At 38.9% G+C, this 144,179-nt stretch overlaps 7 protein-coding genes and 1 long non-coding RNA gene across 8 annotated transcripts; 5 read left to right on the forward strand and 3 right to left on the reverse strand.

Annotated features, from left to right (window-relative positions):
- Positions 1-27,095: 27,095 nt before the first annotated feature.
- LOC119791366 (CD209 antigen-like protein C) lies at positions 27,096-35,361 on the forward strand. Its single transcript, XM_038297436.1, has 6 exons — positions 27,096-27,201; positions 27,293-27,424; positions 28,197-28,349; positions 29,143-29,285; positions 31,897-32,000; positions 35,016-35,361. The coding sequence occupies exons 1-6, from the start codon at positions 27,132-27,134 to the stop codon at positions 35,140-35,142; spliced, it is 729 nt and encodes a 242-aa protein (XP_038153364.1). The 5' UTR covers positions 27,096-27,131; the 3' UTR covers positions 35,143-35,361.
- Positions 35,362-43,998: 8,637 nt separating this feature from the next.
- Positions 43,999-52,508, forward strand: LOC119791368 (CD209 antigen-like protein A). Its single transcript, XM_038297438.1, has 4 exons — positions 43,999-44,139; positions 44,547-44,689; positions 46,476-46,579; positions 52,252-52,508. The coding sequence occupies exons 1-4, from the start codon at positions 44,076-44,078 to the stop codon at positions 52,388-52,390; spliced, it is 450 nt and encodes a 149-aa protein (XP_038153366.1). The 5' UTR covers positions 43,999-44,075; the 3' UTR covers positions 52,391-52,508.
- A 4,595-nt stretch (positions 52,509-57,103) lies between these two features.
- On the forward strand, positions 57,104-63,051 carry LOC119791407 (CD209 antigen-like protein C). The gene is made up of 6 exons (XM_038297482.1): positions 57,104-57,242; positions 57,315-57,419; positions 58,115-58,237; positions 58,439-58,578; positions 59,665-59,768; positions 62,346-63,051. Exons 1-6 carry the CDS (start codon positions 57,170-57,172, stop codon positions 62,500-62,502), a joined length of 702 nt encoding a protein of 233 aa, XP_038153410.1. The 5' UTR covers positions 57,104-57,169; the 3' UTR covers positions 62,503-63,051.
- Positions 63,052-64,482: 1,431 nt separating this feature from the next.
- Positions 64,483-69,430, forward strand: LOC119791363 (C-type lectin domain family 12 member B-like). The gene is made up of 5 exons (XM_038297433.1): positions 64,483-64,540; positions 64,638-64,739; positions 65,038-65,214; positions 65,396-65,546; positions 69,376-69,430. Exons 1-5 carry the CDS (start codon positions 64,486-64,488, stop codon positions 69,428-69,430), a joined length of 540 nt encoding a protein of 179 aa, XP_038153361.1. The 5' UTR covers positions 64,483-64,485.
- Positions 69,431-79,050: 9,620 nt separating this feature from the next.
- LOC119791364 (CD209 antigen-like protein A) lies at positions 79,051-90,255 on the reverse strand. Its single transcript, XM_038297434.1, has 7 exons — positions 90,193-90,255; positions 89,765-89,932; positions 89,436-89,615; positions 87,304-87,443; positions 86,828-86,940; positions 85,911-85,995; positions 79,051-79,056 (listed from the first exon to the last, which is right to left on the reverse strand). The coding sequence occupies exons 2-7, from the start codon at positions 89,832-89,834 to the stop codon at positions 79,051-79,053; spliced, it is 594 nt and encodes a 197-aa protein (XP_038153362.1). The 5' UTR covers positions 89,835-89,932; positions 90,193-90,255.
- Positions 90,256-90,263: 8 nt separating this feature from the next.
- On the reverse strand, positions 90,264-91,293 carry LOC119791373. The gene is made up of 3 exons (XR_005281842.1): positions 91,196-91,293; positions 91,033-91,125; positions 90,264-90,285 (listed from the first exon to the last, which is right to left on the reverse strand). It is a non-coding gene; the product is annotated as an uncharacterized LOC119791373 (long non-coding RNA).
- Positions 91,294-104,545: 13,252 nt separating this feature from the next.
- Positions 104,546-110,536, forward strand: dnajc15 (DnaJ (Hsp40) homolog, subfamily C, member 15). Its single transcript, XM_038297441.1, has 6 exons — positions 104,546-104,696; positions 107,945-107,996; positions 108,164-108,237; positions 109,676-109,752; positions 109,837-109,907; positions 110,179-110,536. Exons 1-6 carry the CDS (start codon positions 104,562-104,564, stop codon positions 110,247-110,249), a joined length of 480 nt encoding a protein of 159 aa, XP_038153369.1. The 5' UTR covers positions 104,546-104,561; the 3' UTR covers positions 110,250-110,536.
- A 2,218-nt stretch (positions 110,537-112,754) lies between these two features.
- On the reverse strand, positions 112,755-143,550 carry sestd1 (SEC14 and spectrin domains 1). The gene is made up of 19 exons (XM_038297454.1): positions 143,308-143,550; positions 139,367-139,436; positions 139,180-139,288; positions 139,014-139,104; positions 138,814-138,927; positions 131,054-131,167; positions 130,859-130,953; positions 130,727-130,782; positions 125,623-125,697; positions 122,956-123,113; positions 119,432-119,554; positions 118,913-119,107; positions 118,720-118,834; positions 118,471-118,636; positions 116,411-116,492; positions 116,189-116,311; positions 115,871-116,062; positions 114,659-114,762; positions 112,755-114,324 (listed from the first exon to the last, which is right to left on the reverse strand). Exons 2-19 carry the CDS (start codon positions 139,434-139,436, stop codon positions 114,084-114,086), a joined length of 2,223 nt encoding a protein of 740 aa, XP_038153382.1. The 5' UTR covers positions 143,308-143,550; the 3' UTR covers positions 112,755-114,083.
- Positions 143,551-144,179: the final 629 nt, after the last annotated feature.

Here is a 144,179-nt window from a genome sequence, read left to right on the forward strand (position 1 = left end):
AGACAGATTGGTAGTGGGCATTAGAGACACAGCACTGTCTCAGAAAATGCAGCTGGATAGCCAACTCACTCTCACCAAGGCGATCACAATGGCCAGGCAGTCGGAGGAAGTTCGGCGCCAACAGACGGACCTGAGGGGGGAGATGAGCACTGCTAGCAAAGTAGCTATGGATGCACTGCACAAAGCTAAAGGAAAGCAGCGGAACGCGACGCAATTCAAAGCTAAAGGACTAAAAACGGGACATGCAAAAGCAACGACTCACACGGCGACGGGAAACAAGGCATGCCACAAATGTGGAAAATCACCATCTCATCCTGCGGTTCAGTGTCCGGCACGGAACGCTGAATGCCACAGCTGCGGCAAAAGAGGGCTTTATGGCAAGGTATGCAGACTCATCAGCTCTGTGAATGAGTTAGCCGAGGACACAGATGGACTGTTTCTAGGTGAGGTGTCCTCAGGTGAAGAACCATGGATGGCTGACATAGGCTTACAGGGCAGCAAAGTGACTTTTAAAATAGACACGGGCGCCGATGTAACAGCCATACCAGAGACAGTATACAAAAGTACCATGCCCGGTGCCAAAGACATTAAAGCCGCCATGAAACAGCTGTATGGCCCTGGTGGTACAAAGTTGAATGTGCTAGGATCAGTCACCGAAACACTCACCTACAAGGACAGGAGCATCACAGAGAGGATCTACATCGTCAGAGACCTACACGTCGGGCTACTGAGCAGGCCAGCTTCAGTGAGGCTCAAACTGGTTGCGCGGATGGACATGATCGACCAGGAGACGGTGAGGACGACGTACCCAAAACTCTGCGATGGACTGGGGCTGGTGCAGAAGCCCTACACCATCAAACTCAAGCCGGACGCCAAACCCTTCTCTCTCAAAGTTCCACGGCGAGTACCACTACCTCTCATGGGCAAGGTGAAGCGGGAGCTGGAGAGGATGGAAAGCCTGGGCGTCATCAGCCGTATTGAGGCGCCAACCGAGTGGTGCTGCGGCATGGTGGTGGCTCCCATGAAAAACAACGAGTTGAGGATATGTGTGGACATGTCACCAGTGAACGAGTCAGTGTGCAGGGAAAAGTTCATCTTGCCATCGGTGGAACACACCCTGGGCATGCTGACAGGGGCCAAGTACTTCTCCAAACTCGACGCAAACATGGGCTTTTGGCAGATACCGCTCTCAAAAGACTCAGCACTGTACACCACCTTCATCACGCCATTCGGGCGGTACCACTTCAACAGGCTACCCTTCGGGATCAGATCAGCATCGGAGCACTTCCAGAACAGGATGACATCTGAGGTCACGGCAGGCCTGGAAGGCGTCATCTGCCACGTCGACGACATCCTCATCTGGGGGGACACGAAGGAGCAACACGACAGCAGGGTGCATGCAGTCCTGGAGCGGGCAGAATTGGCCGGTGTGACGCTAAACATGGCAAAGTGTGAGTTCGGGAGAGAAGAGGTAAAGTTCCTGGGGCACATCATCTCAGCTGAGGGGGTGAAACCAGACCCAGAAAAGACAAAGGCAGTTCAAGACATGAGGGAGCCGACGAACATCAGCGAGCTTCGCAGCTTCCTGGGGATGGTAAACCAGCTCGGGAAGTTCATCCCCAACCTCTCTGAGAAGGAAAAGCCATTGAGAGCCCTGCTCTCAAAGAAGAACATTTGGTGCTGGGGGCACGACCAGCAACGTGCTTTCCGCAGCCTCAAACATGAACTCTCCACAGCGCCAGTACTCCAGCTGTACGACCCAAACAGGCCACTCAAGATCTCGGCGGACGCCTCATCTTATGGGCTGGGAGCCGTGCTGCTACAGAAGAAGGCAGAAGCGTGGCTACTGGTCGCGTATGCTTCCAGGTCGCTGACCGACACAGAACAGCGATACACCCAGCTGGAGAAAGAGGCACTGGCACTGACATGGGCCTGTGAGAGGTTCAGTGACTTTATCCTTGGAGTGCACTTTGAACTCGAAACAGACCACAAACCTCTAGTGAGCCTGCTGGGAGGCCAGGCTCTGGACGCACTGCCACCACGAATCCAGAGATTCAGGATGCGTCTGATGAGGTACTACTACACGATCTTCCACACACCTGGGAAAAGCCTTACCTCAGCTGACACACTCTCACACGCCCCACTGACGAATGCAGTGACAAGCAGCGACAACGACCTGATGGAGGACACCAACATCTACGTCGAAGCGGTGCTGGAGCACCTCCCGACCAGCGACAGGTACCTCACAGAGCTCCGCATACAGTTGCAGGGCGACAGCGTCTGCACCCAGGTGATGAAATACTGCGTGGAGGGCTGGCTGGACAGGAACCAGCTACAGGGGCCCGCCAAGCACTACTGGCACGAGAGGGCGTTCCTGACTGTGCAAAACGGACTACTCCTGAAGGGCACAAGGTTAGTCATTCCTGCAACAATGAGAGACACTGTGTTAGACAAAATACACGAGGGGCACCAGGGCATAGTGAAGTGTAGGGAGAGGGCTACCCAAACAGTATGGTGGCCAGGGCTGAGCAACCAGATTAAAGAGCTGGTACTCAAATGCAGAGAATGCATCAAGGAGAGGGCCAACCCAAAAGAGCCCCTGATACCAACCCAACTACCTGATAGGCCATGGCAGAAAGTAGGTGCAGACCTTTTCATGCTGAAGGACAAAACTTACCTATTAGTAGTTGATTATTTCTCTCGCTATATTGAGATTGCCCAACTCAGCCCCACACGATCTGTTAATGTGATCACACACCTCAAATCAATGTTTGCATGTCACGGCATTCCAGAGACTCTAATTAGTGACAATGGGCCACAATTTTCTGGGCATGATATGGAAGCCTTTGCCAGTGACTATTGTTTTGATCATGTAACCAGCAGCCCAAAGTACCCCCAGAGCAACGGTGAGGCCGAGCGTGCCGTCCAAACCATGAAGAGCCTGCTTAAGAAAGCCGGCGATCCCTACCGCGCTCTGTTGGCCTACAGAGCGACACCCCTGAGCAACGGCTACAGCCCTGCCGAGCTGCTCATGGGACGGCGCCTGCGCACCACTCTGCCGGTCCTGCCAGAGAGGTTACAGCCAGCACTTCCAGACCTTCGCGACCTTCAGCGGAAAGAGAAGGAGAAGAGGCGAGCAGACGCACAACACTACAACAGCAGACACAGAGCACGAGACCTGGGTAAGCTGTCACCAGGTGACGGCGTCTGGATCACAGACACAGCTGAGCCAGGTATGGTAACATCCGCACACGGCACCCCACGATCTTACCTGGTCGCTGGATCACAGGGGACACTGCGGCGGAACCGTTCTCACCTGATTCCTATGCCAGAGCAGAGGTCAGAGTGCGAGCAGCAGCCACTCAAGGTGGATAGAGGTGAAGAGACTCCTTCAGGAGTCAGACTGACTGTGAGCTCACCTCATATCACAAGAACCAAGGTAAAATGCTTACCTGTATATGACAATCAAAAAAAAAAAAAAGAAAAGAAAGAAACATATACTTACCTGTGAAATGGAAAAGAGAATGTGAAATGCTTACCTGTATATAACAATCAAAAAAAAAAAAAAAAAGAGATTGTGTTTGGTTTAAAACACTGTTTATGTTATGTCAGTTATGTGGCTGAATGCTAAATGTCTGGTGTTATGAGACGTTTGAAATGAAATGAATCTTTTATCTTGAAAGGTTAAAGGAAAGAAAATCCTGTAAGTTGAACGAATATGTTGGTTACAATGTTCTCAGGTTAACAGCAAACTTAAAAAAAAGAGTAATCATCTTCTTTTTAAATTCCAGTAAGGGGGATGTGGTGTTAACCAGTGTTTATGTGATAAGACCTGCCACATGTTATACCAAATGTGACCACTAGGGGGAACCTTACTCCCTTGGTATGTAAGGCAGAGCATTGTATGAGAACGGCAGTTATTCAATACAGTTGAACAGAAACGTAAGCCAGTTGTCCCGTGTTTTCTTTCAACGTTTGTTTTAATCACACAACACCCTGTATAATCTAAATAAACTGTGCTGAATTTCTAATACTAAATCTTTCCTATTATTTCCTTCTCCCTGAATACTTTCTAAAACTGCTTTGGAATCCGTGCATACCACCACCCTGTCTGCTCTAACCTCCTCAACCCATTGGAAACTCAGTATAACTGCCACCATCTCTGCTGTGAAAACAGATAGTTAATCTGAAATTCTTTTAGAAATGTGTATTTTGAACTCTGGTACATATATTCCTATTCCCACACACCCTTTTAAATTCTTAGAACCATCAGAATATATTTTAAGGTAATTATAATATGAGTTTGCTTGTTGGAATCATTAACTGCTTCAAAAAAATATTATTATTATTACTACTATGCTTTTCAAATAATTATTCTTTATTGGATTGTCAGCAAAAATTTAAAAGAAATAAATAAATCTTAATGTTTTGACTTCGGATGCATTTTGACGCTGCCACAAAGGAGGAGGAGGAGGAGGAGGAGGAGGAGGAGGAGGAGGAGGAGGAGGAGGAGGAGGAGGAGGAGGAGGAGGAGGAGGAGGAGGAGGAGGAGGAGGAGAAGGAATAATCCAATTAGTGTTATTCCTCCATGGCTATTTCCTGAGATAAATGTAGACATGAGACTTATTGAAAAATGATTGGAATTTAAACAAAATACGGATACAGACTGATATATATTTAAGAAACTCATATTATAATTACCTTAAAATATATTCTGATGGTTCTAAGAATTTAAAAGGGTATGTGGGAATAGGAATATATGTACCAGAGTTCAAAATACACATTTCTAAAAGAATTTCAGATTAACTATCTGTTTTCACAGCAGAGATGGTGGCAGTTATACTGAGTTTACAATGGGTGGAGGAGGTCAGACCAGACAGGGTGGTGGTATGCACGGATTCCAAAGCAGTTTTAGAAAGTATTCAGGGAGAAGGAAATAATAGGAAAGATTTAGTATTAGAAATTCAGCACAGTTTATTTAGATTATACATGGCATTGATATTTGGTTTTGTTGGGTTCCAGCACATGAAGGGGTAAAACGAAATGAAAAGGCAGACAAATTAGCAAAAAGGGCTTTAGAGGAGGCAATAACAATTACAAATCCTTTAGGGAAAGGGGAAGGAAAATCATTTATTAAGAGGAAAGAAATTGAAAAATGGCAAAAAAAAAAGGTGGAATGAAGATAAAAAAGGAAAAAGGTTATATAAAGTACAAAAGTCAGTATTAAATAGAAATATTAATTAGAGAAACCGAAAGGAAAAAATAATAAAGATCAGATTAAGAGTATGTCATACTTATTTAAATGACAATTTATACTTAATAGGGAGGAAAAATAATGATAAATGTGAAGGATGTGGACAGATAGAAAATGTAGAACACGTATTAATGAACTGTAAAACATATGACCCTGAAAGGGAGAAATTGAAAAGATTAGTTGAATTAGTCTGACCGTGACTGAGTGGATGTGCTCTCTTCGTCCTCTGGCATGGGAGCTGCCTTGGAGCTCGTCTGCCTGGCTGTGTGTTTCCTGGACGGGGCCGCCTTTTACAGCTGCTTTTTGTATCTCTGCTTCTGTCTCCTTGAACCCCAGTCGGCCTCGGCAGATGGCCGCTCACACTGAGCCTGGTTCTGCTGGAGGTTTCTTCCTGTTAAAAGGGAGTTTTTCCTCTCCACTGTCGCTACAAGCATGCTTAGTGTGGGGGATTGTATTTGAGTCAATGAGTCAATGCAATCAACTGGTTTTCCTTAGATAGAAAACTTTGTATCAATTTGACAGTATGATCTGGTTGAACTGTAAAGTGCCTTGAGATGACATGTGTTGTGAATTTGGCGCTATATAAATAAACTGAATTGAATTGAATTGAATTGAATTGAAAGGACAGGCCAAGAATGGAGTCTTAAAGGATTATTGGGAAATAAAGGAAATATAAAAGATATTTATAGATTAAGGAAAGCATTATGTATTTATCTTCAGAATACAAATTAAAAAATAGAATTTAATAGATGTAAAACAATGTTGCTACACACTCATGAACAGTAGGTGGCGGTATGCACGCCCCTTCCCTAGAGCCCGGTGGGACCGAAAACATTTTGAATGGAAATCAATGGGGAGAAATTAATAAACTTCTGGTCCCAGTCGCTCTCTGTCATTGATTCCAGATATGCTGGTTGTGTATTTAAATTGTTTTGTTTTTTTGAGTTCCTCTTTGGTCAAAATCTGGTCAAAACCCATCAATGAGATCGCACCAAACAGGAAGTTAAATGCACAAAGGATCCGGTAGATTTCCAAATAAAACACATCCGATCTTAACCCATGATCATTTTGTCAACATTAGTTTCTCCCGTATGCCACGACGTAATGCATTGATCTGAAAATCAACCGCAGACGCAACGCACGCAGTGGCGAGGGTTTGATCCGTCAGATGGAGTTAAATCACAAAGAATTCAATGTTGAATCGGGGCGGCAGCTAAATGCTAGGCGATGGGTAGCAGCCAAAACGTTGCAATTTCACATAATCCTGACGAGATCCGAAAAACCGTAGCAAAAACTAGCAAGCGGGTGATTATGTATGTTCACTAAGTAAATATTATGTAAATAAACCCTACACTTCTCGCTATAAATGTAATCAAAACCCATTTGAATGCAGAAACTGATTGAAATTATTGATTTTCCCACTAAAAGTTAGAGAAATCTCAGCCATGTTTATACCAAAACTTTACAGTTTCACATTATCTTGAAAAATCTTTGCAAGAAACGAACAAACAAGTGAATATGTACATTCCCTGAGTAAATATTCTGACAACAAACTATACATTTCTCACTAGAAATGTAATCAAAACTCATTTTAATGCAAAAACAAACTCAAGTTATTAATCTTTCCACAAAAAATGAGTGAATGTCGGCCATATATTTTTTTTTTTCTTCTCCCAGCTGGAATCTTGAAAGTCACGTGACTAGGACGTAAAACAATAGAAAGCGTATAGGCAGAAGAAATGTAACAGTACCACAAAAAAATGGCCATTAATGTACCTCCACTACATTTTGCAGTGTGGACCAACGTAGTGGAGGTACATTTTCCCATGAGACTGGGTTGGTCTCAGCCTCCTTAAGAAGGAGCCTCCTGATGAGCATATAGAAGACAGGTGTTGCAGTCAGCTCATGCCCTCAGGAGATCTCGTGCGCCCTCTGGTGGAGAAAGTGGACAAAACCTCCAGATCCCAACAGAGCAGTTTGTTGGTATTACTAATCACACAGGCAGGCTGCATGGATATAAAATATTGATGAGGCAAACATGGTGATTCACTTATTTTAAAAATTTTATTTAAATAAAAAATTTTGGGATTGAATTTGCCTGTTCCCCTCTTACTTGTTTGCCCAAGCTGTTTCCTGACTCCTGCCTGATCTCTGCTTGTGTACCGACTTGAGCGGTTTCCCAACCACTGAGTCTGCTTGCCCTGGTCCAGCCTGTCAGCCCCACCATGTCCAGAACCAAGAACTGTTACCTGTCTCCGTCCTGGATTCTCCTTCGGTGCCTCAACTGATCTCTGACCTTTTAACTCTGACAACGTACCACTTCACGGCTTCGCTCTCAGGATTATCCTGCCTACATCCATCTGCTTGGTTCTGATCTCCTGCCTATGCTCCAACCTCCAAGACATCAGTGTCTGGGTCTTGCTCTGCAGAGACAACTGCGCCAAGTTGGTAGCCAGCTGGCTGGAACCATTCACTACCTCTGGACTCAGATTGAGCTTGTGGAAGGAGGTAACCACTGGAAAAAAATTATCTCTTATGTTAATTGATTCACCTCAGGTCCCTATTTTTCTGGGTTTCACGTTGTGTTTACAAACGTGTTTACACGAACCAGAGCAAGAGGTGTTCAATAAGTGCAGGGCCACTGGACTGCCTCTGCACCTGCCGTATGATTGTGGGATTGACTTATTGCCTGAGACTGCGCCCCCTAGAGGGAGGCTATACTCCTTATTGTCCCCTGAATACCAGGCCATGCAGAAATACATTTCAGAATCTCTTAAGGCAGAGCTTATTTGCGCTTCTTCCTCAGCAGGTGCTGAGTTCTTTTTTGTGGAGAAAAATGACAGCTCACTCAGACCCTGCATTGATTATATGGGACTTAGTGAAATAACGATGAAGAATCATTACCTGATTCCTCTGAATAACTCTGCTTTCAACGAGATTTAGGGAGCTAAAGTGTTCACTAAACTGGATCTCCACAACAAGTACCATCTGGTTTGCCTTCGAGAGGGAGATGAATGGAAGACAGAATTCAAGGCAAATGATGGCAACATACATCCCTGTGCGTTTTTTTCCAGAAGGATTTACTAGCAGAGGGAGGAAGTAGGATGTGGGGAATCGGAAACTGTTAGGGGCAAAGCTAGCCCTGGAAGAATGGAGAGATTAATTGGAGGGGTTCTAATGTTCCATTCTTGGTTTTGACTTACCACAGGACTATGGAATACCTTAAAGGGGAACACCGTTTTTTTTTTCACATTGGCCCCTTGATTTTACTTTATTACATCATGTTCTACTCACCCATATTAGTTTTGTCTCATTTAGAGCTGTTCCGAAGATATTCGTTTTTTATGGAACGCCAGCATTCATAACATGTAGGCGAATCACTGTCATCCAGACATCTGCGGTTATATTTTTTTCTAAACAAAGCGGAGTGTGTATAACGTCATCCGCGCACCAGACTGGAGTTTTGACAGGCAGCCCGGGCCACAGGCGGCTACGCTCTACCCCTTATATTGAATCGTTCAATTCCATTTCGAGAGCGAGATCATCTGTGGTAGTAGCACTAGACATCTTCTAGGCATGTGAGTAAAACTAGTAGCAGTTCAGTGGACAAGATGAATGAATGGTAGCCGGCGCGCGCAGATGACGTCATACACACTCCGCTAGGGCTGCAACAACGAATCGATAAAAATCAACTTTTAAAAGCGTTGGCAACGAATTTCTTCATCGATTAGTTGTGTTGCGCGATTAATGCGTCATCCGCCGCCATCGTCATCACTGCCACTTGACTGAAATGGGGGAAGAAAAAAAAATACGGCAGAGCGAGCCAGCGCCGCAGGTGCAGTGTTGCCAACTCAGCGACTTTGTCGCTATATTTAGCGACTTTTCAGACCCCTCCAGCGACTATTGTTCCAAAAAGTGACTAGCGACAAATCTGCCGACTTTTTACGGTGTCACTGGCGGCTTTTGGAGACTCTTACGTGAAAGCATGTATCGTTCCTACTATTGTCTTCCAGCGGCAGCTGCTGCCGTGGGGCGCCTCCCCCATCCCAACCCCGTTCTGCTGCTCCCGCAGGAGTCCCTCTCAGCGCTGCAGTCAGAGCCGCAGGATGTTTACCCTCAGCATCCAGACTGCAAATGAAGCGCGCATGCGCCGGTATTGACGGCGCAAATTGATCACAATAATTAAAATAGCCTGCGCTTTGTAAAGCGAAAAAAGTCGTAACATGCAATTTTTGTAAAAACAAATTAACATGGCATGGAAGCACCACTGTTATGATGCAGCACCTGAAAAGAAAACACGTTGGAGCCGTCGATGGCAGTGAAGAGAGCTGATCAGCAGGGTGAGCGACCATGTTTGTTTCGTTTTAAAGCAGGGAAATGTAACGTTAGTTTCTCAGGTAGCTCATCTGATGCTTTCCTTACCTTGTTAGTAGGTTACAGACAGTGATAAGGTTGGCTACTTATTTTACTTTTAATTTCATTTGAATTAGCTTAAGCAGCGTTTATATTTATAAATAAATTAACTTGCAAATTATGAGGGCAAGGCTTTTAAAGTTTAAATCTTCTGGCAAAGATAAAGTTAAGAAGATCCTGCAATTTATGAAATTAAAGCAGAATAAAATCCAGCAAGATCAGTAATATGTCAATTAATTGTATGCCACATTCCCATGTAAATATCTGTCTTTGGAGGATGTGTTTTTTAGCACCCCTAGTTCTCTCATTTTTATTCCAAATACAATTTATAATTTGAATCACAGGGCTATTTTTATCTCCATGATTAAGTATTTTCTCAAGTAGCAACTTTAACTGCTATACTTTCCTGTCTTAAAAGGCAGAACTCTGCTAGTCTAAAAACAACTCATTTGTTGAAATGGGGGGACCTATTGTTTGAACCCCTTAGGGGCTTTTAAAAACAAAAATGCCTGTCTTTTTTTGCGCTTTATGAAACAAAGTACCCTATATTTTGTGGATGTACAGCTACATTTCTCATGTATGTTTGCATAGTTTTAACACAAACATTTATTTTTCATATTGCACCAGTACAGTTAATGAGCAACCTGTACTGGTGTGCTTGTTTGTTCTGTCTACAATGTTTATTTTGGAATAAAGAGGTTAATATAAAAAAATGTTTTTGTCCGATTCATTGATTAATCGAAAAAATAATCGGCCGATTCATCGATTTTTAAAATAATCGTTAGTTGCAGCCCTACACTCCGCTTTGTTTTAAAAAAATATAAATATAAAAAATATAACCGCGGATGTCTGGGGGACAGTGATTTGCCTACATGTTATGAATGCTGGAGTACCATAAATAATAAATTATGAACAGTTTAGTTTGTGCCTTCAAGTCGTTTGCCCATAGGAAAACATTACTTGGATTACAACACTGAATATCTTCGGAACAGCTCCAAATGACACAAAACTCATATGGGTGAGTAGAACATGATGTAATAACATAAAATCAAGGGGCCAATGTGAAAAAACCGGTGTTCCACTTTAAGTCTGCTAAGAGACTTAACCCCAGACAGACGAAGTGGGCACTCTTTTTTTTGGAACCTTTCATTTCTCTCTTCCTTACAGGCCCGGGACTAAGAAAATAAAACTGCATGCACTGTCCTGGTTATTTAAGGCAGACAAGGAGAGTTCTAGTGGTCCAGAGGAGTATTTTTTACCCAAGTCTGTGAGGTGTGCCATCACTATGGTTGACTTAGAGAAGGAAGGTAAGGGGGGCTCCCTGTAACCACCAGCCCCGGGAAGCCTGCCCTAAAAATAATTTGTTCTATACTTACTGATAATGAGGGTATTAGAGTTCTACCATGGGTCCCGTTTGTTTGGTCATCCTAGTATAAATAGAACTATCTGTGTTATTTGAGCACTATACTGGTGGCCTTCTCTGTCTGCAGATGTACGGGAGTTTGTGGCAGCTTGCAATCAGGCTAAAATATCCAGAAGACCCCTTCTGGCTTATTTTGACCCATACCCATTCCGTTCTGACCCTGGTCCAATATTGCTATGGATTTGATCACCGGTTTACCCAGCTTTGAATGTAAGACTGTTATTCGGACAATCATCAACAGGTTTACTAAGATGGTCAATCTGGTTCCGCTGCCCAAACTCCTGCCCGCTAAGGAGAGATTCTTGACTGAGAGGTTTTCTGCCTTTTTTTGCTCCTTCTAGCACCACTGGGCTCTCTCCGTTTTATGTTGTTTTTGTTATGTTGTTTATGTTGTTTCACACTTTTGCGCGGTGCAAAAGTGTGTCTGACGCGCATTGGGCGGAGCTTCACTATCCTTTCTCTGCCTTGCAGCTATATTTGCTGTGATCAGTGGGAATAAAGTAGTTTTAATATGTTTTTAAGTGAGAAAATACACCTGAAAACGTAATCAGTGCAGTCAATTCATTCAAATTATCATCCTCCCTTACAATATTTTTTCTGACGGAGCCGCTCAGACCCCCACATACCAGCGGTGCGCCGACAGTAGGAATCCCTTCATCAGCAGCCTCTGGCTGGGTCGCCTCCTGGCGGTTCACCGCGGCAGCTGGTAGGTGTTTTTCATCTAAATAATCCAAACTGCAGGCAGCAGGATAATAAAAGCCAACATATTCTGCCGGCAGATTTCTGCATTTTAAGTTAATTTAGGCGTCAATAAACTGTTTAAGAGGAGTGATCATCAGTGCTGTGTCTCTCTCCCTGCCAGCTCCCAGATCAGCTTCTCTGATTTGTTGATGCGGCGCGTCGAGCAGCAAAAATTCAATTTTTCCATCTCGAGCAGCAGCGCGTTTGCGGCGCGTCAGATGCTTAGTCATTCGTTGCGTTCGCCTGTCTGCTAAGCTCAAAACAACCGCACCTGGCTTGACGGAGAAACCAGGAGAACAGCTGTGCATATTTACGACAGTGCACTTTTACTTTCGCCCTCTGGGGGGAGCCTCGCTGGAAAATCAACACCGGTTGCATAGTGTACCTTTAAATGTGTTGGAATCCTGATAGTATTTGATGTACAACAGTCCAAAACATTTCTGTTATAGACATCTATATGTAAATATCTAAAGGATCTTACAGTCACCCTTCCAAAGAAATATAACATTCTGAATCGACAACTTTGATATACATGTAGAAATAACCAATCCAAATACAGGTGAGATACGGACTAGATCTAACTTTTGTATGTTTGATCAAGCATTGCCATGGCTGAACACTTTAGGCTACCAGTAAAATTTTTCTAAACATTTCAATCCTCGGAATAAAGTGAACTATATTTCTCAATACTGGTTAGAAAACCATTTTCTTTAAAATAAACTAAAACTTTTTTATTAAAATTAAGGCAGGTAATAAAGAATTATTAAATAGGATGAAGTTGTCTTAAGATGCATTTAAACTTAAATGTCTATGTTTCAGGTCACCTTGGATTGCCAACATAATTTTTTTGCTAAATGCAACAATGAAACACATAAACAGGCTATTTTTCAAACTGTTTTCAAATCATTAACACAGAATACTTTGCTATTAGATTAATGAAACTATAATGTCCAGCTGTCTCATCAACCTCACACCTCAGTATCTTGCCCACCCAGTATCTACTCAGCCCCTCTAGTAGGTCTCATTCTTACAGTACATACATCTTAAGCAGCCCTTTTTGTTTGTTTGCCCACTATATGGTGAAGAGCTTCTGCTTCCCATCTCTACTACTGGACATATAACACTCTTTCTTCTACTACTTTATTTGTATGCTCCTTTAATTTACCTTTTAAAATGTAATAATAATATTAACACAAATAAAAAACAGAAAGATATATAGATATTATATAGAAACTCTGAACTCTTGTTGGAGTTGTGATGAACCAGGTATGAACAACCATCAGCCCAACTGACTAGGGGCTTGAGAAGACAGAACATGCACACACAAAAAAGCAAATTACTACTGAAATAAAAGTACAGGAATACATTCTACCGGTATGTTAACAATGTTATTGGCAGACCAGCTCCATAGGTGGCTTTGCAACCACCCTCTCCAGTTTTGACCTTCCATCTGTTCAAGCCATTTCTGACTTCATTCATAAATCCAAACCTTCCACATGTCAGCTCGATCCTCTCCCGTCCACTCTGGTTAAATCCTGCTGCTCTTCATTTGCTCCTCTCATCACCAAAATCATCCACTCTTCCTTAAGCTCTGGTTCAGTCCCCTCTGCACTCAAAACCGCTACAGTCACCCCAATTCTGAAAAAACCTGGCCTGGACCCCACCGACTTCAATAACTTACGTCCCATATCCAATCTACCCTTCATATCCAAAATTCTGGAAAAATCTGTTGCCTCCCAACTCCACAACCACCTGATGTCCAATAATATTTACGAACAGTTTCAATCTGGCTTCCGTCCTCTGCACAGTACTGAAACAGCACTCATCAAGATCTCTGACGACCTCCTTATGGCTTCTGACTCTGGACTACTTTCCATCCTCATTCTCCTGGACCTCACAGCAGCCTTCGACACCATCTCCCATGCCACTCTCCTCAGTCGACTATCATCCATCGGTATCAGCCGCACCCCTCTAACCTGGTTCACTTCATACCTCTCAGATAGGATACAGTTCATACAACTCAAATCTCATAAGTCCATCTACTTCCCTGTTTCTGCTGGTGTGCCCCAAGGTTCTGTCCTGGGGCCCCTCCTGTTTATTATCTACATCCTCCCTCTTGGCTACATCCTCCGTAAGCATCATATCAAATTCCACTGCTACACGGACGACACCCAGCTCTACCTTTCTACTCAGCCATCTGCCTCACTCCCACCAATCTCCCTCACCCTCTGTCTCCAAGAAATCCATTCTTGGTTCTCATCCAACTTCCTCAAATTGAATAGCTCTAAAACCGAAGTCCTCCTAGTAGGCACACCTCACACTCTCTCCAAAGCTAATAACTTCTCGATTACCATCAATGATTCAACTGTCCTCCCCTCCCCTCAGGTTAAGAGTCTGGGTGTCGTCCTCGACAGCACCCTCTCCTTCCAGTCCCACATTAACAACATCACCCGGTCTGCCTACTTCCATCTGCGTAACATCTCTCGTCTCCGTCCCTCCCTCACTCCCCAAACTACCGCCATTCTTGTTCACAGTCTCATCACTTCACGCATCGATTACTGTAACTCACTTCTTTTTGGCCTTCCAAACAAGTCCCTCCAGAAACTACAGCTCCTCCAAAACTGCAGCACGCCTGATCACTCGGACCCCCATTTCTCATCATATCACTCCCATCCTGCAACAACTCCACTGGCTCCCCATCAAACAAAGAATCATCTTCAAACTCCTCCTAACTACATTCAAGGCCCTTCACAGCTTGGCTCCATCTTACATCTCAGATCTCCTTCACGTTAAAACTCCCACCCGCTCCCTAAGATCCTCCCACTCCTTCCAGCTCTCCGTTCCCTCGGCCCGTCTGATCACAATGGGGAACCGGGCATTTAGTCGCTCTGCTCCCCACCTCTGGAACTCCCTCCCTCCGGATCTCCGTACTCTGGACTCCTTCCCTCTTTTCAAATCCAGACTCAAAACTTTCCTGTTCAGACAGTCCTATCCCATCTAGTTCCTACGCATCACTTCAATATTGTTCTCTTCCTTTTCTTCCTTTGGTTTTATTTTACTTTCTGCTGTTTTGTTTTCTGTGGCATCTTATGCTTGTACTTTTTAGCTCCCTGTTTTTAATGTTTTTATCTGCCTGTACAGTGTCCTTGGGTGTTGTGATAAGGCGGTTTCAAATAAAATGTATTATTATTATTACTATTTGTCTAGGAAAGAAACAGTTAACCAAGAAAGAAACAGGACTAAACCCTAATGAATAGAGCCTCTTCTATTATCCATAACATAAAGTTATTGACAGCAATGGCCCAGCTGATGCCTCTTTTCAGGACCATTTCACAGCTGAACAGAGAACCAGGCCAAATATAGCTACTATGAAGAGAAAAAAAACAGGAGAACATTAAGTTAAAAGCTGAAATAACCAACAATGCAAAACTGTAAAACAGAAAGTAGCAGAGTGGCTAAAAGTGACCAGATGTATGTGAGATTAGTTACTCCAGACATTCTCCATGTTAGTTTTAATTCTGCCATACTGTTTTACTCTTTTCATATCTGATCTCCTGTCTATCTGTTCTGTAATGGCCAGCCCCCCTTTCATTGTTCATCAGGTAACTAGAGCTACAGCCCAGTAGAACCTGAGCCACTTTAAATATAAGCTTTATGAAAAAGTAACCTTTTATGCAAGTGCATCTGCTTCACAGACTAAAGCCGGAAGTGTCATGATAGGCTTAAGAGACTTAACCTATATGCAGAACACCACACGAAGCTGAGTAAAAGTTTAACAGAGTTTATTGAATGAACACACACACAGAAATATGAATTGGTTCTGGTACAGGTCCGGGACAGGAATAGCGTGTATTATTCAGATTGTACCTTGAAGAGGTTCTGGCTGATCCCTTTGAGAGGGGGAACCGGTTGGATCCAGAGACTGTAGATTCAGCAGAGAGCTCAGCAGCAGCATCGTCTAGCTTCTGGCTTATGAGTAACAGACCATGGCTTGTTTTCCTAGCTCTTCCTTGAGAGCTGGTGGAGGAATCCAGACTGATATCTTCAGGTTTGGCTTCCTTGGGCAGGCAGGCAGGTTTCCAAGCGAAGCTCATCCAGAGCTTCAGACTTCAGTCGGGTTTTCTGTGAGCAAGAAGACAGAGGCAGGTTAGAATCTAGTTTCTCATCCAGAGTCGACTAAGATTCACTAAGATTAACGGAGGCTCAGATTCGCTAACCAAACTTGGTCAACACTGCGGCGTTGAAGGAAGGTCTGACTGCTGCTTATGTAGAAGGTCTCCTGATGGGCTGATGATCCTCAGGTGTGCTGAGGGCTCCAGCCCAGGAGACCCACGGCGCTCTCTGCTGGAGACAGGTGGTAGATCTCCAGATCCCAACAGGAAGTTGGTTTTCACACATATGAAGAGGGCTTTTTGCTCAATTCTAAAACTTTTAAAAGTCTTGGATATGAGATTCAAACCATAAGAATACAGAATATATGAGCAAGCGTTCTTAATAAAACATGATTATTTCTAAAAGTAGTAATAACCCTGAACCTAACCATTACCAGTGCATATTTCTCTCTAACCCCAAACTAAACATGATTAACACTTTAGCCCAAAACCTAGTCATTAGCAATTAGCTTTTTAGCAGCAAAGCCAATTTATTCTTTTTCCTATATAAATCCTTAATGCCTCCAAAAAGACAAAGATTCTTCTCAATTTCTGAAGTCATCCCTCAAACCATACTAGACGTTCTCACCACTGTTGGTACTTTTCCAAAAACCAACCTGAATGGTTCTGCACTACAACATGGTTAATCGGCAGAAACTCATCTCCCTACCAAAACATTTAATTTGTTCATCAAAGCGAAGTTTCTGTCTCATTCAGATTGTCAGTTCCTTTAAAATGCAACTTTTTTTTGGCCTTGTGTCAAAATGTAAAGATGTTTTGTTACTGTGGCAGTGGACTGTTGCAATATCCCTCATCTAAGCCCAGTTCTCTGTCGATATGGTTACTGTTCTCATTTCTTTTGTCTAGTCAACAGAATATAAGTATAAAAAAACTGGTGAATTTATTACAGGGGTTGAAAGGCAGGATTTGACATTTTATTTATCTAATATGAAGGGAAATTTCAACAGCATAGTCTTCAAGGGAAAAGAAAAAAACAACAGTATTTGTGAATGGCCTGTAAATAAAAGTAGTTTTTTCACAACTTTAATGTTCGCTGGCGTGGATATTAGCCTGGGGATGTCATTTCTGTTTCAGGAAAAGTGCCAAATCAACGGAGAATAAGTGAAATTTGAGGTATTTTTGGATATAATTAATGGAATATAATTAGTAAACACGGTCAAATGTGTGCATCTTAACTTGCAGTGTAAATACAGCTGTTCTATAAAGCCCTCAGATATTTGTTAGAGAACAGTAGTAAGAATCCATCAGCACAGAGATTTTTTAAGATAAAGTGGTTATATACACTCACCGGCCACTTTATTAGGTACAACTGCTCGTTAACACTTAATTTCTAAGCAGCCAATTACATGGCGGCAACTCAGTGCATTTAGGCATGTAGACATGGTCAAGACAATCTCCTGCAGTTCAAACCGAGCATCAGTATGGGGAAGAAAGGTGATTTGAGAGACTTTGAACGTGGCATGATTGTTGGTGCCAGAAGGGCTGGTCTGAGTATTTCAGAAACTGCTGATCTACTGGGATTTTCACACACAACCATCTCTAGGGTTTACAGAGAATGGTCCGAAAAAGAAAAAACATCCAGTGAGCGGCAGTTCTGTGGGCGGAAATGCCTTGTTGATGGCAGAGGTCAGAGGAGAATGGCCAGACTGGTTCGAGCTGATAGAAGGGCAACAGTGACTCAAATAACCACCCGTTAAAACCAAGGTGGGCAGAAGAGCATCTCTGAACGCACAGTACGTCGAACTTTGAGGCAGATGGGCTACAGCAGCAGAAGACCACATCGGGTGCCACTCCTTTCAGCTAAGAACAGGAAACTGAGGCTACAATTTGCACAAGCTCATCGAAATTGGACAATAGAAGATTGGAAAAACGTTGCCTGGTCTGATGAGTCTCGATTTCTGCTGCGACATTCGGATGGTAGGGTCAGAATTTGGCGTCTACAACATGAAAGCATGGATCCATCCTGCCTTGTATCAATGGTTCAGGCTGGTGGTGGTGGTGTCATGGTGTGGGGAATATTTTCTTGGCACTCTTTGGGCCACTTGGTACCAATTGAGCATCGTTGCAACGCCACAGCCTACCTGAGTATTGTTGCTGACCATGTCCATCCCTTTATGACCACAATGTACCCAACTTCTGATGGCTACTTTCAGCAGGATAATGCGCCATGTCATAAAGCTGGAATCATCTCAGACTGGTTTCTTGAACATGACAATGAGTTCACTGTACTCAAATGGCCTCCACAGTCACCAGATCTCAATCCAATAGAGCATCTTTGGGATGTGGTGGAACGGGAAATTTGCATCATGGATGTGCAGCCGACAAATCTGCTGCAACTGTGTGATGCCATCATGTCAATATGGACCAAACTCCCTGAGGAATGCTTCCAGCACCTTGTTGAATCTATGCCACGAAGAATTGAGGTAGTTCTAAAGGCAAAAGTGGGTCCAACCCGTTACTAGCATGGGGTACCTAATAAAGTGGCCGGTGAGTGTAATTAGTTACATAAAAATACTTCAAGTCCTGAACAGCTCACATTCTGCTTTTCATCCCATTTTTGAAAAATAAGCCTTGCTCAAAACGCTGTCATAATTTAATAGAGAACCTTTAAGTTGTGTCCTCTTGAGTTGTTTTCCTTGCCATCTGCTCAGTGATGGATGGAGCAACAAGGAGGAAAGTCTGTTAGAGGCTTCAACCTTCAACCTCAGAAATTACCCTAAACTGCTAGAGCAACAAATGTGTTGGGAGCTGGAGAAATACACCTTTTCTCCAGCAGAGTCCGCCCTGGATCCTCCCTGCTGAGCTGCTCTGCACACCTGCAGCTGATGATATCATCTGGAGGACCTGGACTACTTAAGCTGCCTTCAGACCTTGCCTCGACGCCGCAGTGTCTTAATCAGTTGGTTAGCACTTAAGCCGTAGATCCCTAGTGAACCAAGTTTCCTTTGAGTCCAACCTGGATTCTAACCCTTTTTGTCTCTGCTTCCAGGTTTCCTGTTTTTTTCCTCCTGTGAAGCTCTGGAAGAGCTTAACCTGCCGAGCCAGCCCTCCGAGCCAAACCTGAAGACTCACTCTCTGGATTTCCTAGCAGCTCAGGTTTCCGAGCTGGAAACACAAGCCAAGGTCAAACCAGCCTTTAGAAGTAAGACGCTGAAACAGCTTAAGGACTCTGCCAAACCAAGCTTTCTCCGGACCCAACAGTTCCGCTCCCAAAGCCTCATCTACATTCATCAAGGTACAAATCTGAACACAATCAAGTCAAGTCTCTGCCAAGCCTTCGCTAACCAAACTGTCTCTCTCACAGACGCCAGTGAACCGGTCCCAGCCCAGAACCATTGCATCAGTCTTTATTATATGTGTGAACTTGCAAATAAACTCTGTTAAACTTTCCATCCGTGTCGTCAGTGTTCTGCATATTGGGCCTCCCTGATACCCATCATGACAAAATGGATGTGCATTGAGAAGAATATTCACATGATAGACAGGCCCAGTCACAGGGGGAGATAAAAATCCAGTATAGGGTCAATAGGGATTTGAAAATGATTTTCAAAAATACACGTCTCCACTTATTCACTATTTCATGTTACAAATGTTAAACTAGTCCTACATATATGGATGAAATGTAAAAAACAAAACACCAATCCAGAATGCATTGGACAACAAATATGTTTGTGTTTGATAAAACTCCAGAGGGGAAAATGTCTACAAACAAGTGGTAATAATCCAAAGTATACATATCAGTATAAAATTGAACAACTGAACAGGACAGGAACAGATTACCTGAGCAGTTTTTTTTTTTATTTATAAATACATGCATTTTTTTTTGTCAAATTAAATCTGCTAAACTTTCACATCTTTCATATCTGTATTGTAGTTTGTCTCTCAAATGCTGGTAAAAAAATTGTTTTTATTATAATAGAAATGCTTTACCTTTGGATATAAGAGGCACCTTAAAAGTGATTAAAAACCATTAGGGTTAGTGACTGATCTGCTTACTTCAAAACAAGAAGCAAAAATATAATTAAAAGAAAAAGTCAGAGTTGGCCTAAACTACTGGTACAGGCCTCAGTTTCATTTACATAACTTAGTCATGTGTTTGATTAAAAATAGTGCATAATTGTTCTTTAGGTCAGATATTTTAATATCTTTGCATTAGCAATAAGTCTGAAGAGCAGTCTCTTTGTGCAGTCACTTTGCGAGATTAGAGTACTGTTTAGATTTCATTACAGTCTATTAGTGAAATGATCTGCTTTTTTCTTTATATTCCTTCCATATTTAACTTTCAAACCTATGAGAACTTATTATTAATTCTTGAGGGCCCCCTGCTGGCAAAACAGTTGAAACAGGAAGTTATAAATATTTCAATCTGAAAAACTCACAGAGAGAGAAGATGCAATTATAATAGTTTATTGAGACAATAGTTTGAAATTTGGCGCTCATGCCTCGGCAGGAAACATAAACGCTGATTTATACTTTAATGCAGATAAACTGATGTATGAGAGTATGGATATTTCCCACGGGCCTGAAACTGGTGGTGGAGTTTAGATAGATGAAGTTTGGTTAATCCATAGAGGCTGGTATACAAGGTGATGCTTGAGTTAGATGTCACTGAATGAACAAAGTTGCATAAACTGTCCATGAAGAGTTTATGCAACTGAGTTTATGCAACCATGAAAACTCCCCTTTGGGAAGAAATCTCTGGCAGAACCAGGCTCAACATGGCGGTCTTCTGCCGGACCGTTTAAAGTGACAGGGAACTCCATGAAAGTCTGGAGGGACTACGCACTGGAGGTGAGGTTGAAGGAGCATCGAGAAGGAGTCGGATGAGCTCACTACAATGGTGGAGACGGGGATGGAGGTGGGTTGTCTGAATCAAAGTCCGACATAGCGACGGATCTTGCACTTGTTGAAGAGCAGGCCGAGAGATGATTTGGAGTGGCTTTTAAGGAGAGTGCTGGAAGATAATTGGGCATCGAGGAGATGTAGCTTGAAGCGGATAGGCTGCATCGGAGGCAGATCAGCCTCAGATTGAATGAAAGTAATCAGAGTTTCTTCGGTTGAATTTCCGCCTAAGCTTCATGTTAGCAATTAGCTTTGCATAAAGCTGTTTATATATTTTTACATTAATTTCCCACGCTCTTTGTGTATTTTTTAAATTTGATTATAGCTGAAAATTAAATGTTTAATCTGCTTAATCAGTTGAGGATGTTCTTCCCTTCAAGTTTTACTTCTGCTTTTTTTTTCTTTCATCATCATCTTTTCTATTTCATGCTCTTAACACATTTTGTTTTCCATCAGATATAAATAAATCCCTGATGTCTAAATGACAACTGAATGTCACATATACTGCTGCTAAAAAGGATTCTCTTATTCCTCTTTTGTTTTTTGCATTTGAGCCAAAAGATGGTTAGTTTAGGAGAATGGAAAGTAATGGAAGTAATTGCAAAATGCATCTAAATAATTTATTTTCTTATCTGAAGCATTGACACAGCTTCCCACTGTCCATTGTTTTCCCAATTACTACTGGATGTTTACTTATGAAAGTGCCTTTACTGATTTCAAGGTGTTATCAAATTATATTTAACATTTTCTATACAGTTTAAATGTGTTCAGTTGTTGCTTACCAGTAAATGGATTAATTGAGATACACTCACCGGCCACTTTATTAGGTACACCTGTCTAACTGCTCGTTAACACTTAATTTCTAAGCAGCCAATTACATGGTGGCAACTCAGTGCATTTAGGCATGTAGACATGGTCAAGACAATCTGCTGCAGTTCAAACCGAGCATCAGTATGGGGAAGAAAGGTGATTTGAGTGACTTTGAACGTGGCATGATTGTTGGTGCCAGAAGGGCTGGTCTGAGTATTTAAGAAACTGCTGATCTACTGGGATTTTCACGCACAACCATCTCTAGGTTTCAGTCCAAAATGTCCCCATTGTGGCACAATAAAGAGATTATCTATTCTATTCTACTTCATGTTGCCAGACAGGCACTATTTTAGAGATACCTTAATTGTACAGGTCAGACAGAAAGTAGGCCTAAGTCTGACTATTTAAATTGAACTCTCAACTTTCAATAATTGGGATTATCAAGCAGCTCTCGCTGGATTGGTTCGCAGCCGAGTGTGAAGCGGCCGGGATGGGGATCAGTGCCTCCAAATCCGAGGCCATGGTCTTGAGCCGGAAAAGGGTAGAGTGCCTTCTCCGGGTCAGGGGGGGTGTCCTGCCCCAAGTGGAGGAGGTTAAGTATCTTGGGATCTTGTTCACGAATGAGGAAAGAAGGGAGCGGGAGATCGACAGGCGGATTGGTGCAGCGTCTGCCGTGAAGCGGGCGCTGTACCGGTCCGTCGTGGTGAAGAGAGAGCTGAGTCAAAAAGCGAAGCTCTCGATTTACTGGTCGATCTACGTTCCTACCCTCATCTATGGTCATGAACTCTGGGTCATGACTGAAAGAACGAGATCGCGGATACAAGCGGCCGAAATGGGTTTCCTCCGTAGGGTGGCTGGGCTCTCCCTTAGAGATAGGGTGAGAAGCTCGGTCATCCGGGAGGGACTCGGAGTAGAGCCGCTGCTCCTCCACGTCGAGAGGAGCCAGTTGAGGTGGCTTGGGCATCTGTTTAGGATGCCTCCTGGACGCCTCCCTGGTGAGGTGTTCCGGGCACGTCCCACCGGGGGGAGGCCCCGGGGAAGACCCAGGACACGCTGGAGAGACTATGTTTCTCGGCTGGCCTGGGAACGCCTTGGCGTTCCTCCTGAAGAGCTGGAAGAAGTGGCTGGGGAGAGGGAAGTCTGGGCCTCCCTTCTTAAGCTGCTGCCCCCGCGACCCGACCTCGGATAAGCGGAGGAAGATGGATGGATGGATGGATGGGATTATCAAGGTTTACTGTTGTTTTAAACTAATCATAATACCAGACATTATGTATACAGACAGAACCTGAACAGCGACAACTAGGGCGAGCAGAAAAAAAATAAAATAATCTAAGGGATACCAGAAACAAGATACTTGCAGTAAAATGCAAAAAAAGGGAACTTCTTGATTTTATCTAAACTAAATGTTGCCTTTGCAGCAGCATAATATCTGTGTCCAAACTTTATTAGCTCAAGTCAATAAAGTAGAGTGTTTTTATTCAGGCCTGAAGAACAAGAGACTCTCAAATGTTGACAGATGGTGTGAAAACTGGGAGTCTATTACACCTCTTTAATCGAGAGTTCAAAAGGGTATTATAACTTGTACATGCTACTAGTTTGTATTCTAAACCTTGCAAAGTAAAACTGAAAATGAATAATTCTGAATTTCCACCAAGTGGCATGATTTTCCAGTTATGAAGCTGATCATGAAAAACCAGGATTATCAATTCGATAAAGTAAGAATATTACAAGTACTCATAACTTTGTTTTACCGCTGGCCCTTAAAGGAAAAAACAGACCTTAAAGGAATAGTACACCCAAAACATGATTAGCCTTCATTTTCTACTCACCCCCATGCTGAACAACACTCTGGAGTACTTTTTTGATATCTCAAATGCATCTGGAGATCTGGGAGGCTTCTTACTGTCTGCTGACATTCAAATAATGGAGGTCTATGGTGCCCGAGGCAGAAAGGTCCATAAAAGTCCACAAAAAACGTGTCAATATTCCTCCATACTGCTCGTCCAATGTATTCCAAGTGTCCTGAGTGGGTAGCGTCCATAATTTACTCGAAACGAAGTCATTTAGAATGTTTTTAGAGCATAAACAGTAGTGTATAGGATCTCCTAAAAGCGCGCGCCTGCGAGTTCACGAGCCTACGGAAACCGCGGCAGACCAAACCAGATGAAAGTGCGCATTCAGCTCGGCAAAGAACTCTTGCTCTTCCTCAAAACTGAAGTCCTCAGACATTTTTCTTTCGTTGTTTCTTTCTTTGCACAGGTAAACAGCACATTTCTTCTTCTACGCTTGCATTATCGGCAGAGCAGACGCTGAATGCGCACTTTTATCTGGTTTGGTCTGCCGCGGTACTATTCCTTTAACATACCACAGATTGAAAAGTAACATATATTTATGAACTACTCTTTATACAAATTTGTTCTATGCAGATATGTGTGGAACCAAGTTAAACAGGCCTGCGAAGAACATATCACACTGAACCACACTATGCTGTTTTAGTGTAAATTTTAGTGTAAAGCTAGAAAATAATTTTAGCAAAACAAGATTGATGATTTTAATGGTAGCAGTTTTTTTGTTTTGTTTTTTGCATTGACGAATATCTTACATTTAACAATAACAATTATTTTTCCATAGATCTAAGCCTAACTGTTAGCTGTGTTACAGCTCATATTTTGTGTGTGTTAATAATATTAAAGTATGTTGTATCCTTAATGTTACTGCATATCTTAGCATTCCCATATGCTATGATATATTATACTGCAGTTTGAGAACCACAAAAACACACTTTACCCATGAGTCTCCAGATGAGCCCATTAAAGATTTCAGAATCTTGGAGAAGTGAATAACAAGTTTGGCGTGCTTCTTGATTTCCCCAACTTAGAAGAAAAAGAGTTACTTCAGAAGTGTCAAACCCTAAGTGGTGCTCTGACCCATGGCTGCCAGCAGTACATAGATAGCGCAGCACTTGCAAGAGAAATGCAAAATTTCCCACCACTGCCATCAAAGAATACAACCAACATGTAAGTTTTAACCTTCCTGCATTAGAAGAAGCTAGCAGAAATTGACCCCAACATGTGGGATGTTTGAGAATCTCTTTCACTCTGCCAATTATGTTTGCTGCTGCTGAAAGAAGCTTATCCAAGCTTAAATTGATTAAAACTATGATCCAAGGACTTTTCAGTGGACTTTCCATCACAAGCATTAATCATGTAGTCTCAAATCCATTGTCATATGATGATGTTATGGATGAATTTGCCACAAGAAAATCAGGTCATGTAAGGTCATGTAAAATTAAGAAGGTGATGTAAAGTTATTGAAGTAATTCAGGGTAGGCAGACCAAAAACACCACGAGAGCAGCTCTAGTGCAATTTTTGGTCTTTATTTTGGTTAGATCATAAGATCATGATTTGAAGGATTTTTGTTTTATTGAAATGCTTTTATGTTTGTGCCTACTCATTTTTTGCTTTCTTACTTTGAAGTCACATATTTATGTTGTATTTAAATTAATGTCACTTGTTTACACTTTTTTGGGGGGCAGTATTTAAATTTAATACTTTATATGAGCTTTCTATATTATATTTCATATTTTGAGTTCTTTTATTGTATTTCATTTTCTTAAAAGTATTTCTAAGTATTTTGAATATGAATATTGTTTTATGTAAATAAAAAAACGTGTGCTGTGAATATAAGTACATTAGCAGACAATGCAAATACTGTGCAGAGATGCAAGGGGGCGCCACCTAAAATCTTACTTAGGGCACTAAATTGGTTAGGGCAGGCCTTATCTGGGAGATTGATACACTGACAACAAATCTGTTGTGTATTTAGTTCTAGTGAAAATGTCGACAGCAGGGTTTGGGACCAGCTGACTGATGGACTTTTTTGGCAAATTTGTGAAGACTCTGTCGCAGTAGTCAATTCTACTAAAGATAAATGCATGAATGAGTTTTGCTAGATCCCGCTTGGACATTAGTTATTTAATCCTGGAGATGTTTTTTAGGTGATAAAAGCTGACTTTATAGGTTCAGGTCTGAAAACATCATGACACTTAAGATGTCAGCCACAAGCAGTGCTTTCTATCAGTACTAGCTGAAGCTGTGAGGTAAATCTGGATATTTTTTTCTTTGGTCCGAAGATTATTCCAAATTTTGATCTGTTATGAGCATCTAACCAACACTCTGACGGGTTCATAATCACCTGGTGACATTGCAATGTAAAGCTTTGTGTCGTCTGCATAGTTATGGTAACTGATCTGGTTGTTAGCCATAATCTAATCCAATGGGAGCATGTAAGTTCAATAGGTGGAGCCTCAGCATGGAGCCTTGTGGAACCCCACATGTGATTTTTCTGATATGTAGAAGCCCCTGTCCTTCAGGTAGCAGTTAAACCAATCCAGTGTTGTACGAGAAAGGCCGACCCAGTTTTTCACACACTCTAATAAAATCAACAGTATCAAACACTGAACTAAGGTGCAATAATACCAGCACTGTGTTTTTTCCAATGTCTGAATTTATACGGATGTCATTGAACACCTTAAACAGTGCAGTCCTTGTACTGGAATCCTGCAGAGAATCCTGACTGGAAGACATCAAAGCAGCCGGTCAATGTTATAAAAAGGCAATCAACCTCACAAATGACCCTAAACTGCTTGAATAGGGGGAAATGAGGGATATGTTTATGATTTGAATCAAATCAGAGTCTTAAGCAGGCAAAACCTTTTTAATAAAACCTGTAAAACATCAAGTCAGCATGAAGATGAGCTCAGCTGCTGAACAGTTTTGCATCTCCTTAAGCAGGTGGATTCACGAAAACCTGTGTACAACTCGATTTGAATCTCAGGAAAAGATGGTCACTAAAATCAGCTCCTTCTCAATCAGAGTAGAGGCAGTCTGACTCAGTCCAGCAACCACAGACCTCTCCAGAGGGATTTGGCTGTGACTTAATGTAACTTTCAACTTAAAGCTGGCATGTCTAGTCTTACGCGGCCACAGGCCACTTGCAACAGGAAATTGGACAGGCGCCGGCTCCTTAAATAAAATTTCACTGCAGGAGTGCGTGTGATATCAGAGGGGAGTCGCTCCTATTACACCGATGATATTGATCTCAATAAAACTGTAGCACTGCTGCTCTGTCTTTTAAGCACTTTCAAAATTTTTTTTTTTATTTCTTCATCAAAATATTTAGTTTCAGGCATGCAGGTGGCGCAGCGCTTATCGCGCACGACCCATGTACGGAGGCCTTAGTCCTCGATGCGGCCCACCCAGTTTAGAATCTTACCTGTGGTCCTTTGCCACACATCTCTCCCCCCTCTCTCATAACCTCTTTCCTGTCTGCCTACTGTCAGCTTTGAGCTGTGAACATGTGAGCTTCCTGTTTTACTCTAAGAAAGGGCTGTCCTACAGCTTTGACTTATATAACCTTATACAGCAGATTTCTTTGTCAGTACTCAAAATAGCCAGCCATTTTCCGCATTAAGCGATGGAGGAAATTTATGTCAATGTAGAACATGTGAAACCTGTTTGCCAAATTACTAAGTCTCAGATCGAAGGTAAGAACGATCGGATAGAGAAATGTATGATGTATTTTATGATAATTTAAGACCAAAATGAATTAAGATAATATTCATTTTGTTTTTTCAGGTTCAAGTAGCTCCAAGAAGAGGCCCTTCCTGGTTGTTATTATATTTCTGGGAATCCTGAATGTTTTACTGCTGGTTGGACTCATCGTCCTTGGTCTCCACTATGAGTCTTGTTCTAGTCATCTTAAATATGGTAAGAGTAAACCGTCTTTTGCTGTAATCAATGAAACAATGAGACTGATTGACTGGGTTTAAAAGAACACACAGAATCCACACAGAATTTTGCAGTGCCTTCCAGGTTAGCCATAAAGTACGCTGTATGCTACATGACTTTCACTGATGTTAAGTCTAAGACTGTCTGGCATTTTTTAGATTACAGAAACAATACTTTGTCATTTTCAATCCAAATGTACTTTCCTGCCATTTTAGATAGAATTGTAATAATACCCTCACTACTCAAAGTATTTATTAGTGTTGCACAGATACCAATACCAGTATCGGGCAGGGCCCCAATCCAGCACTAAAATGATGGTATCGGTATCGGCGAGTACTAACAAATAGGGCAACGATACCATTTTGAGAGCCAAAACTTAATCAACTATTGTCACCCATTCTAGGTAGGCAAAAAAATGTTCTACTGGATTCACTTTGTATTAGTCTTTTTCCTGCTTCACAAAGGTAGGCAGAAGATAGACAAAGAAATGATGGAAATTGTTTTACATCCAAGTAGTATGCAGTTTTTAATATATACACACACACATCAATTTCAAATATATGGTGTCGGTATCGGCCGATAGTGCACAGCCAGATATTGGGTATCATTATCGGGGCAACACTAGTATTTATATTTTCTCTTTCAGTGTGAATTATTTTTAAATTATGAGACATTAAGATGACACGAGTTATTAACATAAAAATACATGTTTTTATTTTCTTTTAACAAACATGTAATTGATTTATTTCAGCTTGGGACTTGGCAGTAGGTCTCTCTAACATCAATGAAAATCTTACCGACCGTCTCCAGGACAGCAACAGCAAGCTTTACTCCATGACTGAAGAAAGAAACCTGCTTCATGCTAACCTCACTGAAATGATGAAAAAGCTGAACAGGCCTCGAGGTTTGTTAAAAAAGGACAAAAAATGATCATGTAACTCTGGATGAAATGTATAGATATTTTTGGGTTGTTGGTCAGCTTAAATTCTTCAGTTTTTGTTTTTTTTTGTTTTTTGGAAATAAAATGTAAAGGAAAACTAATTGTGCTGCAACCCTAAATTTTATAATCCCATTTCAATATGTGTGTTTATTGCCTCCAAAGTTTTAGATAGAAGCCTTTGAAGACAGATCAACATTTAAACTTAGCTCCTTTTGTAAATAGATTAATACATTTTTTTTATCAAAGTCAAAAGAATTGTATTTCAAAAAGTAAATATTTCATTGTTGATGTTCAGTGTAAGCCTGACTTGTATTTTTTAGATTGAGTGAAGAAAGAAACCTGCTGCATGCTAAACTCACAGAAATGATGAAAAAGCTATACAGGTCAAGGTCAGGTCAGGTTTCTCAAAAAAGAACCAAAACAATTGTGAAAAGGCTGGATGAAATGTATAGATATTTTGGGTTGTTGGTCAGCTTAAGTTCCTCCGTCTTTTTTAAACAAAATGTAAAGGAAAACTCATTGTGCTGCAATGACTTTCATAATCCCGTTTCAATCTGTGTCTATTTCTTCCAGTTTTAGATTAAAGCCTTTGAAGACAGAACAGAATTTAAACATAGCTCCTCTTGTAAATAGATTAATACATTGTTTAACAAAGTCTAAAAAATGGTATATAAAAAAACTAAATGTTCCATTGTTTTCTTGCAAAAAAAAAAACGTGTTCAAATGAAAAAAAAATGCATATCTTTTTTCTCCTTAGGTAAAATATGTCCTACAGGATGGTCTAAGTTCGGTTGCTCCTGTTACTTCCTCTCTACAAAGAGAGGTTCCTGGGATGAAGGAAGAAAGGATTGCATAACAAGAGGAGCAGATATGGTGGTGATAAATGATAAAGAAGAACAGGTACTGTGGTCATTGTTACATTAATATTCCACTATAATTTCCCACTATGTAGCTCATTAAAATTTTTTCACAAGAACCCTAAATAAAGAAAACACAAATATATGCACAATTGTTGTTACGTTCCTGATAAAAATTTGAGGTTTGACCAAATTTACTTCTTGCTTTGTCAACTCTGACTAATAAAGAAACAATGGAAGGTGGCCAAGAGGCCAGACAGATCTCTTTCACGATGCAATTGCTTGCAATTTTGTCAGAAAGCTCTTTAGGTCTAGATATAACTCTGCTCTGAAATACAAAAGAGGGGTGAACTGGTATAAAGTGTTCTTAAATGCAGCCCAAGGATCATGAAGGTTGCTGATTAATTTCTCATGGTTGGTCTCTGACCGTCCCTGACTTTCCATGTTTTGGCTAAGAACAGCAACAATGAGCCTGCAAAGTTAAAAACATACCAGGCCTATCTCTTTCACAAACAGTTAGGGGGCTGAACATCACTCAACCTCCTTGGTGGAATCAAACATTCAGGGATGGGTTTTTTTCAACCTACTCAACAGGAACAGAAGGTTATGCCAGAGCTACAAGTGATCTGAAGGTTGCTGAGGTTTGTTTGCCTAAAGGTTCTGGAAGAGGGTCACTCTGGTTACCCTGGAAGACAAGGAAGCAAACTATCAGAAGTAGATCCAACTCACATTTCTCAAAAGCTCCAAGAATAGCTGGGCAAACATTGATCCAGAAACAGTGGTACAAGTTTGCATGGTCAGAAAGAGCTGGTAAATGAGCGGGGCGAGGAAGAGAATTACCCTTGGGGGGTCATCGTGATGGCTGTTGCTGGATGACTTTCTTTGGAGACCTAAGGCAGAGTTTTGGCTGTTGCTGCCAACACTTTGATGTTGGTGATATGACACGAGACTTTAACTTTGACATATTGACTACAAACAGAAGCTCTGGAGCATAATTGACTTGATGCTGAGGGTGTCATAATTGAAGGTGACTCTGAACAAGAGAACTACAGAGGCAGGTAGTAGGTTAAAAGGTTTATTGAAAAAATGTAGTGGGTATGAACAAGAAGTTGTATGGTCTGGTCTGCTTTTGTTCTTCTGGGCTTCTGCTGAGAAGATGAGGAGACTGGTGAATGAATGGGAACTGTTGCTGTAGGAATATGCTGGGCTGACACTCACTGTAGAGAGGCTGGGGTCCAATCTTGGGGGGGGGAGTGTCTCCAGTGGTGCGAGTGCTGACCAGTACTCTCTCCCTGGTTGATGGTTCGAGGGTGGACAGGCAGGTGAGCGCAGGTAGGAGGGCTAAGCGGTGGATAAGACCGAGATCACTCTCGGGTTCCTGGTTGCGTTGAAACGGGGATCCAAGGTCTGTGTTTCCAGGCTGGGTCTCAGGGTCAGAGACAGAGGTTCTCTAAGAAAAGGTTAGAGAGCAGAGTTTAGGCTAGGGTTTTGAGTCACAGGAACAAGGTCTAGTTTGGTCTGTACCAATGCAGAGGCGTTAACGAACTGATGCCCTCCTCCTGGTTCCAGCTCTATTAAAGCTACAGTGTGTAATAATTACAGAGATATACAGTCAGAAATGTAATATATTATACATAACTATGTTATTTATCATCATCTACGAGCTCAGCCTCTTAACCTTAATATTTGCGTTGCCTTAGAATTCGTTATTTATAATTACACAGGAGCGGGTCTCGCAGCCATGGAGGCAGACATCTTAGCGCTACGGCAGCGCAGAGCCAACAAACTAGCGATTGCGAGATCGCCCATTACGCTCGAAAGTAACTACGGCAAGTTGAGAGAGATGAACTGAGACGGTACTGAACAAACAGACAAATTAAATACTATCTGTAAAATTATCTATGTAAACAAACCTCATCACTTGAGAAGGTAGGTGATGCGGACATCGTGGAAGACATTTTGTCCCGTAACGCTCGCCGTAATGTTGGGGGGGAGAAGCGGTGGGGGGGAGATGTTCATATTGCTGCAGTCTGCAGTCTGGACGTTAGATGTCGCTGAAAATTATACACTGTAGCTTTAAGAACGGTGGTAATCAGCTCAGATGTAGTGCACCTGCCCGTCCATCCCTGCTGAGGAGAGAGAGAGAGAGAAAACCTGGCCTGCAGCCAGGGCCCGGAGTATGACAGAGGAAGCCAGTAGTTGTTTTGATGATTGTGACATACAATCAAGGGATCCTGAGTGGATGTAGTTAGTTAAGTAGGGGATTGCTGATCAGATGATTCTATGCCTGTAGTGCATGGAGCTTTGGGCTACTCAGCAGTCGTGTCTGAAGCATTCGAGATGCTGGTATGTAGCATTGTGGCGTGGATCCCAAACCTTCTTGCAGTAAAACAACCCTCTCATCTCAGTCTTCTTATGGGTTTAAATCCCCATTGATGTGTGGGATTGATGTGTTCTCTGGGTACTCCAGCTTCCTCCCACAGCTTAAATGTAAATGCAAATCCATGAGCGTATGCAACTAGATAGATAGATCTGCAGTAGAGAATCCCAGTAATCTGTTTATTCAGAAGTGTATTGTTCATGTATATTAACATGGTATGACTATCTTCTACCTACCTCCCACTAATACTTTGTGTATGATATTACATATACAGGACTTTATGTCCAAGTTTTCAAAGGACGTGCCTTGGATTGGTGTGAGCGACATCGAAACTGAAGGTTCTTGGAAGTGGGTGGATGGGACCTCTATGAATCTTTCGTAAGTGTTTACTTTTTGGGGTTACTTGCAACAGTGACATAAGCAATATTTAAGTTCCAATGAGCGTGTTACTGTTTCATGAAACTTATCAGAAAATTATGGAAAAAAAGGTGTATTTTGTTAAATTCATCAGCTTTTTTTGCCCATTTCTTTAAGTAAATAGAGGTTAATTTAGAAAAGTTTTAATGTACTCGATTCGGACCCGAGATGCAACCACGACAAGTCGGCGACGTTTAAAGTATTTATTGAAAAAACAGGGTTTAAACAGCGCTGGCTCTCGGGCGTGCAGCTCTCGATAATGGGCCGGAACGTCCTAGAGGGGGAGGGGCAGGTTAGAGGCTTCAGATGCAGGTTAGGAGGAGTTGACGAAGGACTAACCTGGTAATGAGAGGAGCCAGAGCGCTGTGTGCAAGCCTGAGACAGGCAGGAGGAGGAGGCAGACCATTGAGCGGTCGACAAACTGTGCGAGCTTTCCAGGGGCTTTAGTCCAGAGGCAGTCCAGGCTCGGTAACGGGGTCCAATAAGGCAGCAGAGGTACAGGAGGGTGTAATCCAGTAGATATTTCCGTATCCAGTTCCAGGTCCAATCTCATGATAAACACAGAGTAAAGGGGGCAGGCAGGCCCAGGTACTCACAAGCAGAAAAGGGTTCAGAAGCACGGGTGGTCAATCCGGAATCCAGTATTAGGACTCGGAGAGGCAGAACAATCCAGAGAGGGATCAGGCAGGCTCAGAATCAGGGGACAAAGACAGGTCGGTAGGCAGGCAGACAGGTTCTCAATGTTAAAGGCTGGAAGGTTCTTACTGGGCTGGCTTGAAACGATCTGGCACTGGAGACAGATCAGAACGAAGCTTATATGCAGGTGGCGACAGGTGAAAGCAGTAGAGGTTAGTTGCAAGGAGGGTGGAGACTGAACCAGAGTGAAGCAGAATCAGCTTCAGTGCCAGGATCATTACAAAAGTAGAGTATCCATGCTTACTGTTGTGGAACTGAACCAGAAAGTAATAAATATATTAATAAATATATTAAAGAACTAGAACTGGGAGTTGTAGTTGATTAATAGGCCATTAAAATTCAGGGGGAAACCCAATTAATATTATTAGTTAAATAATTATAACTGTTATCTGCTTATTCACCAAGGTTCTCAAGACTATTAATTAATGATGGACTTCTTGACCAGCTATTAACTGTTTACTGCATGAGTAATCACAAGAGACCACGGGTTGAAACATTAGTACCTTTATTACCTAATAATTCGTATTACAATATTATCGTATCTAATTACTACGCAAACACTGAATGCTGCTAAAAATAAGAAACAAGGGAACGAAAAGCTCATAAAAACTGAAAGAAGGCTTATACGAGTCCAAGAGTCTCTGGGAATATCCAAGTTTTAAGGTTTGTAGGTTAATACGATTAATGTGTCCTTTACAATAGCAGCAGATAAATGAGAATAGCAACATTTGAACATGATAATAACATTTGAAAGTGTCCTTTATAATAGCAACAGATAAAATGTGGATAGACTCTGACAGAGATGTTAACTGCAGTCATAACAGTGAAGTTTCTTTCAGTTTATGGCAGAAAATAAATAATGACTCAGGAATGCATTAAACTCTGATGAAGCTGAAAACCCATTAGCTTAGCTGGCCCCAGAGGTTCTGGTACTGGTCGGTTCCAACCAAAACACAGAGAGGGTTAACTCACTATTTAGCAGATAGCTTCAGCAACACATGACTTGTTCGGTCTGTAGTGAGCATCAGCATTCAGTTAAACCTTTAAAACCATTAGCAGTGGAATCAGAAAGCTTATTTTAAATAAACACACCAACACGTCTATCTATTCTACCTATAGCTCACCCAAGCAGAGCACTTATTAAGCATCAGATGTAAAGAAGAGAGAAGGATGCAGTTATTGTTTTTGGTTGAGTGGAGGGAAGGCCTTCAGCTCGGTCGGGTTTCTGCAGGCCCGTCTTCCCTCCAGTCCATCCGTCCAACGGCAACTTGAAAGAGATTTGGATCAATCCGATGTAAAAATAACTCCAGGCAGCACGGGACGTCTCCCTTGGTTAGGACGTAGCCGTGGCTTGTAGTACCTCTGCGGCGCTGCTCCGTCCCTCCGTCTCATAGGCAGTCACAGTCACAGTCCGGCTTCTTTGGTAAACAACGAGCGTTGTTCGGTGGTTAGCAGAGCTGGATTAGCTCTTCTCTGTTTCTGCTGCAGCAGGATTCAGGATACACTGCATTCAGCTCCTTCTGAATTGCAGGAAAAAGGCAGTCTGACTCAGTCCAGCGAGCTCAGACCTCTCCTGAGGAATGTGGTTGCTACGTAGCATAGCCAACAGCTGGACGCGCTCTGTTCTAGCCTTAAGCTGCGCTTAGCCACCGGCAAAATAGGACGCTAATATGGGGAGCTGGTGTTTTTAAAACCTACGCCAGTGGGTTGTGTCTTCAGAGCGGTGTCGTTCTGGTCACATCAGAGAGAGTGGAACGTAACAAAAGAGACAGTGTAGCGTCCTTTACAGTGAATAACTAAGAATGAGTAAAAAAAAATGCATTAAAATGTACCAGCTTGTAGAAAAACGGAGTTAGCTGAAATAAATCGTGGCTGTCCACATGTATATGTGTGGCTGACGATTAGGTGGCTTGAGGCTTACAATGCTAACCAGTCAAACCATACCACCCTGACTCTTCAGAAAAAAAGAAAAATAAACAGACAGATCATTCAGTCATGCTACGTTCAGCCGTAGCAAATTAGCCTGTGCCCCGAGCTGACAGAACAGTCGTCATGGGCGTAGTGTGGCTGATTGACAGGTCGAATCACGGAAGGTGGAGACGATTGGAGAGAGACAGAAAGAGAAAGAGAGAAAGTGAGAAATGGCTGAGAAATGTTTAACATCTTACTGCTCTATAAGTAACTGACAATAAGGGGCAAATAAAAAATCCTATTTGGTTATGCTTGTTATGTAATAGTTTTTACACTGTGGAATGACTCACTTTTATCTAAATCTTCCAGATTTTGGAGAGACAATCAACCTGATAATTGGAAGGGTGATGAAGACTGTGCGCAGTATATAAATAAAAAGTGGAACGACATTTCCTGTGCAGCTTCTCTGAAATGGATCTGTGAAAAACTACTGTGATGGATTGCCTGCTGTTAATGTAATTTAAACATTATAATTCTCTTAATTAAAAGTATAGTGTAGGATTTTCGCAAATTTCTGAAAAGGCCGGCGCTCTCTACGTTACAAAAAGAAATTGCACATGCTCAACCCTGTACCTGCTCCTGAGAGGGAACGATAATAAAACACGAGTGAGAGCATGCATGAGTCCATTTCTCGTTGTGCATGCTCTGTTTAAAAGTTGCTGTTTGCATCGCTCATACAAGCTTACTTTCTTAAAGAAGATAAGCACTTTTTCCACTATGTCAGTCTAACCACTGTTAAGTGAAAACGGGTACGAGCACGTAGGACGGCCTTACTTAAACATATCACCAGAATGATTGACAGTTAGGAGGACCACTTATTGTCAGGATCGCAGCCCTGGTAGCTGATCTGATTACTCACTTCATTCACCTAATGTTCCCTCCCTGCGCTCTAATTATCGTTCATCTTATTCACCTGCTCCCTCTGCTTTATATGGTTCAGCCCAGCTATCGGGGCCAGATCATTATTCTTAGTTTTTTGTGTTACTTATCCATGTTTTCTCTGTGTAATTTAATTTTTGTTTAGTCCTCGGTTCTGTAATGATCTTGTCATTGATGTTGGTTTTTCTCTAAGTTTTCAGTTTCAAGTTCATCCAGGTTTTTCCTTGTTCTCTAGCTTCATTGGTGTGTTCTAGATTCATTTAAGTTTCTTAGTTTTTTCTTTGTCTGTCCTCTGTTGTCCCCTTGTGTTTTCTTTTCCCTTGGCTTCCTCATCAGCCCTAGTCACACCTGCTCCTTATCAGATCATTAGTCCTACCTTTGTTCAGTCAGCCATAAATACACTCCCTCTGCAGTACCTCTTTGCTGGTTCCTCATCTTACTTTTTCTCACCCTGGCACCTTGATGGTTTTCCCCTGATGTCTCCATGGTTCTGGTTTGTGTTTTATTTTTATGTTGTATTTTTGGATACCTGTTTTTGTTTAACATTTTTAAGTTGGATTTTTTGCATTCCTGTTTTTGCTGCCTGATATTTCATTAAACATTTAAAGAACTCACCCCTGCCTGTCAGCATCTGCATTTGGGTCCTCACAAAAACCTCCAAACAAATCATGACAGGGTCATGTTCCCATCCCCGGAGGCTAGTGGATTGAGAGGGTTTGTTGTTTGTCCCCTGTCTTTGGATTGTGTCCCCGCTCTTCTCCGCTGCACCCACAGGGTTTTCGCTAGGCTTGCGGGGGCGGCCAGTTTTATTTCCTGTAATCCTGGCTCAGAGGTTAAGTACAGTTTAAAGTTCGGCAGTTATTCTGGTACCATGTCTTGTCTATATTCCTTTCTACCAGTGAAGCTGCCTCTCTCCATCTGAGCGTGTCTATCTGAGCTCACTGCTGCACTCATTGGAACTCTGAACATGCCTGAATGCTCGGTAGATTCCTGGAACCCTGGATCTGTCTGTTGCTGTGCCCCTGGTTGGGCTACGGACTCCTGGATATCAGAATGGTCCTGTTCTGAACTGTTTCCCTGACCCTGATTGACCTTCTGCCTGCTCACTGGGACTGTTTCACAGAGGACACTCTGGATGGCTCAGCGTCACATCATGTTGGCAGTGCATCGGCTGATCCTGCCTTTCGTGAGAGGAGGGACTGAACTGGTGAACCTGAGTGCCAGTGCCCCGCCTCCCTCACAGCCGTTGCAGGTCTGCTGATCCACAGCAGCCCACGTTTCTTTTCATTCTGTCTCTGTTTTATTTATTTATTTTTTTGTTATTAAACTTTTTGAAACTTCCCACTGTTCTAACTCCAACATCATCCATTATACCTTTAAGCTCTTATGCTCACAGAATCATTCATATATGTGAATCAGACTGTAGTTTTGCTCACTGTGTTTATACATTACTTTCTCTGTTCAAGGTTTGTTTTAAGTTATTGTTTATTAAAGATTTCAACAAAAAATGATGATTGTACTTAATATTTATTTAATATAATAATTTAATTTTGTGTTTATTATTAGACTGTCATATATTCCTCTTCTGTCTCCAGATGCGCTGAAGATGTTTCTCTGTACTACACCTTAAGTCCTCCTGTTGCCTCCAACTCAGCAGCACAACCCAGTAGTGCTGAAGCAGCCTCAAACAGTCATCATGTCGCTCCAGTAGACCCGACTGACTGACCCTATCCTCTAACCCGTAGGTCTCCAACAGGGGGTCCGTCTGTTTTACAAAAAGGATAACAATAGATAAACGAGAGATGTTACTGGCTGAGGCTGAGAGAAAAGGGTGGTGTGACATTCTACACCGATTAGTGGCAATAATTTAGTCCATAGCTGAAAGAAACATGGGTTTTAGGCAGTCCTCGAGTTGAGAGGTGATGACATCCCCCTTCTTAAAAAAAATCTGAAAAACCATCCCCCTTCTTAATGACCATCCCCTGAGTCATTTTGTTACTGAATGTGTAAATGTCTACTATATATTAATAGTAAATGCAATAATATTGCCCTTTCAAGATTTGGCAGGCTGTGCATTTTCCAGTAACCTGACCAAATTACGGTTGCCCAGAGGGCACATCCCATTTCATTCTTGACCTCAGTGGCGCAACCTGCGGAGCAGGTGACGGTGTTCTGAACAGCATCACGGCCAAGCAGCAAATACAACACGATTTGAGGGAATGTGAAAATAAGAAGGGGAGGGAATCTTCGGGCAGGTTCTAAGTTTAACAAATAAAGTGTCCGAAATGATCTAGAATGGTGTTGATAGCAAAATCGGGAACTGGCATCCACTGTGCAAAGAATTTATTCATCGCACACTGACTGTAGGACATCAACTGAAACATGTCTCTACACAAGTACAATCCTATTAATTGGAATTTATCTGTCCACCAAAACTATAAATTTTAAGGCATCCATATATAATAAATATGAAAACATTAAGAATATGTTTTAAATTTCTCTTTTCGTTTTCATATTTCAATACGTTTTATCATCAATGGGCGTATGTTTAATGTGATGCGCACTCCTGCAACAGGGGAGGGTCACAACAGATGAAACCCGGAGAAGAGATTCGAAGCAGGGGATATCTTTAGTCACATCAAAATGCATTTTCAGATATCTCAAATGACATAATCTGACTCGTCATTTAAAGTGTCACACATCCGGAATTATAATCAAGATATTTCAGTTAAAGCTACAGTGTGTAATAATTACAGGGATATACAGTCAGAAATCTAATATATTATACATAACTATGTTATTTATCATCATCTACGAGCTCAGCCTCTTAACCTTAATATTTGCGTTGCCTTAGAATTCGTTATTTATAATTACATAGGAGCGGGTCTCGCAGCCATGGAGGCAGACATCTTTGCGCTACTGCAGCGCAGAGCCAACAAACTAGCGATTGCAAGATCGCCCATTACGCTCGAAAGTAACTACGGCAAGTTGAGAGAGATGAACTGAAACGGTACTGAACACACAGACTAATGAAATACTATCTGTAAAATTGTCTATGTAAACAAACCTCATTACTTGAGAAGGTAGGTGATGCGGACGTCTTGGAAGACATTTTGTCCCGTAACGCTCGCCGTACTGTTGGGGGGGAGAAGCGGTGGGGGGGAGATGTTCATGTTGCTGCGGTCTGCAGTCTGGACGTTAGATGTCGCTGAAAATTACACACTGTAGCTTTAATTTTAACTAATCAAAACTATATTTTTTCAATATCCCAATTATGAATTATCTCCCCAGTGCTGTGACTGAGCTGTCCTAACAGTTGCCTACAGAATTTTACATGGCTGCAATGGTGCTGGCTCTTCTTGACAGTTGTTTCAAAATGCCACAATAAAGAAAGAACTCAGCAGTATGGGATGTGCGGAGAACAAGAACTTTGTGAACTTTGCGAAGACTTCTTCAGAAATCTGTCATCAATTGCTGCAGGGCAGTTAGTTAGAAGCCAGATATTCAAGCTCCGCTGAGTTAGTGGAACCTATTTAACTGTCGATCCAATTCAGGAGCTAAAGAATATGTATACTTTTTTTTTTACAACTCGACTACTGGTTTTAGTGATTCCACAAACATAATAGATAAACCAGACAATGGAAATTTTCTGAAAGAGATGGTGCTTATTGTCAGATTTGATCCAGTAATGAAGGAGCAAGTCAGTAGGGTGGGAAGTGAAGCTGGTCGTGATGTACATTATCTTGGCAAAACAATTCAAAATTAACTGATAGACTCCATCAGTTCTAAAATAATAGAACACATTGTGACAGAGATCAAAATGCCCTCTCTGTCATAGTCAGGATAGTGTCACAAGAATACATTCCTCAAGTAAAAGAGCATTCTTAGGCTTTCTCATGGCAGAGCAGTCAACTGGAGAACATTCGTCATCTCTAATCCTAAAAAGGCCAGATGAACCATCCCATTCGAGGACGGCAGAGGCCAGTCCTATGACAACAATATTAAGGGAATTAATAAGGGAAAAAATAAAGGTGTTCAGGCAAAGTTTCTTTATTTGAACTCAAGAGCTTTTTATGTCTCATGTGGTGCCCACACTTTAAATCTGGTGATTGGTAATGGTGCAAAAATTTCACCTGATGCCCTTGGCTACTTTTTTAGACGGGACAGATGGACCCGGTAGGTGTCCAAGGTGAGACAGCCAGTAGGAAAGCTCAAAACGTTTTATAATACAAAAACAAAACATCTGCAGATCTGCAGACCCGTAGCGACTACAGGAGGGGTGCGGGGCACCGCCCAATCACTGACCCTCTGGTTTAGGGAGAAACACAGGTAAGTGACCACAATCATCTGAAGAGAAAATGATTATCAGAGTGAGTCACTTACCTGGTTTAGCAGTTCAGTTCATCCTCTCAATCATAGGCAGGATAAGCCGATGCACTGCCAACGAGAGGCGGCCCTGAGCCATCCAGAGCCTCCCCATGCAACAGCCTTGGGTGAGCAGGCAGGAATCCGATCCAGGACTGGGATTCAGAATGGTGTAGTATTGGATTTCAGAAGTCCACAGTCCGGTCAGGGGTTCCGTTCCAGGAATCCATCAGAGCATGATGGCAGGTTCAGAATCCCGTGCGTTGAGCATCCAGCTCAGACAGAAACGCACCTGGGAGGCAGAATCCAGGAGGAGTCCAACCGTGGTTCAGGCAAACAGATCCGGACAGACAGAGCCAGTGGGTGAGAGGGAACGGAATCTGGAGAACAGAATAATTAGGGAAACGCTGAAATGCACTCACCACTGGTTAGGGAAATAACTCGACACTGCCTTAAGAATAAACTCCTTACTGGAACAGGGACATGAAACCTTGGAAATAAATCTAAAACTGACAGAAAGGACACTAACAGAAGGCAAACAGGGGACAAACAAAAATCAAACAATGATCTGGCCTCGATTGCTGGGCTGGACTAAATATAAAGCTGAACCTACAGGTGGATGAAATCAAAGATGATCAGGAACTGGGCAGAACAAGGAAGGTGAGTGAAATGAGCATTTAAGGTCAGCTATCAGAGCCAACTGTGGGCATTTGACAAAAGTATTCAAGCTGTTATAAGCCTCCACCCAAAGGTGGGATGTCCTCTTAATATATGTGAAAATCACCCTGAAATCATGGACTGAGACCACATGGGAAAGCAGGATAAAAAGTGTTGACGCAGTAAGGTATAAGGCTGGGCAATTATGAGAGGCTCTTCTGGAGGTGAGGGGGAGATCTACAGACCCTGCGGTGTGAGTGGAAGCCCAGTCTTACCTGAGGAGATTGGATCCTTTCGCTTGTGCATTTGTACAGCCATATGGTATGACTTTCTATGCAAAATTCAGCATGTCATTAAACTGCCTTTGTGTTTGATCGTAAGATCATGTTTTGATGTTTTTTCTGTTTTATATACATGCCTTTATTTTTGCGCCTACTAATTTCTTTGATTTCTTACTTATTTACATATTTATGTTGTACTTAAGTTAATGTCACTTTTTAAAACTTTTTTGGAGGGAGTATTTAAATTTAATACTTTAAATAAGCTATCTATATTATATTTCATATCTTGAGTGCTTTTTTTATATTTGTTTTTTTTTAAGTATTTATAAGTGTTTTGAATATGAATATTGTTTTATGTAAATTTACAAAAAATTTCCAAGATAAAGCTTTTAAGTAACTTTTGAGTATATGTACATTAGCAGACAATGCAAATACTGTGCAGTGATGCAAGGGAGCGCCACCTAAAATCTTGCCTAGGGCACCAAATTGGTTAGGGCAGGCCCTTTCTGGGAGATTTATACACTGACAACAAATCTGTTGTGTATTTAGTTCTAGTGAGAATACTTCTTTGGCAAACTTGTGAAGACACTGTTGCAGTAGTCAATTCTACTAAATATAAATGCATGAATGAGTTTTTCTAGATCACGCTTGGACATTAGCCATTTAATCCTGGAGATGTTCTTTAGGTGATAAAAGGCTGACTTAGTAACTGCCTTTATGTGCCTCTGAAGGTTCAGGTCTAAGTCCACCATGACAACAAGATCTCTGCCACAGTCAGTGCTTCTTTGGTCTGAAGATTATTACCTCAGTTTTGTTTTTATTCAGTTGTAGTAAATTATGTTGCACCCACATATTAATCTGTAATAAGCATCTAACCAACGCTCTGATGGGTTCATAGTCACCTGGTGACATTGTGATGTAAAGCTTTGTGTCGTCTGCATAGTTATGGTAACTGATTTGGTCGTTAGCTATAATCTGATCCAATGGGAGCATGTAGAAGTTGAATAGGTGGGGCCTCAGAATGGAGCCTTGTAGAACCCCACTTGTGCTTTTTCTGATATGTAGAAGCCCCTGTCCTTCGGGTAGGAGTTAAACCAATTCAGTGTTGTACAGTTTTCCACACGCTCTACTAAAATAAAGTGATCAAAAGTATCAAAGGCTGCACTGAGGTGCAATAATACCAGCAATGTGGTTCTTCCAATGTCTGAATTTATACGGATGTCATTGAACACCTTAAACAGTGCAGTCCTTCTACTGGAATCCTACATAGAATCCTGACTGGAAGACATCAAAGCAACTGGTCATTGTTAAGAAATGCATTTAACTGTTGAAAAAAAACCTTTTTCAATAATCTTAATGATGAAGGGGAGATGTAGTTCTGAAGGACAAATTTTTCCAAGCTTCTCTTTTTCAACAATAGTTTGATAATTACTGTTTTCGAGGCTCGGAGGGAAACACCCAACATGAGGGATGTGTTTATGATTTGAATCCAATCAGTCTCTAAAACAAGCAACACCTTCCTAATAAAACCTGTGCATAAAACATCAAGACAGCAGGAAGATAAGCTGAGCTGCTGCACAGTTTCTTCTAAACTTTTGCAATTTATTGGGCAGAGGTTTTTCTTCCTGGTGACAGTATTGGTACTGTAGTTGGCATTGATGTGCAGACTGCTTTTCTAATATCCTGTATTTTTTCAGTAAAAAGGTTTGCATCTAATTCAGTAGGTGGGCTCACAAAACACTGTGTACAAGTTGAATTGAATTGCAAGGAAAGACTGTCACTACATCAGCTCCTTCTCAGTCAAAGGTGAGGCAGTCTGAATTAGTCCAGCAACCACAGACCTCTCCAGAGAGATTTGGCTGCTAATTAACGTAGCTTCCCAACTTAAAGCTGTCATGTCTAGCCTTAATCTGCCGCAGGCCACCGGCAACAGGAAAGTGGATCCTTTTGGTCCCCCCACCCCAGGCAGTTCGCTTCATCATCAACAGCAAGGAAAAAAGGGAAATAAGCAAATATTACAGCTCATTTCCCCTTTCAAAATCACCTGCAGTAACAGCTCTACTCTCAGTTTAATTAGCAGTAGATCCAATTCACATTCCTCATTGTTTTTCAATAAAACTTTGAAAATCCATTATGCCCCTTTGAGTTTTTTTTTTTAGTTTTCCCTAAAAACATGATGCAACAGAACGAAAACTGATTGAGGCTAAGTGAACACAGTAATTGGTCAAACAAAAAAAACCCAACACAGCTGTGTTAAACAGGAATCCCTTTTTTTCATTGATATCTTTAACATGTGAGCTTCCCGTTTTACAGTCTAAGAAAGGGCTGTCCCCCAGCTTTCACTTATATAACCTACTACAGCAGATTTTTTTGTCAGTATTCGAAAAAGCCAGTCATTTTCTAAATTAAGCGATGGAGGGAATTTATGCTAATGTGGAACACAGGAAAACTGTTTTCCAAATTACTACATCTCAGATCGAAGGTAAGAATGATCAGATAGAGAAATTTATGATTTTATTTTATGATAATTTTAGACCAGAATGAATTCAGATAATATTCATTTTGTTTGTTAAGGTTCAAGTAGCTCCAAGAAGAGGCCCTTCCTGGTTGTTATTATATTTCTGGGAATCCTGAATGTTTTACTTCTGGTTGGCCTCATCGTCCTTGGTCTCCACTGTCTTGTTCTAGTCAGCTTAAATATGGACAGAGTAAAATATCTTTTGCTAAAAAATAGAAAAAAATAGAAAGAAACTGACTGGGTATAGAAGAACAGAATTTTGTGAATTAAAAGTTTTGCAGTGCCTTCAAGGAGTAGGCGATAAATTACACTGTATGCTACATGATCTACTGATCAGTCAGTGAACATCATCAGTCTAAGCCTGTCTTGCATTTTGTTAGATTACAGAAACAATACTTCCTCATTTTCAATCCAAATGTACTTTCCTGCATTTTTAGATAAAATCATAATAATGTCCTCACTACTTAAGGTATTCATACTTTCTCTTTCAGTGTGAATTAATTAAGACATTAATGTTACCCGAGTCATTAACTAAAAAAATATGTTTTTATTTTCTTTTAACAAACATGTAATTGATTTATTTCAGCTTGGGACTTGGCAGCAGGTCTTTCTAACATCAATGACAATCTTACCGACCGTCTCCAGGACAGCAACAGCAAGCTTTACTCCATGACTGAAGAAAGAAACCTGCTGCATGTTAACCTAACCAAAGTGATGAAAAAGCTGAACAGAGGTTTGTTAAAGAAAAAGACAGAAAATAATAACGAAAAGTCTGCATGAAATGTATAGATATTTTGGGTTGTTGTTCAGCTTAAATTCTTCAGTTTTTTGTCTGTCTTTTTGCTTTTTTGCTTTTTTTTTTGGAAACAAAATGTAATGGAAAACTCATTGTGCTGTAACCCTAAGTTTAATAATCCGATTTCAATATGTGTGTCTATTTCCTCCAAAGTTTTAGATAGAAGCCTTTGAAGCCAGAACATTTTAGCATAGCTCCTTTAGTAAATAGATTTTTTTTTATTTTTTATTAAAATCCTAAAACTGGTATTTAAAAAACTAAACATTCAATTGTTGTCTTGAATAAAAGAGCAACAACATGTTAAAATGAAAAAAAAAACTTTTTTCTTTCTTTTTTTTCTTTAGCGAAAACATGTCCTACAGGATGGAATAAGTTCAGTTGCTCCTGTTACTTCCTCTCTACAAAGAGCGGTTCATGGGATGAAGGAAGAAAGGATTGCATAACAAGAGGAGCAGATCTGGTGGTGATAAATGATAAAGACGAACAGGTGCTGTGGTCATTGTTACATTAATAATCCACTATAATTGCCACTATGTACCTCATTAAAAATGAACATGAACGCTAAATAATGAAAACACAAATATATGCACAATGGTTGTCACATTCCTGATAAAAAATGGAAACTTTACAGGTTTGACTAAATTCACTTCTTACTTTGACAACTCTGACTAATAAAGAACAAACGTAGGGTGCCTAAGAGACAAGACAGATCTCTTCAGGATGCAATTGCATGCAGTTTTGTAAGAAAGCTCTTTAGTTTTGGATCTACCCGAGACTGATAAAGGGGTTCCGAAATACAGAGAGGGGTGAACTGGTAGAAAATGTTCTTTATCATGAAGGCCGCTGATTAAGTTCTGTTGGATGGTCAGAGACCGTTTTTTGCCAAGAACAGCAGCCAAGAGCTTGCAAAGTTGAAAACATACCCGGCCTAATGCTTTCACAAAAGTAAAAGAGTTAGGGGGGTTAGCGTCACTCATTTGAAGTAAACATGACAAAATGGTGACAAAAAGTGTTCAACCTCCTTGGTGGAATCATACATTCAGAGATGAGTTTTTCTCAACCTACTCAACAGGAATAGAAGGCTGTAATCTGGATAAACACTGAATCTAAAGGTTGCTGAAGTTTATTTACCAAAAGCTTCTGGAAGAAGGTTACCCTGGTTACCTTGGGAGACATGGAAAGAAACATATTAGAAGTAGATCCAACTCACATTTCTGAAAATCCCCAAGAAGAGCTGGAGCCAAACACAGTGGTACAAAGTTGTCCATGGTTGGGATTAGTATATGAGCAGGACAAGGCACAGACTTAAGGCCAATTTATACTCCTGACGCAGTGCCTCTGCAAGTTCAAATCTGTCTCTGTGCGTGACCACACCCCCAGCGCACCTCAAAAAAATCCTGACTACGTGTTGGACGGTCACAAATCCGACCAAACCTCAAGCGGAAGTGTGCAGACAAAAAGCCGCTGTGATTTATCCTTCGTATGTCTTTCCGGCTTTCTGTGTGGTCGTCCTTCTTGATTCGATGCCGGGTCGAAACTCCCAAGTCTCATACCTGGTCTGATTCAAGGGGCATACACACCACCTACGCGTCCTCCTTGGTCTTTTTGCCAACTCCATTAACAGAACCTGTTCTTCTTCGATGTCTAGGCCTCTGCCTTTTTGTGCAGAGGCCTAAGGCAGAGTTTTCACTCTTGCTCCCAACACTATGATTTTGGTGATAAGACATGAGACTTTAACTGCGACATCTTGACTACAAACAGAAGCTCTGGAGCATAGATGATTGACTTGATGCTGAGGGAGTCAATGAACTCTCAAGTAGTTGTGTGATGATTGTGATGTAGAATCCAGGACTCCTGAATGGGTATTCAGTAGTGAGTTAAGCAGGGGATTGCTGATCAGATGATTCTATGCCTGTAGAGCATGGAGCTTTAGGCTACTCGGCAGAACTGACTGAAGCATTTGAGATGCTAGTAGTTATCATTGTGGTGTGGATCCCAAGCCATCTTGTAGTAAAACAATCATATTGTTTCAGTCTTCTTTTGGGTTTGAACCCCCATTGATGTGAGGGATTTCTCTGGGTACTCTAACTTCCTCCCACAGCTTAAATGCAGATGCAAATCCATGCACGTATGCAGCTAGATAGAAAGATCTGCAGTAGAGAATACCAGTGATCTGTATATTCAGTAGTGTATTGTTCATGCACATTAACATGGTATGACTATCTTCTACCTACTACCCACTAATACAACTTTGGTATGCTGATATTTGACAGGACTTTATTTCCAGTTTTGCTAATGAAGCAGCTTGGATTGGTTTGATCGACAAAGAAACTGAAGGTTCTTGGAAGTGGGTGGATGGGACCTCTATGACTCTTTCGTAAGTGTTTACTTTTTTGTTACACAGTTACACAAACAATATTCCTGTGAGCATGTTACTGTGTCATGTCTTTAACTAAATAGAAGTTTAGAAAAGTAGAGCATTCATGCTTACTGTTGTGTACTTTAACCCGAAGTTAATAAATATATTAAAGAACCATAACTGGTAGTTATAGTTGATTGGCTGAATCAAGGGTAAACCCAATTAATATTATTAGATAATTGTTATAACTGTTATCTGCCTATTCACCAAGGTTCATTAGTCTATTAATCAAGGTTGGACTCCTGGATCAGCTGTTAATTGTTCACTGCATAAAAAACCACAAGAGACCACGGGTTGAAACATTAGTACCTTTATTAGCTAATAATTTGTGTTGCACCGTTACCGATATATGTACCAATGTATCTAAACTAAAATGGTGGTATCGGTATCTGGTAGTACCAACAAATAAGGTATAGATACCATTTTGAGAGCCAAAAGTTTATTCAACTATTGTCATCCTTTCCAGGTAGGCAATAAAAAGTTGTACCGGATTCATTTTGTATTAGTATTTTTCCCGCTTTACAAAGGTAGGCAGCAGCTTGACAAAGCCATGATGGCAATTATTTTACATTCAAGTTGTTTGCAGTTCTTCATATATTTACACACACACATCAATTTCAAACAGATGGTATCAGTATCGGCTGATGCTGCACAGCCAGGCATCGGGTATCAGTATAGGAGACAAAAAATGGCACTGGCGCAACACTGCTAATAATTCCTATCTAAACTACACAAACACTAAATACTAGAGAAAATAAGTATCAATTAAACAAAAAGCTCATAAAAAATGTAAAAGAACGTTTTATACGACTCCAAGAGTGTCTGGGAAATATCCAAGTTTTAAGGCTTGAAGGTTAATGCAATTAACATGTCCTCTAAAATACCAGTAGATAAATGTGAATAACAGCTTATGCAGAGATCTGAACTGCAAATAAACAGTGTAGCATCCTCTGGTTTTACAGTGAATAATTAAGAATCAGTCAAAAAATTCACCAAAATGTAGCAGCTTGTAGAAAAACCGAGTTAGCTCAGATAACATCCGGAGGCCCCTTTACAAGGCTGGGCTCAACTAGAACAAAGAGTTGTTGAGCGTGGCTGCACACACGTATACCTGTGGCTGAAGATGAGGTGGCTTAAAGCTTACAATGCTAACCAGTCCAACCATACCACCCTGACTATTCAGACAAAGAGAAAAATAAACAGGCAGCAACACACAGCACAGATCATTCAGTCATCCTACGTTCAGACTGCAACCACAGGAAGAAGCAAAAAGGTTTCTGCTACATTTTTGATGCTTGTACACATCAAGGTCAGACACTCTTCAGGAGCAGTTTTGATCCTCCTGAAGCACGTAAAGTCTGTCCAGAATCTTCCTCTGCTTCTGTGTTCAACGGCACAGAGCAGCTTTTGCTATATTTGCTGTGATAAGTGGGTAAAAAGTTGTTTATATTTTTAAGTGAGGAAGTCCACCTGAAAACTTCATTTGTGCAGTCAGTTCATCTAGATTACGAACCTGCATTTAAATATTATTTCACTGTCAGAGCCGGTCAGACCCCAGTAAACCGGCGGTGCGCTGTCTAGGGTAGCCATTTCTATAGCACCAAAAAGGAAGACATTGTGTGGCATATCAATAAATTACTAAGGTGTACATAAGAATCGGGTAAAGTCACATTTATAGTACAATTCTTAGTAGTTTAAAGAGGATGCTTGTGTAGCTGAAGAGAACAAAATATTAAAGAAATGTAAAAAAAATAATTGGTTTCTCAGCATTTGTATTTATTTAATACATTGTGGTGCATCTGTGTGTGCAGCAGACCTGTCTTTAAGGTCATCCCTTTAGCTAAGGGCAAATCACTGAAATCCACTTTCACGTCACAGTCTACAGTTCCGTGAGACTAGTAATGTTTTATAGTATAGTCCACCTTACAGCTCTGCACAAGTTATTTTAGCATCCAGGGGCAACAAAACTTAATGTAAAAGCCAACATTGAAGAGTTCGCTGCTGCACGTTTATTACTTTTTATGTTCATCCGTACTCGCACACCGTTCAATTGCAGCTTTTCCTCCACTGCTTACACTCACATCGCATCGACAAAGTGGCAGAAACCATGGAATGATTCTCCACTACCTTTGGTCATAAATTCACGCTCTTTTGTCCATTCTGGGTTAAACGACATCCTGGTTTTCACAGGGCGCTAACTTTAATACTTAGCATCAGTAATTCTGATCCTTGTTTACTTTTGTAACCAATGACAAGCAGATTTTTGTCTGACACCCCGCCACTCTTTGCCAATCATGTGTTACATCAGATAGTGATGCATTTTTGATGATTGAATATTGTGCTGCAGTCCAGCAAAGAAATAAAAAATAAAAATCTGCTCTACAAGCCTAGTGCCTCATAACTGTCCGCCCTAAAGCCGGACATCTGGCCACCCTAGCGCTGTCCCTGGAAATCCTGTTCAACAGCAGCCTGTGGCCCGGTCACCTCTTCTCGATTTTCCTCTAATATTTGCGGCGGCGGCTGGAAGACGTTTTTCACGCATGTAATCCAAACTTAAAACGAACATATTTTGCTGGAAGGTTTCGACATTTTAAGTTAATTTAGCTCGTCAGACATGCTGCTCCTGCTGCTCAAAACGTGCTGCAGGACCTTTTGCTGCACCCTGATGTGCATCAACCATTGACTTTGCATGTAAACTAGCTGCTTCTGCTGCATCTAGTGTGTGTGGACTGACAGTAGCATAACGCTCAGCAAGCATTTGCATTCAGTTTAGAAGTTAAATCAGAGAGCTTTTTTCAGATTAAACATAGACAACATATGTAAAAATCTATTAACCTATTATACCTACTTGTCACCCAAGCAGAGTACTTATTAAGCATCAGATGAAAAGAGGGGGAAAAGGGGTTAACTATGTTGGCCCGTGGAATGGAGGGGACCTGGCAGCAGTGGATAGCTGTTTGACAGCGGCTCAGACAGCAGCAGAACAGCTACCCAGGGGATGGTGGTCGGGTTGCTTTGTATTGACACCTTGGCGAACAGCCTGTGCTGTTCCAGGGACACCAAACACGGGTCAATCAGAGAGACTAGGTAGATTATCATCTGCTTCAGCAGGCAGATTCACAAAACACTTCATCTTGATTTGACCAGCAGGAAACAAAACGCTATATTGAGCTGTTTCTGATTAGTAGGTAGGATGTAGTCTGGCTTTGTTCAGTAAATACAGACTGTTCACCAAGGGGGGTAGTAGCCACATAACATAGAACACATCAGACCAATGGCTCCCAAGGCAACATTACAGACAGATATATATATATATATATATATATATATATATATATATATATATATATATATATATATATATATATATATATATATATATATATATATATATATATACCGTATATATTTATATATATACATACACAACAGGATGTCACATTAGGTGCTAATTCAGAAAAGCTGCAAAGCTGAGCTGTCAAACTGTGAAAATTACCTTGAGGTTAATTTCTGCACTATTAAATCAGCACATAAATTGTCAGGCAATGGCAGATTTTAGACTACAATGATATTTTAAACCTTTCATATTAAATTTGAAAAAAAACTTAAAAGTGTAACTACTTTTTTTTTCGGATAACCTTTAGAGACTGGGCCTAAGGCTCCTTTTTTAAAGTGCTTTTTTTATGTCAAATTATTTTATTCTGCAATGTATGACTCAAAAACGTTCTAATGTTGCCCTCTTAAGGGGTATTTGCTCTGAGTGCGAATGATGTGGCTTGCATATTTTCCCCATGTAGAGTTGCTTTTAAGGGTGAAATAATGCGAAATTTCAAACTTATGCAGGTGGTGCAATCAGACCAAATACAACTAAGTGAGAGCAAAGCCACACCTGCAATTAATGTAAAGCAGAGATGGCAAAAGTACTCACTTTCCGTACTTGAGTAAAAGTACAGATACCTTTGTTAAAAAATACTCTGGTAAAAGTGGAAGTACTGATTAAACTTCTTTACTCAAGTAAAAGTAACAAAGTACAGGCTTGTAAATTTACTTAAAGTATAAAAGTAAAAGTAGAAACCACTTTTTTCATGCCGTTGCCTACATTTTAAATGGATGTCTGCCAATAGGACTAGATCTCTGTTGTGTTCATTTTCAATCATTTCGTCGTCCATACTACTATGCTAACGCCACCGCCATTAAGCTGCAATGATTTGCCGCGAATGAATACTGCCGAATCTGTCGATTCATCTTGTAATGGTGCGTCAAATGCAACGTAGATTCCCATCCAATTAGACTGAATTTGGTATTGATGAAGTGAAAAATAATAACGGTAACTCCATTGAAATGATTCAAAACTAAAGTAACGAGCCAATTTTTTAAAATGTAAGGAGTAGAAAGTACAGATATTTGTGTAAAAATGTAAGGAGTAGAAGTAAAAAGTCGCCATAAAAAAAAAGTAGTAAAGTAAAGTAAAAATATCAGAAAAATCTACTTGAGTACACTAACAAAGTATTTGTACTTCGTTACTTCCCATCTCTGATGTAAAGTGAATTTCACTAGAATTGAGGAATCTGAAAATTTCTGTTACAATGTGTTGCAAAAACCAATCAGAGAATCTGGCTGTGGTATAGGATGAAGGAGAGCAATTTCCCTTGCTGCCCTTCACTGCCTAAGCATCCCTGGCTTAGGACATCACTGAGTCAGTGCCTAAAGATACTCGTTAAAAGTTGTACATGAGCAGCAAAGCTCGTCTGCAATGCAAAAGGTTGGGGGAGTCGTACTGTGGCTTATTGACAGGTCGAGTCACGGAGGGTGGAGACGATTGGAGAGAGAGAAAGAGAGGGAGAGTGAGAAATGGCGCATGAAAAATTAAATTATGTGAAGTCCCTTAAAGCAAACTAACCAAGAGAAGCTTGAGGTTTGGATTTTATCAGCCGACGTCAAAATTAATCAGCAGTCTGAAGACAGATGTAGACGGTACACTCTCTGCTTTCACTGCCTCCTTTTAAAAACCTCAGGATCTGACCAGATAATTTAAAGCAGATTTAAAGCACCTTTTTGAAAAAAAGGCAAAGAAGCATGAACAATCTGGGATTCACATGGAAAATAATCTAATATATTGTACTTTTTCTAGATCTTTGTTAATTTGCATAGCTGCTCTTAAAGGGGAACACTGTTTTTTTGACGTTATTACATCATATTCTACTCACCCATATTAGTTTTGTGTCATTTGGAGCTGTTCTATAGATTCAGTTGGGTTATATCCAAGTAACGTCTTCCTATGGGCAATGACTTGAAGGCACAGTCTGAACTGTTCATAATTTATCATTTATGGTACGCCAGCATTCATAACATGTAGGCAAATCACTGTCCCCCAGACATCCGTGGTTATATTTTTTTTTTATATTTACAGTATATATTTTTTAAACAAAGTGCAGTGTGTATGACATCCTGTGTACCCTGATGGAGTGTGTACCCTGACCATGAACCTTTATTTTAATTTCTGTGTTTAACATTGTACTGTTCTATAATTAACTGACAATAAGTGGCAAATAGAAAATCCTATTTAGTTATGCTTGTTATGTAATAATTTGTACACTGTGGAATGACTCACTTTTATTTAAATATTTCAGATTCTGGGGAGACGATCAGCCTGATAATTGGAAGGGTGATGAAGACTGTGGGCAATATATAAACAAAAGGTGGAACGACCTTTCCTGTGCAGCTTCTCTCAAATGGATCTGTGAAAAACTACCGCCATGGAGTGCCTGAAAAATATCTGCTGTTAATGTAATCTAAACATTATAATTCCCTTAATTTAAGGTATAGTGGAAGATTTCTGCAAATATTTGAAAAGACCCAACCTTATTACTTTAACAAAAAATATATAACCCTGTACCTGCTCTGAGAGGGAATGACTATTAAACCCGTGCAAGAGCATGCACAAGTCCACCATTTCTCCTCGTGCACACTCTGGTCGTTTCTCAATATGCGTTGTCGTGTGCTCGTGTACTCGTGACACGTCATCAGCCTCAGCCCAAGTACCGTTCCAATTCTCAAGAACGCCAGATCGGGAACGCACGAAATCCCCGGATGTTGTTCTCACCCCGCCCTCTTTATCGAGCATGCATCAGAGCAGACTTGTGCGTTCTTCAGACTGACCGCTTCCCCAGAATGCCCCGCGACCGCAGCTTGATTCGAGACAGCGCTCACAGTGTTAAGTTAAACATTCCCTTTTCTGCTGCTGTTGTTCTTCAAAAGTACGTTTTGAAATCGTTTGAGGCGATAACATTATACATTTAAGCCTCCCTGTGTGGCCTGTTTACAGAGTGCGAAATAAAAAAAAAAGTCCGGCGTTGAGCGGACCAGAGTGACCAGCAGACCTCCGAGGGTAACCGCAGCCAGGGCTAATGTTACCCTGTCTGTAGTGCACTTCTCTCGGTCTAGTTATGTGTGAACTACCGCTCGTTCTGATGGCGGTTTTTTGCTTTAATTCGGCCAAACGTCCATTTGTTTTGTGTTTATCTCACTGCCTTGTTTTATACCCACCGGTTCGGTAATTTTTTTAAATGTTTTTTAAGCTTTAGAAATTAAAAATATTGTTTTCAAAATGTTTTGTGTAGGGAATAAATAGTTTTGACTGTTAAAGAAATGCTAAAGAACGTTGCATGTGATGACGTCACGAGTACGCTTCTGTTCCAATACACATACGTGCTTGCGTTCTCGCGTTCTCGTCAAGTCCGATCTTCCTGCGTTCTCGCCAAGAACGGACTTGACTTGAATTGAGAAACGGCTTCTGTTTAAAAGTTGCTTTTTACATCGCTCATACAAGCTTACTTTCCAAAAGAAAATTTGCAATTTCTCCACTATGTCAGCTCACCACCATTTAGTGAAAATGAGGATGAGCACTTAGGAGGGCCTTACATAAAAACAAATCACCAGAATGATTGACAGTTAGGACCACTTATTGGATCAGCCCTGGTAGCTGGTCTGATTACTCACTTCATTCACCTGCTGTTCCCTCCCTGCGCTTTAATTATCATTTATCGTATTCACCTGCTCCCTCTGCTTTATATATGGTTCAACCCAGCTATCGGGGCCAGACCATTATTATTAGTTTTTTGTGTTATCCATGTTTTCTCTGTGTCATTTATTTTTTGTTCAGTCCTTGGTTCATGTTCCCATCCCTGGAGGCCAGTGGATTGAGAGGGTTTGTTGTTTGTCCCGTGTCTTCTGATTGTATCTTGGCTGAAGCATCAGGGTTTTTGCTTGGCATGCGGGGGAGGTCAGTTTTTTTCCTGTAATTCTTGCTTCGAGATTGATTACAGTTTAAAGTTTGGCAGTTATTCTGGTACCAGTTTCCTTTCTACCACTGAACCTGCCTGTCTCCATCTGAGCGTGTCTATCTGAGCTCGCTGCTGGACTCATTGGAACTCTGAACATGCCTGAATGCTCTATGGATTCCTGGAACCTTGGATCTGTCTGTTCCTGTACCCCTGGTTGGACTACGGACTCCGGGATCTCAGAACGGTCCTGTTCTGAACTGTTTCCCTGATCTGGATCGGTCTTCTGCATGCTCAATGGGGCTGCTGCACCAGGGACACTCTGGATGGCTCAGCGTCGCATCTCGTTGGCAGTCCATCAGCTGATCCTGCCTTTTATGAGAGGATGGACTGAACTGTTGAACCAGAGTGCCAGTAATGGCTTGTGCCCCGCCCCCCTCACAGCCGTTGCAGGTCCACTGGTCCACAGCAGCCTTCCCTTCTGTTCTGTGTCTGTGTTGTTTTTTTTGTCATTAAACGTTTTGTTATCTCCCACTGTTCTAACTCACCTTGAATACTGATCCATCTGTCCCATTTCATGACACCTATTTTGATGATCCGCCCAGAAAAAGAACATCATTCACTATACATTTAAGTTATAATACTCCCAGAATCATTCACATAGGTAAATCTATTTGTTTCCACTGTACTTCTAACATCTCTGGATATCGGAATGTAGTTTTTCTCTGTGCATTTATACAGTACTTCCCCTGTTCAAGATTTCTAAAAAAAAAAAAAAAAAAAAAAAAAGAGTAAAAAAAAAAACAAAAAAAGACTATTTCTTTTAAAATCGGCTGTCCACTTTTCTATGAGGGACAAATAATGACCAAAAAATGTATTCGAAAATTAATCAGTTAATGAAATTAATTAATGAGACACATATAAATAAATAAATAAATACACATACAGTTGTATAAATGAATACATGAATGAATGTAAAATATCTAATAAATTATAATTAAATACTTTTTTCAAACAAAAGCCTTGAAATTGAGGATTGCCCTATTTCCCCTGAGATGTTGGTTGAGATGTAAAAAAAAAAAAGAGAGAGTGTGCAAACCACTCCAATTCCAAGGGTATAGGAAATCAAGTCCCAGCAAACTGTTTCTGCTAACATTGTAAAAAGAGTCTCATCAGCTCAGCGTTTGATACAGTTAACCTTAAGAATAGAAGCCGACACCATGTGGATATTGGTCTCAGAAATCGGATTACAGGATAATAAAGAGAGTATCAGCATGAAGATTTTCTAATATGCTTTCCTTCCCAAATGAAAAAAAAAAAACATATATACTGTTTGTTGCCTGAAAGTTAGTAAAGAATTTAAATAAATGCAAAATAAAATCATATTATAAACCTGTATTTATAAAAATTGAACTGCACTATAATCACATTTAAACTTGATGAATTGGGAACAAAAAATATTGTCAGACTGACTTAGTTTTGTTTTCATCAAGACATCTGAGCTGCTTTGATGAGCTCAGATAGCTCAGTGTGAAAAACAGCAGCTCACAGTCAGTTCTCTACCATCCTTGCTCTTCCTCTGCTTGGTTTGGATGTGTGTCCAAACCAAGCAGAGGAATTTACTTTTTGTTTTTTAAAAGCTTGTTTAACTTTTCAGTTGGGTTCTCGGAAAAAAAAAAAAAAAACAGATCACAACCCTATTTTATTTCACTACCTAAGAAATCAGCCACGTCATGACTGAAAAAATCTCCCAGTCCAGCCCTGTCTACTATAGTTCACTGCTGAACCATCACTTCAAATTGTGCAGTTTCTTATATAAGCTTACATTTTATCTTTTTTAGTCTCACTAATCTGTTTTGAAAATATTTTACAGCTATGATTATGCTGAATAGAACGTTTTTTGTTTTTTATGTTTAGTCAACTGAAGTTTTATTTAGCCATCAGGGAATAATTCCACGCTCGTTTGCTTCTCAGTTGGAAGTGCATCATCTAAAAAGATAATAAAAAAGTTAAACTGGTCTTTTCAAGTGACTGAGTTATCTAAAAAGGAATAAGGCGTGGAATCTAAAAGGTCAAAGGACGGTATGACCCCACTTTACACAAGGTTTAGACGATTTTGTAGAGATTTATCAATTTATAGATTATGCTTAAACAGGGATTTGTTAAAAAACAGTATTTGCAATTTTTTCAGTGTATTTTGGCTAAAACGCTCATCATACATAGGTCATGCATTGTTTCTCCAGTCAAAAACATTAATCATGGCAACTTTTGATTGGAGCAGAAAAAAAAAATTTGATCAGTTTGGTCTGATGCGCTGATGCTGACCATGTGTGTTGGGCGAAACTACCCTATCCTTTCTTTGCATGTAACAATGGCAGCTATATTTGCTGTGATCAGTGGATAAAAAGTAGTTTGAATCTATTTTGAAGTGAGAAAGTCCACCTGAAAACATTGTCAGTGCAGTCAGTTCATCCAGATTACCATCCTGCCTTCAAATATTAATTCTGTCTGAGCTGCTCAGACTCCTACATACAGGCGGTGCACTGTCACAACGAAACCCATTCATCAGCAGCCTATGTTTATTAATAAACTGTTTCAGAGGAGTGAATATAGCTCTCTGCATCATTAGTGCTGTGCCTGTTTCCCTGTCAGCTTCCAGATCAGCTGCGCTGTTTCAGCTGCTCAGACACGCTGCAGACAGCATGGGCCTTCAAGTGTTTGAAGGCGTGGTTTTGAGGAGTGGACTGAAGGGAGAGGCATGGTTGTGTATGTTCAAAAAATAGCTTGCTGGATCCGTTTTTCCATGATCTCCCACAGTTCCTTAACCTATTCAAATGTAATGTCCTTCCCATGAACTGCAGCTGTGGAGCCAAAATAAAAGGGAACAAAAGGTTTCTATTTCAACAAAGTCATCAAACTCTTTTAGGAACTGAGAACAAAAATTTAGTGTGTATTCTTTGCAGATCAAGATCCTTTTTCTCTTCTTCTTTTCATGATTTGCTGTTAAAAGGCAAAAAAAAAAAGCATGCAAGTGCAGCAGATGTAGTCAAAGCAAACAGAGAATTGCGTAACAGTTTTCAGTAACTACTATGGCGAGAAACAATATCACACATTTTAACTGTTCAGGAAATGTGCCTTCAAACTGTTTCAGAAGACAGGCTTTGTCACCATTGGCATATGCAACTTCCTCAAACAATCAGTATGTATTTCTTCCTCAATGCAAATGCTGCAGATCTGACAATAAAGCAAAAGCGCATCACCTCCCCAGATGATGGAAAATGTCTATTTTAATACCAGACCTATTAAACCTGCCCCCAATGCCTCCAGAAAAATCTTAGAAGGTAAGAATTGTCTTTCTGTTTTGTTGTTTCTGTTCCTGGCAACATTTTTATTCTTGTGTCTTATTTCTAAAGGTTCAAACAACTCTAAAAAGTCAACTTGTCTGTGGGTTATCATCATCATCATCATCATTTTGGTGCTAATAATTGCTGTTCTGGTGGCTGGATTCGTCTACCTTTGTGAGTCAGATGATCTGATGTAACTATAGGAAGAACACACCCAACATATCAATACTTGGGAAGTCTGATCTATCTATGGAACAGTTTAGTGTTCTTATATACAAAAACATGGTTCAAATACCATGGTCCCACTGTATTTACCCCAAAATCTAACAAAGGAAAAAAAAAGACATGAAACATGAAACCAGGTATTTATGCACTACTTAAAAATTAAAATAAATAAAATGTAACTTTTTTCATATTTTCTTCCTATTTGTCAAACTGTAGAATAATGGGGAAAATGATCTCCTGTACTTATTTTAACAACTTTTCTCCACTGCAAAACTGGAGTTTTGTAACTATTTTAAATGGCTGGAGCTCAGAAAAAAAAATAATAATAATAATAATTCTAATAAACCAAAAGAACAAATATGTCAAAAAGTTATACGGTATAACTCTATACCCTTAATCAGTTAATGCCTAGCGTGTTACTGTATTATTTCAATTCAATAATAATTTTTCTAAAAGGAACAAATGTTTCAGTGAAAAAAGTGTTATCTTCATGGGATTTCTCTTTTTATCACATGTTCTTTTTTAATCAGATTTTTTTTTTAAGAAAAACAACAGCTGGTTTATATTCTTCAGTGGGACCTCAGTTCAAACACTGCATCCACTTTTTTTTATGCTAGATTACCATGTATATCTATTCATTTTAGATCTCAGACATAGCAGTTTGGCAGCAGATTTATCCACCAAGCTTTCCTCAATGACTGAAGAGAGAGACTGGCTGAATGCCGCCCTCGCTAACAAGACTGAAGAGCTGAAGAGGCTCAAACAGAGTAAGTCCTTAGCTGCTAGTGAGAATACTTCTTTAATTGACACAATATGTTTTTGTTATAGGAATGGGAATTTACCATTCAAAATTTTTCTTTTTTTCTAAAATCATATATATTTGAATATGAAAAATATATATTTTGTATGATTTTTTTACAATATACAATCAGAGTTTAAGAATATGTAATTGGAAACGTCTCTTTTAGATGAAACATGTCCTCTAGGATGGAAGAAGTTCAAGTACTCTTGTTATATTTTGTCTGGATGTGGTTCCTGGGATGATGCTAAAGAGGAGTGCAGAAATTTAGGCGGTGATCTGGTGGTGATAGACAGCGCTGATGAACAGGTGTTGTATTCAATAACCAAAATTTTTTGTTCTGTATATGAGAATTTTACATGATTTATTGGCTTCTATCTCAATTTATTCTGTGTCTTTCAAATCTGATGTTCTTTATTCAAGCCAGCATTTTATTAACACCTTGCAAGCGGAGAACAGATGCAGTCTGACTAATGTTGCTGTCTGTTCTGGTCACAGAGGATTTCACTGACTACTGAAGAAGCGCAGGGAGAGAGAGATTCTCACAGACAAAAAAGTTTCTTACAAAGCAAATTGTTGATGAAGGTTCTCAGTCATCCAGGTCATAGTCATTCCGTAAAAATTCAAAAAATATCCACTGGACTTGGTTTTCAAGATTTGAAGACGTTTCGCCACCTCTCCAGAAAGCTTCCTGGAGAGGTGGCGAAACGTCTTCAAATCTTGAAAACCAAGTCCAGTGGATATTTTTTGAATTTTTACGGAATTACAAAGCAAAGCATTTATTGACTAAACTTGAGTCTAAATGAGTCTAGTCTCTTACAAAGACATCTAAAACTGAAAAACAGCTTCTGAGGCATCAGTAAGATAAGACCCGTATTCAGCTTTGTTTAGTAGCTGCTCTGTTAGAGCAAATACTTTAAAAAGTAAAATAAATCATAATTAACAGGAGAGGGGATGTGAAAGTAAATACATTTTTCTGATCACAGAGATATACACCCATGCACTCACACAATTTAACCCAAGGACAATTTAGAGGCACCAATTAACCTAATGCTCATGTTTTTTGGCTATGAAAGGAAGACTGCAATCGAGCCCAAGACCTTCAGCTGCAAGGCTACAGTGCTACACTCTATGACACCGTGCAGTCCCAGCTTAAGATCAATGCAACTTTTATTTTATATTTATATACATACAAAAAAGATTATTATGTTTTTTTCAGTAGACATAAGGTGAAGTAAGAAAACTGTGAGATATAGAATAATTAATAAGAGGTATAATTAGTAATATTTATAAGTAAAACTGTAAAGAAAAGAGTTTCACAAAATGCATTCCTCTGAGTCATACATCTAAGCCTATTATAATTTAAAACTAATTCTTAACTTTTACCTTTGACAGACATTTCTGGTTGCGTATACTAAGAAATCCTTTTGGATCGGTTTGAATGATAAAGAAAATGAGGGTTCATGGAAGTGGATTGATGGAACGTCTCCAGCTCTGACGTAAGTGTTCCCTTCATCGCATTGCAATCAGTGCATGTTGAAAATGTTGGTTCTCTTTGATTTACACTTTAGGTCATGTTTATTAAGAAAGTCTGAAGTGTGAGGAATTTTTTATTTTTCAATTTGTGGTCCACCTGGAATATGCCTTAAAATTGTAGCTCCTTAGCAGGTCAGTTCAACAATCAATCTGAATAAGTTTATGCTCCATCAGACAGACACATACTGCACATGTCTGTAAAATAAGTCACATGACCCTTCCTTGTAACTAAACATTTCATAGTTAGTTGTTAGTATGTGATAACCTGTTCAAAATTATAGTTCCCAAAATGCAGATGCTGTGAAACACGATCACCTTAGACCACCAGCTTAGACCTTAGAGTCAATAGTCGTATAACTCCAAAATTTAGGCTTCGGAATGATTTAGGAGTGATAACAAAGAAAACTTCATGTAATTGGTCTCCATATCAGCTGCAATCAAGCTTTACATTAGCATCAGCTGCAATCTCAGGTTCAGTTCTGTGAAAATGTCCACTATTGAACCCCAGAGCATTGTAGAAACATGATTTCTGAAGAGATAAATCCTTTCCCATCGTCTGTCAATCTAATTAATAAGTCTGGCCTTGCAGTTGATAGTAAAATAGCACTTTCCAAACTTGGTGTGAGTGGATTTTGGTGTGGGTCTTTGGTTAAAGGAGCATAAAGCCATTTTCGAGTCATGTTTCACCCATTAAAAATAGCACAGTGGTAAAAAAAAAAAAAAAAAACGACTGTTCTCTCAAAACCACACAGTCAAAACAGACAGCGCTGTCATGCCTTTTAGCAGCAGGAAGACAGATACTACGGCCATATGTCTGAAGTGGTGGCTAGTGTACAGCAGTCTTTTCAGTTTAAATTGTTATTTAAACAAACTAAGTTATGTGTAAGTTTGGCCCTAAAGTAAACTTTCTTTTATTTGCTCTCATAAGGTGATGCAGCCTCTCCATGTTATAGGTCTGTAACAATAATAACACTAACTGAGATTAGTTTTGCAGCCTTTATTCTGTTTGAAGTCTTGCAGGGGACAAAATGCCCAAATGCATTCTCATGTAAGTCCTTTGCTAATTAGATTGTCATTTTGCTTTTCATTTTTCTAATCTAACAAAGGGTTTCTTTACCTTTTTCTATGTTGGCTCTGATATATCATTAAAAATACAATAAAAAAACTGATCTATGATAGCTCCTTTGTTAGTGAAGTGCAAGCTGTGTATGGCTTTTAGTGCCAGAGGCCAGTAAGCTGGGTGCAATACTTGAGAATGAGAACAGAGATGCACCGGGTTGGTGGCACAGAAACTTGCAGTGAAGCTTTAAACCAAAACGCAAAATATGCAGCTTGGATGATAAAGAGGAGAGCTCTGTTCAAGCTGCTGAGGCTGTTGTTAGGGCAGGTAGAGGAGAAGTTTCTGGGGGAGTCTTTTTGTGCTTAAGGCAGTTACAGTGGAGCGAGATTATGATCTTATAAAGTCATGGAGCTAAGGCTTTTGCTCTACCATTTTTCTGCTTCTCCGACTACTGGTCATGGCTGAGGCAAGGAAAAAGTTTAATTCTTGAGGAGGCTTAAAAGAAAAAACATGAAAAGGATTGTGCATTAGAAAAAACAAGAGGTGATCATGGCAAGGAGTTTATTTGTTGGCGCAGGCTGAAAGAAGAAGCCAGATGTAAAACCGCTTCTCTTTTCTCAACTTTATTATTAGGCTGGAAAGTTAACACTTTGCTCCTAGTATACAGACTTATGTCTTTATTATTTTTGACTTTTAGATGAAGCAAACTACGGGCAGTTAAAGGTCTATCATGCCTAGTAGCCAAAAATTACATAGTGTGCCTTTAACCAAACTCTTCAAAGGAAATTTCAATTAAAATGACCCATTTTAAGAAGGTGTTAATTTACAAGACAAATTTTAGGTGAATTTGTAAAAGGTATCCGATCAATATAGTCTGAAACCAGCCTTTATTTGACTCAGTATCAGTTACGAAGAGAAATTGATGGTATCGGACATTACTACTTTCCAAGTGTTGAGGTTTGACTTCCCAAATGGGATTGCAAAAGAATGCAAAGAAATTCCCATTAACACACTCCCACAACCGGGAAGCCTTACTGAAAGGTTGAAGATGTTGCAAAGGTTTGGCCAAGGTCAGGTTAAAATCCAAGAATTAGGATGGGATGTAACTCAAGGATATATGTGTGTGAAGATTTTTAAAAACTTTTGGCATAATCTTTTAATAAACATAATCTTTTCTTTTCCTTTATCAACTTTCAAAGACATGATGATCAATGTTTTCGTAAGAAATAAATAACATTTTCTTTTAATATATTTATTAAAATTGTTATATGTGTTTGTTGCAATATAATCGGTTCATCTGTAGCAGACAAACTCTTTAATTTGCCAAACCAGGAAACCTTGCTTTATAAATAATAATTATAGTCTCTTTTAAGATTAACAGGTGTTCTTTGTCTTTCAATAAAATGATTAGATCTTGTTTTTGGTCTAACATGTAATAACAGTAATTGTTTTTTTTTTCTTTTTTCCACAAAATGTTCAGTTTCTGGGTGGAAAAACAGCCTGATAATGGTGGGAAAGACTATGGAGCCAAAGAGGAGGATTGTGCTCACATTAGAACTGGTGAAGGATGGAATGACCTTCCATGTTCTTATTGTCTGAACTGGATCTGTGAAAAAGCAAATCATTTTACAGTCTAAGTATCAACAGCTGCTTTACATAAAGGTCATAATTCCATTTTGAATTATACTGTGCATGTAACTAAAAAGAGACAACTTTAAATGCCTTTTCAAATATTTTAACCATTGTTTTAGCAGCCTCTGTAATCTTTGATCAATAAAACAATTTTCGCATAAGACCACTGAAAAAATAAAATCCACAGGTAAAGCCTTACTGATTATTCAGTGTTGCATTAGTAAAATTACACTTTTAGGTATCAGTAGGTTATAAGGAGCTATTTGTTAAAAATACCTCAAATTACAAACCATCACTGTTTCTGCTGCAGTTAAAAATAAATTCTCCTTTATTTTTAAATACTAATTGTTTTTACTACTGTTTATTAACTGAGGCACATAAAAAAAAAAAGAATATGTAATGTCAGTCTTACTTTTATTATGTTGTTAGTCAAAATGTATTATCTGAAACTGAAACCCTGCAGGGGTAATTATACAAACCCTTTTCTAGCTGAGGAATAATAAATGATGCCATCTGCTGGACTCTGTCACTTAAAGTATTGCTGAATGCCTCACTGGATAAGTATTGCAGCTCATTCTTTAATTGTATCCTCGTGAAAACATGCAATGTTTTTATTTTAACACCTAATGTGTCAAAAGGGCTGGGTAAATGATTTCCGTTTTATTGTTTGCAAAAAAAAAAATTTGATTGATTGCACAACTACGACAGAACTCTGCTTATCAAATGAGGAAATAAAACAACTGATTGGCTTTAAGGAGGGTGGAGACAGAGGACACTGAGTTTACTGAACAAAACCTGCTTCCGACCAGTTTAGCTCTGGGAAGAATGTTGCTATGGTAACAGAAACAGAGGTTGAGTAAAATCTCTTGATGAAACGGAAAACTTTCCCTCATTCCTGTAAACATGCTTTGTGGCTCAAGTCCGGAACCCAAAACCAAATCATGGAGAAGCAGCTGTTAATGTTCCAGTGTGTTTCAGATTAAGTATGTTCCACTAATCTGGAACACACTTCCAAAAAACTGTGAAAGTTCTTAAACCCTAAGTTGCTCTAACTGGAGACTTGAAACATATTTGCTTATAGTAACCTTTGACTAGCCTGCCAAGCCAGAGTAATATATTCTCTGTACACAGCATGTACAGCAAATCAGTCTGGTAAGGTGTAAGCCCCATTCTAAAGGCAGGACTAGCAGTCAGTGGAAACAGTTTAGAAATAATCACATAAGTACCGATGCAAAAAAAAAAAAAAAAAAATGTTTATAAAGTAAAGCTCTTATGAAGAAAGTTCTTACAGCAGTCACACCTACTTCTACATCCTGCTTTCTTACTGAGACGGTCCAGTCATCGCTGAGTAGTAAAACCATAGATGGCTGTACTCTAGATTAGTGACCTAAAGATAGTGTAAAATGTTACCTCCCTTCTTGTGCTGTCTGAATTTTATTCTTTTAGCATGTTGTTGAAGACTTGTTATCTTTTAATGTGTTTTATACCGTATGGTGTTACATGTACTGTTTTATCTTCTACTGTATGTTTTCATCTTCTGGGGTTTAATGCTTGCTTTCATTATAAAGCTCCTGAAAGGGGCCATGAAAACCTATCTATACTTACTTCTTTTAATTTCACTATATTTTATCAAAGGAGGAACTTTAAACATCTAGACATACTGTATCCAAACCTAAATAACAGTTGTTGTTTTTTTTACAGTGTAATAAAAAAAAATTAATTTACAGCAGATTTATCCTCTTTACATTTTCTAAGGGTTCTTTGAATACAAATAATTTTACCCCTCTGGAAAATCCATGTGAATCTTGTGAATAGGTTAGGGCTAGGTTTGTGGGACAATTTGCAATAGAAATGGTCAGAAAGTAGAGTCTTTTTATATTGTATCTATATTTGTCATTCTTACAATGTTCAACTTCCTCATATGACCAAGCCAGTTTCACAATGCTTATATGCTACGCACGTTGGTGCATACGCCATATGTCAAAGCAATGGAGGAAATGTATGCCAATGAGGATTCTGCAAAACGTACTACTAACAAGAAAGGTACGTCTGACCTAAGAGAGAAAAACACAAATATATATTTCATTATTTTGCAGTATTGCATAAAATGTATTTGTGAGATTATATTTTATTTGTTAAGGTTCTAGCAGCTCTAAGGAGAGGCTGTATTTGGGTGTTCTGATCTATCTGTGGCTCCTGAATGTGTTCCTGCTGATCAGACTCTACAGCTTTGGTGTTTGTTGTAAGTCTGGTTGTAAATTCTTATCATTTTACTTTAATAAAAAGAAAGACTTTAAATACATTATTGCAATTGTGTATAAGGTTTTAGTAGATTTTCTGTGTGACAGATTTGCTTTGACAAGCCATTTGAGAATATTTGCTGATCAAATAGGAAATAAAAAAGTCAGCAAATTTCAGTGGTATAGTTGCTGTTAATGTGATAGTTTTTTCTTTTATAAATTCAAGTTTGATAAAATATTTAATTAGCCTTAAAAAGAGGTTATTTTTTCTCTGAACTAATATCTCTGGGGGTTTTTTAGTCAAGGATCAAGGCCCTTTGACAGGAGGTCTCTCCAACATCAAAGACAATCTGACTCATCATCTCCAGGCCATCAATGACCAGCTTGCCTTAATGACTGAACAAAGAGACCTACTGAATTCAGACATTACACAAATGTCTAAACAGCTCATCAGATTTCAGAGTTTGTCCACTCAAGGTAAGGCCTCATTTAAAAATCAGTTTTGGGGGGGTTGAATTGACATCCCTGCCTGCAGCCCTTTTTTTCTATCTACATCTCATCTCATCTCCCTTCACACTCAACTTTTAAATCAATTTATCTCTTTCATTGCCAATAGTAAGAATATTGACAATTTTTTTTTTTTTTATGTTACTTTTAGAGAAGAAATGTCCGAAAGGATGGAATATGTACGGGCATTCCTGTTACTTCCTCTCTACAAACCCTGGCTCTTGGGAGGAGGGCAGAAATGACTGCAAAAACAGAGGAGGAGATCTGGTGGTGATAGATGATGCTAATGAACAGGTAATGAGGTTGGTTGGGAAAGCTACATATAAAGTTTGAATTTTCCAGTCAGATTCAATCTCCCTCCGTTAACCAGGCAATAATGGCTCAAACAGCATCCTATTTATATGGGAGAAGCTCAATAAGGTTACATAACAAAGTTTTCCAAAGAAAAACAAACTGCATTCTGTTCACATATAATTTCTTTTTTTTGTTTTACACTTTATTTGCTCAGTTTACCTGTAAATAAAACCCCTCTGCATATATTCAACAGAACAACGCCATATAACCAGAAATGTAACAGTCCACAGTGGCACGATGTGAAATCAAGGAATTATGGGGTTAAGCCAATTTACAGCTCACAGCAAAACTGTGAATTAATGAAGGAAAGTTCAAAATACAATATAGAAAAAATGTGTTTCCAAGAGGGAGAATATTCAAAAAGTGTTTGAAATTAATTTTCACAAGGTCTCATCATTTACCAAGATACAGCATTTTGATGTGTTTCACTATGCATTCATTCCAAGGAAAATGTTTTAGTCTAGGTGTTTTTTATTATTCAACTGATATACATGAGAGCTGTAAGGCAATTAAAATAAATATCTAGTTAATTAGATAATTTTAAAGTAATGCATCTAATTAATCACATTTTTATTTCATATCTGCTTAAGCAGTCATGGGGAACAATGGAATCTCGAGGCAGCAGCACCTACTGTAGAGTCAAAACCTGCATATGTCAGTTGGAAACAATATTTCTTTTTTGTAATTTATCTTTAGTTTTTGAAATGACTTTGGACTGCATCACTTAGCCTACTACAAACTGATATATATCTCAATAAAATGTTTGGCTATGTTTTAACAATACTTGGTTTTTAATGTGAAGATTTTTTTTATTATTTCAAAACTGAATGTATGAAAATTATATTTTCATTGATCTGATGTTGCATGACTATATGCTGCACGGGGTGGAAATCACCTGTTGTTGGCAACCACAGATGAACAAGATGGTGGAAGGCTAATGCTTAGCAGATCACTCACCCTGCACTGTTATACTGACAATATGCTGCCGTTTTCGGAACATTTAGTCCCATTGTCAAAGCAAACAAAACTACAAGTTTTTGCGGTATGACTGTTTGTTTTTCAACACACACGCACATTTACTAATGTAACTTCATAAATATACTTTATCATAACTGCAAAAACATATTGTCAATAAAACCAGATTAGGATATTTAGCACTGATGTAGGGCCTTTGAATAAACTGGTGTATGCAATTTTTCAACTGGGATCTGTTGGTTTCCAACTGACATTACCCGTTTCCAACTGGCCTATGCCACTTTATAAAACTTGCATGCCAGATAACACTTTTGGCTTACTCTGTCACTCCCTCAAGGGCCACAGTCCTTTTAGTGTTCCATGCAACCAGCTCCAACACAGCCTATTGAATTCTGAATGGTGACTAATCTATTAAAATCAGGTGTGTCGGGGCAGAGACACGAGGTAACTGTCATGATGGGTTTTAAATGTTTAGCCAACATGCAGAAGCAAAAACTCAGAGGCTGGGAAAAAGTTTAAAAGTTTATTGAAAGGTGGGAAGCTCAGAGAGACAAAACAATGGTTTTCACAGCTTGGGGGATATCCAGTGGTCTGGTGAACTGGAAGCGGAAACTCTAGGAAGAGATCAGAGTGATGAGTTCTAGGTCCTGTAGAGTCAGTTTTACTTGTGAGAAAGTGTGCCTTTTCTCTTTTCCTGAATAGGAGTGAATACTTAGAAGCTTTGTTCTATGATGAAAGGAAGTTTTCCCCTAGGGGATAAGCTTCTAAGTATTCACTCCTATTCAGGAAAAGAGAAAAGGCACACTTTCTCACAAGGAAAACATATGACTCTACAGTCCATAGGAAAAAACAGGTAAATACTGAAAAGAGCCAGATAAGGACTCACTGTAGAGGTCTGTGGTTGCTCCTTTGTTCCTGTTTGTGGGGGGGCTTGTTCAGTTTAAGAGATTACTTGCTGGAGGGCGGACAGGCAGACTAATGGTGGTCAAGAGGAGCAGCGGCGCAGACTTTCACAAGCTTTCCTGAAGTGGACTGTGTACTGATCTGGTGAATAGTTTCTTTCTCTCAGAGAGACTAATTAATTCCTACCAAGGCTTGAAGGTCCAGCTTTATCCAGTTGATCAGGATATAATCCTGCCACAAGAGAGACAAAGGGTTAGAACTAGAGGACTCATAGAAACGAAAACTCAAAGGTTAGACTTGGCTAAACTCAGAGGGGCTAGAGTACCCAATACGGGCAAACACTCTGGTGAGGGGATGGTGACAGTCCGCTGCTCATATACTCCTAAGATGGTAATGACCAGCGAGCTGCAGGTGTGGGTAGTAGAAACCAGGAAGAAGCCCTCCAGGCCAACAGAGAAACAATGGAGACACTAAAAAAAAGAACACAAAAACAACCCCCACAAACAGGAACCCTAACAGTAACCTCGCAGTATAAGTTACAAGGTTGCCCATCCCTTTGCTAAAGGTGCCGAAATAAATAATTTGAATTCTATGATTACAAAATTTGTAGTGCATGGCTAAACATTCTGCCTGTGATGGCTCTTCTCATTCATCTACCACATTCAGCGAGCATGAGCAGGGGAAGTGTGCTCAGCAGACAGCAAGAAGCCTCCCAGACCTCCAGATGCATTTGAGATATCAAAAAAGTACTCCAGGGTGTTGTTCAGCATGGGGGTGAGTAGAAAATGAAGGCTAATCATGTTTTGGGTGTACTATTCCTTTAAGACCAAATTTAGCAGGGCCAACTGCCAGTGGTTTTTTAATTTTTTTTATTGGGGCACCACATGAATAAAAAAAAAAAAGAAAATGATGGCTCATTGTTTGAAATTTCAAGGAAATCAAAACCCATCTGCAGCTTTGGAAACAGAAATAGCAGATGAAAACCGTGACCATGCCTCAATATGATCAGAGTTTCGCAACACCAGCCGTTAAGTACCTCCTAAACACCCCTCTGCATAGGGATAACATTGAAATCCCTTGCTCCTATTACATCTTTGTGTATAGTGTGAACTTAGTGTAGTAAGCATTATGGTTATTTTTGTAATACAATGTCTCTGTTGGGATCCTCAGGCTTGCCCACCAGAGGGCGCCGAGGATCCTCTTCTGCTCTCTTTGTTTTTTCCCTTAGGTTTGGAGTTACTGTGGGGATCTGGAGATTACCCTCTGTCTCCAGCAGGATGCGCTGTGGGTCTTCTGGAGCTGGAACCTTCCTGCACACCTGTTCCTAATCCTCTTATTAGAAGACCTCTCCTTTATAAGCTCCTGCCTGACCTTGATCCCACGCCGCAGTGTTGATCTTAGTTGGTTAGCTTCCTGAGCCTCAGCTACTGAAGAATCTTGTTATCTCTAGTGTGAGATTAGATTCTAATTCTTCCTTGTCTCTGTCTCACAGGAATCCTGTCTCTTCGTGAAAGCTCTGGATGAGCTCCACCTCCTGTCTCCTCGTGAAGCTCTGGATGAGCTCCACCTCCTGTCTCTTCGTGAAGCTCTGGTTGAGCTCCTCCTCCTGTCTCTTCGTGAAGCTCTGGTTGAGCTCCTCCTCCTGTCTCTTCGTGAAGCTCCGGAAGAGCTGTCTCTCTGGCAACCTGTCTCTGGCCTGCAGCTCTGGGAGAGTTGCATCACTGGTGACCAGTTTCAAGCCTGAAGCTCAAAGGAGAACTAACCAGCTAATCTGCCCTGGTGAGCCAACCCAAGATTCCTACGTGGTGAAACCTGAAGACTCCTATGTGGAGTTTCCCTGGAGGTTCCTACGAAGAATCAGTTTCTAGAGTCCTTCGTGTATCCCCTTGTTCTCTGCAGTGAGCTGGAAGCTCAAATCAAGGACTGCCACGCTAGCCTGAAGCTAGAGGCTTAGCCCCTCGTGATCTCTGTTATCCAGCCATTTCACGTTCCCTGCACAGACCCCAGTCAATCAGCCTCCTGCCTGAACTGTTCCTTTCCCACTACTCATGTTTGTGCCACAATAAACTCTTTTGGACTTTTACCCAGTTTCTCCGTGAGTGTTTCTGCATCTTGGGCTAGCACTAATACCCATCATGACAGTCTCAACACATTAACAAGGGAAATATACACTTAAACATTAAATTATCCTTAGATCTCGAGCTACTGTTTAAAATTTAGATTGTTTTTAACCGAGGAACAGAACTTAACACCTTGTTCTTCCCAACATCTCTTCTTGTCCAGTCTCCTGTATATATATATATATATATATATATATTATTTTTTTTTTATTTATTTTTTTTTTCTCTTACCTTACTGTCGCTACAAGCATGCTTAGTGTGAGGGATTGCCTTCGAGTCAATGAAACGATGCATTCAACTGGTTTCCCTTAGATAGAAAACTTTGAATCAATTCGACTTTATGAACTGGTTTAATTGTAAAGTGCCTTGAGGTGACAGGTGTTGTGAATTGGCACTGTATAAATACACTGAATTGAATTGAATAGATGTTTAGAAAGGAAGTTATGTCCATTGAAGTGAAAAAGCACTGGGAAAAAGTATTAAACACGTAAAGAAAGGGAGGTGCAAAAAAGCATTGAAAGCCCAGACACCACCAATTGTCTCCCAGTAATTAGAATACAATCCTTCTTGTCAGTGCAAATTAATATCAGCTGGTTTAGTCCCAAATGATGGCCTAGAAAAAAGTGTCTCGGGTATCACACAAGAAACATCTCATGATGGGTAAATGCAAAGAGCTTTCTCCAGACCTTCGGAACCTTATTGTTGCAAAACATAATGATGGCATTGGTTACAGAAGGATTTCTAAATTTATCAATGTCAATCTATTTCTTTATTGTCAACCAGGGGCGTTGCTAGGCACAAAGCTTTACTGGGGCACTGGCCCCCTACCGCATATGCCCCTCCTGCCATACACAAATACAGACAAGCACACTGCCCCACCCTGATACATTCCTACCAATATTACCAGTTGAGATATTAATGAGTGTAAGAGCATATTTGTTTTAACATACATGAGCATTTTCAACATTGCAGCTATAAAAAATAAAACGTTTTCTTATACACATTCCAAAGTAATCATTAATTCCTATAGGTTTCAGAGTTTTAGTTCAGGGGAAAGTTTAACTCAACATGAACTAAGTTTTTCTTTTATTTTTTGAGCATTAAAGTGTACCTCCTATTTTTCATTTTTGCAAAGCGGTCAATCACTTGACTGTGACTCAGCTTAGAAAGTTCTTCCTTTTCAACTGATAAAATAGCAAGATGATGGAGCCTGTCTTGTCCCATTGTGCACCTCAGCCAAGTGTGGATCCTTCTCAACACACTGAATGACCTTTCATAACTACAGCTTTTGACTGGGATTGTGAGGGAGATCTGGATGACTTGCGTTAGTGTGGGGAACATGGTGTTATCAAGCAAGTTGAAAACACACTGCATATCCTTGATGACAAGGCTTTATTTTTCAACCAAAAGCTTTCAAATCATTTTGAATTAAATGAAAGTTTTTTTAACTCCAAATTTGTGCTGGGGAGAGTGGGACAACTTCACTTGTTTAGGACCATCATGCTTTCCCCCTAAATCACTAATGTCCCCTTCTTATTTGTGGACGCTGGTTGTTGCTCCCTCATCACCTTCATGGTCCCGTCTCTCACCTGTCTCTTGCCTGTCAGTCTCGCCTCCTCCTCCCTTTCCTACTCCAGCACCTTCATTCTCATCCTCTACAGCAAAAAACGTAAATTTATAATTATGTAAATATCTATCATATTGCTTATAACGTCCCTAATGTAACTGCTTAGCTTAAATCACTAATTCATTACGGTACCTTACCTCCCTCCCTCTCATCTTGTTTTACTGCTTCCCTGTCTCTGCTTCGTGTGAGGAATTTCCTGATATCCATCTACAAACCAATGCCGTAATTTTCAGTTAGTAGCCTATAAATCATGTGGTTAACTGGGAAAATAATAAAATTGACAGGTAAGAAACGTTACCAGAACTAAAAATGCGTCGCGGCCGCACAGTGTCCCATCCAACTCAGTTGAGAGCAGCGCGTTAGTTTACCTGCAATTCATGCAGTGACATGCGCTGACGTGGGGGCGCTAATACATCCTCAATTTGGAGTTACAAACACACTTGCTGCGTAAGTGTTTTCATAACTTAATCTATAGTTTGATTTCTTTGTATGCCAGTGAAGATTATCAGTCATCCAGGTCATAGTCATGCACAAAAAGTAAAAAAAAAAACAGACAATTGGACTTTGTTTTTTTACTTCATCTTCAAACTTGGAAAACAAGATCCAGTGTTTTTTTTTTTTTTTTTTTTATGTTTTAGATTTATTTGTATATGTGCATTGCATGGATTGTCACCAACATCTGGTCAAAATGTCACCTTAATAGCACCTCTAGAAATATATTTATTTAGAAAAATGGTGGCGTGTATTGAATACTTATTTCACCCCTGTATATTATTGACTTCATTAAAGTCATACAAAGGAAAAAGGGAATAACTGGACAAAAGAGGTAATTTCAATGTGCTGTAAAACACTAATATCATAATAAATCCTATCTTTCAATAATCTTTTAGGAACTGGGAGGAGGATCAGCCTGATAACGGTGGAGGAAACCCAGTGTGGGGTGAGGAGGACTGTGTACATGTCAGAGCTGATAAGAAGGCATCTTGGAATGATCGTTCATGTGAAATTTCTTTCTTCTGGATCTGTGAAAAAGTACCAACATTAAGTGAATAAAGCCTTTTTTTCTTGTTTAAATAAATGAAACTCTCCAACAAATGCTTAACCCTCTTCTAATTTAATACCAGAATCAGAATCGGGTTTATTGCCATTGTTAGTGAAGGAGTTCACAAACTAGGATTTTTTTATGGTACAATCGTGCAACATGAAACATATAATATGAAATAGGTAAATAAAATTATAAAAATCTCTAAAAACACTGGGGTATAAGGCATGCAAAAAATAGACTAATATATACACTTAGGATAAAAATATGGATAAAAAAATATATAAAAAGTAAAATGTACAAGGTAGTGCAAATAGAGCAGTGTGCAATACAGCAGTGTAAATGGCATGGGCAGGTTATGGAGTCTGACATATAGTTATGTGTTCATGAGTCTTATGGCAGAGGGGAAGAAGCTGTTTTTATGGCGGGAGGTTCTGGTCCGTATGGACCGTAGCCTCCTCCCTGAGGGGAGAGGTTCAAACAGACTGTGTCCAGGGTGAGAAGGGACATACAGGTCCTGGAGTGATGGCAGCTTACAGCCGATCACCTTCTCAGCGGAGCGCACAATGCGCTGCAGTTGGTATCTGTCCCTGGCGGTGGTGCCAGCATACCACACGGTGATGGAGGAGGTGAGGATGGACTCAATGATGGAGGTGTAAAACTGCACCAACATCCTGGTTGGCAGCTTAAGTTTCCTCAGCTGCCGCAGAAAGAACATCCTCTGCTGGGCCTTCTTGACGAGGGAGCTGATGGTCAACTCCCACTTGAGATCCTGGGTGATGGTGGTGCCCAGGAAGCGGAAGGACTCCACGTTGGAGATGGGGGTAGGGCTGTCTGTGAGGGCAAGGGGGGACGGTGGGGCTGTGACTTTTCTGAAGTCCACGATCATCTCCACTGTCTTTTGGGCGTTCAGATCCAGGTTATTGCTGCTGCACCAGGACACCAGCCGGTCCACCTCCCTCCTGTAGGCAGACTCATCACCGTCCGAGATGAGCCCGATGAGGGTGGTGTCGTCCGCAAACTTGATCAGTTTAACGGACTGATGGCTGGAGGTGAAAAGCCAGAGGGAAAGGACACAGCCCTGGGGGGATCCGGTGTTGATGGTCCGTGTGTCCGAGACAGTTGTTCCCAGCCGCACGTGCTGTCTCCGGTCCGTCAGGAAGTCAGTGATCCACCTGCAGAGGGAGCTGGGCACGTTGAGCTGGTACAGCTTGTCCTGGAGCAGACCTGGGAGGATGGAGTTGAAGGCAGAGCTGAAGTCCACGAACAGAATCCTGGCGTAGGTTCCTGGGGAGTCCAGATGCTGCAGGATGAAGTGGAGGGCCAGGTTGACTGCGTCGTCTACGGACCAGTTGGAACTGTAGGCGAACTGCAGCGGGTCCAGGAGGGGGGCGGCGATGGTTTTTAGGTGTTGCAGAACCAATTGCTCAAAGGACTTCATGACCACAGACATCAGCGCCACCGGCCTATAGTCATTTAGTCCAGTGATCCTTGGTTTCTTCGGGACAGGAACAATGGTGAAGGATGTGAAGCAGCCCGGCACATGGCATGACTCCAAGGAGATGTTAAAAATGTCCGTGAAGACAGGAGACAGTTCGCTGGCACAGTGTTTCAGGGTGGAGGGAGAAGCGCCGTCAGGGCCAGCAGCTTTACGGGTGTTCAGCTTCAGAAACTGTCCGTGCACGTCCTGCTCCAGCATGCAGAGGGCAGGGGGGGACAAGGGGTGGATTGAGGGGGCCTTTGATGGAGTGGCCTCAATTGTGTTGGGGGAGGAGGGGGTGGCTGGAGAGACCAGAGAGGTGCTAACGGCTCTGGGACAGTCGAAACGGCAGTAGTGTGTATTCAGTCTTTCACACAGTGCCCGGTCATTCAGAGCTCGGGGGGCTTTGGGCTTGTAGTTGGTAATCGGTCTTTGTCAGTCACGTGACTGACACGCCCCCTAGCGCCATTTTTGTGGTGAGCGGAAGAAAAACAAAACAGCAGAAAACAAGAGGAGAGCGCTGCAAGCCAGCAGCGAGGATTATCAGTTAAATGGAAAAGAACAAGAAAACTGAACGGATACCCTACCCAGACAAACTTTCTAAAGCTGCTAGGGAACGATATTATATATTATTATTACAGTGACAAGGCAGATGTTGTGGGCAGTTGCACAGATAGCTGCAGTTATTAGAGTAGTTTGTGCTGCTCATCAGACTGAACGAAAAAACTTGTCATAATTTTTGCACATTGATAAGTTGCACACTGTATTTGCTGTTCACTTTACCCAGGCCTGTTTTCACTGGGATCTGCAGTCTTCTTCACAGATATCACCTGTTAGGTAAGATCTCTACGGAAGACCACAGTGAAAACAAGTCCAGGGAAAATGAAAATCTTCTAATTTATCTAAAGAGCAATCTGCTATATACGAGGGAGGAAGACAAAGTAAAACATTTGAAGCTTTGCACTGTTCTGCATTATTTATGTATTTCAGATTTTGTATTGCATTTTCATAAATTCTCTGCTTGATTGAGAAGATAATAACAACGCTTGTTTCAAATTTCAACTCCACTCTTTATTGTACAGACATTTTTACAACTTCAGAAACATTGTTAATATTTGAAGTGATGGTGAAACTTATATTTGTTTTGCTGTTATTTTTCAAAAGTAACTTTAAAAAAAGCAAAATTCTATTTGTGTGAAAAGAAGAATAAAAAAAGAAGAATAAAGTTGAAACAGTTCTTGATCTGGCATTCATTTATTAGCTGGTTTCTCTGTGAAAATTTCAAAACAGTCAATAATCACTGTGACTCTATGTCCAAAGGCCTCCACAAACTGGCCACACAATTGCACGCTTTAGATTTGCATATAGAAATGACACCATTTCATTGAATGTTCTGTACACTGTCTTTGGTGAAACACGGAAGAGATAAGCAAGGTGTTGTGAGGGCAGATCCAATCTCAGATGCATGAAGGTTAGCAGAAGCATTTGAAATGGACTGAGAATTTTATTTTGAGCAGACATGAGAGGCAGCAGAAAATTAAACAAAGCCATAAAGGTTGCCAAGTTTGGTAGACCCGTATAGTACTTGACTTTTTCATTACTGTCTCCAAAGAAGCCATCAGAGATCCGCAGCTCATCAAGTTCACGCCGCAGCTCTCTGTTTTCTTCCAAAAGACGGTTCATCTCTGCACACCTGAGCACACACAGGTTACATTCTGTCTGTCCTTCCTGACGACCACCTTCTGTGTCATCCTTGGTGTTTGGCCAGCCAACGTTTCCAGCAGCCTTCTGCGTGTCAGTCTGTTGCTGGTTAGGGTTCTCTGTCGCCTCATGTGTAACTTCATCCTGTTGCTCAAGGATTTCATCAGCCTGATGGAGCCCCGTTTCAGTTGCTTGCAGGGCATTCTTTTTCAGCTGTTCCCGATAACCACATCTTAAAGAGCGTTCTGTGTCTGTTGGTCTGATGTCAGTGTGGCCCAGATGCAGGGATGGAGCCCAGTCTGGGTCAGTCTCCATCAGCTCATATGCGGGTTGACCTGCAAAGTAGATGAAAGGTTGAGTGTTTTACACATCTATTCAAAACACTATATAAAGCACCTTAATAACAGAGCCCATTAGATTAGATGTGTAATAAAATAAGATAACCTTATGTTTCCCACAGTGGGGAAATTTGCTATACCGAAACAGCACAAGTACATCGGACTAGTAAGGCCAGAGGTAAATAAATAAACTGAAAAGCTTACAGACGAACAAAGGATTATAATAAATAAACTTCAGTAGATTGCACAGGATGAATAAATAGAGTGAGTTGGCTGATGAGTGGGTATGTACAGTGTTTTTATATGTACAGTGTATTTATATATATTTATTCATTAAAAAATATATATTTGTATTGCAGATTGTGTAAATGATTATATACAGAGAATGCATTATTTATCAAATTTTAGCAGTCTAAAAAAGAAATAAACAAAACAAACATCACTTTCCGCTTCTCTTCCACAGCATGTTTCAGTAGGTTTACATACACTCCTGCAACTTTATAAGCAAACCATTTCAGCGTGTTGATTTCTATTAGTGTATATTTATAAGGACTTACCTTTGTGAAAATGCCGAGAGCAAACACAAGCATGAGGAGATATTTTATGAAACGTGATGTCTTTCCTTCTTACAGCAGCGACCCATGCAGCCCGACGCCTCTTTGTCAAGTCCTCTGTCTGCGGTCCGTATTTTTTTTTTCCAAGTGGGGAATACGAAAAACCGTAAGGCACCATCTGCTGTTTTCTGTTTAGAATTACTATTGCATCCTTTGAAGCAGCACCAGTGTGCACTAGAACACTTTTACTCTCTGTTAGTTTTCCTTTGTTTGTTGCTGCTGTCTCTTCACCACAGAAATGGCGCTAACTACCCTAAATGCATTGCGCTTTTGCGGAAGTGACGTACACTGTCAAAGACCGATAGCCCTGAGGCCCCTCCACACTGTGGCAGAGTCGTTGGCAGAGAACTGCTGCTGGAGGCGATTTGCATACACAGATTTAGCCTTCCTCATCTCCCTCTCCTCTGTTTTTTAGAGGGGTTACTAACTTTCTATATTTAAGGTGTTACCAAGTCAGCAGGTCTGTTATTTCATTTTCATATAGAACTAGACATGTAGTGGCTTAACATATATGCATATTGATTGCAAACATTAACTTTGAAGTGAACCTTTTAGTGGGCATGCATGTATGGAGGATCAGAAGAGTCTCTGAAAAAGAAAAGCAGTCGTTTCCTAACCAGAAGGGTCACAGAAATGTAAGTGGAGAAGGTAAAATAAAAAGAAAACGCAACTATGAGAAGGATTGTAAAATGCAAGGTGAAGAGGAAAATAAAAATGGGATTACCTTTTCAAATGTGAGATTAGGAAAGCTATTTATAATCAGATTCATGAGTTGTGGTTATTTAAATATACATTTAGAAATAGGATTTTGAAATACATTTTTAAATTGCAGTAGAAAGTAATGGATTATTTGTCAGAGTTGGGTTGAGGTTTGTGGACCGAAATGCAGAGGCAGGGGTGAGTTTTTGTCGATCTAATGCCAGGTAAACAAACAACAGAGGCAGGAATTCAAAAATCCCCCCCAAAAAAAATCCAACAAGAAAAAGGTTAAACAAACCAGAAACCAAGGGAACATCAGGGGAAGACAATCATGACGAGGTAAGACACTGTAAGATGGTGTAGGTCGAAGGAACCAGCACTGAGGAACTGCAAAAAGGGTGTATTTAAGGGAGACAGAACAAAGAGAGGACTAACGAGCAGATTGGGAGCAGGTGTGAACAGAGCAGACAGGTGTCGTGGGAAAAAAGTATTCAACTATTCATCCTAGTTAAATAAACGGAGATCGATGGATTTCACTCAGTTGGCACATTTATTAATAATCTTTGCAAAGAGAGAAAAGTCATCATGAAGCCTTCATGGCATAGCATTCTGCTCTGTTCTGATCTGGGCAGGGTTCGCCCCCCCTTACTTACAACAATGGAACACAGTCAGAGTCATAACAAATTACACACACTTTGGTTAATAGTAACATGTTATGAATAAACCTTGAGAAAGAACCTGATTTGTTATGGGAAGAAGCTATGTCTGTTCTACAAACACCAGCCAACAAGAGAAATGTGTGAGAGAGAAACAGACTGAGTGAAAACTTTTAATGTGAGTAAATATGATAAATTAATATAAAATAGAAGAAAGATAAAAATTTTCCCACAACACAGGGAAGGAGCTAAGGAAAAAGGAGAACACAAGAGGGCAACAGACCACAAAAACTAGAAAACATGGAGCAAAGTAAAACTGAATACTCAAAAGAAAACATAACAGAACCAAGACTGTGACATAATAAATGCAATTTACAATTCCTCTTTAAAAATTAAATTCATATGTGCAATTAGAAAATGCTTTTCAAATCGGATTTCTAATTGTATGATTCAAATTTCTAATTTTAAAGGTTTTTATTTTTATTTCTATTGATTGTCAATATGCATTTGAGGAACTTGGAAATGACATCTTAGTTAACATCAAGACATCTCCAGCAGAAGTTTCCAAGTGTAGGCGGAGGTTTCATGTACTTTCTTTATTCGCCACCTTTCCACTATAGTCTCACAGAATTTAAAGCCCATTAATTAGTTTTACTCAGGTAAAAGGAATTCTGGGGAATCTTTCAGCCTGGTGTTCCCATTAGTCTGAAATTCCCTGGAATATTTATTTAAATCAGCCTGAGAAGAACTCGACTACACTTTTATTCCAGTGGGTGAAATAAGTGCACACAACTTGTTTTACACTTTACCCACATTGCCATATCAATTAATTTCAATACTATGTTTACTTCCTTTAAAGATGCTTTATTTAGTAGCCGTTGTTTCAACTGATAGGAATAGACGACCTATGTCTCTTTACGTTGTTCTTTGTGATTTTGTTTATGATTTCACCCCTTTGAACATTATTCCTATACAGAAGGGCTGAACTGCTGGAAACACAGCCAGTGTTCCAGCACAGCATTTTTAGGAAGATTATACTGTATTGGATTATATTACAACCCTGGCATACTGCTCTGCATGTTCCATTAGTTTTTTCAGCTGCAGCACACCTGATTTAATTTGATGGGGGAATAACAGACTTTGATGAACCGAAAGTGTCTGCATCAGGTATGTTACCGAAGAGAGACGTCTGAAACAAACAAGGCAGCATGATAAGCAGGATTGAGAGACACTGTAGTGTAGTAAACAATTGCTGTTTCATTTAGGAAAAGACAAGAAATTTAGGGGTACTTTAATGTCAGTCCTAAGGAGAGATGGGACACAACTCATTAGTATCTGTCAACATCAGCTATGCGTGGACAACTTTTAAGAATCGTTAAAGGCAATCAAAGAAAAGCAACCCAAAGACATGTAGCCGATCATTTGAGTCAAAACCATTTTTTGACTATAGTTTATTGATCTCTTTCATCATTGAATGAAACAGCTTTAAACGTAGTTCATGCAGGTAAACAAATTCATCTTGCTATTACGCTCCCCTTTCACATTGTGGAGCACCAACCATTCAAGCCAGCTGAATGGCACCAGTTCAAGAGCAAGAGTTATTTTGGTGAAAAAGTGGCCAGTAATTGTGAATATTTGATCATTGTGAAAATTTTGTTTCACTTTAAGAAATGGAAATGTTATGAGAGCTGTACAAAACAAAATTTTGTACACACCCTGTGTGTACAAAATGACAAGTCTAAGTCTATCTAATTTAGAATATCTGGCAGTGTCATGCAGAGCATTTTGACTGGATACAGAACTCATCTTCTAACCAACCACCAAGAAATAATGATAGGTTGGAGATTTTAATCTCAAATTCATGAAGTTTCCAACCAGAAACCACAGTAAATTAACACAGATCTACAGCTACTACAGATCAAGATAAAGCAGTTCTTGCTTGTGAATGTTAGATTACACCTTTGCGGACCTGATCTCTGCCTACAGACCGATTTGCAGAAAGGTGCCAGAACCTCAGGGTGAATCTATACTGCTACAACAGGAAAATGAATGAGCACGTCCATGTTAGGAATCCAGTCTGTGTGGGTTGTGTTTTTGTGTTTTCCCCCTCCACCACCAGGTGGCGCCCTGTTCTAGTTGGTCCTCCCACACACCTTCGGCTGGTTGGCTCATTACTGAGGACTTCTTACGAGGTGGACTGTCATTACTTCGACGCCAGAGTGTTTGTCAATTTTGGGTACTCTAGCCAAGCTGAGTTTAGCTGAGTCTAACTGAGTCTTTGTTTCTCTGAGTCTAACGTGATTTTTGTCTTTTGCCTTTCGGCAGGAAGTCATCCTGCATACTGGATGTTTGGCCTTCTCCTCCTGGAAGGATTGTCTGAGCTTCACACTGAGCAGGGGATTAATCTCCACACGTCCCGTTCAAGTTCTCCAGGAAATCTAAGTGGCAGTCTGCTACATTGCTTCTCAGGAACCAACCAAACCAAAACCTGTCCGCCCTCCAACAAGCCCCTCTATCTCTGGAAAAACCCACGCCGACTGAATTCTGGGAAGAAATCTTTCTCCGCAATTGTGAGTCCCGTTTATCTCTGTTTTTGCAAGAAGTCGTTCAAAGTTCCCACGGACCCTGAACTAACCTCTGTGAGCTTCCCTTCTCACCTCCAGTTCCGGTTCACCAGCTCTTTGAGTTCCCCTGAATCCAACCCATTTGAACTCCTCAATAAACCTGTTAAACTTTTACTCTAGTTTCTCTGAGTGGTTTTCTGCATGTGGGTCAGATCTCTTAAAAACGTCATGACAGTCCATATTTTTCACTAAAGACAAACTAGATTTTTCTAAATATCTGACTGATAAATGGAATCATATATTTGTTATATTGAATGCTTTGGGTCTTCCTCAGTTAGCGACATTTTTTCCTGAAGCAGCAGTTGTGAGGAAGATTCTGCTTTTCCAGTGTTTTAATATTCATATTTAATCTTTAAATGTAACTTTTGTCAATTTCACTTTTTATTTATTTTTATTTTTCTGTCAGGCACTGTTTTTCTCGAGCCTGGTTGAAAGTTTCTGTCATTTGTTTTTACTGATTTCCTTATTTCTCCACAATGCCTCTAACTAACAATCCAACAAACCTGACAATTTTAATTATTGGAAAAAATAAGATGGTAGGTGGAGAAATACCTAAGAGTTTGTTATGTAAAAAGTAAAAAATATATTTTTCCTTACTTCCAAAAAACAAAAATGTGATATAGTTTAACTAAAAAAACAACAACAACCGAAATAGAGAGAGAAAAGATCCCAATATAGTGGTGTAAATATGTGAGTGTATGTGTGAGCATCAATAGTAAATTGGCATTTTTTTCTAATGAATGATATAAATAGAACTGCAACCTGAAATATCAGTCTTCATAACCTACACAATAAAGTAAACAGGCTTTGGGCATGACCTTAAAAGATTTCAAATAAGGTTTGTTAATCTACAGCAGAGCACATGATCCAAAATAATTATATAGCTGTAACTCATTTAAAGGAGATAGTTATCTGTAAGAACTAAAAACCAAATTTTTTCCAATTTTTATTTTTTTTTTTTAGTTATTTAGGCCCACAGAGTGTGCAAACACTATGGCTCTGATCGAAATCCTGGGACACGTCCTTAGAAGGCCAAATTTGAAGGACGATTATGTCATAGCGCGGCGCCGAGGTCTGGTCGGATTCGACTCCTCGTTATGCGGCCTTAAAATGTGTTCTTCTTTTTGCCCGATTTGAAGGACGGGTCTGATGTTTTTTTGTTTGTTTTTTTTGTTTTTTTTATTAAATGAACTTTATTTTAAAAAAGTAAGTACAAACAAGTAAGGCATAACAACATTACAATTCTATGGAAGGCATAGTAGAGGCAGATTTTTTAAATGGAAATACAAAGTAACATTGATAAGGAAAATAAAGAATGGGTGAATATAATGAAACAATAATTAATATAAAAACAAGGGGATTTATATGTTAGGATTAATGTACATCAGTGGGCAGTTCCATTAGTATTTCAGTTAGGTATTTGTAAGGTTCGATACATTCAAGAGATGTCAAATATAACTTGAATTCAGATAAAAACATACTTAAGATTGAGGATGATCTCAATACTCTCTGTTTATGAATAAAGAATTTTGTTAAACATAAAATTAGGTTACAACAGAGTTCTATTGTTTTGTCTTTCAATAGTATTCCAAAAACTACCATATCTCTAGAGATAGAGTTAGGGAGTGCAATTTTTGATTTAATCCATCTTTCTAAGCATTCCAAAATGTTTTAGTCTGACTGCATTCATAGAAGACATGGTCTATAGTTTCTACATCATTTTCACAGAATGAGCATTTATTGTCATCAATATTAAAACGAATTCTTAGTAGTTCTTTTGAGGGGTAAATTGCATTTAAAATTTTAAAGTGAGTTTCTTTAGCTTTTGGCTGAATGGGAAGTTTAAAAAAAAAAAAAAAGGTTCTTAGTATTTCAATAGATTTTTGCTAAAATTTGCAAAGAATGTTATTTTTATTTTTTTCCCCAGGGAACAAAGTTTTGTTTAGACAGTTTCTAATTGTGTGGTTATTGAATTTTTGGTCAGTGATTGATATTCCATTAATAGATAAATTAGGTAGTGTTGGGGTAATTGGATGATATATTATTATATTTTGAATCTGATCAATGAATTGTTCTGGCAAGGCGTTAAGTAATCTTGTAAATTCATCTTTTGGAGGGAGGAACTGATATTTTGTACAGAATTGTTCGTAATTTAATATGTAACCATTAGTGTCCATTAAGTGTATAATAGACCAAATATTCTTCTCCATCCAATCTTTGTAGAATAATGATTTATTGCGATGTAGAATAAATCTATTATTCCATATGATAGAGGAGTGTGGTGAGTAGTTATGAACAAATATCTTTTTCAGTATAGTAATACTTGTTGATGGAACTCTGATAGTTTAATGAGTAATTTATGTATATTGTAATCAGCTAAGAGTACAAGTTTTAGACCACCTATTTTGTTAAATATATAATTAGGAACACAGTACCAGAATAAATGAGAATTTTTAATCCAGGATTTCAACCAGTTAACCTTAAGTGTTCCGTTAAGACATTCAAAGTCAATTACTTTCAGACCGCCATCTTTAATTTCTTTGACCATATGACTTTTTCGTAAGTAGTGTGGCCTGTTTCTCCAAATAAAGTTCATGTTCATTTGGTTAATAGTTTAGCTTGCTATTTGGGATGGCAGTACTATAAGCTCAGTAAATTAACCTTGACAAACATTCCATTTTGGATAAGTAAATTCATTCTAAAATAGAGAGGTCTCATTGGAGCCAAGAGTTAAGCTTGGATTTACTTTCTTGGACGGGTCCGAGCTATCCTCGGTATCCTTGGATATCCCAGGATTCATTGCGAGACCAAGCAAACCGGCTGCTCCGTGATTAGAGGAAAGGTTACTTGGCACTGAACAGTGGTGAAACTTGGAAGTGCAGTTTAATATGATACAAGTCTGTGAATAGTTCCGTCTGAGATTAATAAAAATAGTTGTTTTAATGGTTACTGAGTCAGATATGTGGCGGTAATGTTTAGTTTATCTAAAAGTTTTCATCTGTTACTGTGTAAATGGATTTGGCTGTGATTTAAGGACAGATTCTAATATATCTGCAGAGTGGGATCTATAAATCTGATCGGGTTTTTATTTTTTTTTTATTGCTATTTTGCACAATATGCTTAACAAAGACATTTTTTGTGGAATATTAGAGATTTTGCAGATACATTCTTTATACATACATTGTTTAGATTTACTTACATATTTCTACCCCTTTCATAGAGTAGAAAATCCCTTTATTGTCCCACAATTTACAGCAGCAGAAAGATTATTGAAAATAGTCACACAAATGTGGACCTTAGAAAAATGTATAAGACTAACATAATAGGGAAAAGTTAAAATATAAACAATAAAATACTAGAAAGTGTTTTAACAATATAAAACTGGAGAATAAATAACCAATATCCATCTATGGACATTTTTACAGTAATGAATATTTGAAAATAGCAGCAACATCCGAGATGTGCAAAATGACAACAGCATGTTATTTAACTGACTAAAGTTTCTATCATTACATTTGATTTTATTTGTTAATATCCCAGTGGTTGGAACCTTAATTCCAATAAAAAAGAAAGAAATAAACAAAAACATTTTTAAACTTAGGTATTCATTCTTTTCCAGCTTTGTGCGCCAACTATCACAGTTGCTAAGCCACTTAGCGTAATCCGGTAACACCTACCAAAAGGTAGGCCTGTTCGAATTCACAGCCAAAACTCTTCCGGTCTCATTATTTTCAAGGACTTCGAAGGATCCAGTCCAAGTAGACCGCGTCCTTGGAGGATGCAGCCCATAAATTCAAACAGAGCCTATATACTCACACATATTTAAAAGTGAAGAAAGAACGGTTTTGGTGGGTAGTCAGGCACTGAGTTGCATTTAGGGAGAAAAAAAAATCCTTCTGACTTTAAGCACTTTCAAAAAAACTATTTAAGTTTAGTCGTGGTGTTTTTTTGTTTAGTTTTTTTGCTTTGTTTTTTTGCTTTAGTTTGATTACATAACATGCATTTGCTTCCTCCTGCATTATTCAATGCCACCCAGATGTCTTTTTCCCTATTGATGCTGTTCAACTATTATAATTTTTAACCCTGCAATATGTTCATATGCCTACAGATTCTGACTTTATTGTCGGTCATCACTTCAGTGCCTACAAAAAAACACAGAATTATTTGCACCCGATTGTTTTAAAGGTGATAAGTTAATCCATTTCAGGTCTGATAAATCACTTTGCAGGTGGTAATTTTATTTGCATATCTTTCCTTTAGCACTACTTGACCTATTAAAGTAAAACATGTTTGCACAATCTGTTCCATTCATCTACACACAATTTACTCTTGTTGACTGATTTGCATGTATTTTTCTACATGCAAACTGTTTTAAGATGACGATCTTGTATGCTGCTTATAGCATCTTCTATGTTGCTTACCGGTATTACGGTAACTAAAATGTGTCCTTTATTATTAAATCTGTAATACTTTTGAAATTTACCAAATTATTTATTCATTGAATACTGATTGTACTGCAAATTTAAAAAAGAATCACTAATAAATTATAGTAAGTCACAATATGAAAGGTTTAAAAAAATGTCTTGAAACAATGTTTTAAAAACAATAAATAAATTATTTACTGAGTCAGCTCACAATGACCTGCATCAAAACTCTGAAATGTATTTAATTTAAAATGTAGAATTTTATTTTTCATGTTCTTATACTATACATTCGCTGACATTTATTTTTATTTCTGTAAACAGCATGCTGCTCTGTGTCCTCAATGTTCTCCTGTGCTTGTTGGTCATTTCGCTGCCTTTACCTGTTCAGACTAAATTTTAATGATGGCTGCATTTAAATAGTATTGAGAATGACCATGTAAACAGGTGGATTTCGGCGTAAACTCCGAACTGAACATAACCAACAGCGTCATGACAACATCGAACTGAGACTACAGAACATTTGGCAATAAAAAAGCAAAATAATAAAAAAAAAAAATGCAAACACACAAAAACTAGGTTATCTTAGCTCAAATTTTATTTTAACTGGTTTTAATACACATAACAGGGCACATTAGTATTTGGCAGCCCTCACAAACATAATCTTTACTTTTTAATGTGGGAAAGATGGCCACATTTCATCAGAGAGAAAGAGCTTAAAGCCTATATACACAAACCAGACAACATATCTGCCAATGAGAAGCAAATCAGGTAATGAAACATCTATGTGGAGGTCTACAAGTAACAATCCAGTGAGCAACAGAGGAAAGTATTTTTATTTTTTTTTTTACAGATTATTAAAATAGCAATATTTTTATATATCTTTCTTAAACATCTAATTTCAGTTATAGCTTTAAGTGAAGTGTAAGTAAATTTTCTGCAGGCATACAGAAAAAGTGCTTGTCCAGATCAACAGTTGTTCATTGTTTGCTTTGAGCTTTTCATTATTGTCTGCCTGACTGCTGTAGAATTAAAAGAATCTCTTAAAATAAAGTTGGTATCTTTTCACATATCCAAAAATTGGAATCATGACATGATCTATCATTCCACACCCAACCGTCATCATTCTTTCTTATTTGGGCACAATCCTTCTCCTCCTGCTTGGAGTCTCCATCAGGCTGATACGTCTCCGACAACCTGGAAGAGAGAATTATGGTACCGTTTTTCCTTAGCATCAGAATTTAATTAGATTTTTTTTAAGTGCTCAATTCTAGAATTTGCAAGGGAGGAAGATGTTGCAACCATAAAAATATTTGGTAGAAGTTTTTGTTTCATTGTTCAAACATCTTAAGACACTGAGGCAGAACAGTATGGAGCTGCATTGTGGTTATTTATTAAGCTGATGCTTAATGCTTAGGCTGCTCCAAAATTTCATTAAAGAATGCAATTTCGTCTGTAAATCTTTTAAAGGAACAGCATCAAATTATGTTTTGAGCAAAAGTTACAACAGATCATAAATTATTGAGACACAAAATAGAGCTTAAGTGCATAGAAGCTGACGTACTGTCAAACTCAATATAGCTTGTTGAATTTAGAAATGCCTTGAGGCGCCGTCAAATTGACCATCATAAAGAAACTCTTGTTTTGTATATATTAACATCTAATGAAAAAACTGATATGTTATGCTGCAGCATCCTGAACTTTACTGCTTTGTTACTTGGAATGCTGTGGAAATGTGGTTTTCAACAGATTTATTTATTGATATCAGACTAATGGTCAGTATCAAGGAGTCAGTGATACACTGCTGATAGTTATTGGGAATAAAGATATGCTGGTTGGATTAGAAAATTAGTTTAAAAACAGTAATTGGAATAAAACATTAAGGATTTAAAGCAGTTACATATTTTAAAGTAAGCCCTTAAGTTTGCACTAATGGCTTTTTTGCATACCAAAACCATGGTGCAAACTAAAAGAAATTACCATCCTTAGTTATTGATACTTTAGCACCAAATGAAAATCTGGATCTCACTTCGAAGTCATAGAGTATCCGTCTAGCCACTGCCAGGATCCCTCAGTTTCTCTGTCAGTCAGACCAATCCAAGCTTCATAACCAGGTTTCTGTTTCTTTTCATATAAACGATTCTGTCAAAAAGAGAAGGTTTCATGTTAGATATGATCTATTACAGTTTTATATCTCTTTTTATGATGTTTTGTTATTCATTTAATCCATTAAAAAGTATTGATATCTCTGGTACCTAATTTCGGATATTACACCACTGAACTTCTAACTACTTATATAAATGTTTCAATGAGAACATTCACAATTAAGAAAATAAAAATCTGACTTCTCATCAATGAATAATAAATAGATACAGCTGTTGAGGGTCTTATATTTATATTATGTTTAGAAAATACAAGCATCAAAATTTCAGACACAAACAGTTTTAGAAAGTGTCTCTTTTGAAACACTTTCAGGAGCATCCAAATAAAAAAAATGCAGATTACCAGTTCATCTTCATCCTCTATCACCAGCAGATCTCCTCCTTTGCTTATGCAGTCCTTTCTGGCTTCATCCCAGGTACCAGGACCAAAGGTTATGTAACAAGAACAATTTACCTTTTCCCAGTCTTCAGGACACGATGCATCTGAAAAAGGATAATCAGTTTAGTTTCGTATTTATCTGAAAGTCAGTTTTAAATGTTTATTTTATTGGGTCAAATTATTTTTCCAACTGTTTAATAGTTAACTTATAAAAGCTTCCTTCTCCTTGTTAAAGAGAAGGAACAGAGATTAGGAGAAACAGAGATAAAACCCTTAGAAAATTGAATATACCTACAGTATGTCACACTGTCACATTAAAGCTTTAAGCTATTACAATATATTTATATTGTTTATAGAATGTTGTGTTATTTTATTGTAATATGCCTACTTATATAATGACAAAAAACCTTTTCACTTGTGATATTAAATTGTAGCTAAATCATAATTTATTGCTTAATTTTAAAAAAATATCTTATTTTCAGTGCTCGTTCAATTCAGAATATAAAACATGCATGTTTATGAATGCCGTCATACAAAACAACATATAAAATATTTGGTCAAATTTTCTACTTGTATATGTACAGATTTTTTTATTAAATTTGAAATATTACTTATTTTGAGATAGCATTATATTATAATGTTGAAATATTAAAAATAAATTGTTATAAGGTATTGGAAAAACATAGAAAGTTTATTTTTTAAAAAGTTTTAATCTTCTATTATTGTAGCTCTATGTCTCTTTTGCTTGGGTGGCAGCTCTATATCTCTATAAAGATAAATTTCTACGTCCTTCTTACGTTCAAAGAATGCTTAAGAATTTAGTCTTTAGATTCTGAAGAAAGTGACTGATGAGGATAACGGTTTTAATATTTCAATAATAGTTGGGACATTTTTTTTTCTATGGATAAACTTTGCATGCACAAATGCACCCTCACAAACAATTACAGGTGCTTGGCTCCAGGTACTCAGAGATTCACTTCCATACAGAAAGCCCACATTCATATCTTCAGGTAACACAGAGTACATGTCAGACTTAATAATATTACTTTAGTGATAGTTTCAAGGTGTTGCTTTATTGTATATCTCGTACCATGTCTTTCGGTTGTGCTGTTCTTTTTTCATCTCGTTACAGGTGATGAAGCAGACTGAAAATGTTTTGTCATTGTCTCCTTTCTCTTCTTTCTTTCATCTATTCTCTTTCTTTTTTCCTTTTCTTCTTCTGTTTTTCTGCTCTATTTACATTGCAGTGTCCATATAAACTGTAAAACTCCCTGCATAATTATAATAAAGCAATTTGTATGCATGAAACAAGTGGAGCTATATAAAAAAAAAAAATTATAATAATAATAGTTGGGACTTTTTATTACAAAACAAGGAAGAAAATAAGCCAACAAATATATAAAAAAAAAGATCGTAAGTCAGTGGTGTCTTAAGACCGGAGGTAGGTAGAGTACCGAAAACTAAGAGTAAGTACGACTTCATCACATGTTACGTATGTAAAAGTAAAAAGCAGCAATTGTGAAATTACTGTAAAGTACAAGTAAAAAAAAATAAATTAATAAGCAGGTTTTTGAAGTACGGAATAATGGATTATAACATTTCATCTAACATTTAAAAATGCTACAATCGGACAGAATCATCAAATTATGAGCTATAATTTTTAGTTATACTATTTTAAAGAAAAAACAAAATAATACAAAATAAAAGCATACTTATATATCTACTGTTTGCTGTTTATTCACTTGATCTCAAAGCAGTTCAATAAAAAATTTAAATAACACCAGAACCATAAAACTGGAATAAAAACAAGAAATCTCACCGTAACATAAATTGTAGGTGTTACTATCTCGTAAAGTTTTTTTTTTTTTTCTCACTGGATTGAGGAATCCCAAAATGAACAATAATAATAATATTTCATAATATTATAAACCAAGTAAATGAGAAAAGTAACACACATAATACTAAGGGTACGTTTTTCAAAATTCTTTTTAAATAAATGTAACTGCAACTAGATGAACTTATCATGCATCCTAATAATATTAAGAAAAATTGATCCATCTTTCTTCTTTTTTTATACCAAGAAATTAAAGACTTACTTTTAAAAAGATGGCAAAGCCGGAGCAACTCTTCACTTGTCTTTCTGACCTTGGTGTTCAGCAGGGCTTTCTCTTGGGATATGAAAGAGAGTTTTTCATCTCTGTCTTCGAGACATGCAGTCAGATTGTCTGAGAGTGTGGAGAGCTCATTTTCTTCATTCAAAATGCATTCTGAGCTATCTGAAGTAGATCAGAAAAGGACATGAGACACAAAGAATGTCTCATTTACATCAGATTTTAAGCAAAAAACTTCATGAGTATTTGTGATTTTCTTCCAAATCAATAAATTAAAAAACAACAATAAGTGAAATGAGATGTTCAGGACTTACTCTGTTCAGACAAACTCTGGCTGCTTCCCTCTGTATTCTGTTCCCTGAGCAGGACAATCTGCCGCTTCATTTCCTCGGTCCTGTTGAGCAGGGCAGCATCACAGGCACGGAGTCGATCCGTCAGATTTTTTTGGAGCTCTTCGTTTGAAATACATTTATTATCACCCTCTGAAAATAAATAAATAAAAGAGGGCCAGTGAGAGACACAAGAGATCTGGTTAGGTTTAATCATATTTAGTATAATTCTTGTCTTCTTTGTGACACTTATTCGTAATACTTCTACCGGTATGCTTTAAGTTGTTAAGATGTGCTCCTTTAAAAGTCACATCTACAAAAAATAGTAGCAAAAAAACATAAAATGAAGAAGAATATGTGGTGTTTTCCAAAGAGCAATGATCAGGGAAGTTGTTTAAATTGAGGGAACTTACTCTTGTTAGCCAAATTCAGGGCACTCTCCAGCTCTGCCGATTCCTTCTTTAGCTTTAAAGTTGTTTTTTGAAATCGCCCTTTGTCATATTTGTCTTTATTAGAAATGAAAGAAAAAGAATAAAGTTTTTATTATTCCTGTTTTTTATTATTGATAATCATTAACCATGAAGGACAAGCAAAAGAAGAATATATATATATATATATATATCTATATATATATATAGATATATATATATATAGATATATATATATATATATAGATATATATATATATCTATATATATATATATATATATATATATATATATATATATATATATATATATATATATATATATATCTATATATCTATATATATATATATATATATATAGATATATATCTATATATATATCTATATATATAGATATATATCTATATATATATCTATATATATAGATATATATATATGGAGTTTTTTAAATTTAAAGTCTGTGACCTTACATTTTTTTTATTTAAAAAGAAAAGAAAACAATAACGCATATACACCATGGGATCAATGTAATCCCCTTATGGGCTTAGTTAAATTATAGTAGTTATATACAGCTTGGGGTTAATCCATTAGACATAACATAGAATAACAAGTAATATAAAAAAATGAATATATTTTTTAATCAGTGAAGCTAAAGGATGTTAGACATAGGGTCTTAGATTTGTGGTTCTTAAAAAAAAAAAAGAGAGATTTTTTTTTACTAATTCTGTTTGATCTTGAAAGCCTATATTAACTGAAAAAAAGATGTCTTTAAGTATAAGGAAAACAGTTAAAATAAAATACATTTAAGGTTTCTAAGCAGACTCACACTGATTATTCACGATCAGAAGTCCAATGAGGAGGCAGATGCAGAACACTCCAAAAAGCAGAATAACACACAGATGGAAGCTCCTCTCTGAACCTGCACAGAATGAACATTACAACCAAGACACTGAACAGCAGAATAACATCAGCTGTTGGTCTAAACCTACCTCTGCAGTTGGATAAATAACGGGAGTTCAAAACTCTGCTGTGGCGAACATGCATGTGCTTTTTCTCCATTGCAGAAAAGGATGTAACCTGATAAAAGTGAATGTAAAATATACTGGAAAATTTGTCTGCAAAGTGTCTTATTTGGAGTAAGACACGCCCAACAGACATGATAGGAAGCTGCATCTGACAGGAATCTGCTGCATGTGTTTGTGCACTTTTTGGTTTGCAGTTTCATTTGCAATACATTTATTTTCGTCTTTTAGTTTGCTTGAGAAAAAAAAAAAAAAACCCTCCTACAAAAAGTCAACATCCTGTTTTCTCTGAGATGTGTAACACAGCATGTTTAAGAGGTTTGTGGTATATCTCTGGTATGGAAAAAATGTAACCTGAATCTTATGATGTTAGTTTTAGCTGATAAAAAATACAAAAGATTAATGACATGCTGCAGTTAAGATTCAAAGTAGCAAAACTAGTTTAGAAAACCAGAGGTAATTACATTAGGACCTACTTGGTGTTGAAAATCTTTTAATGCAAGCAGTTGTTTCCCAAAAACATTTCTTCTGATCTTTTTAACAGTTTTTTTTTATCATGTTATCATCAGAAAAAGGTGTATTAATCTAAAAAAAAAAAAAAAAGCAGCAAAAAGCAATAGTAACTTTGATCTAATTGGTAGATCAACCTTTGGTAGCAAGAACTGCAAAGTGTTTTTGTCTGTTTGTTTTTATATCAGCAATCGACAATTTGCATGACTGTTATGAATTTTTCTTAACTGTTTCTTGCAAACTTGTCATTTTAGTCACACAGAAGTTTTTGTAGCCTTTTTACGCTCAGCCTAGATTTTGACTAAGTCACTTTAAAATCCACAGCAATATTTTTTTAATTTCTGAAGCACCAAGACATATACCATAGCTACATTTTTTTTTTAAAGCTTTAAGTTTTTTGTCCTTGTTTCAAAGAAAGCAAAAGTTACAACCGTATAACTAAATTATAAAGCTAAACATTAATATTATTACTCCCCATAACAATTTCAGCTTTAAGGGCTTTAATCTTGAACAATTATCTGATGTTGCCAGCGAACATACATGCTGTATACCTCAAAGAGAAAATATTCAGCGGTAGTTAAATATTAGGGGAATGGTAAAAAGGGCTTCCAACCTCAAAAGCTTTCTGCTAATTACTAAACATAAAATGCCAAAATTAAAAGAAAGGTGAAATCCCTGGATGTTTGTCTGAATGCATTAAGTTCAGTTTATGGAAACACAGTGACAGTTATACTGTCACCAGCACACCATTTTCCATTGACACAGGAAACTGGGGGTACTTTTATAGATCAAAGTGGAAGATAGAAAGTCAGTCTAAAGTTATCAGTTTCTTATCATGTGCTCTGACTAAAGACAGTTTTAAACATCTATGATAGATTGAAGAAAATAATTTTAAACTATTTTTAAGTATCAAAAACTAAGATAGCACTATCAAAACATGCTTAATGCTTGATTATTAGTTACTTAATTAAAACAAGAAGATCAGGTCTTTGCTCAACAATCGATAATGAAAGTAAAAATAACACAAACAATAAGTTTGAGTTTTTCTTATTAATGTCAAGTATGTTTCCAGGGTTTAACCATTTCTTCCTTTTTATAATGTAGACACATTAATAAACCTGTTTATTTCTTGTAATGCTTTGCTATATCTTAGCTTCAGCTGCTCAAATGGTGACTGACTGGTCAACAATGTCTAAAATAAATCAAACTAACACACTGAATTCTTACTAAACACTTACTTTAAGATAAAAAGGTAAATACATTTTTTTAAATAATTTAATCTCATTTACTTATATTTAATAAATTTATATTACCTTAGATAATACATTATCTAAGGTTTCTATTTTTAGTTATTGTATTTTATAACAAATATGTCCATAGTATTTCTTTTATATGGTGCAGCATCAATCAAAAATGCCTACATGACAAAAGATATTTTTACTCTTACATGCTGGTGCAACAGAAGAGCTGTTGAGCAGATCTCAAATTTATGCAATATTTACATACATCTGTATGTCTTTAAAAAAAAAGGGTTATATTTTTCAGTTAGGTTTCTACCTGCCCAATTCAGTCTTATTACTTTTATGTTATACAGAAAAGGACTGAACATCCTCAGTGTATCTCATGTATTCCTGGATGTACATGAGATAACTTCCAAAAAACCGGAAGGCATTTTTTGTTTAAATAAAATGTTCCTCTATCTTACATTCATCTTACTAGACTCATTAGACTTTAACAGATAATATATTTACAAACGTACTCAAAAATAAACTGTTGGAGCTATTTGTTCGTTATTTCTTACTCCATTTGAATTGTGTTCATTCCAAATGTATATTTTCTGTATTATTTACAGAGTTTATTTGCAGGTTAATAATTGTTGATTCTATTTATCTTTTTTTTTTTTTTTGTTCTGAGGTATGACAAGAAGCGATGTGGATCAGTCCACTTTCTATAAGTGTAGGGGCCTGGGAAAGGACCAGCAGGCATTTTGGGTTTGGGGCCTATGGTTTTTACCAGTGCAAGAGAGGTAGGACAAAAGAAAAGTTTGTACTCTTTAATTGTTGGCAAATTAGAAAATAAACCATCCAGATCCATCATCAAGACTGGACATCGAAACTTCTTTTTGCCTGCGTATAGAAACTTGACCCCATTGCCTTAGTAGTGGCTTCAATTGGATGTTTGGACCGGCAAATAATCACCACTACATAAACAATAAGTGGACTTTCCATTACGGTAATTATGAATAGTCCACTTATTGTTACAAAACAAAAAATTTGTCCCGCTATATTTTTCAAATATTAAAAGGAAATCCAGCAGTAAAATAAATACTCTTCATGTTCTCCCTCATTTTTTATCAGTATGCAGTGAAACAAAGCACCCCCACTCCCGTGAAATTGCAATAAATTGTTTAGTGCTCAGCTCCTGCATCCAGTGCTGGCCTAAAGCCTCTTGGGGGCCCGAAGCAGAATTTGATTTGCAAAGCAAACGTAAGAACAGCAAGGGTTCAACAATTACCTCAAAATCGTTCCTTCCTAGTTTTTTCTGGAGGCAAAGTCACTGATGATATCATTGTATGGTATTGCTTGGCCAATTTTGTAATTAATACTAATAACTGCAAGTCCACTTAGTCTTTCCTGGGCCATTGATGATCTCAAGTATGATTTTATTAATTTGAACTTGGAAAAGCTCCTCTCTGCTGAGGCAACTGTCACAGGCAGAGTGCAGGCTATTCTAAGAGCTCCCCGAAGATCTGGGTACACACATCTCATTTTGTGAGAGGTATGTGAGAAGCTCAAAGGTAGTCTTCATAGTTTGGGGAAGTTCAGGAAGACTCTCCATCTCTAATGCCAGTGTGCTGCCATCAATATCAGCCTCCTCTCCACAAAAGAGTTCTTCCCCAAGAAGCTCACACTGTTCCCTCTGGAGCTTTCGATCAAGCTCCCTAAAATTGAGCAGCCCTCCAAAGTTCTCTTTAACCTCACTTAGAGATGTAAATCTACCCTCCAATGACTGAATGCTACAGTCTACTACAGTATTAAAAAAATGACACTTCAAGCCTCTTCATAGCATCCACTATAGGATCATCTGCAACCTCATGTTAAAAGTGCTTATTCGTAGAACGCAATAACTTCTCTTTCAGCACTGCTTCTGTGTTCATCCGATAAGAAACTTCTTCAGCAGATGTCGTTGCATCACAGGAGCCTGTTTTTCAGTAACTGATAAGTTCGCCTTTGTTCTTTTTTACAAGGTTAACCGCTACATCAAGCAGCATGTTTGTTGACTGTATAAGCTTTCTTGTGATGTTAATTTTAGACAAAATGTCATACCAGACAACCCAAAAAAACTCCACACCACACCTGACAGTTTATATTCTATTGACAAATGTGGCATAATTGCCATATGGTGAAAACTTAACATGGTGATCTACTGCAGCCTAAATATGAGGAAACCACTGCGTCATCACTCACCACCATGTTAATACAATTGAAGTCTATTTTCATTTTTTTGGTATATTTTCTGATAACCCCTCCTTGAACCGCCACCTTAACGTGGTGGAGGGGTTTCAGTGCCTGGGTGATCCCAGAGGCTATGTTGTCGGGGGCTAAATGCCCCTGGAAGGGTCTCCCAAGGCAAACAGGCTCTGGGTGACAGGTCAGACGAAGAGCGGTTCAAAAACCCTTATGACGAGGACTCAAACGAGGCACGTGACGTCGCCCGGTACGGCGGAGCCGGGACCCCACCCTGGAGCCAGGCCTGGGGTTGGGGTTCGTCGGCGAGCGCCTGGTGGTCGGGTTCTTCCTCGCGGGACCCGGCCGGGCCCAGCCCGAAGGAGCGACGCGAGGCCATCCCCTAGTGGGCCCACCACCTGCAGGGGGAACCATGAGGGACCGGTGCAAAGAGGATTGGGCGGCAGCCAGAGGCGGAGACCTCGGCGACCTGATCCGCGGGCGCTTGAACTGGCTCTGGGGACGTGGAATGTCACCTCACTGGGGGGGAAGGAGCCCGAGCTTGTGCGGGAGGTGGAGCGATACCAGCTAGAAATAGTTGGGCTCTCCTCTACGCACAGCCAGGGCTCTGGAACCCAGCTCCTTGAGAGAGGCTGGACTCTCTTCTACTCTGGAGTTACCCGCGAGGAGAGGCGGAGGGCGGGGGTGGGGCTGCTTGTCTCCCCACAGCTCAGCCGTCTCGTGTTGGAGTTCACCCCGGTAGACGAGAGGGTCGCCTCCCTTCGCCTTCGGGTTGGAGGGAGGACTCTGACAGTTGTTTCGGCCTATGGGCCGAACGGCAGTACGGAGTACCAGGCCTTCTTAGCATCCCTGGGGAGGGTGTTAGAAAGCGCCCCTCCCGGGGATTCCATCATTCTGCTGGGAGACTTCAACGCCCACGTGGGAAACGACAGTGACACCTGGAGGGGCGTGATCGGGAGGAACGGGCCCCCAGCTCTGAACCCGAGTGGTGTCTCATTATTGGACTTCTGTGCAAGTCACGGATTGTCCATAATGAACACCATGTTCAGGCATAAGGATGTCCATCGGTGCACTTGGCACCAGGACACCCTAGGCCGAAGGTCGATGATCGACTTTGTAGTCGTATCTTCTGATCTTCGGCCGCATGTCTTGGACACTCGGGTGAAGAGAGGGGCGGAGCTGTCCACCGACCACCACCTGGTGGTGAGTTGGATACGCTGGAAGAGGAGGAAGCCTGAAAGACTCGGCAGGCCCAAACGTGTAGTGAGGGTCTGCTGGGAACGTCTGGTGGAGCCCTCGGTCAGAGACGTGTTCAACTCCCACCTCCGGGAGAGCTTCTCTCAGGTTCCGAGGGAGGTTGGAGACATGGAGTCCGAATGGGCTGTGTTCTCTGCCTCTATTGTCGATGCGGCTGCCCGTAGCTGTGGCCGTAAGGTTTGCGGTGCCTGTCGTGGTGGCAATCCCCGAACCCGGTGGTGGACACCGATAGTAAGGGATGCCGTCAAGCTGAAGAAGGAGTCCTATCAAGCCTGGCTGGCTTGTGGGACTTCTGAAGCAGCAAGCAGGTACCGTGAGGCCAAGCGTGTCGCGGCCCGGGCGGTTGCAGAGGAAAAATCTCGGGCCTGGGAGGAGTTTGGAGAGGCCATGGAAAAAGACTATCGGTTGGCCTCAAAGCGATTCTGGCAAACCGTCCGGCGCCTCCGGAGGGGAAAGCAGTGCTTCACTAACACTGTTTTTAGTGGGTGTGGGGAGCTGCTGACCTTGAAGGAGGATATTGTCGGGCGGTGGAAGGAATACTTTGAGGATCTCCTCAACCCGACAGACATGCCTTCCGTGGGGGAAGAAGAGACGAGGTGCTTGGGGCTGGGTTCGTCCATCACCCAGGCTGAAGTCACCGAGGTAGTCAAAAAACTCCACGGTGGCAAGGCTTCGGGGGTGGACGAGATCCGACCTGAATATCTCAGAGCTCTGGATGTTGTCGGGCTGTCATGGTTGACACGTCTCTTCAACATCGCGTGGAGGTCGGGGACAGTTCCCCTGGATTGGCAGACTGGGGTGGTGGTTCCCCTCCACAAGAAGGGGGACCGGAGGGTGTGTTCCAACTATCGGGGAATCACACTTCTCAGCCTCCCCGGAAAGGCCTATGCCAGGGTGCTGGAGAGGAGAGTCCGGCTGATTGTCGAACCTCGGCTGCAGGAGGAGCAGTGTGGTTTTCGTCCTGGCCGTGGAACGGTGGACCAGCTCTACACCCTCTGCAGGGTGCTTGAGGGTTCATGGGAGTTTGCCCAACCAGTCCACATGTGTTTTGTGGACTTGGAGAAGGCATTCGACCGTGTCCCTCGTGCTGCCCTGTGGGGGGTGCTTCAGGAGTATGGAGTCAGGGGCCCTTTATTAGGGGCCATCCGTTCTCTGTACAAGCGGAGCAGGAGTCTGGTTCGCATTGCCGGCATTAAGTCGGACCTGTTCCTGGTGCATGTTGGACTCCGACAGGGCTGCCCTCTGTCACCGGTCCTGTTCATAACTTTTATGGACAGGATTTCTAGGTGCAGCCAAGGACCGGAGGGGGTCTGGTTTGGGGAACAGCGGATCTCGTCCCTGCTTTTTGCGGATGACGTAGTTCTGCTGGCTCCCTCCTGCCAAGACCTACAGCGTGCGCTGGGGCGGTTCGCAGCCGAGTGTGAAGCGGCCGGGATGAGAATCAGCTCCTCCAAATCCGAGGCCATGGTTCTCGACCGGAAAAAGGTGGCTTGTCCCCTTCGGGTTGGAGGGGAGTCCGTGCCTCAAGTGGAGGAGTTCAAGTATCTTGGGGTCCTGTTCACGAGTGAGGGAAGAATGGAGCGGGAGATCGATAGACGGATCGGTGCGGCTGCTGCAATAATGCGGACGCTGCACCGGTCTGTCCTGGTGAAGAGAGAGCTGAGCGAAAAGGCAAAGCTCTCAATTTACCGGTCGGTCTACGTTCCTACCCTCACCTATGGTCATGAAATTTGGATCATGACCGAAAGAACGAGATCCCGGATACAAGCGGCTGAAATGAGCTTTCTCCGCAGGGTGGCTGGGCTCTCCCTTAGAGATAGGGTGAGGAGCTCGGTCATTCGGGAGAGGCTCAGTGTAGAGCCGGTTCTCCTCCACATCGAGAGGAGTCAGTTGAGGTGGCTCGGACATCTTCTTCGGATGCCCCCTGGACGCCTCCCTCGGGAGGTGTTCCAGGCATGTCCCACCGGGAGGAGGCCCAGGGGACGACCCAGGACACGCTGGAGAGACTATGTCTCTCGGCTGGCCTGGGAGCGCCTAGGGCTTCCCCCAACAGAGCTGGAGGAGGTGTCTGCGGAGAGGGAAGTCTGGGAGTCTCTGCTTAGCCTGCTGCCCCCGCGACCCGGTTCCGGATAAAGCGGGAGACGACGAGACGAGAGACGAGACGAGATTTTCTGATAAAGATAAATACCATCTCTCACCATAGATCTTAGCAGAGAGTGCACGTGCTTTGTAGATGAAGATAGTACATTCACTTCAACACAAACAGCAATTCTAGCTAAGCTGGCATCTGTGTTTTCTCCAACTTAAACCGATATCTATCACCTGCCTAGATAAATGTATATTAATAAGTTATTAATATTAATTTATCTAGGTAGGTGTTTAGGGGGGAACTGATTATTTCGGGCAGCTGAAATATAAGGTTCCCCTCCTTTAATTTTGGCAAATAATGATCAAATGCCACCAAACCCAGACGGTTTGTTGTTGGTGGTGAGAGGAATAGGCAGTTAAAGACTTGCAGGTGAATTCATTTCTTCCCATGTTATGGATGGGGGATTAATTATTTCAGGTAGCTGAAATATCCATTCTCTCCTCTTCTCCTCCCATGTCTTTGGGAAATAAAGAGCAACTGTGTGCAAATTCTCCAAAATTGTGATGTGTGTTGTCATATGCTAGAAATATCCTTAATCCAGTAATTTGTCATATTTTATCTTCGCAGGACGTTTTAATTTGTGTGCCCTGCTATCAGCCAGTTTACATCCTCTTATATCACCAATGAAAAATTAAAAATAAACAGTAGAGCGGGAAATATTTCACTGTTAATGGTGGGGATTTCACTCTGATGATGGATGCCTGATAAATATCACGACATGAGTTATGACGAACTAGCTGTTACCTTAATTGACTTGAGCACAATTTGTGCTGCTGCTGCACAAAACATACAGTGAATAATCATGCAGACATACCTTTATCTTTTTTTTTTTTTTCGGCACCAGAGGGATACATCACATCCTTTTTTGTGACATGGCTTAGGCCTTTTTATTAATGTGACGTGCGCGCGCGCGCGAGCTGCGAATGCCGTCGCAAAGTGGGACCAGTTGTGGACAAATCAGAATTTTTAATCTTGAATTTTTCATTGATTAATTCATATTCATTCATTTATTCACTTATATCACTTGTTTAAGTAATTTGATTGTAAAAAAAAAAAAAAAGACAAAAAAAAATTAAAAACGATTGACCAGGACCTGGTCATTGTTTTTGGGGCCCCCCTGCTTGCGGCCGCTTAGTTCGCTTATGCATCGGGCCGGCCCTGCATCGCATGTACTTGGGGTTAAATGCCACGCACACGTCATTTGACATATTGATAATGAAAGAAACAAATGAACAACAAATTGTCTAAATAAGCAGCAGTGTGGTAAAAACGTCAGGGGATGACAAATGCAGCGCCCCAAAGTCTGGGTTTCAAAAAGGAAGAAGAAAGAGGAGAGTGGGAGAAGGCATCGGATACCGACCTTTCAGAAAGGTTTCTTAGCTGAATAGTTTTAAATTAATGTTAGATTATTAACCTGTTGAATTAAATAAGATCAGCTGGATACAACTACTTAGTTATTCTTCCTCAATGTTGGAGGGGAATCACATCAGTTTATTTTATTATTTTATTGTGTTTCGTTTTTAGTTTTCAAGAAAAATCAAACAAGGATTAATCCAGTGTTTAATGAGCCTATTGCCTGTCTGTAACAAACACAGAGGCCAAACAACTAAGCCAGAAAGTTTACAGAGTTCTGAATTTATCTTTACAAACCAGACCAAGCAACAGGAAAGTCATCAGAGGGTTAACATCAGCTAAATACTAGAAGATGATCCACCAGCTACATTGTGTTCAGGGACAGGCCAGTTTGCATCAATACAGTGTTGAAATTTCCAATTTTAGATTACATATATATATATATATATATATATATATATATATATATATATATATATATATATATATATATATATATATATATATATATATATATATATAGATAGATAGATAGATAGATAGATAGATAGATAGATAGATAGATAGATAGATAGATAGATAGATAGATAGATAGATAGATAGATAGATAGATAGATAGATAGATAGATAGATGCATATATATATACTTCTATATCTATATTTTTATAATGTTCTAAGAACAGGAAAAAAACACCTTGTGTGTTTTTATAATGATTTTTAAATTCATGTATTGAACTATTCTTTTTTCCCCTTCCCATGTATGCTGCCTCTCATCCACTGACTTAAAGGAAAACCAGTAAATACCCAAATCCTTTCTTTAAATTTAACTTTAAAGGTTGCAAAGTTGACATCATATAATTACATAATTTCATTTTTGTTGCATGGCTGCCAAGAAAAAGACTTGGAAGATAAAAAAAGATTTATCTGACATCCATCTGCTCGAGTACAATTGGATGTTAGATAAATCTTTCTTATCTTCTCATATCTTTGTTTGTCTATGGTTAGGTATGCAGCGAGAGGCTTTTCCATGCAAGCAGAAAACCAAACTTTAAACAAACAGGAAGCTTTTGCTTTGATAACTAAAAAAAATGTCAGCTTTACTGAGGACTGCGATACTTTTATATTATTTGCTATAATTAATTAATATTCCACTTGTTGTTTATTTTTTGGACGTTTGTAAATATATTATCGGTTAAAGTGGCAATGTGAGAAATAATTCTACTGGGCCTGGTAAATGTAAGACAGAAGAAAAATTTAATTTAAATGTAATTTAATCTAACACAAAAAAATGCCTCCTGGTTTCTGGATTTTTTTTGGAGACGAACGCATGAGATCCACCAAAGATGCTCGGTCCTAAACTGTATTACACTAAAGTAGTATGACTGAATTGGGCAGATAGAGACCTAACAGAAAAGAGGCGCAACATTATTTAAAGATATACAGATGAATATATAGAAATCTGCTCAATGTATATTGTAAGAAAAAAAAAATTGTTTTTCATGCATGCATTTTTGACTGAAGCTGCACCGTATTAAGACATTTTTTTTTTAATAAAAGAAATTTAAATAGAGCCCTAAATTTGAGACTAGAAGTTATATAGTAAATATATGCAGAAAATTAAAAACGATTGACCAGGACCTGGTCATTGTTTTTGGGCCCCCCCTGCTTGCGGCTGCTTAGTTCGCTTATGCATCGGGCCGGCCCTGCATCGCATGTACTTGGGCTTAAATGCCACACGCACGTCATTTGACATATTGATAATGAAAGAAACAAATGAACTACAAAATGTCTAAATAAGCAGCAGTGTGGTAAAAACGTCAGGGGATGACAAATGCAGCGCCCCAAAGTCTGGGTTTCAAAAAGGAAGAAGAAAGAGGAGAGTGGGAGAAGGCATCGGATACCGACCTTTCATAAAGGTTTCTTAGCTGAATAGTTTTAAATTAATGTTAGATTATTAACCTGTTGAATTAAATAAGATCAGCTGGATACAACTACTTAGTTATTGTTCCTCAATGTTGGAGGGGAATCACATCATTAATGATGCTGCCCAACTGGGAGCCCTCTGAAACGGAGAATGATTGCAAGTTTATTTTTATTATTTTATTGTGTTTCGTTTTTAGTTTTCAAGAAAAATCAAACAAGGATTAATCCAGTGTTTGATGAGCCTATTGCCTGTCTGGAACAAACACAGAGGCCAAACAACTAAGCCAGAAAGCTCACAGAGTTCAGAATTTATCTTTACAAACCAGACCAAGCAACAGGAAAACGCCACAGTCATCAGAGGGTTAACATCAACTAAACACTAGAAGATGGTTAGCAGAATATTTACATTATATAATTGTCTTTGTCCCTCTGTCGTCATGTGAACAGATGATCCACCTGCTACATTGTGTTCAGGGACAGGCCAGTTTGCATCAATACAGTCTGTTGAAATTTATAGTCTGGGCTATTTATATATATATATCTATATGTATCTAAATAAATATATATATATGTATATATATATCAAGCTATATATATATATATATATATAGAGAGAGAGAGATTTTAATATAGATATATATATACACACACAAAAAACGTTGTTTAAAAAAAAAGTTTAAATTATAAAACAGCTAGATTTTTATCCTCAGATTAATCATTAAAAGACATCTATAAATCTTAATTATTCTCATGATCAGCCTGAAGCTGCCACACCAAAAATACATGTTTTGTCATTACATGTACAGATTAATGAAAAATATGCTCTCAGGGCCAGCATAAAAAAAATAAAAACTTTAAAAACCCTTTAAAAAAGTTACAGTGAAGCCTAAAAGAAATACATTTTCATCATCCTAAGCCTATTCTATATTCGTGTGTACATAGATACAGTTGGGTTTTTGTTTTCAATAAGTTGTTATTATTTTGAAAGAACTAAATGTAGAACTTAATTTATATTTACCTTTTTCATGTTCTGATTATTTTCCTCTGTAGAAATATTACAATAAAAATTACACTGTAAACGATAGTCTTCAGTTCATCCTTATAGCACTTTTAAAGCTTGGGTTAACTTTTTTTGGGGGGGTGGGGGGTTGAGGACCCAATATCAATGTCTTTCATGGGCCCCAAATTCCATGGCAACCCCCCTGCTTGTGACCATCTATCAGTTCTTGTTATATTTGACAGCAGAAACCAAACAAGATAAAGATGATACTAGACAAGGGTTTAAAAGAATGAGGCTTAGAGGAGATGATTAATGCATTTAAAGAATAGCTTTAAAAACAGAATCAGAAGGCAAAATTAGGTGAGAACAACATTAATAAAGCATATGAAATATTTTTTAACAAATTCTAATTATTATATGACAGAAAGTGCCCAAGCATTGATTTAAAAAGTGTGACAGCAGCTGAAAATGTGGACAGAGTTATAGAAAGGAAGTTTGTGGCTGTGATAATTAACGTCACATTCAACATGTTAAAACCAAATTAGGTAAAAGTATTCGAGTTCTCAGTAAACATTTTTTCATACATCAAACTATGATATATATATTGCTCACTGACTCTGACGTATTTGAATTTCTGTGTGGAAGTTCGAGGCAAAAACCCACAAATCTTCACTCCAGTCATTAAACACACTTTAGAAAAGAGCCGTCTGGGTGATTCTATGACCGCATGATTGAGTTATTTAGACATTTCAGCGAATTAAACATCAACATGTGTAATGGTGTAAATTCTGCAGTGTTGCTCAAAGTGAAAATCTCAACTGCTACTTTATTTATATGCAAATAATAAGAAAACAAGTGAGATCTAAAATAGTTTTGTCATTGTACAATGAAATTATTTTGATGTAAGTATAATTTAGGCTATTTAAATAAAGTATTACAAAGTTTGTGTAGTGACTGTGTAGTCCAAGGCCCTAGCAAAGCTGACGGCTGACCTGGCTCTTAATGAAACAGTATAATATTATACTACAATATAATTTTATTTCTTAAGGTAATACGAAGGGTTTTAACTATGTGCTTTACATTTTTTATGTGCCTAAATAATCTGTAATAATAATAAGGGATCACCCAGCCTATCTCATTCTACAAAACTGCTGTGAAGGTTTTTATTTATATATATTCATACAATAGAGAAAGCTTTATTCCCTAGGCTTTTTAAAATGTTTTTAAAATGTTTTACTTTGTAACACCGGGGGTTAAAGGGCCTCTTTGAATCAAAAGTAAAAGGTTGTTGACTGTATTAAGGAAAAGATTAATTTATTAGATATTTTGAGGAAGAATTTTGGGAGTAAACATATGCAAATAGTTATTTGATTTTTAAAGAAAACTAAATTATTTAATGTATGTGTATGTGTGTCTGTATATATATATGTGTTTTTTTCTTTTCCTTAGAAAGTAATAATAATAAAAATAATAAACAAATATATGTTTATTAGTAGATAGTCCATCACGAGCCACACTCCATACCAGTAAGTGGAGGTAATGCTACTAAATGTTTGTTGCGAACCGCCAATAAATCCAGCAAGAAGAAAGAAAAGGTTGAAGTCAGATCTGTGGTCCAGGAAGTGGGCAGAAATTCTTTAGCACGGAGTTTTATTTTGAAAGAACTGACCGGATATGATGAGTTCGTCGTTACGTCAGGAAGGCAACATGGCGGGCACCGGCGGCTCAACACTGGAAGAAACGATGCGATATGCGGAATATTCCTCTAAAACAAATGTCAGGAGTGATGCAGAAATAGACAGGCAGTTGGTAAGTTAGCGAGCTGCGGTTTGTGGTGTTTATCGCGTCTATCATCCTGAAATAATCTGATTTTAATAACAAGGTCTGTAGGTTTAACCTGGTGACCGCTAAGTATCATCATGCTCAGTTACGTCAGAAACATGAGATAAAGCACGAAGACGAAGCGCGTTTGGTGGTTTTTATTATTTATTTTCAGTCATTTTCACACGATTTAAAACTGACATAGGTAAAATATTTATAACATTAGTCAGGGTTTATTGATTGAAGGCCATTGGATTCTTGTCCAGGGCTGGAGCTAGATGGGGGGCCAGGGGTGGCCCTTAGCCAATCATTGGCCACCCCTACCAATTTTTTCCCCTCTAATACAGACAGTGGCAACAGTAATACTCTCAAGTGGAATATTAAAAACAATAAAATGTTTCATTTATTAACAATTACTTGACAACAATAACACTGTGGTTAATTATGCACATTATATTACTAACATTAAATATGATAAGTTCAGAATTCATGCTCTTTTCAGAACATAGATATTGTGTTATATGGGGTAAAGAGAAAATTACGTGAAAATTACCCCAGAACTCAAAGCTGAAAGAATTTTATTCACTATACCTTTTATCCAAAAAGCACAGATGTTTAAATATATATGCGTCTATTTGTTAACAAAGGCTGTAAGTAAGTAAAGTTAATCTTTATTTAGAAAATATTGATGTTATGCTCATTACTTTTCCTGTTAGAACAGTGTAGTTTGACCCTGAGGTTCTGGTGCCTATCCACTTTCGGTCACCCCTCAGTATACATTGGTTTTTGCCTGGCCACCCTTATTAAAATTTTCTAGCTGCGCCTCTGTTCTCATCGCTCACCACTAGGGCTGGGCGATATAGAAAAAAAGCTTATCGATAAAAAAAAAATGCATATTGATCGATATCGATAATTATTGAAAAGATTTGAAACCTTATTTTATGTGCAGCTCTGCCTGGACATTTTATGATATTGCTAAATGATTTAATTTTAATAAAGAACATAAACACAGACTTCCAATTAAATCTTTATTTAACCAACTTTTTTAACCATAACAGAATTGTTTTAAAGAAAAATAACTTAAAAGACCTGAGTTATGTTATTAAATACTGACAAAGAATAAACTAAAGTGACCAAAATAAATATAACAAATAAATAAATGGACACCCCCCACCCGCATTCTTCTAAGCTGAAACTGGTTCGGCTTAGTTTCCTGTTTTAACCTGAGTTATTACTTTGAAGTTGCTGGCCCCTCAGCATTTTTCTCTCACTCGTTAGAACTACGTGGGAAACTGCCCAGAACTGAATATATATATATTTTCCCGAAATTCCTGAAGATTCCTCGGAGGAGAGCCGCGCCGGGGCCTACACAGCTCGTACTCCAGCTGGTGTGAGCGGCTGAGATGATAAAAAAAAAGTTGGTTGTGTTATCAGACTTCGTTTTCACTGGTTCCCTACACATTTTACAGATGACTGTGGTTTGTTTTTTGTCCGACTTGCCATGACCGAAATACTGCCAAACTGCCAAAACCCTTTTTTGAAACAGTTTCCTCCGCCTCTCCTTGCTGCACATCTTCATGTGCTCTGTGTTGTGGTTTGAGAGGGCGGCGCTTTGTGACGGCATGCCTGGGTCCTCGATTGTGATTGGTTGGGAGGAAGTAGTGACTAGCATAAACCTACATGCTAGGCTACAATGAGAAGGAAGGAAAACTGCGTTTCTTTATCGAACTTTTATCGACCCTCTTTTTTTCTATTGCGCCACACGTCTATCGATCGATATATATCATTATTGAATTATCGCCCCGCCCTACTCACCACTGAGCATGGAGACATAAAATATTTACACTATTGGCAGAAATAGAGATAGAAATCAAATCCAACCATTATGGCTGTTGGAATAAATCACTAATAATTGTATTTTTTTTTAAACCTGTGGCAGTCGATTTATTAGGTTTAAAGGGAGTCTGAGAGTTATTTAAAAACTGTAATAATATTTTAAAAAAATCTAAAAATTAAAACAATTTTTTTTTGCCCAGTGAAGTTAAAAACCTAACATTCTAAAAATAAGGACAAAATATGGGCTGTTTTTAATTTTTAGGTTGTGACATATTTTTCAACCATAGTCTTTTGTCCACTGCTGATAACCGGATTATAGATGTTCATAAAGCTTTAATGTTTGTTTTCCGAAGAACTATAGCTGCAAAAAAGTCTCTGTCTAAACTTAACATCGTTTCAGCTGGGAAATCGGTTTATAGAAATAGTCTGTTAGCCATCTTTCTGTGTCAATCAGCTTTTAACCGTTGTTTACTTTAACTATTGAATGACTTCACTGGTGTTTGTTCGCATAATGCTGTTCTGTGATCAGGTTACACCTTCTGATCTTGACAGGGTTTATTTACCGTTTGACTCATTGATTCATGAACCTATTAGCTGTCCATCACTTCATTCAGCGATACATTAATTAAGCCGTCCTCCTAAGTTTCTTCACATTCCATATTTTAATCCAACCTAATGTTTAAAAAAAAAAAAACATTTTAGTTTTATTATCTTTGTTTCCACTTTAGAATTGGCGCATCTTTACAGTTAAGTTTTGAAAAGTGTCAAACTTATAAAAGAGAAATATTTAGAAACCTTACATAGTTTAACCAATAGGGCCCTTTGTTGCCCAGATTAAAGATGCACCGATCCGATACCTGGATCACATATTGACTCTGAAGTTGGCTAATTAGCTGGATTGCATTTCAGCAAATTAGACATTGGATATCATAGATCCAATCCAGTAAACTTAACATTGAACTGTAAGTTCTTTTTTTTTTTTTGCAGTTTTTTGTTAATTGATAATATAAAGTGCATTTATATTTGTCTTACTTTGTTGCTTTTTTCTTTTAACAGTGTTTATTTCAAGGCTAAAGCCTTCATTCATATGCCAAGATGTATGTTTCATTCATTAAATATTTGAATCGCTTCAGATATTGGCCGATACGCTCAGTACAGCTATCTCACTGGATCGGTATATCTCTAGCCTTGATGTCTTTTTTATTTAGCAGCATAATGACCTGTTATTAATACAGGTGTAAAAAAAACTGCCACATAGAGGTGAAATGTGTTTCATCTTTATATTTCATTTTTTTAGCCTTGTGTCATTATCTAACATCCTATGACAGAAGATGTAATGCATTAAGCTAAAACCTTTGTGTTGTTATGGTTACCGACCAGTTTAACCTTCTCATTGACAGGGAGGGACTCTGATTGCAGTGGGCCTTGGTGTAGCTGCTGCAGGATTTGCAGGTGAAATAACCTGAAATAAAAAGCAGCCTTCATTTACATTTATTCTATTAAAGTTTATCACTTCTGCTGTTAAAACTGTTTGTGTAAAAAAAAAACGCCTTTTATTTTCAGATGTTTAACATCAAAGAGCTGAAGTTACGTAATTAACTATTTTCCTTTGTCCTCAGGTCGTTATGCATTCCAGCTGTGGAAGCCACTGGGACAGGTTTTCTCTGAAACAGTCAAGAAGATGCCCTCATCAGTAAGCAAACACCTGAATATTATCTGTGCTGTTTAATTTATATATATTCAATGGAACTTTCGAGTTTTTCTCCAGATTTAAAATGGTAGATTTTAATCCCCAAAGAAATCTGGATTTGCTCTAAAAATCAGTTTCCTCTCATATCTATTACATATAAAAAATATTGCAAAAGTATTAAGACTTTCTTTTAAACAGATACTTCCTGTTTTAGTAGATTAGCTCATAATAAATGTTTCAGAGTAGAGCAGATTTAGGAAAAAAAAGAGTCTTGAAAATGTTCCATGAGGGAAAAAAGTATCCAAAATGTGTAAAAGCTCTGATTGCACAGTGATGTTTGGTTTGTACATTATATTACAGTATTTTAATCGAGATTGACAAATCTGCTTTATTAAATTAACAATAATCAGCTTTTTATATTTTTGACCTACAGAATTCATTTGATATTTTTAAGTCATTTTTTCATTTCCACTCTTTATCTAATTGTGGTCCATATGAAATATTACCAAAGCATATTTAAAGTCGTAGGGAAATCATATTTAAATGTCAAATCATTCTGGCTTAAACATGTATATAAATGTATTCTTTATCAGACAATATCGTCCCAAAATTGAGAAAATTTCTATTTGAAAAAAAAAAAAAATCCTGTCTTAAAATCTGTTTTTGTTTTTTTTGGTTATTTTATGCAGGCCAGTTAGTTATACGTCAGCCTGAACACCTAAATTCAGCCAATCATATATCAACGGTCATCTGTCAATCTATTTTTTTCAATGTTAGCATCTTGATTTATATGTCGCAGCTAATATACGCAACGGTTGAAATTAGAAATAAGAATAATTTACTTTCCCATTGAGTTATGTCCCAGTGTTCACGGGGATGGACGTCTGCATCTTCGGCAGGCGTAGAGCTAACAGAACTGGCAGCGTTGCAAGGCAAGGGCTCAAACATGTACGGCTGTAAGCCTTCTACACCAAACCAAGCTTCTGCTGCCCTGGCGTCCTCTTCCACAACAACTTTGTCCCCATTTTCCTCCTCTAAATAAAAAATGTATGTCAGAGGAGACTCACCCACGATCTCCGACACAAAACTCTCCTCCTCTTGCATGTTTCAGCTGTCCATAGCGTTCCTTAGCAGTGTCATTTCTAAGTCACCAATTTGGTCCCACTTGGTCCCAATGTAATTTCCCATTGGGAACCTACTAGCACTAAGTTGCTAACTGGTTAGCAGGATGCTTCAGAGACACTGACCACAATCAAACTTGCTTGTGAACATTCCGCCACAACAACCCTGCCCCCTTGATAAACACGTGTAAAGTCGGGCACAACTTAGGAGAATTCGGAAATGCAACGATTGGAACATCCGCTTCCCTGCGACTTTAATAAATAGAACTTTTAAATGATTCTCAGTCGGTAACTGAACCTCCAACCTTCTGTCCTCTCAGGCTTTCTCATCTTATTACAAAGGAGGTTTTGAGCAGAAGATGTCGAGGCGGGAGGCAAGCCTCATCCTGGGCGTCAGGTAGGAGGCAGAGTCTGGTAATGTGAATGTTAAGTGTTTTCCTATGAAAGAAAATAAACTCTTTTCTTTGTGTGTCGTGTTTAGCCCAGCTGCCACAAAGTCTAAAGTACGTGAGGCGCATCGGAGGATCATGGTCCTAAATCATCCAGATAAAGGTAAACTAAGTTCCACTGGTTCTGTTCCACAGCCAGACTTTCTGCAGTTATACCATTAAAAACAAGAATGACAGAGAAATCTAACTAAACCTAAGATGTTCTCCATCTTATGCTGTGGTTAAACATCCCTTTCATTATTTAACAAGCTTGTGAGCAGCTAAATCTTAAAACGTAATAGGATTTACCCCTGAAAGGTAGATTATTATGGTGTACATTTTTATCTGTGTGGGTTGCTTTAAGTGTCATAGGTCTGATTCGTGTTTGTGTGTAGGTGGCTCTCCGTATCTCGCTGCAAAAATCAACGAGGCCAAAGACCTGATGGAAAAGGAGACTCGCCGATGATGATTATTACTGCTGCATTAACGTCAGAACTACAGCTACACTTCCTCTCAGGCTCATAGAAAGCAAAGTACAGATTATGAATTAAACACATTGTTTTTGTCTTTGTTTATACAAATAATCTTTTAAAAGGAAATAAACTGGTTGTAAAAAATGTAAAGTCACCCCCTAGTGGTAGCTGACTAAAATGCAGCTGAGCTCATTTATTGTGTATTCTGATAATAAATTATGTTAATAGCAATGTACATATATTAGCATGTAAGGTGTTCAATAAAGATTTGCTTAAAGAACTGTGGAGTGAGAAATGTGTATTTGTACATAAAAAAAAACAACTTTTAAGCATGTGCAACTGTTGCTTGTACATTAACAGTGTTATACGAGCCTCTTGCTTCATGTTAACAGGGATCAAAATATTTTAATCAAACTTCTCAGTGAATCAGATCAGTTGAGCTTAAAATTAAGTGTCTGCTTTCATCACCACGTGGCGTTACTGAAATTATCTTAAGAGCCCATCCTTAAAGATGTGTCAGTTTTCTAATAAACTGCAGAGAGATATAAAAACATGTTCTATAGATATTTTCTGTTTTTTTTTAAATACAGTAGAGCTATTTTATAAGTTCTAAAATATATATCAAGGCTCTAAAGCTTAAAAAACATTGCAGGGTAAAGAAATTTGCTTGTGGTCCAGGTTAATCATAAAGAGCAGTTTTAAAAAGAAAAATTGAGCAAACTTTGCTTCACAAGCCTGGTTAACAAAACAGGATCAGTGTTTTCAACCCTGAGAGCTTTGCTGACAGCTATGCAGTAACGCTAAAATAAACACTTTTAGTGTTTAACAACTCAGAAATCTAGAGCATTGGGGCTTTAGGTCATTGCTCTGTACTTTCCTTGGTCCGCTTCAAGACAGCAGTAAAAACAAACAAAGAAAACTAATTAATTGTACTATAATGTTCTACTACTCAAAGGTGGACAGCATAGAGCTAACTGGAGATTGAGTTGGATTTCCAGCTACAGCACTAAATGCAAGGTTAGCAATGTTGAACTATATAAACTTCTACACTACCGTTCAAAAGTTTGGGGTCACATTGAAATGTCCTTATTTTTTAAGGAAAAGCACTGTACTTTTTAATGAAGATAACTTTAAAGAAATACACTCTATACATTACTAATGTGGTAAATGACTATTCTAGCTGCAAATGTCTGGTTTTTGGTGCAATATCAACATAGGTGTATAGAGGCCCATTTCCAGCAACTATCACTCCAGTGTTCAAATGGTACAATGTGTTTGCTCATTGGCTCAGAAGGCTAATTGATGATTAGAAAACCCTTGTACAATCATGTTCACACATCTGAAAACAGTTTAGCTCGTTACAGAAGCTACAAAACTGACCTTCCTTCCCTGCTACAAACAGGCTCTAACCAGAGTAGAAAAAGTAGTGGGAGGCCGCGTTGCACAACTGAGCAAGAAGATAAGTACATTAGAGTCTCTAGTTTGAGAAACAGACGCCTCACAGGTCCCCAACTGGCATCTTCATTAAATAGTACCTGCATTAGCCTGTTTGTGTTGTCCTCTGAAGGGAGTAGTTCACACCGTTGTAGGAAATCTTCAATTTCTTAGCAATTTCTCACAAAGGAAGGTCAGTTTTGTAGCTTCTGTAACGAGCTAAACTGTTTTCAGATGTGTGATTGCACAAGGGTTTTCTAATCATCAATTAGCCTTCTGAGCCAATGAGCAAACACATTGTACCATTAGAACACTGGAGTGATAGTTGCTGGAAATGGGCCTCTATACACCTATGTAGATATTGCACCAAAAACCAGACATTTGCAGCTAGAATAGTCATTTACCACATTAGTAATGTATTCAGTGTATTTCTTTAAAGTTAAGACTAGTTTAAAGTTTTCATTGAAAAGTACAGTGCTTTTCCTTCAAAAATGAAGACATTTCAATGTGATCCCAAACTTTTGAACGGTAGTGTATATAATCCAACTTGATGTCTTAAACAAAACTGCTCATACTGTATTAAAACGCGTTTGAGTCACTGAGATATTTTCCCAGCTGTACCTGAATGCAACATTAAGGCTGTTGGGGAACAAACACCTCATCAGCTGAGATTCAAAGTTAAATGGAAACGATCTGACTGGATGCTGCAGGGATCCACCTGACTATCAGCTGTTCTTTTCTCCACCAATGTTTAACATTTAGGTGAATAATGGAGAGAAGGAGCTGCAATTCTATTTCTATTACAACTTTTTTCTTTTTTTTAACAGATTTGGTTTGGTTCATCTTTCTCCAATGCAGCTGCATGAGGAACCTCAGTGTTGCCAATTACAAAGTTTAGCAAATTTTTCAAAAAGTTGCAGTTGCAACACTGCATATATTCAGATATAAACTAAGCATTGCTCAAAGCAAGATGACATGCTAGTTTTGGTACTCAGCATGTCAGCATGTACGGGTGATTTTCCATCTTATTCCTCACACACAATGAAAGGACCAACTCCAAAAAGGTGTCTTATATACCTTTATTTAGAGGAGGATGTTGTTTTTTGCCATTGGACGGTAAAGACAGCGGGACAGAGCGATTAGCAGATATACACTGACAGCAGCAGATTTTAAGAAAAGACAAACCAGTAACTCAATGTTTGACCTAAAGAAGAGAATAAATAAAATAAAAAAGGAATCTGACCTTTTCTGAAGTTTCCAGGTTTATATCTGATTTCTTTTTTAAAAACTAGACTGTTGTCACAAGCTCATGTTTCACATTTGCAGTAAAGCAAGCTGTGCGTTTGAACCCCATCAGAATATCTAAGAGAATCCTGCAGGAAAAATGAAATACATTGACATATACATTTTTTTTAATGTATTTTGTTGCTTCAGTCATTATTTGATCAATGATCACCAGAATAATAATCTCTTGCAGATTCTGCTTTAAAATATTTACGCTGCAAATTAAAACTGATCTGCAGGATAAAATGCAACACACACACAAAGAGGGATAAACTCGACCAAACTGCACAGAGATTTAACAGCTGTGCTTCTTTGAGCCTAAAGGTCCTATCAGTTTGGCTTTTTTAGGTTTAATGTTATGGCTTTATTTAACTGCTCATGTTTCTGAGTTCCTGGTTTAGTTCCCATGTCTAATAACTCAGACAGCAGCTTCTGGCCTGCTGTTGTGCAGCCATGTTGTAATCATTGTTGTACCTTTAATCATCGTTTTCATCTTCCTCATGTCTGGCTACGTTATTATCCTTTTTTTAGAGAAGCGGATAGAACACTGCATCCTGATTACAGATAAACTCCTCCAACTATAGTTGATAAATTCAAAAGAGGAAAATAAAATCTGATCAGTTGTAAAATATTGCACCAAACAAGATAAATGTTTCCTTTCAGTGAGCTGCTGTGAAAGTAAACCGATGTAGATACAAATGGGAAAATGTCCCAAAAGGTCAACAAGAAGCTGGGTTAAGCACCATGGAAGATTTTCTCAAGTTGTAAATGAGGAGGAGGCAGCAGCGGTGTTAGGAGCACTGATCCACAATGATTATCTTCAACAGAGCGGAAACACAAGTTGCAGTTATTCCAGTCAGAGAAGCAGCACGGTTTTCCTTTTCTTTTTAAAGTGACCGGGACTAGGAGTACGATCCATCGGGTTAGTCCAGTTGCAGGAAGGTTACGTAGAGAGGCTGAGGAGAGACGCTGTCTGAACTGAAGGGAAGGCAGACAGGCAGAAAAATAGCTTTTTTTTTTCATATGATTTGTGCCACAGAAGGAAATCACTTCAGATGTCAGCAGCCCTTCACCAACAAGCTTCATCAAGGCTGCAGCTTTAACAGCCATTAGCAGTCCTGCGTGGCCCTCTCCAGATCCTCATCTTGCTCCTCTTTCTCACTCAGTTCCTCTCCGATTACATCCAGCCTCCCTTCCAGGCCGTTCACCACTTCCTCCTTTTCCTCCTCGTTGTTAAGAAGCCGCGCCTCCTGCAGCTGCAGTCGCCGCTCTTCAATCAGTAGGAGGCGCTCTCTGACTCCCTCTGCTGTAGATGCTGTGTCGATGGGACTCCCAAAGAACTGCTCGCTCCTGAAAGGATCAGTGTTATCGATTACATCTGTCAGGTGTACTAGTGAATAATCCTGAATTAAAACAAAGGTTTTCTTCCTATAAGATAATTAAGAGTTTAATAATCATATATTAAATATTCTATTTAGCTATTCTATCTAGTCTCTATTTAGCAATGCACTTAAAATAATTTTGTTTCACCAATAAAATAAAAATAAAAACTGTTCCTTTAAATAAAAAAAGTCATCTTAAATGTTATATAAGGAGGAAAATAGTGCATTATTCATACATTTGTGTCCCACACATAAAAAAGAAGTTATAGTAAAAAAAGAAAAAGGTAAATGTGTGTTTGTACCCATCTGGGAAGATGATCGGTAAAGTGAGTCTGTCCAGCAGAGTTCTCCCTGAAGAGTCGACCTCATCCAGAGATTCCACCTCAACATGCTCCTGCTGCAACACCTGCAGCATGAAGGAAATAAAATCAACACAATGGTTCTGATTGTTTTTGAATGCTTCAATAAAGACAATTACATCTAAATGTAAGATTGCTAGTTAGTAAATTCAAAAATAAGGAATTTATTCAAGTGATATATCATGTTCTAACACTTAGAATAAAGTGAAAGGTATAGAACTGAGGAGATTTGATTTGATCTATTCTAATATAAAGCAGTAAGAGCAGGAATAGCGAACGCCTGATAGAGATTTCTAGATATTAAACAGTCATTGTAAATGTTTATAAAATGTAAATATTGTTGCACCCTTACTTCAAACCTTCTACATCATGCAGCAGCAGGTTGTGAACAGATACAGGCAGAGAAGGTTGCTAAAATCCAACAACTGAGAAGGATGGAAGCTCAAAAATGTTTCTTTTTCCGATCAGCGAACGCCTCACCCCTCCCTGCTCCAATGTAGTGTTAAAAACAACACTTCTTAGCGTACAAGTTACTGATGGGATAAGACTCCAAATTTCAGTGAGGTGAAGCCAGAGGAGGCACAGATATGCATGAAGCAATTACAGGGTTTATACAGGAATGAGTAACTAATCTAATGCTCTTAGAAATCATTTTAATGCCAAGTACCCATGACTCTCTGATATATCTGATGAAAATAAAGCATTTTAAATGCCGCGATAATCACAATTTTAATGCCAATTAAGGTCTTAATTTAAAAAATAATAATTTAATGACTTTTAATTACCGGCAGAAACCATGTATTAGAAAAAAAACATTTTCTAGAGAAAAAAACGGTTAAACGCAGCACAGCAGCAAGGTGCTCTCTTTTATTATCATTTGTAATCTATCAGTTAATTTTAAATTGTGCACAATTAATTAAAATTTGTTTGTAATCTATTGAACAGAATAACGAAGAAGGGTCTACATTGTCCAGGCAAACAATCCTTACTATGCTAATCCTGCTAACTGCTAAAACGGGAACCAAACAGTGATATTTGTGGTAGAAAAAAATAGCAAACCTTAGTATCAAACCATATGGGATTTATCTTCAGTCAGCCCAGACAGGTAAGAGCTTTTAATTTTTTTCCATCTCCTATCAAACGTGTCCTACTCACTCTTTCTGCAATGGTGTGAAAGTTCAGGGCCAGCTCCAATCGCTGCTGTCTCTCGTCTGCGCTGACGGTAAACTGCTTCCACACCCGGTTGAGTCGCGGCAGAGTATCGCCGGAGGAGCGAGTGGTGCAGCGCAGGGACTGGCAGAGAACGACGGTGGCCTGCAGAAGCTGACGGCCGTAATCGTACGTGCTCTGCAGAGGAATTCAATAAAAAAGAAGCGATTTAACAAAAAACTTTTATATAATAAATAATAGAAACAAAACTTCCCTATCAGCGTATATAATTCCTACAAGCCGTTACTTAATGGCATCTCTCACCTGAGCTACATCCACAAACTTCTTGTGTTTGTCCAGCATGGTCCGTGTCTCCTGAGAGTCATCTCCCAGTCTGACATGGGTCTTCAACAAGGCGTCCAACAGCTCACTGAGCCACTCAACCGCCTGAACGCACACATACACACATAAAGCTCATCATCTGATCAATACAGGAAGTACACAGCATCGTTTAAGTGGTTGCTTTTAAACCCATGTCTGTCTGACCTGTAAAGCATCCTCTTCACATTTAAACAGCTGGACCATCTGCAGCATCTTGAGCCTCCTCACATCCACCATGTCCTCACACCTGTAACACCCCAAGGTTAATGTTATGTTATTATAAACTTTAATATAAAATGTGATCTATATTTCTTTAAAGATATTTGTTTTGTGTTTTGATCAATTTGTTCTTCATCTATCCAGGGTTTTTTTTCCCACATCAAAATGTTGCAGATTCCTCCAGAATCTTGGCAACGTTGTAAAAACGAAGACTGAGATTTACAGACATGATCCGATGTTAACTTTTTGATGATAAAAGTATTTAATGGCCAATTTTTTACAGACCAGAAAAAAGAAAAAAAAAACAACTTGCTCTCATATATTTTCAAGGAAACATTATTTCACTAATGAATTATGTTAAATGCAAAAAAGTTACAGTTAAAGGTTTTCTAGTTTTACTGGATAAAGTTATAACTTGGAATTTCAGGATATTTTATTTAAAAGAGTGCAAATGCAAAATACATTCATTTGATGATGCGGCCATAAATAAAACCATTACAAAAAACGGAAAATACTTTTATTTGTTATATTTTCCTTAAATAAAAGTGTAGCCTCTCTTTCAATGACATAGGCAGTGCAAAACAATATCTTCATCTTAGTGTATTTGTGTTGATTTAGCCATCAGCGCTCACAGTTGCTGTGAAATGGGTTGTTTCAATTGAGCCTGTGATATGGACATACATGGAATGTGGCATTTACTGTGTTTGTGTTCATGGATGCGCTCAGGGTTCATAGATTGACAGCCAGTGAGAAATTAATAAGTTTCTCATCGCGTATTAGCATCATCGTATCATCATCGTCATAAATAAGCCAGTCTCTTGCGAAACACAGGCCGTTTCTCAATTCACAAGAACATGAGTATGGACTCGCGTTCTCGCCAAGTATGTTCTTGAGAAGAAAACAGGAAAGTTTGGACTCGGGGAGAACGGGAGCACGCAGCATAAATATGGGTCAATAGGAACAGAATCGTACTCGTGACGTCGCCACGCGCTCAGCTCTTCTGGAGCTGGATTTCACCTGTTATTAATAGTCTCTAGATAATAATGAATTCTTACTTTTTTCTAAATAGTGGGGGAATAATAATTAACAGCTGCCGTTACCCTCGGCGGTCCGCTGGATGACCGGTCCTCTCAACTTTGGAAGTCCTTAAATGGGCCATATAGTTACACTTAAAAGTATAATATTCTCACCTTAAATGATCTTAAAACTTACTTTTATTGAAAACGGCAACAGAAAAGAGAACTTTTAACTTCCAATGAAGCGCTCCATTGAAAGCTGCTGCTGCTGCAGTGCATGCTGGGACAGCTGTCAATCTCAACAACGGACAAGTCTGCTCTAGGGCAAACTCGATAAAGACGGAAGGGCGAGAACAACATCTGCAGAGTTTGTCCGTTCTCGGTCTTCTTGTTCTTGTGAATTGGAACAGTACTAGGGCTGAGGCTGATGACGTTTCACGAGTACACAAGCACAAGAGAACGCACAAGTACATATATGGAGAAACGGCCACAGTCTTCGCAAAAGTGCCATTTTTCAGTAAACTTTCTATTCGCCTTGGAGGCTGTAGATCCTCGCTCCCCCTGCTCCTCATGGGAATGTTGTGTTTTAGAAGACCTGGTTACTCCAACTGTTTACTCCCACAGTTTGCCCAGCGGTGGCGTTGTTGTTAAATCTCAGGGTGTTAGTGGTTCTCTCTCTGTACGTTCGTCTGTCTATTGGCATGTGTGGAACAGACAGCAGAGGAACAAAGCAACAAAGGGGAGACTTACCACAATAAAAGATGAAAGGACATAACTGAAGCACAACTGTGGTTGGCATCAACTCGCCAAATGAAAAACTAAATCGTATTTCACAAGTGGTGAGTGTTAATTTCGGACCCTCTTTGGCTCCATTAAATACCTTCCTTTTTTCTTCTTTTCCCTCAAATGACTCAAAGTTATCCAGACTAACAGAAATTCTGCAACTTGTTTTGAGATTAGCTGACCTAAAGAGAAGAAGATAGAAGTTACCTCTGCTTGCGGAGCTCCATCTCTTCCATCACAGCCTGAACATGCTGCACGTTTTCCTGATGCTCTCCAGGAGGGCTTTCTGCTTCCTCCAGAGACCAGGACGATTGGCCACACATCTGCTCGAACACCAGTGTTCCCTTCTGACGGAGGGAGGACAGACCTGCCTCTACATCCGGTGAGATTTTAAAAAGTTATCATAACGAAAGTTTAGGAGGAAAAACAGGGAGGATTGTTTAATCAGATACAAACCAACAGTCTGCAGTTTCTCCTCCAACAGTTTCAGGTTCTGCTGAATGGATGTCCCGTCAGCAGGGGACACATCGACACAGAGCATGCCCAGGAGCCCGTCCAGCTGCTGAGACAACTGTAGAGACATGGACGTCACTTCATCCTGATCATCTCCAGCTTATCAACCACATTGATCCATCTACGCATGCTTTACCTCCTGTGTGGTGCTGTGGAAGGCCTGTGCTGCCTGCAGGACATTCTGACGGGTCTCTAGCTGGGACGCCTGCTGGTAGCAGACGTCACTGAGCTGCTGTTGTAGCGCCTTTAGTTCCGCCACCTCCTCTTCCTCCCCGGTACTGAGCAAGGCAGCGATCTGTTGGTTCAATTCCACGTACACAGCAAACCACTCCTGCGAACAAAAAAAGATGACGTACAGGAACAACATTAACACCCACTTCTTCAGGGAGGTTTTTAGGTTTAAGGAAAGGTTTACTGAATAATAATAATATGTCAATAATAATGTGACGTAAACAGGGTTTGATCAAAAATTATAACTGGGAGCTATTATTCCCAGTTTTTCTTCCACGTTATTTATTTAGGTAAGAATATGTGTGAAGTTAGCTAAGAGGAAACTTAAATAAAATATGTTTACAGTTAATCCATCAGCAGTAAACATCATTCAGAGAAGTTAGCGATCATTTTGTTGAATGTTGAGGTGAGTGTGTTTCCCTACGCTGTGCTGGCTCTCGATCTCTTCGTGCTTCTGCTGCAGAGCCTGTGCAGCTCGCATAGAGTCCCCGATTGTCTGCTGGGTCTTCAGAAGCTCTGAACCAGGACCCTGCAGCCAGTTCACCACCTGATGGGGGATACAAAGAAACTGGTGATCTAAACTATTAGGTAGTTACCTTCTATGTTAATTCCACATCTTATAGAACAGTAAAAGCTTCAAACATGACCTGAAATATCTACTATGACTCTCATGCCTGTGAGCTACAGGCAGCAAGAGGCTACCTTAATATTAAAGCAGTTCATCATTAATTGCTAATGTTAGTATTGATGTCTGTTTCATGTCAGAGCAGATCATGGATTTCTCCTTCCTTCCAAAGGCTTTCTGGTTAATACATTTAATGAAATTGATTTATCTGAAAGTCAGTAGATATCTGTAAAAATTTATGATTGCTTTAAATCCCAATAATTTAATTCAGTTTGCAATTTCATAAATAAAGTGTTTAAAGGGGTTCTAAAAAAAAACCCATCCAGTTTTGGTCGATTTTGGCTCCCCCCAGTGGACAAAGGCTGTATTATTTTGTATGACAGAAGACAGCATTTTCTATTTAGACCTGTGCATTGATTGGTTAAATGCTGATCTCCTGCCCGCCTGTAGTTGGATTTAACAACATTTCTCCATTTTTCCAGTGGCTGTGTGAAAGATAAACAACGATGACGTAATCAATTTAATTGAGGTGAAACAATATCATCTCACCAGACTCGTCAGCGACTGATGTGCTGAAAAGTTTAGAGCCTTGAAACAGATAAATGCAATGTTATGTTTGATCATTTCACAGTAAACACACGTACAGATCCCAACAGGAAGGTGCAGCATTGCCTGAATATAAACTCTGCACGATTTGCAGCAATATACAGTGAAATTTACCGTATTTTCTGGACTTTTTGCAGCTACTTTTTTCCCCACACTTTTGAACCATGCTGCTTATACGAAGGTGCTACTTTTCTATGGATTTTTCCTAACTGCCAGGGGGCGCAAGTCCAAGCAGAGGGGGCTAATTTCCATTTAGTACAAGCACATGCTAGCTGCAGCCACGGAGGAGAACAAATGTCCAGAATTCACACAATTTAAATTTATTTGCCGCACTATAAATGTTGAACCAATGAAGAGACTGCATGCAACTCCTGCAAAGATGAAATAAAGAGCTGATGAAGCCCCATCTTTCACTAGAAGTTCTTACTGCTGCGGGTCATCAAGCTAACAGGAGATAGCATTCTTTTTCCCCCTACTCTAGGGGTGATATGTAGAGCTCCCCCTACAGGTTTGGTGGGGTACAGTACAGCACAGTAGATATCAGTAGATTATAGCCTGTTGCTGCTTATATATGTACATTTTTAGTTTAAAAAAAATTCTCAGTGCAAACTATAGTCTACAGAATACAGTAGTCGCATTGAGTTCTGTCTTTATAACAAAAAGAGAAAGGAGGAAGTGACGTATGCTGTGAAAGTCTTTGTAGGTTTTTTGTGTGGCATGGTTACTGCAACCCTCCTCAAAGCTGCTTAGTGCCAGAAAAAGCCATACAGAGCCCCTCAGGCCATGAAAGCTGTCATTCAACTAGTTTTAATATGACCAATGATCACAAAAGTTATGAAAATATTTTATGAATGTTGAAAAGTTACTTAGTGTCACCCAGGCAAGACATTATTCTTAAATAGCACAGAGGTTGAGTCAAAAACTACCATCCAAGTTCTAGAGGCCAAAAAATCTGCAAAAGGAAAATTAGTTAGAAGAATTTAACCAATGGTTCTCACACACTGTACCAAATATTCAGGAACCTATATACGCATTCTTAAGCTCAGAGGTTTAAAAAGTTAAAAGAGCATGGGGGAAAAACAAAATATATAAATCTATCTTATCCATCTTAGATAAATCTAACCTCAAACATCTGTCTATATTCTGTTGTCCTAATTGCACAGTTATCCAGACCTAGAAAATGCTAATTTCTTTCTAAAGTTTCAAATACTGCACTGGATCATTACTGGGAATAATCCAACCTCATCATATATAAACAGTATTTTCTCCAACTTATTTTTCACCTTTAGGTTAGTAAAAAAAATATATATATATTAACAATTAACTTATATTAATATTATACTAAGATCTTAGAGTTAGTGATTAATCCATCCAACCTGATGCTGGGCTGTATTTAATTTCATTGTACTGGATACAAGAAATATTTGTAACTACAATCAGCTGTCCAAATACAGAGTTAAATATAAATGTAAGATGATACTGGTACCATCACAGATAACATCACTGCAAGTTGATGTTGAACCAAAGAATTAAACGTGGATTTGGGGGCCATTTTTTATTGTCTAATCAATTTACTATTAAAAACAATGAAGGAAGTGATCTAGATTCTGCATAGCTGTGTTGTTAACAGAAGTGTAAATCATCATATCTCTCCAAGCAGAGCACAGCACATCTCTGCAGATGTGTGTTTGGCTTTTCTGTCAGGATCATGAGTCAATTGTATTTATCAGGTCAGCGATGCCTTAAACAGCACACAAACAAGGCCACAGTTTGATCTAAATCTAGGCCAACCCACCGCCTCAAATCCTCAGCTATTGGCAGCCTTGTTGCAGTTACTATAGCAACCCCAGGCCCGTTTCCAAGATGATCGTGTTACCCATCAGCCCCTGTGGCTCTAAGACCTTCAGTCAGCAGACAGTACTGTTCTTGGACTGAAGGGCTCTGAATCTGCATCTAGACACAGTTTCTAAGTGGAAGAATAAAATGGCTAAATGCACCGAGGACTGAACCCTGCAGCTCATTCAGGTATGCAGAAAGCAATCAGAGCGTGGAGAACAACAGAACTACATCTTTATAGCTGGTTCATGAACCTTAACCCGAGACTTTTAAAAGGTATATGGGGGAGAAACTCTGTTGCAAAGGGACAAAAGTTTTGCATATTCAAATGACAGCAAGCTGTGATATTTTTAGGATTCCTATTCATTTTATCAACATTTTAGTCTTTTAAGCTTAAAAACAGAAAAAAAGAATGAAAGAAAGTAAATAGATTAGAAAGGAAAGTGAACGAGCAAGGGAAAGGATTAAAATGGCCAAAAAAAAAGGTAGGATACAAGGAAGGCAGAACATTCAGGAAGGACACAAGAGAGGACACAAATAAAGGAAAAAGGATGAAGCAGAGAGTGGTAGTAGGAAACAATGCAACAAAAAGTCGTAGGAAGAAAGGACCTAAGAAAAGGAAAGAACAAAGAAGGTTACAAAAGGGGACAGCAGGAAGAATCACATAAAATCAGAAAGAAATAAGGAAGGATGCAAAGAAAGAGCTCCTACTGTATAGAAGAAAGGACACAAAAGAGAATAGGGAGAAATTTCCATGCACACATTCTCATTTGCTGTACTGATCAAAATCCAAGAAATACAAAACCACACTCCATTCTTTTCTACATCACATTGGACCTTTCTGATAATATTCATGACCTCTGTAATCGTGCGTCAGTCACCTGCATGACCTTGGCATGGATCTCGTCCAGCTGCGCCCTCTTGTTCCGCTGTCTGCACAGCTCCTGGTATTTAGTGTAGCGCTCCCTGAGCGAGTCCAGCAGCTTCATTACCTGAGGCTGGGCCAGCAGCTCCTCATCCATAGGGCACCATGCTGGAGCTGGGGGAGACCAAGACGAGAGCCACAGCATTTCTACCACCTGTTTGCCTCAAGGCTTGCATACTTTTTTTATTGATATTTTTAAATTTAAGGAATATTAACACATTAAAGGAATAGTACACCCAAAACATGATTAGCCTTCATTTTCTACTCACCCCCATGCTGAACAACACTCTGGAGTACTTTTTTGATATCTCAAATGCATCTGGAGATCTGGGAGGCTTCTTGCTGTCTGCTGACATTCAAATAATGGAGGTCTATTGTACCCGAGACAGAAAGGTCCATAAAAGTTCACAAAAAACGTTTCAATATTCGTCCATACTGCTCGTCCAATGTATTCCAAGTGTCCTGAGTGGGTAGCGTCCATAATTTACTCGAAACGAAGTCCTTTAGAATGTTTTTAGAGCATAAACAGTAGTGTATAGGACTTCCTAAATGCGCGTTCACGAGTCTATGGAAACCGCGGCAGACCAAACCAGATGAAAGTGCGCATTCAGCTCGGCAAAGAACTCATGCTCTTCCTCAACACTGAAGTCCTCAGACATTTTTCTTTCGTTGTTTCTTTCTTTGCACAGGTAAACAGCACATTTCTTCTTCTATGCTTGCATTATCGGCAGAGCAGACGCTGAATGCGCACTTTCATCTGGTTTGGTCTGCCGCGGTTTCCGTAGGCTCGTGAACGCGCTTTCAGGAAATCCTATACACTACTGTTTATGCTCTAAAAACATTCTAAATGACTTCGTTTCGAGTAAATTATGGACGCTATCCACTCAGGACACTCGGAATACATTGGACGAGCAGTATGGAGGAATATTGAAACGTTTTTTGTGAACCTTTATGGACCTTTCCGTCTCGGGCACAATAGACCTCCATTATTTGAATGTCAGCAGACAGCAAGAAGCCTCCCAGATCTCCAGATGCATTTGAGATATCAAAAAAGTACTCCAGAGTGTTGTTCAGCATGGGGGTGAGTAGAAAATGAAGGCTAATCATGTTTTGGGTGTACTATTCCTTTAACACATTAATAAAATAAGGCCCCAAATAACCTTAAAATAATTCCGCATATTTGGGTTATTTTTTTTTTTTTTTTTGTTTTTTTTTTAAACATATTTGACCAAAAAAAATGTGTAATTCTGTTGAGTGAACACCATGTTGAGATAAAAAAGGGTTTTTTCATGTTGATAAATGTACTTTTTATGCCTTTCATTATTTTGCGTTTTTAATTCTAATGACATGAAAAACGGTATTGAGCATAAATTTTTTTTCTGGGTATATGTTTAAAATTTTAGTATCTTGACAACCTTAACTAATATTCATCTATTCTAATCATATAATTGAATTATTAACTTTGTAAAATGCAGTTTATGATAACCTTAACAATGAAAGTAGCACAAGGTTGTTTAAGTTAAGAGGTCAAATTTTAAAAAATCAACTAAGTGTTAAAACCCTTTAAAGGAAAATTCCGGTTTTTTACACTTTTAGCTCATTTTCTGTAGTGTCCAGGATGAAATCGAATGATCGACACCAAAATTTTGACGATTGGTCCTGTCTCTGCTATTTGGCTCATGCAGAATCCCCCCCTGGCTGCTTCAGAATGGCTTCCATAGTGCATGTCCGATAATGTCCTTAAAACAACCTTAAACGTTCTTTTTTTTAAATATGCTACTCACCGGGTCGTCAGCGCTGTTCAATAACGTTCCAAAAAAAGTTTCGTAAAGAAAAAACATTCCTGTAGTGTTTTATTTAGCATTTTGTAAATCCCATTGAGTTCTGTTGGAATAGTCAATATCCCTCCGCCACCGGAAACGGAAATGGGGCCTTTATTCACTTAGTTGTAGTCTTTTCGCAAGGCCCAAGTGTTTCTGCTTCACTCTGTGTACTCCGACGTCGAGGTGCTAACATCTCTGTTAAACACTTTAAAAAACTCTGAAAATGGAATACGAAAGGTGGATTCTTGAGGAGGACATATTGGACTTTGAGTTTGACGGTAGAGGATACCGTCGCCAACTAGTGGTCTGGAGTGTGCAACGCTTCAGATTCGAACAGGAATCTGAAGCGGTTGTGATGTATCGGGAAAAATAGTTCTGGGATTTACAAAATGCTAAATAAAACAAGACAGGAACGGTTTTTCTTCACGAAACTTTTTTTGGAACGTCATTGAACAGCGCTGACGACCCGGTGAGTAGCATATTTTAAAAAAAGAACGTTTAAGGTTGTTTTAAGGACATTATCGGACATGCACTATGGAAGCCATTCTGAAGCAGCCAGGGGGGGATTCTGCATGAGCCAAATAGCAGAGACAGGACCAATCGTCAAAATTTTGGTGTCGATCATTCGATTTCATCCTGGACACTACAGAAAATGGGCTAAAAGTGTTAAAAACCGGAATTTTCCTTTAATTAAGCTCCAGTTTATTTTGCATCAAAGCAGAAGTGATACACATAAACATGAATAAAGATTTCTAGATTTCCACTGCTTCTTTTTAAGGGAGGGTCAGTTTCTTCCTCACCTGCCTGTCCGCCTCCTCCTCCTCCCTCTGAGTCGTTGAACCGGCGCTGTTGCAGCTCAGACAGCAGCTCATGACCTGCGTACACACATTTTTATATTTAAAAGCTTTACATAAATATGTGAAACAACGAGATGACAGCGTTTGTTAACATGCTGTTAGATTTTGGATGGAGAATGGTGGTTCCATAAACAAAGACTCCTTTAACCTCTGCCCAACACTACACACACACTCAGGCTAAATCTAATCATAAGCACATCCACAAAGCACATCCAGATGTTGTTTGTGACTATTTGGCTTCAGGATTAGAGGGAAATTGGCCAAATGGTGTCAAACATCTCCTTCTAGGACTCTGTGGCTCACACAGTCAAGAAAAAGCTTTAAAATGACAAAATCCTGAAGTAGGAAAAACTACAGCTATGAAATAGGCTTTCCGTTGTCTTCTGTATTTTTTTGTACCCGTATTTCAGATCGTAATACCATTTAGAAAATTAGGAAAAGATAACCAGAAAAGTGAACTATAGAGCGCACCTAACTATAAGCCGCGCCTATGGAAGTAAAACAGTCTCATAGAAATCTACCTTTTATTTTGTACACCGAATTTTAAACACTGAATTTTTTTACACATTAAATTCCTTACACCGAATTTTTATTTGGTGAAAATTCAGCTGCAAAAAACTCAGTATGGGGCCAAAATTGTTGCTTTATTAGTTGTGTATCTGTATCTCGATTTGTGTGTGTGCAGTGGGATTTGAAAATTTGTAAATCAGACTGTGTGTGAGGAGATTTGTGTGTACTGTACGTGACATTACTGCAGCAGATCTGAATACAGATTTGTGGAATTTTTACATATTCTCAAATCTCAGTACATATTGGTAAATCTGAAGACAGATTTGTGGATTTCTTACACATTTGCAAACCGGATTACACACATAGTAGTTTTACACATCTTGTTTTACAGATACACAATACTCCCCACATATTTGCAAATAATAAAGCAACAATTTTGGCCCCATAATTCAGCTGCAAAAAATTCAACTGCAAATGTGTTGACCTTTTGGTGAACTCAAGCCAAAGCAATCTACACTCAATGCAGTCGAGCAGCTTCTATCCAATAAAATTAGCTCATTTTGTCAGAAAAAAAAAAAAGGAAGTTTGCCATTGGCCGCTTTTTCCAGATCAAACCAAGAGCGTTGGCAGACAGGGGTGCTGCACTAGCTGTGATCGGCTCAGTTATTTCACCCAGTCCGATTATATGAAAAACCCTAATGGTTGTCTATTAGTAGCTAAATGGCGTTTTGTAATCATATCCTTTTAACAAGAAAACTCCTCATTCAGCTTCATTCAGCCTGGAACAAAGCTATACTGTTGTGTCATGTGACCAAATGCGCTCATTTCATTGGCTAGAAGCTGCTCGACTGCAGCGAGTGTCGATTGCTTTGGCTTGAGTTCACCAAAAGGGCAACACATTTTCAGGTGAATTTTTTGCAAGAGAATTTTTTGCAGGCAAATTTTTACCACATATAAATTCCGTGTTTAAAATTTGGTGTTCAAAAAAATCACTGTTTAAAATTTGGTGTACAAAAAAAAAGGGAGATTCCAATGTTTTTCTCCTATACACGCCCACTAAGATTCTTGGGGAAAAAAGCCACTGTTGTAAGCCACTGATATCTACTAAACTGTCTCCCACCAAACCTGTAGGGGGAGCTCTACATATAGCCCCCCCGAGTAGGGATGAAGAAGAATGCTAGCTCCCGTTAGCCTGTTGGCTCATAGCAGAAAAAGCTTCTACTGAAAGACGGACATTCTCCAGCTCTTTAAGTCAGCTCTGCAGGAGTTGAGCCCAGTCTCTTCATTGATTTGGCAACTTTAATGCTTCAAATAAATGTCAAAATGTGTGAATTCAGAATATTTGATCTCCGTCGTGTCTGCTGCTAGCATGTTCTTGTGCTAAATTAAAATCAGCCACTTATTCTTTAATATCCAACTATGACGTCCCCCGTTGGCGGTTAGGAAAAATCCACAGAAAAACTAGCCTAGTAAAGTAGCCCCACCTGCTAGCCTCAATCAATGCCCCAGGCCCTAGAACTGGCGGGTCAATCGCAACGCAGAGATGTGTTTTGAATTTCTGGATGCAAAGGAGGTGGGGGTTTGAGGGCGTGACGACAAAGCTGCGCAACGCTGGAGAAAACTCAACAAGGAAGATGGCAACGACTACTGAACGGTTCTCGTTTGACTTTGGAATCAGTTTTGGAAGGATTAGACTCTGGGTTTTCACTGAAACCTGAGCAGGAAGAGACTCTACGCTCATTCATGTTTAAGAAAGACGTATTCGTCTTCGTAAAGACGCCACTAGCTTTCTGTCGCTCTTACTACATCACAATCAGTTGCGCTCATTGGTCAGAGCGTTGGCCAATATGCACAGACAGGGTTTGAAAGATATATTTCAGACATTTAGTCTGGTTTATCAGGCAAGAGAAAAACCACACCTTATAAGCTGCATGGTTCAAAACGTGGGAAAGAGCTAGCAGCTTATAGTAAGCAAAATACTGTACTTTTATTAAAGGGTAAAAAATAGTTATGCAAACCAACTTAACCCCTAGTAAATTTAATAAGAGCCATAAATTCACCTCCTAATGGTTAAGGAAACAAAAAGGGTGTGCAGTTAAAAAATTAAATGGGAGGAAGAGACTTGAGTAAATAGGATGTTCATGCTTAAAAAGAAAATCTATCTCTATCAATTTGTGGCTGACTTAAGACAAAAAAAGACAATTACAGTGACCCCTTCCGGGGCGCGCACAGCCACTAATGAATCAAATAATCCTTCACAAACATCAGGAGCAATACCATGTTTAGTAATCTGAGACACATAAATGTGGCAAAAAAAGGAAATAGGGTGGAAATATCTGGGGCAATGACTGTATCATTCAGACTCAATATTCAATACTTCTCTCAGTTCGTCCTTGATGTGTGGTCTGAAAACATCCAAACTGACAAACTGAAAACCTCAAGGTTATATCACCTTAATAAAACCTCCACATCCGCGTGTTTTCAGAACATATATTCTTAGTGGGGGAGGATTTTTTACTTATTTCTTTAACGATTCCCTTTAGCTGTAACTGTGATGCTTCTGTGAAACGCTCTGTTCTAATTATTTTAATTCTGGGAGAATAAAGCCTGTTTGTGTCTTGAGGACAGAAAAGTGATTGTCTGGTGAAGCATCAAGTCTGTGCTTCATTATGAGGGACCCTTTATCCTCATGTTATTTGTCTGACCTGAAGCCTTGAAGCTGTTTCTAAATGCATTCTGCAATTTCATCCTGGTGTGTTGATCAGGGCTGCAACTAACGATTATTCTGCAAATCGAAATAGTAATAATCAGATAGCCAAAGATTCCTAAAGATGATTTTTTATTAAATTAAACCAGGGGAAACTAAAATTTTTCCACTTGAGGAGTTCTGGATAGAGCATATTGACAGACGGAAAAAAAAATAATTTAATCTTCAATGCAAAATGTTTGTATATTTCTTTTACAATTTTGATATAATTACTGCTCTAAAAGGCAATTTTCCAGTCTCTATACTCCATTTAACATTTCAATTACTATTAGTTGACAATTGTTTCAATAATTAACTAATTGTTTCAGTCCTATTGTTGATAAAGAAAACTGACTAGCTAGTCATTAATATTAATCAGATCAGGGCTGCTATCTGCTAAAACGACAATATATCATAATATCACTAAAACACCATTTGAATAACAAACAATCAGAATATTTCATTTCCTGGATTATTTTACATGTTAAGCCTTTTTGAACTTCTTCTACTTCTAGTGCCTGCCTGTTAATTTCAAAACAGAAGAAAGAGAATAATAATGCCTCAGACTGATGACCCCCTAAATAAACATTAAATGTATCCATCTATACGGTTAAATATATTCATTTATAAATACAAGTAATTTTAAATGGCTTAGATTTATTTTATTTATTTTCATTTTAGTTTTTAATTATCTAGTAGGACATCTATCTTTTAATGTTCAATTTTATAGTGATCCATTGAATGTTAGATAAATTAGACAGGAAAAAAAGATTGATCTTATATATAAAATTTTGATTGTTTCATATATATTATTATCTATCAAAGCCATATAAGGACTTTATCTAATATATAGAATCATCTAATGTGTATTAAATTATGATCCATTACTTTAGACCAGTGTTTTTTAACCCTGGTCCTCAAGGTAAACCTCCCTGCATGTTTTGGATGTTTCTCAACTTTCACACCCCTCATATCCATTCATAGCAAATTAACAGGCTTTGCTAAAATGCAATACTCTACATAAGGTGTTGAAGCTGAGAAACATCAAAACCTGTGTGCTTGAGTTGGGCTGAAAAACACTGCTTAAAGGGCAGATTAGACTTCTGCAACCGCACACATCAAATGTTGCTTGCATCTGGTCACGAACCAGTTTTGCTGGTCTGCTTCTGCACCGTCAGTCTGGAATTTCTAGGGACACACAGCAGTTTCCAGCCAAAACACAAGGGGGAGCCTATTCGAGAACTCGCGAGAACTAAGACGGATTGCACATCCTCGATTAACCTTTCGCCGTCGTCCATTGTAGTTGTTCCTCAGTTTTTAAAAATGGTGTGCCCCGGCACCGAATCGAGAAGGACGACCACACAGACAGCCGGAAATGGCTTTCCAAGGACCAATCACAGCTGCTTTTTGTCAGCGCACTTCCACTTGAGGTCTTGAGGTTTGCGACCGTCCAATGCGCAGTCAGGATTTTTTTGAGGTACGCAACGACAGTTGTAGGACCTCAGCGCGGGGGGCGTGGTGTGCAGGGGACACAGAGACAGATTTGAAGGTTGCAGAGGCTATGCATCAAAGCATAAATTGGCCTTTAGACCACTATGGCCGTAGATGCTGCATTGCTGCATGTGAATGGGTTGCATAGTGTCCGCTTCAATGTTAAGCCATATACTTCAGGAATCATATTAAAAAATAAATCATGAAAAACATCTCTGGAGCCCACAATTGCTGTCTCACAACCCCACAGGGGTTCTGAAATCTGCTTTAAATGTTTTAATCTAGGAAAAAATGTTTTACCATTCTGTAGGACAGTTTCAGGATCAAGTGATGGCAATAGAGCTCCATCGGTTGATCTGCAATGGCAAACAGACCATAATTCAAAACAACAGCTGTAAGATTAATCACAATAATTACGGGCTGCGGGCCTACTTGTCTTTGTCCCCCGAGGCACTTTTTTCACTGTCGTTGATGATCGTCAGCTCGTCCAGAAGCGCAGTCGACTCTTTTGTAAACTTCTCAAAAACCTGAAATGAAACGAATGACAAATAAGTACCAAGCTTCCAGTAACCATGGCAACATCCACTTTAGGATGAGCTGTAAAAGGTTTCAATATATTTCAGATACCAGTCTCTTGTTGAGCCAGTCGCTGTGGTCATAGTCCAGACTTCCTCCGAAATCGTCTGTAAGCTGGCAAGGTTCGATGTAACGAGTGAGCTTATTGGCCGAAACCAGGATCACCTGAACCAAAGCATTAAAAGTCAGCATAAAGTCAGAAATCAGCCTGATCAAACACTAAAAGTAAAATTTTAATCATGTTGAGACTATTCCAGTGTGGTATTCCAATTACAATATGGAAAAGAAAAGGAGCCCTGCAGAGGATAGTGAGGGGAGCTAAAAAGTTAGGGTTACTAATATGTTTCTATTTTCAAAATTTTGCTTTTCTAAATGTATTTCATAATATTTTCAGGCGGTTTGTATGAAAATGATAAACATTAACATTGACTATATTTGCCTATATTGCTGAAGCTGGCTTCCGATTTAGCAATGTGCTAAAGAGCTGTATCCCTTTCCTGAAGTACCTGAAAGAAATTTGCAATAAATCAAATTTAAGAAAGTAAATCTTAAACACAGACCCTTTCAAATCAGACATTATTTTATCTCAAATAAATTCCAAGAATATAAACTGCAATACTTAACCAAGTGGAAACTTGGAAATATAATTTTGTCCAATTAAGCAGCCAAATGGTTCCTTTTATTTTGAAAGGGTGTCTCTTTATCAGTCAGTAATTCAACAATAAAAACGATTATTGAGTTGGAAAAAATCATTTATTTTGTAATTTGGCAAAAAACATAAAGCATACTTCTTTTTTTTTTTATTTTGCATAAAAATGACATTAAACTAGAGATGTTTTTTTTTTCAGTAATAAAAAAAAAATCTTTTTTTTCTCTTTTCTTTTTAGGCAATGCAAAGGTATTTTTTTTCCCAGACCAATGTACATAAATCAAAGGATATATTTCAAATGTTATATATTTTCATTATGTTTTCTATTATCTTTCTGATTATTTTTTTTTTTTTATTATTTGACCTAATATTTTTATGGATCATTAACATAAACATCATTTAAAAAAAAAATGATGAATTGTTACATTTTTGGTTTGCTTTAATAAAGAAAATCAAATAAAAAACATTTTTTTTTTTACCTCAGTCAGGAGGGGAAAAAAGCTGCTTTTTTATTTCTGAAATTCAATATTCTCTAAAGTGGTGGGTATGAAACTAGAGATTAGGTTGTGGTTGTTTTTTTATGTACATAAATATAGCCAGTGCCAGGATACATAGCTTCTAAACCAATATGGCGACAGTGATGTGGTTATGTTGATATCAAAAGGACTTGATATAAGACTTTAAAAAAATTGAGTACAGAAACACATTTAATTTTTCTTTGATAATGATAATTTTTGGTTAATTAAATTTAATGTATTTAGACTCCATATACCTCCTATCAAAGTAGGTTGGTTTCATTAAGAATTTCTCACTTATCTTGTGTCTGCTATGAAGAACCAGCTTTAAATATTTATTTTTCCCAACAGCCTCTTTATCATACGTGCCCCAACAACTGCATAGCCCTGAAAGGGACAACTATGATTACAGGTTTTATAACAACTTGAAGCATTTATTGCTCGCTCACATCTGTTTTCTACTTTTGCTAAATAACAGTTATTAATTGTCCACTCATCCCTGATCCCATTCTCTAGGTCTCTGATTTACAATGGAGCAACAGATAAAGTGGGAGAAGGCTGTCCTCCTTTAGGCTGTTTAACGAATACAGACTGCTGACATCCTAAAAATACACTCAGGAGTTGAAATATGCTCTGGACCTCCAATAAACTCTGCAGAGTTATTACATTAGAAATGCTTTGAGGTTAAAAAATTAATCATAACTGAAGAGTTTTGCTCTCAGAATTTCATCATCTTTATGAGTTGTTGTCCAAACACTGACTATATAGATCACCTCTGTTTCCATAATTCTCATAAAAAGCTGTCTGCAAACATCAGTACAGATATTTAAGCTCTAAAATAATGTAATTTATCATTGCAGGAACATTGGAAACATTGTGATCATTCCATTCCAGTGAGGCAAAGGAGCGTTGATCCTTATAAGTCAGGAAATGGCTGTAAAGAGTAGCTACTTGCCTAAACCTGCAACAGTCAGAGCAATAATTAATGACTGAATCTGTGACAAACAAGACCTTGAGCTATAGCAACATTGTTTAATACATGTGAATGTAAACATAGCATAAAATTTCAGGGAGTTTGTGTTGGGTTGATTTATTTCTTTGCAGGAACATTTATAAGGAAAATGGATTTGTAGAAGGAGAGAAATATCCAGTCTGACAAACCAAAACAGCTAATCCTCCTATTGCCTCTTATATGGAGCCCTTTTTGTCACTGCATGATTAAATACTGCACAGTACCAGCATTCTTCAGTGTGTTGCTGCTGACATCTAATGTTCATCACCATCCGGTTCAAACCTCTCAACTACGTATGTCGCGATCTCGAGATCGGAATCGGCCCGATCTTTTCCTATTTTACCGTGATCGGAGATCAGCTACATTACCTGACTAGTCGCGGCGAACTTTACAGCAACTGCAGTAAAGTACCGGCTAGTTACGGTTGATGGTAGTTGCACAATACAAACCTTCGCAGCTGCTGCAAAGCAAGCATGTCAGAAGTGTGGGAGTATTTTACTGTAGTGAGTAAGGGTGTAAATAATAATCGTTTGGTACGATTTGGGGGGGGGGGGGGGGGTCTGGAGCCGAGGTATTGCATTGCACTCATTGCACTGATTCTGTGCAGTATTTTCTGATGCAAAGCCTTGCAGAATCTATAACACTTGGGCATTATTATTTTTCAGTGGAAGAGGTTTAAATAGGGATAGATGGAGTGCAACTTTTCTACTTCAGTTTTTTTCTGTAGTTTCTCAAAAAAAAAAAAAAAAAAAAAAAAAAAAAAAAAGCACAACGATATTACAGCTTTCATTGGTTTATTTCAAATTTGAAACATTGTCTAGCCTGTATGCTGTAAAAAAAAAAAAAAAAAAGAAAAAAAAAAATTCACCAATTAATCGAATCGTGGTGTATTCTTGAGTATAGAAAATAATCAAATCGTTGGGTCAGGAAATCGATACTGAATCGAATCGCCATGATGGGTGGGATTTACACCCCTAGTAGTGAGTGAAGACAGTCCTAAAGCTACTTGCAATGTCTGCTACATAGGAATTTCAAGAGGAGGTAGCAGCAGAGCTACATTTAACACCATGAACTTGATTCGTCATTTGAGGACAAAACATGACAATGTGTATGAAGCGTTTTGTAAAGCTGCAGAACGACTGGGTTACTAAAGCAAAGCAACAAAAGCTGGACGAGGAGAGACAAATACTCCAACGAAAATAATAGAGCAAAGAAGATCACAGAAAGGTTGGTCGAATTTATTGCTCTTGACTGAATTAGGATATGTGATTGAGGCATAACTGGAAAGAGCATTGTGGTTATTATAATTAAGTATTCAGGTTTGGTTGTTTAGTTGTTTTTAGGGCTACGTAGGTGTTTGTTCTAGACTGAAGAATGGTCTTGTTGATTTTGATCATGTTTCAGTGATCATGCTACTTTAAGTTGCAGTCCTGAAGTTTTGAATTCATTAGATTGAATTCTGTTTACTTACTTTTTTAAGTTGTATTGAGATTTTTCAAATTTATTTACTGAATTGTGACTATTTGTCTTCTATCTGTTTATATCACATTTAAGATGAGCAAGGGCATTTTAAATTTGCTGAGTGGTCAGTGCACTTTATTTTTATTGACTTTTTGCCAGCCTATATTAATCACTTATAAGCTAAAAGTGGATCTTGGATAGCACTTTATTTGATAATACTGTACCGTCAGTCAAAATTGAAGCTGACCTTTAATCTTGGGTAAGATTTTGATTTAATGGGATTTACAATAATAATAGAAATGCTTTTTGATCAGATATTAGTCTAATAAAAAGTTGAGTTACTTACTCAAAATATATTTGAGCTTTATCTATTTCACTACTAAAGAAAAATTATCGGATCGGGACTCAAGATCGGATCGGATTTGAGGTTAAAAGATCGGATAAGGATCGGAGGCCTAAAATGCTGATCGGGACATCCTTACTCTCAACACATTTGAGCGCAACGACAATCTCACTCACTGTGGTGCCGTAGCGCAAAGATGTCTACCTCCTGGCAATGCAAGACCCAATTCTATGGAATTATAAATAGCAATTTCTAAGGCAAGTCAAACACAATGATTGAGACTTTCAGTTCGTACATGACAACAACACATTTATGTATAACATATTACATAATATATATCTGACAATAAATCCTGTAATTATTACACGCTGTAGTTTAGAACCATTATTAATCCTCAATCAGCTTCTACAATAATACAAAAAACTCTAAGACAGATTTCCTGTAGTTGGGATTTTAAAATTGGGGTGCCACAAGATTATTCGGGGTGGCATTATAGTGAATATTATGCCTTATGTATGCAGAATATTTATAATTATAACTTAAACGTTTTCTTTTTCTAAAAGTAGAATGACAAGAAAGCAACCAATCATGACAACACCCAGCGTTATGAGAAAGTCGTTTCGAAAGGTACTCTATTACAGTAATATGCTAAAGCTTTGTAAGGTAGTTAGTTGGCATCAGCCTCATTAATTGGACAGCTGGAGTGAATTAAAGAGCTTTTTGACAGCATGCTGTAAAATTCACCGTTTTACATCTGCGCTATTTAAGGGGTTCACTTATCAATAACATACGCGCCAGCATAAAACCATTTACATATCCTCTGCACTGTAATGCTGTTGCAGAGAAGCAGCAAGTAGCTTGAACAATGAGAAGGTAGAATGAAGCCACTGCTGTGTGCTGCATGATGCTGCATTCAATTGCGCTGAAAAGGTGGAAGTACTGACTAGAATCGTTCGTAAAACTCAGACCATTGCAACACAATGTATATATATATATTTTTTTTTGTTTATTAACCAAAGCAAATTGCTGGATCATAAGATAAACTCCAGCCCGAGTGTCTCTGATGGTTTTCTAAATCAGAATACAGGGCGTTGTGAGTTTAATATCAGACTACAAGATAAAAGCAGGATTTATAAGGAGAGAAAAGAAATCAAGCAAAGTAACCTTTTTCTTCGTTATCACATAAATCACACAGCAGTTCAATTTTGCCCATAAATAAACCTGAAAAGACAGTTGGCAGAGAGGCTGTCTTCCAGTTGTCACGGCAAACGATGCCAACAGCAAACCTGGACTCAATCCATCGTGTGTATAAGTGTGTTTTTGATTTAAGTGCCAGGTCAGGCGCTACAGCAGCTGTAGATCACACACCCCGCCACCAAAACTCTCCATGGTTGAGATGAGTCACATTTCAGCACCGTCACTGGGATCTCCCTCACAGCTGCTGTGGATGTTATCTGCTATTCAAGGATGGAAAGAAAACTAGAGGGGAAGCCACCCCACAGATTGGTTTAACTAGAACATGCTACCTCAGTAAAACTGACTTTAGGAGGTAATGAACTTAGTCTATTGCATTTTAACCTGCATACTGCCTCTTCAAGCAATCAGAAACATCTTCAGATTGGTTAAAAATAGGCTTATCTTCACATCTACTGCAAAGGATTATCCTTCTTTAACAACTTTCAAATTACCACAGACCAGCTGACTTGATCCGGTTACCATAGAAACCATGGCTGAGCCAACATGGCTGCAAAAATTTGGGTCAGCAAGACTACAGATCTATATTAGCAAAACCATCTGTCAATGATAGAGGTGGTGGTGACCATAACCACAGATGCCAACAGACACTATGAAGCATCCAGGTTTCTGTATGATGCCAAAAGTTAGTAGACGCTGACTAGGAAAAGTCAAACTAGTTTTAAAAACCAAACTAAGCATTAAAAGAAGGGAATATTTAGAATATCGTTGAAAAACTATTGATTACCATTTTCATAAAGCCCAAACGCATTATATTAATATGGCAACCTACTCGTCTTCTAAATATCCATGTCTGCAATTCTACCGCTGGGAGGGGATTATTTGTTGCAATATTTGGTAGCCTACTTTACTTCCAATACTGCACATTATTGCTGTGCTTGCAGTCTGATGGGTTTTCAACACATTTAAAACTGGATACACAGTTTATTGAAAGACATGCTGAAGCTAAAGCAGAGTGGTGGGTGTATGGGGAAAATAGTTACCAGCAAAAAGATAAGGGAGGAAATGTGAGTGGTCACAAGAACATACAAGTATTCACAAATAATATATTATATTCATTTTCAGTTTTTCTAATATGTTGAAGCCTGACTTCATTTAATTATCATTTTAGAATGATCCAATCTAGGTTTGTTTGCTACAGATCTATATCTTGTCTGGTTCTGAGAGAACTAATATTAGAAAAAAATGGATCTATGGCTACGTTCACACTGCAGGCCTTGATGCTCAATTCCGACTTTTTTTGTGAAAACCGTTTTTTTTTTTTTTGCGTTGCCGTACACATTTTCAAATATTTGAAACTTGGATGTGATCTCCTGTGTGAACTGCAGTCATACAACGCAAGTGTCCTACATGCGCAGTAGAGGACGCAATGACGTCACAAGCAAGCGTGCTCTGTGTTTAAGGAAGTACCATGGATGGTAGTGCCGGAGCGCATCTAGCGATCTTTCCCAACCTTATAAACACAATCTTTTCAATATAGATCTGTGTTGTTCAGACTGTCACGAAAAGATCAGATACAGGTCACATATGGGCAAAAAAAAAAAAATCGGATTTGGGTCACTTCAGGCTGCTGTGTAAATGTAGCCTATGAGCCATTAACTGTGTTTTGAAGAATCTCTCAAAAAGCTCTGAGCTGGATTTCAACCTTAGCATCACAAACAGATTGATTGTCCTTCTGTCGATGCTTCTTTGGTAGTGAGACTAATGGCGCCACCAAAAGAGGTGGATGCCTCATCAATGTTTTAATGATAAAGCGTCATCAGACAATGTCAGACAAACAAAGTAGAAACGACACATTAGCGCAGTGATTCCCAACCAGGGGTACTCGAGACCCTAGTGGTCTGCGTGTGCATTGCAAGGGGTACATGTAAATATTTTATTTATTAAGTAGTAAAATAAAATAGGGCTGGGATCTGTTTTGCTTTGTGAGGACCTAATTAAAAAATGAAAGAAACTTTTATCAACCAAAAAAATTACATTTTCTTTGAGTTCACCTTCAGTTTTGACCCACACCAAAACCAAGCAGATGAACAGACTAAATGTAGAGAACAGCCTGAGATCAGCTGTTTTTCACACTGAGCTATCGGAGCTCATCAAAGCAGCTCAGATGTCTTGATGAAAACAAAGTAAAATCAATAAGTCAGTTTGACAGTAACTGTTGTTCTGTATTTGGTCTCGGTTCATCAAGTTTTAATGTGATTATAAGGGAGTTACTCAGATCAGCTCCAGATTTATAAATCCATGTTTATAATACGATTTGATTTTTTATTTTGATTCCTCACTAACTTCTAGACAACATATTTATGTTGCTTTTCTAATTTGAGATGGAAATAATAAAATGCCTAAGATATAAATGGTCAAATTAAAAGATTAAAACAATTTTTATTTTATAATCAGATATTGTACATTCCACTTTTGGACATTAATCAATTTAATATTGTTTCCCCATGTAAAGATTTGAACATACAGAGAGGAATAAACTGACTGAAACTTCCTATACAATGTGCTATATTTCATATTTATGCGAGCTTTAGGAAAAGTAAAAGCCTGTTTGCCTCCAGCAGGTGAGGCACTCACCTCAAAGCCCAGGCGGTCTTTCTCCTTCCAGAAACAGAAGTGCGTAACCTTCTTATCCCAGAATTCGTCAGGCTTCACCACACAGACCAGCGACACCTCCGCTGGGATCACGTTCTGAAACATCCACCCACACGCCGCATCTTTAAAAACCTGCACCGACAACCAAACACCACAATCCTCGACGGAGGTTCGATTCCTACCTGCAGCATGAGCACCACCGTCTTCACAATGTTCCACTGAGACCTCCGGCCATCCACGATCACGGTGAAACCACGAGCCTTACACTTGTCACTGAAAGTGGGAGATGAGTTTAACTTGATGATAGTTCAGACACACATTAGGCTACCTTAGCTAGCATGCCTGTACCTAGGGATGCTGAGTAGGTAATCCAGCGTGGCGCTGAGTTCCTCCATGCTGGTCTGATCTGAATTGAGGGGGATGGTGAGGATCAGACCGCTGCGCCGGTCCTTGCCTCCTAACAGACGCCAAGAAACATTGAGTTACTGAAGGCGAAGATTTAGCACTAAAGGAGCATGAGGACACTGGGTATTACCTGAGAGGAAGGCCAGCTTCTTTTTTAGGACCGGGAGGATGGAGTTTGCTTCCATGGTGATGGCAGACATCTAAAAAGATGCAAGAATATTTAACAACAACAAAATAAAAGATTTTTCTTTTACTAGGAGAGCACATCATACACATACAATACCACCTTCAGAAGCTTAAAAGGTTTTAGAAGAAAAAGTGAACTCCTTCTGATAGTAAGATTTACTACAGCTGAGATTTCTAATTTACTGCCATCAATCACAGATGTCTAGAGGAGTTGTTGGACAGCCTGATGTAGCACTTTGAGTAAAGGGAGGGAGAACATTATAGAAAAGATCACTTTGAAAAAATATTCCAGTGCCTGAAGTAACAGGCAGCTAAAAAACAGTAAAGAAACACTTCAGTTTTCTTGCTTCATTGGTGTAAAAGTACATCATTTCTCCATGTAACCCATTCATTCATTCATCTATGATCCATCAAAGATTTAAATTCAAATACATAGACCTTAATAGAAAAAAGAAGAAATTATTAGTATTCCTTCAAAAGTATTTGGTTAGGCTCATATGCTGCTAATTCTACATTTACTACATCTTTCTAGAGACCAGCAGCATGTTTTGATCTTTACTGTATTAAAATAAAGTCTTAAAAAAGCTAAATCTGTGACTCTTAAAATAAAATCAGGCCTTTCTTTATCCGGTTTATTTCCACCTACAACTTGGAATCTTCCGTCGCCAATCAGCAAAAAGTAAATCATTTGCTTAATGATTAATTTGTTTAGTCACTGAACAAGTTGTGAACACAACAAGGTACACTAAATGCTAAAATAAACTTTTAACTATTAATCCCAAAAGAACTGAAAGACAACAATACAAATTTAACCACAGCGCATGCAGTATATTAACTGACTGTTAAGCTGGGGACGTCGGCTCTCTAATGTTTAAAAGAGTACTGAGTGTAATGTGACTGGATAAGGCCTTAAAAGATAAACACAATGAGGAAGGAAGGGGATGAGTGCGTTTGCAGAAACACCACCTAAAACCACCTGCAAACAAAAGAGCTGGAAACATACAAAAGAATAGTTAGCCGTCGGGTTTTACAGATGTTTCGACGAAATCGTGTCACCTTCCTTCAGGGAGCTTCAGCAGCGAGGAGCTGAACTGATTTTTTTAAGCAAAACAAAACTGAAACAAAACTAAAAAAATATTCAAAAAAGTGTGAAATGTGAGAGTTTAAAAAGATAAACATTAGCGCTCTGGCTGACATGCTGTACAAATAAGACAGGGACAGGACTGTTATTTTTCCCTAACAGATTTTCTCCCAGCTGGCATTCTTCCCAGCAGATTCAGATGCTGGCTCCAGCTCGGCCCATGATTTACTGCTTGTTTGATCAGGGCTTTTTTTTTTTTTTTTTTTTTTTCAGGTCGCACTCAGCAGTCAGCTAGTAAATCAGCAGGTTTTTGTTTCTGGATGAAACATCTTTGATGCTTAACTGCTCACCCAGCACTTCTCATCAGTCAGTTATTTCTTCTGTTGGCCATTCAATTGAATTCGGTTTATTTATATAGCACCGATTAATAACACATGTCATCTGAAGGCACTTTACAGTTCACCAGATCATACAGTTAAATTGATTCAAAGTTTTCTATCTAAGGAAAATCAGCTGATTGCATCGACTCGAAGGCAATCCCTCACACTAAGCATGCTTGTAGCGACAGTGGAGAGGAAAAACTCCCTTTTAACAGGAAGAAACCTCCAACAGAACCAGGCTCAGTGTCATCTGCAGAGGTCGACTGGGGTTATAGGAGACAGAAACAGAGATACAAATGGAAACTGTAAAAGGCAGAGGATGAAGAGAGCACCCACATCATAGTCTATGAAGGTGCTCCTTTTGGAAGTTTGGGGCCTGGCTGCACTAATAGTGAAAAATCAAATACCAAATGTTAGCAAAGAGTTCAGAGATAACAATAATTTTAAAAAATCCCTTTAAAATTAAGCTTGTGATTTTATCTTCAAACATATGAACCATTGGCTCAAAATGTTTAAATTTAATCATAGCTTAAAATAAAATTTTCTTAAACAAACGTATTCCTCCTACAACTGAGACATTCTTAGTGTTTAAGGTCTTTAAACTAGGGCTGAAACAATTCATCAGATTAATCGTGATTAATCGATTATTGAAATAAACATCGAGTAAATTAGTAAGCGGTTAATCGTTAAACAGGAGTGTAGAGACTAAAATATGCCTATAGCTGACAGAGTGACCCACCTTGAGCAGCAATTATACCAAAATTGCAAAAAACATATGCACATTTGCATTTAAGATTAAAAAAAAAGCTTTTTTGTCTGTCAATCTGCTCTATCCAGAGTTCCTCAAGTGGAAAGAGTTTTAGTTTCACCTGGTTTAATTTTGCAAAAAATATTCTTTAAGGAACCTTTTACTATACAATTATTAGAAATAATCGACAGATTAATCGATTTGCTAAATAATGGTTAGTTGCAGCCCTACTTTAACTGCCTATCCACAGCTAGAGGTACACCTAAAGGAAGGCTAATATAATTTTCCTTTCTTGCAAAAAAGATAAAGTCATCTTTAATTATAAAAAGATTATAGCAGCAATAAACTAGAATAGAAAGGCCATTCGGTGGAATTAAAAAACGGCTGCAACCATCTGCTAGCATGATGGTGTTGCTGCTTTCCAACTACAGCTGTTTCACTCTGATCAGCATATCTGTTAAAAAATATAGCTAATAGCTCGACTTATTAAGTAGCTGTTATACTGCTGTAATAAATATTTTTAGTGGCAGAAAATGTTTATTAGGTTTGTGAAGCGTATTAATAGTGATAGTAGTGCAGACAATGATTAGACTTTAGGATACAAAAAGCTATAATCCAAATTTACCTGTTTAGTTTTTAAAAGTTCACTATTTTGGATTCAATTTGGGGTTCAAAAGAGCAACCCTACAGTTGCAGGAAGAACTCTTGCTTCTTATAACACTAATATAATGTGACAATAAAGGGATTTTCTATTCTATTCTATTTCATTCTACTAACTCCCTTTGAATATGGCTAATTGTCTTTTAAAAAGCTACCATGGCCCGTTTTTCCACCACTTTAGCTACTTTATATCATATCTAATATAGATAAAAACTCTAGGGGGAAAACCAATGCATCTGTTGATATTACCTGGAATTTTTCTCTCTCTCTCTGCAGTTTTTTTTTTTTGTAATTTTTTTTAAGTCCTTTTTTTCTCTGCAGTGTTTTATTTGCACGTTTTTTATGTTCATTTTTTCTCAGTAGTTTTTTATTTTCTGCCTTTTTTTCTCTGTAGTTTTTTTATTTGCACATTTTAATTTTCTTTCTTTCTTTGCAGTTTTTTTTTTCCATTTTCATGTTTGTGATCAAACTGTTAATAGAAAATGTGAAATAATACCAGCTGATCACCATGGTTCGTGTGCCTCTTGTGATCTTACAGACCCAAATTTATACAAAGCAGAAGTATAATTTTTCCCCCTTTTTTTTTTAGATAACTGTATTATCTAAAAGCATGCATGTTTCATTTCAAGGCTATTTTCATCCATCTCTTTACAAAGCAGTTTGTTTAACTGTTTGAATTTTAAAATCAATATAACACATGTGTGGTCTCATGCATTTTATTTCAACATTTTTTAGCCTGTCAGGACGATTGCTGATTTGTAAACAAGAGCCCAGAGGTCTATCCTGCTGCAGGGCATCACCTTCCTGCAGCCCCCCTGCAGCACCGCTCGGTTCGGCCCAGCTGGTCTCGGCTCCGATCGTTCAAGTCCGACCCAGCGACACAATGACCTACATTCAGCAGCCGCAGACTGCGGAGGCTGCGGCTGTAAACCTCCATCACCACGTCTTCCTTCCGCCCACAACCGACAACTTTGAGCTCAACCAACAATGAGTATTGATCCGCTGGCTTTCCTTACCTTTTAGTCAAATCCGCAGCATTTTCCACTGTGTAAAAAAAATATCCTCCCCGTCTTCCTCCTTTTCTCTTTCCTCTTTATGCCCTCGATTTCGTTCTCCCTTTTCTTTTGTTTCCAGACTCTGTGAAAAACCAGAAACTAGACGCGTTTTATGGAATAATGTACTAAAATCCTCAGTTTGCTCACTTCTCCCCTTCTAACACCAGAAGCTCACACGAGCCAGGCGGTGGAGCTGGTCGCACTGCGCATGTGCAGTAAAGTCAAATAAAATACAGTAACTTCCGGTGTTTGATTACCGTTGTATTTTCAATAATCTGACTCAGGGGGGCGCTGTTGCTTCCTAGATCTCATTTCGCTTAATTTCTTGGCTTATCCAGATTGGATCTAACAAATAATCTCAATTGATCAAGAAATAAATAAATAAAATAAAATAAAAGACAAAAAAAGAGATAAAAATGCTCTTTCCCCCAAATCCACTTCAAAACTCTCTCAAAAGATAAACTTTCGAAATAATTTCTTGGATGTCTTTTGAATGATAATGCATTTGCATTTTATGAAGCAGAAATCAAATCATCATCCATCCATCGACTTACTAACGCTTAATCCCAAGTGGGGTTGGAGGGGTGCTGGTGCCTATCTCCTGATGTTTACAGGCAAAATGCGGGGTACACCCTGGACAGGTCACCAGTCAAATGCAGGGCAACACAGAGACAAACAACCATTCACACACACACTCACACCTAAGGAGAATTTAGAGAAGCCAATTAACCTAACAGTCATGTTTTTCAACTGTGGTAGGAAGCTGGAGAGAACCCATGCATGCTCAGGGAGAACATGCAAACTCCTTGCAGAAAGACTGGGAATTGAACCCA

Source organism: Cyprinodon tularosa, unplaced genomic scaffold, assembly GCF_016077235.1.
Source record: "Cyprinodon tularosa strain WSP-4 unplaced genomic scaffold, ASM1607723v1 ctg388, whole genome shotgun sequence".
Lineage (NCBI taxonomy): Eukaryota > Metazoa > Chordata > Actinopteri > Cyprinodontiformes > Cyprinodontidae > Cyprinodon > Cyprinodon tularosa.

Excerpts from the sequence above, each read along its gene's own strand:
- LOC119791363 (XM_038297433.1), top strand. The coding sequence starts at position 64,486 with ATGGAGGAAATGTATGCCAATGAGGATTCTGCAAAACGTACTACTAAC. Across the intron at positions 64,541-64,637 it reads ACGTACTACTAACAAGAAAG|GTTCTAGCAGCTCTAAGGAG; the intron begins GTACGTCTGACC and ends TTATTTGTTAAG. Across the intron at positions 64,740-65,037 it reads CTACAGCTTTGGTGTTTGTT|TCAAGGATCAAGGCCCTTTG; the intron begins GTAAGTCTGGTT and ends GGGGTTTTTTAG.
- dnajc15 (XM_038297441.1), top strand. The coding sequence starts at position 104,562 with ATGATGAGTTCGTCGTTACGTCAGGAAGGCAACATGGCGGGCACCGGC. Across the intron at positions 108,238-109,675 it reads TCAAGAAGATGCCCTCATCA|GCTTTCTCATCTTATTACAA; the intron begins GTAAGCAAACAC and ends CTGTCCTCTCAG. Across the intron at positions 109,908-110,178 it reads CCTAAATCATCCAGATAAAG|GTGGCTCTCCGTATCTCGCT; the intron begins GTAAACTAAGTT and ends GTTTGTGTGTAG.
- LOC119791407 (XM_038297482.1), top strand. The coding sequence starts at position 57,170 with ATGATGGAAAATGTCTATTTTAATACCAGACCTATTAAACCTGCCCCC. Across the intron at positions 57,420-58,114 it reads GGCTGGATTCGTCTACCTTT|ATCTCAGACATAGCAGTTTG; the intron begins GTGAGTCAGATG and ends TATTCATTTTAG. Across the intron at positions 58,238-58,438 it reads GCTGAAGAGGCTCAAACAGA|ATGAAACATGTCCTCTAGGA; the intron begins GTAAGTCCTTAG and ends CGTCTCTTTTAG.
- sestd1 (XM_038297454.1), bottom strand. The coding sequence starts at position 139,436 with ATGTCTGCCATCACCATGGAAGCAAACTCCATCCTCCCGGTCCTAAAA. Across the intron at positions 139,105-139,179 it reads TACCTACTCAGCATCCCTAG|TGACAAGTGTAAGGCTCGTG; the intron begins GTACAGGCATGC and ends TCCCACTTTCAG. Across the intron at positions 118,637-118,719 it reads GGAGAAACTGCAGACTGTTG|AGGCAGGTCTGTCCTCCCTC; the intron begins GTTTGTATCTGA and ends CACCGGATGTAG.
- LOC119791364 (XM_038297434.1), bottom strand. The coding sequence starts at position 89,834 with ATGAAGCGGCAGATTGTCCTGCTCAGGGAACAGAATACAGAGGGAAGC. Across the intron at positions 89,616-89,764 it reads CCAGAGTTTGTCTGAACAGA|ATAGCTCAGAATGCATTTTG; the intron begins GTAAGTCCTGAA and ends GATCTACTTCAG. Across the intron at positions 85,996-86,827 it reads GGATACTCTATGACTTCGAA|GTTGTCGGAGACGTATCAGC; the intron begins GTGAGATCCAGA and ends TCTCTCTTCCAG.
- LOC119791366 (XM_038297436.1), top strand. The coding sequence starts at position 27,132 with ATGGAGGAAATTTATGTCAATGTAGAACATGTGAAACCTGTTTGCCAA. Across the intron at positions 27,202-27,292 it reads TACTAAGTCTCAGATCGAAG|GTTCAAGTAGCTCCAAGAAG; the intron begins GTAAGAACGATC and ends TTGTTTTTTCAG. Across the intron at positions 27,425-28,196 it reads TTCTAGTCATCTTAAATATG|CTTGGGACTTGGCAGTAGGT; the intron begins GTAAGAGTAAAC and ends GATTTATTTCAG.
- LOC119791368 (XM_038297438.1), top strand. The coding sequence starts at position 44,076 with ATGACTGAAGAAAGAAACCTGCTGCATGTTAACCTAACCAAAGTGATG. Across the intron at positions 44,140-44,546 it reads GATGAAAAAGCTGAACAGAG|CGAAAACATGTCCTACAGGA; the intron begins GTTTGTTAAAGA and ends TTTTTTCTTTAG. Across the intron at positions 46,580-52,251 it reads GGGACCTCTATGACTCTTTC|ATTCTGGGGAGACGATCAGC; the intron begins GTAAGTGTTTAC and ends TAAATATTTCAG.